At 39.4% G+C, this 122,529-nt stretch overlaps 6 protein-coding genes across 14 annotated transcripts; 2 read left to right on the top strand and 4 right to left on the bottom strand.

The window, feature by feature from the left end:
* The first annotated feature begins 12,841 nt into the window (after positions 1-12,841).
* nckap1l (NCK associated protein 1 like) lies at positions 12,842-40,163 on the top strand. 2 transcript variants are annotated; one of them, XM_086041535.1, is made up of 32 exons: positions 12,842-12,860; positions 14,241-14,388; positions 16,616-16,726; positions 16,807-16,899; positions 17,326-17,382; positions 18,263-18,405; positions 18,494-18,584; positions 19,258-19,395; positions 21,399-21,447; positions 21,564-21,720; positions 22,202-22,258; positions 22,332-22,428; positions 22,764-22,873; positions 22,979-23,111; positions 23,190-23,271; positions 23,937-23,995; positions 24,811-24,956; positions 25,029-25,161; positions 25,301-25,420; positions 25,493-25,632; positions 26,327-26,458; positions 27,863-28,081; positions 28,389-28,519; positions 30,160-30,257; positions 31,741-31,834; positions 32,154-32,236; positions 33,137-33,217; positions 34,466-34,559; positions 34,655-34,771; positions 37,064-37,173; positions 38,097-38,177; positions 39,821-40,163. In XM_086041535.1, the coding sequence occupies exons 2-32, from the start codon at positions 14,299-14,301 to the stop codon at positions 39,935-39,937; spliced, it is 3,363 nt and encodes a 1,120-aa protein (XP_085897661.1). In that variant the 5' UTR covers positions 12,842-12,860; positions 14,241-14,298; the 3' UTR covers positions 39,938-40,163. The 2 variants fall into 2 exon arrangements, with proteins under 2 accessions (XP_085897661.1, XP_085897660.1); XM_086041534.1 differs by having other exon boundaries at positions 34,439-34,559.
* Positions 40,164-42,430: 2,267 nt separating this feature from the next.
* On the top strand, positions 42,431-65,908 carry LOC147141874 (dual specificity calcium/calmodulin-dependent 3',5'-cyclic nucleotide phosphodiesterase 1B-like). Of its 2 annotated transcripts, none has more exons than XM_086040637.1 (14): positions 42,431-42,655; positions 55,287-55,400; positions 55,564-55,746; positions 56,144-56,210; positions 56,328-56,444; positions 57,546-57,686; positions 59,043-59,143; positions 60,233-60,358; positions 62,005-62,106; positions 62,173-62,293; positions 63,707-63,788; positions 63,859-63,976; positions 65,298-65,434; positions 65,619-65,908. In XM_086040637.1, the coding sequence occupies exons 1-14, from the start codon at positions 42,564-42,566 to the stop codon at positions 65,714-65,716; spliced, it is 1,599 nt and encodes a 532-aa protein (XP_085896763.1). In that variant the 5' UTR covers positions 42,431-42,563; the 3' UTR covers positions 65,717-65,908. The 2 variants fall into 2 exon arrangements, with proteins under 2 accessions (XP_085896763.1, XP_085896764.1); XM_086040638.1 differs by lacking the exon at positions 42,431-42,655 and adding an exon at positions 49,009-49,146.
* Positions 65,909-66,624: 716 nt separating this feature from the next.
* LOC147141873 (protein phosphatase 1 regulatory subunit 1A-like) lies at positions 66,625-92,915 on the bottom strand. 2 transcript variants are annotated; one of them, XM_086041829.1, is made up of 7 exons: positions 92,532-92,915; positions 81,097-81,157; positions 75,121-75,158; positions 74,977-75,040; positions 74,012-74,194; positions 71,594-71,725; positions 66,625-69,290 (listed from the first exon to the last, which is right to left on the bottom strand). In XM_086041829.1, exons 1-7 carry the CDS (start codon positions 92,610-92,612, stop codon positions 69,211-69,213), a joined length of 639 nt encoding a protein of 212 aa, XP_085897955.1. In that variant the 5' UTR covers positions 92,613-92,915; the 3' UTR covers positions 66,625-69,210. The 2 variants fall into 2 exon arrangements, with proteins under 2 accessions (XP_085897955.1, XP_085897956.1); XM_086041830.1 differs by lacking the exon at positions 92,532-92,915 and adding an exon at positions 82,743-82,834.
* A 1,118-nt stretch (positions 92,916-94,033) lies between these two features.
* Positions 94,034-99,315, bottom strand: npffl (neuropeptide FF-amide peptide precursor like). Of its 2 annotated transcripts, XM_086041312.1 has the most exons (4): positions 98,059-99,315; positions 97,817-97,979; positions 96,387-96,502; positions 94,034-95,157 (listed from the first exon to the last, which is right to left on the bottom strand). In XM_086041312.1, the coding sequence occupies exons 2-4, from the start codon at positions 97,967-97,969 to the stop codon at positions 95,037-95,039; spliced, it is 390 nt and encodes a 129-aa protein (XP_085897438.1). In that variant the 5' UTR covers positions 97,970-97,979; positions 98,059-99,315; the 3' UTR covers positions 94,034-95,036. The 2 variants fall into 2 exon arrangements, with proteins under 2 accessions (XP_085897438.1, XP_085897437.1); XM_086041311.1 differs by having other exon boundaries at positions 94,035-95,157; positions 97,817-99,315.
* Positions 99,316-100,620: 1,305 nt separating this feature from the next.
* On the bottom strand, positions 100,621-104,914 carry hyal1 (hyaluronidase 1). 3 transcript variants are annotated; one of them, XM_086041308.1, is made up of 5 exons: positions 104,790-104,896; positions 104,421-104,473; positions 103,174-104,063; positions 102,941-103,030; positions 100,621-102,240 (listed from the first exon to the last, which is right to left on the bottom strand). In XM_086041308.1, exons 3-5 carry the CDS (start codon positions 104,059-104,061, stop codon positions 101,914-101,916), a joined length of 1,305 nt encoding a protein of 434 aa, XP_085897434.1. In that variant the 5' UTR covers positions 104,062-104,063; positions 104,421-104,473; positions 104,790-104,896; the 3' UTR covers positions 100,621-101,913. The 3 variants fall into 3 exon arrangements, with proteins under 3 accessions (XP_085897434.1, XP_085897433.1, XP_085897435.1); XM_086041307.1 differs by lacking the exon at positions 104,421-104,473 and having other exon boundaries at positions 104,790-104,914; XM_086041309.1 differs by lacking the exon at positions 104,421-104,473 and having other exon boundaries at positions 100,621-102,133; positions 104,790-104,914.
* A 704-nt stretch (positions 104,915-105,618) lies between these two features.
* Positions 105,619-115,662, bottom strand: LOC147141870 (hyaluronidase-2-like). Of its 3 annotated transcripts, none has more exons than XM_086041471.1 (5): positions 115,464-115,662; positions 112,912-113,884; positions 109,389-109,478; positions 107,318-107,673; positions 105,619-105,952 (listed from the first exon to the last, which is right to left on the bottom strand). In XM_086041471.1, the coding sequence occupies exons 2-5, from the start codon at positions 113,839-113,841 to the stop codon at positions 105,892-105,894; spliced, it is 1,437 nt and encodes a 478-aa protein (XP_085897597.1). In that variant the 5' UTR covers positions 113,842-113,884; positions 115,464-115,662; the 3' UTR covers positions 105,619-105,891. The 3 variants fall into 3 exon arrangements, with proteins under 3 accessions (XP_085897597.1, XP_085897598.1, XP_085897599.1); XM_086041472.1 differs by lacking the exon at positions 115,464-115,662 and adding an exon at positions 114,604-114,906; XM_086041473.1 differs by having other exon boundaries at positions 105,619-107,673.
* Between the last annotated feature and the right edge of the window lie 6,867 nt (positions 115,663-122,529).

The raw sequence follows: 122,529 nt of genomic DNA, 5'->3' as shown, positions 1-122,529 counted from the left end.
TATCGCAAACTTGTGATGATTTCACCATACCTGCTGCTTATGGAACTGGTATTACAACATTAGTCGGTCCACAAAATCTTGTCATATATTTGTTTTAATCCAGGGTTTCATCAGTTGAACATTCAGTACAAGTATAGTTGACAAATATCCGAGCAACATTAACTGATCAGGAGGATTTTCCTTTATGGAGTATCAGCAAATAACTCCGTCTCGAGAAAACTCAACCCAGTACTGTATACATTTCTTTTGCCTCCTTTTGAGGGACTTGCGAGAATCAAGCACAATAAACAGTAGCCCCCCTCTGAACGTCCACAACAAAAGCAAATAGCCCCAGCCTGGCTATAGCTTTATTAGTGGTCAGCTGGTTCCCATTAGAAGGGCTTTGTGAATCGCTATCGCCTCTCAAGAATCCCAAACAAACTGACCCTGGGCTCTGTTTGTCTCCTTCTAACCTCTCGCCAAATCGGCAGTGCCTCTCCAAGAAATATCCTTGGATACCGCGACCTTCCCTCAAACAGGAGTAGGTCCCAGTGAACTTTCTGGCCATTGATGTTGTTACGTGGCCACTTAAGTGGATATGGTGATGAATGAATGATGTGTTTGACGTTGCGCAGATGTTTTGAAAAGGGGCATGAAACATGTCGCTAAGCGTTTTGTGAGATGGTTACCTCGGAGTCGTGAACCCCTAGATGCCCTGTTATACAACTTCAGTCACTCTGACAGTTCTCAGTGAAAAGGCCTTTAATCTTGTTGCGACCAGTCAGTTAGCAAACAACTGAGACCGATACAAAAACAAACAATCACATTCACTTAAAGCGGAAGTCCAGCAGGCCCACTAGTTGAAACACGGAATTCTGATTAATTTTGCGTTTGTGGAATATAAGTTAAGCAGCAAAATGCATTTGTTTTTAGCCATCTCTGGGGGCGGCCATTTTGTTTTCTGTCGACTGAAAATGACATCACAACTGCTCACAACGACCAATCACAGCTCAGATTCAGAAAACAGGTCAGCCGTTGACAGAAGACAAAATGGCCGACCCCACAGATGGCTAAAAACGAGTGCATTTTGCTGCTTAAGTTATATTCAACAAACGCAAAATTAATCAGAATGCCGTGTTTCAACTAGTGGGCATGCTGGGAACATATTATTGAAAAAAAAAATTGGGGGGTTGACTTCCGCTTTAAGACTTGCTCATACATTATTGATGCCAATAATGAAAGCCTAGAAGGTTGTCAGATTGTATGATGGAATATGTATTACTAATTTTAGTTGCACTTTTTAAGTCTGGTATGATTTGCGCCCAGAGGCGGAGCCAGAAGGTGGCTAATGGGTGGGCCTGGAAAAATCAGGGTGGGCCTGAATATTTCTCTCACTTCCCACAATCCTCCTGTCGCGACACATCGTATATTCAAATAAAATGACAAACTGAATAATATGAAGTTCAGATCTTCCTTAGACAACCACAATTATGCCATTCTTAATATTCAATTAAAAAAAAACAACATACAAATAATCTCATAATTTACTAAAAATGTAAAAGTATATATTCTTTTTATGAATCTCTCTGGGTGGGCAGTCAGTCAATGTGGGTGGGCCTGTGTACACCCAGGCCCACCCATAGCTCCGCCCCTGTTTGTGCCACTATGTATGTGTAAAGGAATTGTGTTTAATCTCAGCATCAGTCAAGTAAAATCAGTCTGAGTGAGTAAAGAATGTGCTGAAGTTGGTATGTGGCAGATGAAAAAACAGATGCTTTCCTTCTCCTCACTAAATAAGCATGGTCAGGCCTGAAGGACTGAGCAACCTTTGTTCAGCCCCTGGGTCCTATTTGTGTTCCCAGATGATCTCATTCTGATCAAAGATCTCACGATGCTTATTTCCTGTAATGACAATAAATAAAATAACATGAATGATATACAGTACAAATCCTCAAAGAAGAAAAAATGAGTATTGTTTGGAGTGAGAGAGCGAGAAGGATGGTATGGAAGGTTTTAGGGGTATACTGTGGTTGGTGGTCTAGCGGGGCACTTGAAGTCCTGGCAAAAACGAACATGGAGAGCAACCAACAAAGCTACCATTCATATTCCTTCCCCGGTAATGGAAAACGTCTCTCCCCCGGCGTTAAAACAAAGTGAGGGGCAAATGTGCAAAGACAACACACAGGGAGAGGTTCCTTTGACTGTGGATTAGGATCTGCTTGCTGTGAACCACATTTAGATCTGCATGGATGTGAAAGAAACCCATAATCTGCACTGTGGACAGCAGAGAAGGTTCCTCCACGGGTGGGAGGGATCATGTGGCCTTGGAGGCCTGGGGGACCAGCTCTGGATCCTGTGTTTGGCCAGACTTCACCTCACGATGCCACATGGCATGATTGGTCTGCTGATTTTCGGAAACTCACCGTCGTGTATTTTCAACCGTGTTACACCAAGATAAAGAATGAAAGAGACGTGCAAGAATCAAACTGGTAATTAAGTCTGATAAGCAGGCTGAATGGACTTTGTTTAGCATCTGAATGCTTTTCATCAGAGAACTATCCCTCCTCATCTTTATATGTTTGAGGGAAATGTGTTTAGCTTGGAATCGACTCTGCCTCTTAGATGATATCAGGATGTAGCCGGGATTAAAATGGGTAAACTATTTTGGGTGGCCAGTGACTGAGCTTCTGATTGCCTCACACCGCGTTTTGGAAACACTTTATTTTGTTTGAGGGTCTGAGTCATCTGAGGGCATTTGTCATAGACAGGACATCCTGTTCTGTGAGGGGAGGATATTCTTGTCTGTCGGTCCTGGGGCGCTACCGACAGCGCTGGAGGAACTTGAAGGCCTTGAGTGTTGATATTTTCACGAAAGTTGTGATTGGATATGACAATAAAGTGTCCTGAAAAGAGAAAGTCATTATGCCCATACAGTATATACTTACCGGCCACAACATGAAGCGCACCGGTCGCCATTTATTACAATTCATTATAGATAATAATAGAATGACAGATAGGAAGCCAAGTACTGATACAGATTTCAACAGACACCGATTTGATTATTTGCAGCTACTTGACATAGTATCTTAAATAAAGTCATCCCCAGCTACTTTATGATTGACTGTTTTTTTAAATGGCTTTTTACAGCATACAGGCAAGGCTGAATGTACTGTAAAGTTGCACTCTTTTGTGTAGTGCCGCTTTGTGCCACAACACACCAGGAGCACTGAGGTGTACTGGAAGACTTGCAGAGTAATAGAAGAAGAGCAATAGGACATTTTGGGCACTTTTGGCTTCAATGTCTCATTTGCGAGTCAGTTAGGCTTGGTGCAGGAAAATCTTGGAGCTGTAATCCGTATTTAAAGAAGGAATGCGGATATTGTCTGTTTAAAAGCAGCTTTCTTTTCCTTGGAAGTTGTGGGCTATTTTACTTCTGTCTCATCGTTGGTCTTTTTTTCATTTCGGAAAAAGCTCTCCAAAGATGTTTGTACGTTTTACAAATTTTTGCTAGATTGCGGGCTCATTTTTTTGACACGTGACCCGAGACGAGTGGTTTTAGGCAGAGGAGGATGGGCCTGAATTTCAAAGTAAAACTTATTTGGAGATTCTGATGTTTGATAACATATTTTTTGGTCAGTCTCTCTGCGCGGCCCGAGGTTGCAGACTGCTACCGTAGTCCATCAAATTCATGATCTGTTTAGCTAACAAGCTTCAAAGAGAAACTTGACACAGAGCTTTATAGGAAATACAATTTACTCTCTTGTCATTATGGCACACTTTGTACTGAACAGACATAATTGATACAGATGCCTGTCTCGTGTGCACCATTTACTACAGCGTTGAAGGCTGACGTCTTGATCTGTCGGTTTGACGGACAAAATTATCTTGTCGGTCATCACCTTCCTCCCTCGGCTGCTTGATCAGTTGCTCGACTTGTGCGATGACAGACAAATACACACCTTTCCTCACCTTGGGCTCATTTGCCAGCATGTCAACTGTTAGCGTGCTATTGCCTACCTAATACGACGCAGCCAACTGTAAGTTTGAAACCGTTTTGGAGTACAGGAAAGGCTTTTCGCAAGGCAAAAGCATGTGGGGGTGAGTAGTTTAGTGTAATTAGGCTAGAAACTGCACGTGAGGGGTGGAGGAGGTGGAATGGGGTAAGAAGAGAGCAGCTTGTCGGGGGTAGGGGCGCGGGGGGGGGGGCGAGCAGCTCCTTTTCAGGTTCGGTTGGACATGAACACTGGGCGCTCTGTGGCTTGCGGAGGTGATGCTATCTTTACCTCAGCCATACAATGCCTCATAGACAGCTGACATTGGGCCAGGGCCCGGCAAGCCTCAGCTGTGGCGAATTCCAGGAAAAGTGTGCCACCTGCAGGCACTCGACAGCCGCAGGAAGTCACGATGATTACGGTTGAAGCTAACAGTGTCTTGTCATTGTTACTGCTGTTTGAGTGAGAGGGTTGAGTGAGCGTTTTTGAGTCAGAGGGTAGATTATAGTCATTAGGTCCCTTGAAATATGATATGTTACGATAGAAAATCAGCCATATTCTTGTCATTTGGATATAGAAGACATTGTGCTCGATCCAAAATGACAATGAGTTACTTTTTTGCCTGACAGCCTCAAACTCATTCATTGTTTTGGACTCAAAACTAACATTTTAAAATCTTTCTCACAAACTGAATGGCTAAAAATGTTGTTGCTAAAAAAATTACCAGTAGGCTACCGTTAAAAAAGGTCATCATGGTCAAGTTCCATTTTTCGTATGGGGAAATTTGTTTCGAAATACAAAAGAATCAGAGGTATCAGCATCCCAAAAGCTTTCATGTTGGATATTAGCCACATAACTTTAATACAAGAAGTCTATTTCTCAAACAGACAGAATGGCCTTAAAAAGGAAAACAGACATCATTAATCGGTTGAGCTGGAGCTTATCCCGGCTGTCTTTTGGGTATGATGTGGGGTACACGGGGTACACCCTGGACTGGTCACCTGCCAGTTGCAGGTCACATAAACAACTATTCACACTCACATTCACACTTATGGAAAAGTTAGGGTCTTCGTCTTTGACTTTTGGCACAGAGGAAGGCAGATTCAAACCCTGAACATCAGGACTGTGAGGCAGACATGCTAACCAGTCACTCAACAGACAATCAAACTGAAGGAACTATAAAATACATTCACCTAGACTATGAACGATCTGAAGAAACAATCAAAGTGCCATCTTTTCCCAACATCTGAACAGTAACTGTCAGCTACCGTACGTTAAACCTGCAGGAAGCCTCACTGCAGCAGCTGCTGGACGCATGCCTGCTCGAGAGCTCTTTCCCTCTGGTATTCCATAATTCTCCTCTCGTGACGAGACGCACTTGGCAGGCAGGAGAACACTCAGACTCAATGGAAGTTTTTTTTTTTTTTTTAATGATATGGACACATGCCAGGAGTTACAAAATACCAGTCAAAAGCACACATGTGAACATAAATATCGACAACACATTGTAGGCAAAGTGTTGTGTCAGTCATTTGTGACATTCCACGGTTTCAAAGCGTTTCACCAGGACGGAAACCGCACATCGGTGAAAGAATGTCTTTCCCACTCCCCTCACCTCCTCGCATTAACTGCTGCCTCCTCACCTAGTTTCCCCTCCTTTTCCCACCGTCCTCGCCATCGTGACATTCCTCCAATCCCGAGCGCCTCCTGCCTCAATCCCCCCGCCAGATGTCAGCTGATTGACTGAAACGGCCCCTTCCGGGAGAGAAGACTTGGCAGCATTGTGCAATAGAGGATTACTGTTGTTTTCAGTGTAAATTAAAGAGCCCCTGATAAATGTTGTGGTGAGGTAGAGTTTACTTTTAAGTTAAAGGGAGTCAAAACAAACAACCAAAACTTCAAATTGAAATAAATGAATCAGTCTGTAGTGCCAGCTGAGCTGCTGGTGCACTGCTGACCTGTTTATTATACTGGGCCAGAACGTCTGTGAACAATTTGCATTCTTTTCACAGAAGCTATGATGATTTTTACGTAATAAGAGAGACCGATGGATGATGTGAAGGGAAACTTCAACCAGCAGTTATAAAATGTTATTGGCTTGTTTTAGCTAAAGTAAGCATCCATATTATGGAAAATTTTCTTTTTGACTGTTTGTACACAAATAGCTGCATCTCTGGAGTACCTGCCCACTCATCAAGTATGAAATTAAATCGTCTATCGGCAAGCCCTTATGTACTTCCACCCGACTGTTATGTAACAGAAGGGCTAATTTACACCATAACTGGCACCCACATCGAGTGTCTCCACCCATGAATAAGCAGCCAAGGCCTGCATCCACCGCTGGACTAGTCAAACTAAGCACTATAATGTCAGCACCAAAAGGTTAGCAGAGCTGCTGTGTTAAAACAGATAAGTATTAGTCAAATTTGCCAACGCTGTCCTCGCACAAGCACCATTCATTTGCAGTCTGGATACAGTTTTTTTTTTTTCAATCGCAAAAGAAAAGGTTCCGTGGCTCAGTGTCACTAAAGATGATTTAAATCAAACTAAAAGTTTTACCCTTTGAAGCAATAATCTCCATGACGTATGTACTGTATATGCACTGTCCCGTCCTCTCTGCCATGGCTTCATGCACTCCTTAACTCATTCACTGCCAGAGATTTTCAGACCCTCTTTTACCTTAACATTTAAAAAGATTTGAAAACATATATAAATAAGTTATATACTGTTAAAAGACAAATAACTACGTCAATGGCAGTGAATGAGTTAAAGGTTTCTTCTGGGATCTTCAGCAGCTCTGTCATCACAGCCATCTTGATGTCATCCACGTCTTTAAAACGGGTCCCTTTCATGGCCCCATCAAGCATGGGAAAAAGAGAGGGAAAAAAAAAAACCCAAGTCAGATCTGGTTATTAGGGAGCTCGCGCTAGCATTGGGATGTTCTTCTTGGACAAGACGTCTTGGATGCTCAGGGAATTGTGAGCAGGTGCGTTGTCATAATGAAGCAGCCACAAGTTGTCCAGTCACAACTCTTGCCTCTTCTCGCACACTGAACGAAGCAAACGCCACATGATGTCTTTGCAGATGTGCTGGTTGATCATCCGGCCCACATTGAAGGAGGAAAGTCTTAGTTTGTGGTTTGGGTTTGAAATATGAAATGTATCTTCTGTTACACCAGTCCAGGAACTTTTCTGAGACCAGGAAGGAGTTGGAAAAGCTAAATATAGCTACGAAGTTGTGAAGATGGCAATGCTGAATAGGTTCACTTCTTCGCATGCTGGTGTTCCACCCCTCGCCATGGTAACAAAAGTCGTACTCTGTATTTGTTTGTAACAGAAATACCCCTGGAGTAATTTGAACCATAGTGTGACAAATGGATGTTATCTATTTTTCTTTATCTTTTGCGTATTTATCTAATTTGACTTAACCTTTTTTTTATCCAGGTAAGGCAATTGAGAACAGATTGTCTTCTGGCCTTGCGTTTTTTTATTTTCACCAAACGTCAGACAGCTTGGGAGTTGGGCTGTTTTTGTGACTCTGACAATGCAGGAGGCTTAAAATGAAAAAAAGTACTGTGCAGTGAAGTGACACCTGCCACCTAATTGAGCCCTGACAGGCTCTGGGAATGGGGGGAAACATTAAAGTGGGAAGGAATATTTTTATGGGTTTTTCACATTGTTGATTTCCTGTAGATAAAACGGAAAGTAAGAGGCTCTCTTCTTATGGAATGCCTACGTGATCATCAAACATATGTACTGACAATTTTTTTTGTTCTGTATTTTGGAAAAAAATAAGCGAGTGAGTGGGTTGATGGCTTGGCCATCTGTGACGAAGAAGTCACTGAGCAAACCTGCACATTTCACAGCTTATTTCGTCAATATGTTCCAGCCATCAGCTTCACTTGACACCTGGCGTTTATTTCGCTGCCTGAACTTCCTCCATTGACCAGACTTTACAGGTCACCTTTCCCCCTAGACAAAGTTTGTAACACGCAGTTGGCAAGGCTGAAGTTGCCGCCAGGTCGGAGGATTACTGTCTGACTGAATCTTTCAAAAAAGCCACACCGTGGCTCCTCACTCCTCCCGCCCCCCTGACCTCCATTTTCACCTCTGGAGCTCTGTCTGTCTGCTGTGTGAAGCCATGCCAGGTAATGGGATTTACAAGGCTGTGAACGCCACACGACGTGCATTCACTGTATTCACGCAGGGACCGGTGTGTGCTTGCAAATTCAAGAAGTGGCCACAAAAAAAGTGAGTACACGGGGCCATTTTTTTTTTTTTACAATGGTTCCAACATATAACATTCCGCCGTTATAAACGGTGCCCAACGAACAATAGTTGGCGCAACAGCAAAAGTATACATCATCATGCGGCATAGGAAGGCACGCTTTTTAACTAATTTATTATCATATTTATTGTTTTTTCATTGTTTTATACTTGAGGAATCAAAGGAGTTTTCTAGCAAATATTTACTGTAATAGGTGTGTGATCCACTGCAACACATTCCAATTTAAGGACTCATTCTAGTTGTGTTGAATATGAAATTGCAGTATGTGTAATGACTTGTAATGGCTTGACAAACTATCTGAAATGTGGATATGTTGTAAATTCAAGGTTTTGGTTCATTTTACTGCCTTCAAATGGTTTGAAATTCTCTGGATTAACGCCAATAAATCATTAGAACCCCCACTGTGAAATGATGTTAATTACTGTAAACACATTGTAAAGACATCTTAAACAGGAAATCAACCCAAACACATATTTCCAAGACTATGTTCCCAGCAGGCCCACTAGTTGAAGCACGGAATTCTGATTAATACTGTGTTTCTGGAATATGAGTTAAGCACCAAAATCCACCCCTTTTTAGCCATCTCTGGGGGGCGGCCATTTCGTCATTTCTGTCAACTAAAAATGACATCATAACCACTCAGGGCTCAGATAACAACCAATCACGGCTCCGCTTCAGAAAACAGGTCAGCCGTATTTGGTCGATACCTGAGCTCTGAGTAGTTGTGATGTAATTTTCAGTCAACAGAAGTCACAAAATGGCCGCCCCCAAGGATGGCTAAAAACGGGTGGATTATTATTTTTATGTTATTCCACAAACGCATTATTTATTAGAATTCCTTGTTTCAACTAGTGGGCATAGAACATATTCATAAAATATGTTTGGGTTGACTCCCCTTTAAATACTGCTGTTGTAAGTGTGTATAACAACCGGGACAAAACAACAGTGAAATCAACCCAGATTGAATGTCATTATTACACCAACTAAAAATATCAACAGTATACACAATTTTAAAGAGTATAATCTAATGATTTAACGGCTATTGTTTAAAACAGTTATAGTTGGAAAAAACAGCTCTATAAACAAAAGTTAAACTCGGTTTTGACAAGCACACAGAACGTCATACTGAAGCAATAATTCATGTACTTGGCACATATACAGTGAGTCTTGTGATATGATAAGCATCTGTCTTGTAAATATCTGACCTTCATCATCTGATCTTATCTGTTTCCTAATACATCAAATAAATCCCACACAGTAGTAAGAGTGTTCAAATTTAATGTATGTGTTGTCGTGACCTGTTAAATGACATGTAACTTGGATCCTTCTTTGCGCTTGTTTGTGAATTTCCCCTCCACCATGTCCAAACATGCCGTTGAAGAATGCCATCCCCTTCAAGTCTCTCTATTATTTAACCGTTTAAATGTATTATTGCAAAGGCTTACTGTGTAGTCTGTCATGGCCCGTGGGCCACATTTTAGTACACTTTCTAAAACACATTGGATCCAACAAAATGTCAGAAAGTGCTTTTCAATATTCAATATTCCACTGCTTGAGGGAACCTAAACAAAGTATATCGCTCTTAGCATTGTTATTAGCATTGTTAGCAATGACTACAGTCTGACAGACTACAAATTCAATTCCAATTTTTCCACATTTATTAATAAATTTTGTACAATGATACGCTTTGCTTTTGAAATTTGTATTTTAGTGCTAAATGCAAGGCTAATTGCTTGAGGCGACGCTATGTATGAAGAATTTAGATTAATTTTGAAGTGAGATGAGCATAAAACGCTATAAAAAAGCATGATACACAATGGGCCCTATTGGTGCATCTTCATTTTTATGCCAGGGCAAAGTCTAGTACACCGTTTGGGGAATTGTCAGACTGCGTTAATGCCCAGTTCCAGCGGACCATGGGCAATTTCTATGACGCACCCTTTCGCACCTGACAATTTGGGGACAAAAAGTATATATTGAATGCATTATTATTATTTTGCACCTTTAATGTATTTTTAAAAGCACCCCTCTGACCGTGGCACACCTGGTGCGTGTGTGTGTGTTGGGGGTCACATACATATAAGGGAGTCTCTAATTGCCAACATAAATGTACTTTGCGCAAGCCGATCTCCTGCACGGACTCCAGCAAGCCCACTATGCTCCCGGCCTTCTACCATGAATACCACTCACCTCTCCTGCGTGGAATTTAAAGGCAATGAGGAGCGCTGCTTCAATTGGCTGTGAATCAAGTCAGCTGTGCTCATTCCGGCAAAACGCAAAAGCCCATTTCTAACCGCGCTCATCTATGAAAATGCCAAAAGAAAGCAAACTCCACCCATTCGCACAATTAGATTGCACTTTGCGCTAGACTGGGCACAAAAATAGGGGTGAATACAGAATGTGCATACTAAGAAAGCTATTACTTCAGCACTACATGTAAGCTAACTAGCAGAAGTGTCACTAAATACTGACAACTGTGACATATGAGAATTTGACAAATACCCTTTTGCGTGAAACCCAAAGCATGCTGCATATGAGCAACTCTTGAGTGGCCAATGTCTAAAACGGATATGCTGATAAATATGAAATCTCTGCACAGGTCTCGAGTCATCTTATGTTGCATTTATTGGACCTGCCCATGTGCTTTGCCGTCACGCTTCAGACATCTGGATGGCAGCCGAGGCTGGAAGCATTTGCCAAACGCTTCCTCTGTCATTAGCATTAAGCTGCTGCCTCCTCCTACAGCAGCCCTGCCGTCTACTTTATGTAACGCCTTGTGCTTTTCTCTAAAATCATTTGTCTTTTTTTTTTTTCCTTTTTTCTAAATCAGGCCTTTTTATCACTCACATTTACACACGTTTCGAGTTACAAATGGGGTAACGGAACCAGTTAAGTTCATAAGTTGAGGTACCACTGCATTCTTCTTTTTCTTTTCTTCTTCTTATTGTTGTTATTATTTTGATGTGCTTGAGAAAAAACTAGGGCAGATTCAGAATCAGTGCAAAAATGTATTTGGAGGTTTACGTACATCTCTGATTAAAACAACTTAATAAACACTTGTGAAATATATACTGGATGCTGGATTTAAATTTTTTTTTTTTTTTATAATTTACGATAGGTGGGCTAGACTTTTTCTCACTGTCTCCACAACAATGAGGTCAGGTGAGGATCTTTTAAAGGGCCTCTTTTCCCTCCTTCTCCTCATTCCACCATGTCTTCTCAACATTTCTGATCTTCTGCCAATAGGGAAATAATAAAGGAGATTATTCGTTTTTGGTTTTTTTCTTCTTTGTGGTTGACTCTCATGAAGATAATGAATCCCTGTGAGCTGTTTTCCATTCTTCCATTTGCACTTGTCTCAGTCTGTTACAAAGCTCACAGAAGTGCTGGCGGGAAAAGCGGAAAGTGACACTTGGATGTCAGGTTAGCTTTGGACTTTTTCTTGTTTATGTGGCAAGAGACTGAAGTCACAGTAATTAACACAGTGTGGTAAAAATATTTGTTGACCAGCAATGTAACATGGCACCCCTGTTCTCAAGGGAATTTTGCGCCTCACGGTGTTACATTTCTGCCAGTAGGGAGCACAACAAACTACAATACATTTGATTGAGCTCTGACATTGTGTGAGCTGGCGTACATTCAGATTTTGAACATCTTAACCCTTTTTTAAAATGTGAGTGACCTCACACATGATGAAAAAAATCAGCAATAATTATATTCCCACCGATTGGCTAGTGTTGTATATGCAGTATGGCATCGCTAAAACTAAGATGCACAATATATCATTACTTTATGTACAGCAGGGAGACTGGGGCTTGTTGTCACATAAATTGTCACACTGAAATTATCTTCACCACCACAGGACACATCTATAAACTGGAATACTAGTTTTCAGCGGTCAGCGGGTCATATGTCCTGACTGAGGAGAGAATAGCAGATTGTGAGTTGAGATGAGCGACAGTTAACCATTTTGTACAACCCAAAGCAAAAAATGTTAACTTCATATATTTTTAAATAAGCATCTTCCAGATAAAAATCATAGTAGTGATGCATATTTGGACTTGTTGGAGGAGAGATTCAGGCTTCTTGTCATACTTCAGTCAGCCAGCAGTTCCTAAGGATTTTCATCCAGTGCATGTTGCATAATATTTTATGTTAAAGTTTGTTCAATCACTATATCAATGAATTTTTCAAGCTCAATGATAAAATGTTTCTTTTTTATTAGTTGCAAAATCCAGTGTGACATCTTAACCCATTTACTGTAGTGAGACAATTCAGCCGCTGGTGGTTTACACTCTCTATTTGATCCCTTATAACTCAGCACTGACACAAAATATGAAAATGACAAGAATGAAAGATATATATACAGTACATGAGAATGTGCTCTTTCATCTGGTACACATTTTGTTTATATATGATGTATTGATTTCAATGAATATATAAAAGTGCAAAAAGTGTGACATCAAGCCCCAGTCTTCCTACATCATGATGATGTGGCAAAATGTCATAGTGTGTATTTTTCAAATTTGGATCCCCAACTTACACTACTTAAGAGCAAATATTGGCTCTATGGTATGTCTTCTCAGGACAAAAGTGTTACAGGTATGTCCCAAGCTGTAAAATAATAATAATGATAAAAAAAATTAATGAATTTCAAGTTCAATTTTCAATAAACTTCAATGATGTGCTGTTAACATTATAGTGGGTCATTGTGGGTGTGGGCCTTTTGTCAGTAAAAACGTGTTAAATTGTCACAAAGCCAAAATCTAGGCACAGCTAAACCTTTAGGAGCTAGCTGTGCTAACAGTGCATTACAGACTACTTTATGTTATTAGCAAGAAAACTGTACTTGTTAAATCCCGGAGGGACTCCTTGTCAGTATTTATTATGAATATTGTCTGTATATATATATATATATATATATATATATATATATATATATATATATATATATATATATATATATATATATATATATATATATATATATAGATAGATAGATAGATAGATAGATAGATAGATAGATAGATAGATAGATAGATAGATAGATAGATAGATAGATAGATCAAAACGTTGTATAATAAGGGGACTTGAACCAGTATGAAATTGGTTCATCAAAACAAAACCCTTTCTTTGTGGCATTTACTTTATAAGCAAAGTTGTGTCAATCACTTGAGACATACTGTAATTGTACTTAGTTCTCACTTTAGTCATCTTAAGTTGGTAAATTACCCCACCTTGTGGTAGAACAAGGATTTTAAATGTTTTCTTTTTATGATGCATTAGCGGATCGGATAATGGATGGATGGATGGATGGATGGATGGATGGATGGATGGATGGGTGGATGGAAAAAGCTAAACATTAATAAAATGTAAAAAAAAGATAGTTCTGCGAATAATAGTAGTAATAATAATATTAATAATAATAATAAGAGTAATAATGATAATAGTAATAATTTCTATTATTTTGTTATTTTGTTTTATTTATTTGTTATCTATTCTATATTATTTTATTTTAAATGTATTTTATCATTGTATTATTTTTTATTACTTTATATAGTAGTGTGTTATTTTAGTGTTTTGGAAAACCTTTTACGATGAAACTAAAAAAAAAAGTTCAAAGTCTTATTTCAGATGCAAAGAAAAGTATCAGAAATATAAATTGATACATTTATGAAAAAGTGGAAAATTATACTTTTAAATATCATGACATATCCTATTAAAGAACACTAAAATAAAACAGATTACTCAAATTGTATTAATATGACCGTACGGTTGTAGTAAAGCTACAAGTCATGACAGGGCACAGTAATGTATTTTCTTTTTAAATATTTCTACATATGGAATGTTTGATACATCCTTTCATCATACAGATTATTGTAACAAACTCACCCCAACAAGTCCAAACTCCACCCACAACCACAAGCCCCATGTGACCCAACGGCAGGGGTGACGCCTCGGGTGCGCTCACTTGTTTCTGAGGGCCCGTGTACCGGAGGCCGAGGCTTGAGTGGTATTAACGGAGAAGCTGGGGCGGACCATGGAGAACCATCAGAAACTAGCGGAAAAGCTCACCATCCTGAATGAGAGGGGGAACGGGGTGCTGATACGCATGAATTACATCAAGAAGGTGAGCACAGAATTAAAAGAGTCTGAACCAAAGACAAGAAACAAGGAACTTGAGTCACATTCACAATCTATTCAGAGATGCACATTAAATCTAATTGAATAATGTGCTATATATATTTACATTTTGCACAACAGATTACATGAAGTACATGAAGTCAAATTCAAAATTATTTTGTGTGTTGAACTTCTGGAATCTATGTAAATAAATGATCTAAAAATAGATAATTTCGTGAATTATAAGATTCACCTTATGAAATCCGACTACACTTCTAAGGTCATTGCAAGTGAACCAAAACAAAAGTATCTGCCGTTTGTTGCCTTTAGTGTGCTTGCTGTCTTCCCCCAATGCACCCAAACAAAGAGGAAGTGCAACCAGGAAGTGGGCTCGAGCTGTCAGTCATCAAGTTCAGTTAGTCTGAAACTGTAAAAAAAAAAAAAAAAAAAAAAGTCAAAAATAGCCAAGTAATGAGATCCATTTTCGAGAGGACTTGCCCTCATTAGGATCGCGGGTGAGCTGGAGTCTACCTAAGCTGACTTTAGGTGAGAGATGTGGGAAACACCCTGGACAGGTCACCACTTAATTGTGGTGTATATATTATAGACCATCAACCAATCACTCTCACGTTCACACCAAACTTCTTTCATGTCAGGCGAGAGAGGTGGGGTACACCCTTGACTGGTGCCCAGTCAATCGCAGGGCACACACAAGACAACAAACAAACACACTCACAACTGTGAACAATTAAGTTTTCAATGAAATGAACAAGCAAACATTCGGATTCCGGGAGGAGGCTAGGAAACTAGTCTGCCGTTCTGCCCAGTAATGAGACACAGTGTGCATGCAAATTTGAAATGTGTGCAAATGAAAATAGATATCGGAAGATTCTCTGCAGCCAGGAACAGGAAGTTGCTATAGACAGTAGTGCAAAAAATGAAACAGGGGTACTTCTGTGCCAGTCAGGGTCATCTTGTTCTGACCTCAGAGGATCTTCAGTGAAAGGTTCTTTGTTCAAAAGCAGGTTGCGCTGGCTACAATAAACAACAAAAATGTTATGCTGGTGCTTGCTAAATAATTATTTTCCGTAACACATCATTTTACACGCTGCTGGCATAATTGGTTGGATGCTCGCTACCTTGCTCAAGGTCACCTGTGAGTTGCTATCGGAAAGGAGAGGCGGAATCATTATTATTCACTCTCAACAGATAATATATTTTTCCAACATTGGACCTGATGGTGATGATGGTCAATATCGTTTTTTCTCATTGGAAAACAAGTTTCCCCATCAGAAATAATGTAAAGTTAGCTCCATGCTCAAGGTATCACAATTATAAAACCTTGGGGATGCAATACTTTAAGAAACTACCATACAAGCATTATGCAGAAATTGTATAATAAAACTCAAATAGAGTAAAAACACTCAGCCTGTAAAGAAGACATGAGAGGGAACAGGTTTGTCGGACGATACTGTCACCTGAAGGTGTTCACCAGATTTTCTGGTATGAATAAACCATCATCAAAGTGCCACTAGTCAATATTGTTGGTGGTGAAATAGTAAGCTTGGCAGCAACGTGTCATTGTGGGTCACACGTCTGCCTCACAGTTGAAAGGTCCTCCTGAGTGAATTTGAATCTTGGCTCCAGCCTTACTGTGTGAGGTTTGTGTGTTCTCCCTGTGCTTGCGTGCACACATTCTCTCTTGGAATAGGAGGAAATATTTCCCCAGAGTACCTGGGGAAAACGCAATAAAAGCTTCATCCGTTCCTGCTGAAAGACGAGCTAGTCTCAAGCCTTAGCTAGTCTCAAGCCTTAGCTAGTCTTTCAGCATGAACTGAAGACTAGCTAGTCTTAAGTAGTCTTTCAGCACAAACTGATAAAGTTGACTCAAATGAGAGCCAAAGTGTCCACCGAACAGTCCAGTTACGATCAGTTCAATGCCCTGAGAGGACAGGTGGATAGCTGGCAAGCTTTTCATGCTATTCACTAGTTTCTAAACATTTGGCTATTTATGTTAGCATTTGTTTGGTACAATTCATTTGTGTATATAATGGAAATAAATATCCTGAGTAGCTGGGACAATAAGTAAAATGTTTTTGTTATATAGCTATCATGACATGACGCTGTACGATAAGGCTTTGAACACCTGGCTTTTGTTTGACTTATGACGCATATTTTCCTGGATAATTAATAATAATAAAGTGAAATCCAATTTCTTTCCATCTGTGGTGCAGATCTGTGCAGATGTCAAGCAGCGGCCACCCATTCTTACAGACAAGACCATGGAGCCTGCCATTAAATATATTAACAAGAAATTCCCTAACATTGACTTTCGCGGAACCGTTGTAAGTATTCTGCAGTTGTCTTTCCTGATTACGACACAGTATTACTTTGCTCCTAAGAAATGACAATTTCCTCATCACAGCAAAGTCTGACCAGCATCCAGCGACAAAAGTCTGAAGTGATGGAAGCCACAACAAGCTACTATGACTCCTTTCTGGACGTCATAGAGTTCAGGGTAATTGCAAATTAAAGTCACCAAATGACACAAATGTATTTAAAATGCCATAGACCAACATGTTTTTATTACCCTCTCTCTGTTTCCTCCCATATAATCTTTATGGGAAATTACATTTGCATATAGAGTGGTTTAGTTTGACATAGAATATAGTTGATTTTTAAATTTTCTTGGGGTTTAGTTAGGGGTACTTTGCCACACTTCAGCAAGCATTTGCATGATGGAGGTCGAGGCATCGTCTGCATTTATGATGATAACTCACTCCTGGTGATGGATTCATGCAATTTCTTTTTGGGTGATGAAATCATCTGTGTGGTCGGTGTTGTGCGTAGGAAGTCAGTGACAAGTGACGTGTGTGTTATTGCTTTGTTGGCATCCATTGTTTGATTCTAATCAAATGAATTCTCCAATATTTCTCTGATTCAGGACCACGTCTATGAGTTACTGAACACCATAGATGCCAGCCAGTGCTTCTTCGACATTGTAAGTACGATTATTTTCCGAGCAGATCAGCGAAGAGAATTCACTCTTAACACTCCCCACAGTTACACAGTACTGAAACAGGGAAACATGAATATCATTAAAAACATCATTAAATTATCTTTTTGACTAAATTATTACATTACATTTGAATTGTGAAAGATAATCCTACTCTTTTCATTTACTCGCACCGACAGTTTAAAATAAGCACACAAACTTTACAGCAACAGAAAACACCGACTGCAAAAATAACCATGGAGCTACGGAGATTTAGTTGACATGGCCTGAAGTTGACATGCTTTTTATTTTCATGTTTTTAACTTTATTGAAGTCTCTTAAGTGTTAAGTGCATACATGTGATGTTGGCCACCTTGAGGCGTTGCAAAGTTGTGCCCCACCTGGGGCCTATTGCTTTGAAGAAGAGCTTCTGCGCTTTGTTCAACTTAGAACAAGAAGCATTGGGTTAAGATTTGTGTACCCCAGACCGGAAATCCGTCACTATGTTGACATTCCACATGAGCAAGATAACTCTACTCATCATTAAAGAGATGCTATTTATCCTGTGTATCTATTATCTAAACATCGATCTACATACATTTCATAACAGTTTTTATTTCATCATAAATATTTTCATTTTAAAAAATTGTTGAAACAGCCGTACATAGTGGGGTGGCGTTTCTTTTTTTTTTCCCCTTTTTTTAAAAATCCAAGCCAAGGTGCTTGACTATTGGGTAATACTCCGAATATTTACAGACGTCTGACAATCTGGCCCCTGCTGACTTTGATCGGAAAGGAGAAAAAAAAATACTCGAATTTGGGCCATTTTTCAGTATGCGCGTGCCCCGCTTGAGACTGACAGATGAGTTGAAATTTTGTATCCTAGGCCATAAACTTTGACTTCACCAAGAGCTACTTGGACCTGATCATCACATATACCTCTGTAATCGTCACGCTTGCGCGCATCGATGAGAAGAAGGCTCTCGTGGGTATGTTCAACTGCGCTCATGAGATGACCAAAGGAAGCAGGTATGACAACCTCATATATAAAATGAGACATCATCATAACGCATCACCCACTTCATCTTCTTCTCACACGCCTAATTGCATGCCGCAGTGACCCCACTTACCCGCGGCTCAGCCAGATGTTTGTGGAGTACGAGCATCCGTGGAAGAAGCTCACCGAGGAGTTTGGCCCTCATACTAAGGTTTCATTCGCTGTCTTTGTGTGCTCAGGCCAAAGTCCTGTATAATATGATAATATTGATTTGGCGCCATCTTGTGACATTGTGGTTCCCAAGGAACAATGTTGAGGTCAGTTAAGGAGCTTGATTTACTGCTTTGCTGCCATTTTTTGGCATCGTGGTCAATTATAAACCTTTTAAGGGGGAGTTATCAAATACGCACAGATTTTCACTACCCGTATTTGGTTAGTTTTGGTTAATGAGAATTAAACTTGCTCGGTCCTTGTGTACAACTGTACACATACTGTAATGCCAATGCATGTGAGAAGGAGAGACAGTCACAATGCACATTTCAGCCAATTATTAAATGCTGGGGGACCAATAAAACACAAAAAGCATGCACACCGACCCCGTAACACATGCAGGCTTGCCGACATCACACACCACCCCACCAGACCCTGCCTCCTAAAGGCTCGTCCACCACACAGACACTACGATACATCAGGCATTTTCCACACGTTGTGCTTGCAATTCTAGTTTAAAAAGTGAGTTTTCAATATGTTTAAACAGAGCGAGACTAGTAAAACTATTTAAAAACATTGGGATATGTCTGGAACGTATCGCCCGTGATGAAGGGGAGTTCACGGTATTTTTTGGGAGGTTCGTAACGTCATCTTTGCCTTGTCTTTGGCTCTAGTCGGTGACGGCTGCTCTGCTGTCTCTGAGGATGATCTACCCGCGCCGGAACCTGCCAGTGGAACAGTGGCGGAGTGCCCAGCTGCTCAGCCTGCTCAATGCTTCGGCCACCATGTTGGACCCGGCCTGCTGTGACACTGTAAGTCTGTTACCCATTTCTATTTTATTGCTCCATGATGTGTGGATGAATGTGTGGGGAGGTAGGTAGGAAGGTAAGTAGGCACAGTAGGTAGGCAGGTAGTTAGGTAATGCATGTGGGTAGATAGGTCTGTAAGTAGGTTGGTATTGTAGACACGGCAGGTCGGTAGACTAGACACTGTAGATAGGTAGCTGGGTAAGTACTGCGAATAGATGGGTTGGTAATAGAAAGGTGTTGTGGGTACTGTAGTTAGGTAGATGGTTTAGCTAGGTAACAAGGAAAGTACTGAAAGAAGGTAGATAAGAACTGTAGGTAGTTACTGTAGGTAGTTAGATACTGTAGATAAGTACTTTAGGTAGGCAGGTAGGTGGAAGGCAGGATTGGTGGTTACTGTAGGTAAGTACCTGTAGGTCGGTAGGTATAGTACTAGGGATGTAATGATTCACTCACTTTGATTCGATTGTCAATTTTCAGTTCCCGTCTTCAATTTGTTTTATATCATTTTTTTAAACAAAATTAATGACTGATTTTATAACCAATAGATATTATATAGTAATATAATAGTTATTTTAACATCTGCATTTGGTCCGTGTTACAAACAGTAACTTTTGTAACTTTACTAAAAAAATTGAAAATGAACAAATTTTGCCTGTTTAACTACATTTTTGTCTTATCATTGTTTTGCTAGAGCCAGAACTAAACATGAAAATAAATAAATGTACAAGATCAAAATTTTACTTCGAACATCTACATTAATATTGTATCAACCTGGCATTGTGAATCGATTCTTTTACTCTTTACTTTGATGCATATTTTAAGCATTTTAAATAGATTTTTCGATGAATCGTTACATCCCTATGCAGTACTCTGCAAAAAGTCTTAGGCCACCATTATATTTGCTGTTTTAGCAATGCCATAAAAGCAGAGCTGGGCATTCGTCTATGATTTAGTCCATCTTTGAGTTCCCGTCTTTGAGTCAGACCCGCCCGGTCTGTCCGAGTCAGCCAAACGGCGTCGAAAACTGACTTGACCGCTACCACGTCACACGCAGGTGCCCCACTCCTGACACGCAGCCAAACAAAGAAAAATTTAAAAATAAAACAATGTTGTGTACCTTGCGGTCCCACAGACGCAATGACATGTGCCCCCTTTTGTTTTTATTTCACCGATCGCCACACCATGTGTGTGAGTGTGTGTCTTTTGTTTTTATTTTATTTTTTTTTTCTTTATTTGGCGATGTGTCTGCGGCACCTGCGTGTGACGTGAAAATTATGTTCTCAACGCCAATTGGCTGGCGCCAAAGAGGAACGGACTGGAACCACGTGGGTCGGACGGAAATACCGCCTAGAAGTTATAGACGGATAGACGATGCCCAGCTCTGGTCTTTAGTAAGTACAGCGCACCTCATGTACAATAATGGATGACTCATGAATGCAAAGAATTAGCACAGCAAATAACACTTGCTTCGGGAAAGGTTACGGTTAGCCTTTTTTTACAAAGATGAGAAAAAATTAATAGTAACGTAAAGTAAATAAAAACCGTTTTCCCGACTATGCGCCTGACACTTTTCTCCACCACTCATGTAAATCATGTCTAGATTGTTCACCCCACTTGCACCTACGGCTGTGGGCATGTCTCGTCCTTCACACCTCATTAAATCTTGGTTTTCTGTTACCGTTATTTTTAGGCAACATTTCTCTCTCTGAAGATCGGGAGCTTTCTCCCATAAGAACCACTTGTCTGCATGGACCTCCAGGCAGCTCTTTATCTTTCGATAAAATACAATAACAAGACACTTCTGAAAATATCTGGTGAAGAGAGTGTGTGCAAAAATTGCTTTTGGGGTTGAACCACCCCAAATTGAACCGAATGGCAAGTTGGCACAACACAGTCGGATAACCCTGCTTTTACTTTGCTTTTGTATGCATGTTGCATTGTTTGGAAGCCTATTGCAATCCATCACGGTTGGCAGTTAATAATCCTGATGTCCTTCCCTTCGACAGATGGCATGTGAATATCTATCTTTGGAAGTAATGGAGCGCTGGATCATCAGTAAGTGCCCGTCCCACTTAAGAATGACTCCAATTAGTGTCATTTTCTTGGTGAATTAAAAAAAATACAGTTTGGGGGGGTAAATTGGTTGAAACACTCCACTCTTTGTCCCCCAGTCGGCTTCCTCTTGTGCCACAGCAGCCTGAATAGCAACCCGTCCTCCCAGGAGCTGTGGAAAATGGCTCTGCGGAGCGGCATATACGTCACGGTCACCAGAGACGAGTTGCTCAGCATACACAAAGTCTCGGAGGACCTCTTTGACGGCATCAAAGGGTATGGAAGCTCCTCTTCGGCAAACATATACTACTACGTTCTTCCCCCACTTAAATGTGAAAGGCCTCTTTATACCTACTGGGGTCCCCCATAAAGTACATTAGATACATTTACTGGAGGACCAGGTGCCCAAGGCATGCACAGTCAAAGGAGCAGCTCAATGCTCATTAAATTTAGCAAAAATGTGGCAAAAGTGTTTAATTCTCATTATTCTATTTGAATATGTTGATTACTGTGTATTCTTATAAAATATATTATTATGCAGTGCTATTTTTCCAATTAAAACCACGTTCCAAATTTGCGTTGTTGTTTTGTTGGGAGGCTGGAAGGGATTAATTACATTTCCATTCATTTCAGTCGGGAAAGATTTGATATGATTTGAGATACCAATGTCTTGCATTACGCATGTGATTACGGAGAAATTAAACTCACATGTAGAGCTCAATTACATGATTGTTTCAAGTAATTCCATCTTGATCAGGTATAGCAAGCGAGTTGCAGACATCAAGGAGTGCCGTGACCACGCCATAGCCAACGGGTAGGACGCTTGAATTTGTGCCAGTCATGTCAAAAAAATACGGATGGTTACTTTAGAAGTGTGTTATTAACAGCGGGGCTCTGCATCGTGAGAGAAGACACTTCCTCCGAGGAGCCTTGAAGGAGTTGGTAACAGTTCTGGAGGATGAACCAGGACTGCTGGGGCCAAAGGTAAAAAGCATCTGAATAAAGGTCCACTTCCTCTATGGAAAACCTATGGAAGATTATTTGTATTCACCCCATGACTTACTGTATGTTGTATTTTACCCGTAAAGTGTCTGATGAGGTTAAAAGTCTGATTTTTCAAGTTCTTCCCCACAAACCTCGTGGATGAGTGGATGGATGCTATTTTGCTCTGACACGTTCATGCTACCACAGAAAAGGGCTCTTGCCAAACCGTTCCCACAAAGTTGGAAGCACAGAATTGTCAAAGTGTTTCCATGTGATGGAGATTTCAGAAACCTAAAGTATACCCTAATATTTTTCGTTGAATGAAATCCCCCAAGGCTCTGTTTGTCTTCATGGCCCTGTCCTTCTCCCGTGATGAGGTCCAGTGGCTCGTGCGACACTCTGAGAACATGCCCAAAATAAAAACACCCGAGGACTATATTGACAAGTAGGTGGTTCCAAACCTCAACAAACACTGCTCCCGAGCAATTGTTTTCAGAGGACTTGATTTGTGGACATGTTTAAAATAAAAGGCCATGTGGTGTTTTTCAAGTCAGATGGCAGAGCTGCTCTTTCACATGGAGAAACTGAAAGGACTTGTAAGAAAGTACCACTACGTTGTGCAGCGTTACCACATTCAGTACCTGGCTCAGTTTGATGCCTTGGTTCTCAATGACACAATACAGGTACTTGAACGTGCGCAGCATGGCATTTGGACTCAATGCTTCGTCCGTAACTCTCCCCATTGTCCCTGTCCTTCACAGAACATGCACGTGTGTCCGGAAGAGGAATCTGTTCTGCTGAGTTCTTTCGTTTCAACCCTTTCTGTGCTCTCGGTGAAACAAGGTAATTACAGTCCGTGGCAGTCTTAGTTTGATTGGCAAAATGTCCAAGATCCCCCTTTGATAAAAAATAAATAAATACATAAATTAAAAAAAATCTCTAATTGGAAATCCACCAGACAAACACAAATGATTTACATGGCAAGGATTACGCAATTGAAATTAATTTTGCTTAGCAGTTTTTACTATTAATATTATTATTTTTATTTTGGGGCACGTTGCCCCAAACCACTGTGCCACAGGAAATAATGCAATTACATGTATTTTATACAAATAATGCACCTCTGTTCATGTGTATGTCAGCAATGTTTAATGAACAGCCGGGACAATTAAATGCACATCCACTGATGGCAGAAGGTAACATTAACCTGCGTATCCACCTGTTGCCATTCATACCACAAAATGGTAGATTTGTGTTCAACTAAACAGACCCAGAGTAAGTACACTCGTGAGTAAATTGTGACAATATCATCATTATTCAATTATAAATACATTCCATTACAGCTTTGTTTTGCGATTTTTCTAATGTGAAAAATGTGCCTTGGCTCACTAAAGGTTGGGAAACACTGCGCCACGTAACTTAACAGCGCAATTCCTCTTGTCATAGCACTTGGCAGGGGTTGGCAAGCTGCACTTTGAATCACTGTGATGCTTTTCATTTCATTTCAGTTGAGAGCAAAGAGGAGTTTGATTTCAGGGCTGTGAGATTGGACTGGCTGAGATTGCAGGTATGCACGGACATACTGTAGTGTACACGACTCACATAAAGTTAGGGGTATTCTGCTTTTGGGTGAAATTTCAGAATGAACCCAAAATGCACTATAACCTTTACGAGTGAACTTAATTTGATTTCTCTAAATATGCCCAACTGTTCAGTTTCAACCATGCATTATCTTCTATTTAGCCCAAGTTAAACATAAAAGTAAATAGTATGATGCCTTGGAAATATGTAAAATGTGGCAAAAAAAATTATATCAAAACAGTGTATATGAAAACATGCCTTTGTTATTTATAACTTTAAAACACTTCTTTCCCCAGGGAAAAAAAATGTAGTGCACACAATTTATTGACAGGTTTATGAAATGACTAAAAATATTTACTCATCTTGGAAAAAAATAATTAAATGTACACTACAGAGTGCTTGCGTACCTCCCTGGTGGGGAAACGCTGCTCCAACGGACTGCTAAACTGCAAAAATCACAACCGGCAACTTGAGGCATTCTTGGACCAATCCAATTCGAATTGGTATAAGCAGTCATTTTCATCAGACAGTTATCAACCGAGTACGGGTTACGAGGCTTTGGCAGGTTGCAATCGATACAGAGAGACTGGAAGAGTCACAGAAAGACATAAAAGCGGACGTCCTTAGAAATGTATTAATCGATTCATGGATCAAACACATTGTAAATTTAGTCATACAGCTCCTTGCTAGAGAACAGCGTTTTATGGTCACCCGAAATCGGAATATCCCAAACGTTTTATGAGTACAGCATAATACATGATGCCAATACATGATGACAGCATTGCGTTCTTCATGTCGTAGGCTTACACAAGTGTGAACAAGGCGCCTCTGCCGATCAAGGACTACCCGGACTTGGCAAAGGTGATGAACATGATCCAGTTCCACACCAAGATGGTGGACGCTACAGAAGAACTCCTGCGGGAAACGTCGGACGTGTCAATTCTCTGGTTAGTTTTTCGTGTTTATCAATCAATCGTTTGCTTTTCTACTCTGACTGTGAGCATTGATCCGTTGAATAGTTTCTATCCACGACTGTTTGAGAAGATGTTTTGCCAGAGCAGCGATGAGATGACTATGAAAAGATACCTCATGGCCTTCCCTAGTGTCTGCTCCAATTTCCACTGGTGTGGGCACCCTCTGTGCCCTGAAGAGGTCAGTGTTCACTTCATCAACTGCACTAATTCAGATTCAGACTAACACTTGACTTACTCCATTTTTGAAGTGGTACATAGTGTAAAAACTAGTCAGTTCCACTGTATTCGAACCATGCTGTTGTTTTTTGTTTGCCCAGGAGGAGGCAATAGAGAAAATGAGTCTACGCTTGTGTGTGACCTTCCTGGAGCAGATCGCCAAGCAGACCAGCACGATCATGTTGGAGATATGTGCTGAGCAGTGCAACCTCAATGACCAGGTCGAAGTCCACTACACATACAGTAGTGTATTGCATACGACGTATAATAAATGTAACTGCCCCCACCTCTAGTTGCTGCCCAAACAGTGTTCTGAAGCGATCAGCGCAGCTCGCTACAGGAAGCAAAAGAAAGCCGTGCCCAAGAAAGGAGAAGTCCAGAAGGAAAAAGCAGGAGCTGAAAGCCTGAGAAAGGACCGCACCATAACAACCAAGTCAGATTTTCTCTTCACTAGCTCCATTTTACGACACAAAGTACTTTGAATGTCTACTTATTATGAATTTTTTATTTTTTGGGGTTGGTGGGGGTGCTTTAAGAGACTTCTGGAGTATATGTGCCTCCCTTCAAAGATATTCACCCCTCGGCATCCAGAATGCAAATGAATGATACTTGCACAAAACCACCACTGGCAAATTTTGCCATACCACAATTTATTCTGAAATGTATTCTCATAATACTGCATATTAACTTTATTCTTGAATTTTGGGAAATTCACTCTTGAAATATATTGACTTTCCAATCACACTCTGAACCTTCTTTGCAATGGCACAAATTGATTCTCTTGACTTTTCCCTCACAATATTTTATTCTTAATGTTTGTATACGACATTGTTTTTTTTTTATTTACTGTCACACTATTTTTAGCTTTATTCTCGTAATGATTTATTTAATTTTCTTATATGGTTTTCCATGTGATATCAAAGCATATTTCTTATAAAGTGTCAACACTATTTACTTTATTACTAATGTTCCTTTCAGCGCGCAGATACTAAACATGATGTGCGTGTGTCTGCCTGCCTCCCTTTTCCATTGCTCCGGCACATTTGTGACCTTCATGTGCCACTTGCACATCACCCACCCGAGTATTTGTCTTAAACACTTGCATCCTCTATTTCTGTCTCCCCTAGCATGGACAAGATGCATCTGATGCTGACCGAGATCTGCTCCTCCTACAGCCTGTGCAGCAACTTGCTGGTCTACGAGCACATCGTTGTTCCCACCGAGTTCCTCTCTTCCCATCTGGAGGCACGCCTCTCTGAGTAGGGCCAGTGGGAAAAGGGGGTGGGGAAGTGAGCCCTCAAGCTTTACTGAAGTCCCTTAGTGAATTTGAATGCGATTTTATGTGTCCTGTTTAACTATCTCCATGCAGCCACTTGGAGGCAATCAGTCAAGTCACTGCTTTGCTTTGCGTCATTCCAGTGCTAAATGTTATTTAGATTAGCGCCTGGCACCGGGGCAACCTTAATGTTTTTCATGTGCGTGTGCGCTGCTTAATCTCCCTCCTTTGAGCTGATGATTATCTCTCCCGTCACCCTAAAACTAGCACCCTTGAGTAACAGAACGCTCATTGTGATTTGCACCTCTAACTAAAAAAAAAGATAATAATAATAAAAATTAAAAATCAATCTGGGCCAGTCAAGGAGAGTCATAGAGGATTGAGTGAAGAGAAAAAAACAATTGTATTATGACAATCAAATTGCAATCTAGCAAGTAAAAAAGTAGAACATTTTTGAGAAAGTAGTAGTAGTCTAATTTTACCCCTAAAAAAGAATGAAAGAATTACGATAACTGATTAATCGTCCAATATTTTATATATATGTGTATATATATATATATATATATATATATATATATATATATATATATATATATATATATATATATATATATATATATATATATATATATATATATATATATATATATATATATACTAGTGCTGTCAAAAGATTAATTGCGATTAATTGCATTTTTCAACAAAATTTTTTACGAAGCTTTGAAGCGTTATTTACTTGAGTAAAATCTAGGAATTAATGTGGAAAAAGGTATATTTCAATTATTTCAATTCAAAGACTATTCTAATAGCTTTCTTTGATCCTTGAATACGATTCTTTTCCTGTAAAATACAACAGTTGAACGATACACCAAAGATGTACAACAAATGTGGAATTTGAATTTGGTTGTGCAAAGTGTGCAAATTATTTTGGATTTGGATTTGACAGCTCCAATGAGCTGTCAAGTAACTTTTTAAATTAAACTATGTAAAAGTCTGCATTTGCGATTAATCGCGATTAATCTTTTGACAGCCCTATATCATAATTAATTAGTAATTAATAATTCTAGGGGTAAAAACAATTTTTTTTTTTTTTTGGGGGGGAATGTAATACTTATTTTCTCAAAATAATTGTTTCAATTTTTTTTTAATTTTGTCACAAAACAAGATTATTCTAGTATGATTAGAACTTTTTTCCTCGACAAATTAGGAAAAAATGTTGACTTTGAACAGTCTAATCTTTTTTTTCCATACATTTTTTTCTAAGGTCAAGGATCTTGACAAAATCACATCATGCTAACGCTACCATGGCCCATTTGAGACATTTTCTGCTACCATGTGTGCACCCTCACCTGGTGCTCAGTGACGGGAGTTGAACGCGTTTGTCCAGGATCATCGTGAGAATGGCCAATTACAACCAGAGCACCCAGGAGATCGCCCGGCCCACAGAGCTACTGGCGAGGGTAACGGCGTATGCCACCAACCTGCAGACCCTCCCCAACTACGTCAACATTGACGTGGCGCGGCTGCTGAAGAACGTCCTGCTGCAGCAGACGCAGCCTCTCGACTCCAGAGGGGCAACCACCCTCACCAACCTCTACACCAACTGGTACATCCAAACGTGCCCATTAAAGAACAGCCGCTCAATCACAGACATTGACTGAAAAGTATATTTGCACTTTAATCTATCAAAATTACCACCGTCGAAATTTGGCAACTTTATCATTGCAATGTTTAATCTTGTCATACTTGGCTTTATTCTTAGAATAAATCTGAATAAAATCTCAGACAGTTTTCGCACAGTATAATGACTTTGTTGTTTAAGCATTTTTTAATTTATTCCCTTACATTTCAACATTATATTTAATTTTGATTTCGATTCTCCCTTGTGCTCCCTGTTGGATTGCACTCCGCAGGTACCTGGAGAGTCTGCTACGCCTGGCCAGCAACTCACTAGTCTTGCACTGTCCGGCCATGCAGTGTTTCGTCAATCAAATTTCTGACAACAATCCCGCCATCCAAGCCGAAGAGTTCTCGGACATCTCAGGTTAGCCTTGTAATTTAATCACAATGTGTAACTCTAGCATTAATTAAGGCGATCAACGCTCATTTCTTGAAGAAATGAGGAACCGGACCACATTTATTATGCCTTTTTAGATTTTAGGCAACACTGTGGTTTAGTCGTCATGGTTGCAGCGAGTGGAAATGGTGGTGAAAACCACCAACTGTCGCAATCATATTTTTTCACAGTTTATCGAAGCACGATATGCCTTTTTTCGCAGTGTAAAACAATTACCAGCTCTCTAAATAAAAGGTCTCATACATTCTTCAGCCAAAATACACAAAGGTGAAAGAATTACGGCATGCAAATACAAAGGTTGGTTACCATGACGATTGAGGGTGGAGCTAGGCTGTTGCGAAGAAGTGAGAGGCTACTCTGTGTTGCTAATTTAGTAACTTACTATATTTAGGAACGTTTCCAACACCTCTAGCATCTATTTAAAAAAACAAAAAGCGATTAGCAACAAATTTAGCAACTTTTTGTGGTGTTAGAAAACACACGGGAGACTCTGAGACTCCCTCTCAAAAGATGATCCCGCCTCTGCGTCAAGATTGCAAATGAGTGGCGCTTGCTCTAAGTCTTAATTGGCTAATTTGACCACTACTAGTTATGATTTTTTTTCTGGTAATACTCCAACTTTAATCTTGTAATTTTTTTGTATACAATCTCGTTCATAGCATACATATCCTAACTATATTCATGTTCTTTTTCCAGCTGCATTTTCCTCATTCTCTGTTAAGTCATGCATGGAAAGGCGTTTTGTCATTTTTTCAGAGGTTGAAGTTGGTCTATAAGTAGAGATGTCGACATACATTTTTCGGTCCGGTTGGTTCTCATTGTTAGGACATTATTAGCAATGTATTTACAATGACTTTAATGGACAAATTGTGGCTGGTCCCCGTCGCGACTCACACCAAGACATGGAGGGAGGGGAGGGGGCGTGGCCATATTGCTCATTACCAGGAGGAGTTATTCAAGGTGCCAGTTTTGTAATGATTTCTCCAAACAAATTGATAAAATTGAAAATGCCAGTTTATATCATTTTCCTGATTAAAAAAAAACAAACACAAGTCATAAACTGAGTTTGTTATTGAAAAATGGACCATCCCGGCTGGATGATCCTTTTAGATACTCCTCCATAATCCCCTTGAAATTAATATGAACACATTGCAAACTTTCAACACGCACAAAATCATTCATTCAATAATTTTAAAGAGAATATGGTGAGGTGAATAGCAATATAATGGAGATGATTAAAAAAGTCAGTTTTGAAGACTTTGAGCTGTTCACCCACTAAGTAAGCACCTACTAGCTCCAGCATGAATATATACTACCACCCACTCAAGTATTGCAGAACTGTGGATGACCTCTCTCTCGAGTAATCACCATCACACACACATACACACACCTTGAGCTACTCACACACACACGCATAGAACACACTCCCCCTCTCTATGTGTATATTTTAGTTTTTACTGCACTGTATGCACCTACCTCAAGTGATTCATTGGCACTCAGTCCATGAACCACCTCCTCCAATGTTAAACACGCACAAGTCCTTTTGTCAAATATCTATATTGATGGATCGTGATGTGACTGTGATACCAAGATGATGTTGTAAACAGAGTTGCGAGCGCTGGCCGAGCTGCTGGGCGCATACGGCATCAAGTTCCTGAGCGAGAACCTCATGTGGCACGTCACCTCGCAAGTCAGTGAGCTCAAGGTACCGAAATGGAATCACATTAACACATTTGGCTGGCTGCCCTGCGACCAGTCAAGGGTGTAATCAGCTTTTCGCCCATAGTCACCTGGGGTAGGCTCCAGCACCTTCCACGCGAGTCGCGACCCTGTACAGGATAAGGGGCGTGGAAGATGACACATACACATGTATAGCTGGCGTCAGGCGGAATCCTCATACCTCCAAAATCGTCATTTTTCAGGAGACCCAAAAAATATCTTGTTTGTTCAACCATCAACCTTGTATTGTCAAAAAGAGCAAGCCATTTTCAACACTTTAAATTGGTCACAAATTGGTTTAAAAAAAATAAAAAATAACGGCCACATGTGTGGACTTACCAATATAGATTTTTTTTAAAACGTGAAATTTATATACATAGGAGGTTCCGGCCCGACGATATGTCCAACATCTACACAACATCACATAAATTGTTTTAAAGCTACAGTGATGCCACATCATTTTTCATGATTGAAATGAATGGAAATGCCATCAAAACATTCCTGTGCCTGAAAAACACCAACAAAAATGTTTGCAACATACTTTTACAAGAAAAATAGCACTCAGTAGTCATTCACTTGAATTTAAACAATTCAACAGTTTCTGCATCATATAATCCATCCGCCCATCCATTGTCTGAACCACTTATCCCAACTATAATAACAGTTATAATTCTATAGCCACTGAGCTGCTCCTGCTGGTGTGTGTGCCATGGCCACAGCGGGCTGGCATAATGCATACAAACATAATAGTACATAAATTGGATGATAAAACACAGAAGACCATCACAGCTAAGATTAAGTAATAGCAGTTGTTTTCCACAGAGGATAAAGAATATATTCCTGCGAGTAGTGTTGTATGCTCTATGGTGGTGATAATAATAATAATAATAATAAGAAGAAGAAGAAGAAGAAGAATAATGATGATGAGACTGGTGATTATGATAATTACAGATTTTATTTTTAAAAATGTATTTATTGTAGTGCAAGTGTGCCTAATATAGCAAATATCGTGCAGCGATTTGTTGGTATACATTGAATAGAATCTATGATAATCATAAACATGAGAATAACAATAAAAGCAATGCTTATTGTAATACTGTATCATTATTCTTTCTATGAAATAGATAGTCAGAGGTGGGCATTTTACTAAAAATTGCCAATCCGGTTATCGTCATCCGTCTGCAGCCTGGGTACCCTTCCGCAGTCCGTCTATCCACATTTTCGTCAAGCCGGATCAAATAATAATGGCCTACCGGCTGGTCCATCTGTCACTTTAAACACGCTTGTGTTAGCGCTTTCATCGATCAACTACCACAAGTCTATTACTATTATTATTAGTTGTAGTAGTAGTAGTAGTAGTCGTAATACTAGTAGTGGTGTTAATATTTTTACTTTTGTTTTTATTACTAAAATAAATATTGTGTGCCACATATTAACGACAATGTTAATCCACGTACTACTATCATTAGAAACTGGTGATGGAGAACATGGACGTCCTGGTGCAGATGAGGAACAACTTTGATAAGGCAGAGGACATGGCCAATCTCAAGAGGAGGCTGACAGGTGAGCAATTTGGTGGAGCATCACTATGACACCAACCTAAAGTGGGCTCACAGTCCCTTTGTTTGTGGGGTTCTTCTACATCAAACCCATCCAAGCGTGTCTTTCTGCACTGGGAAACAAGGACGAAGTTACAAGCACTGACGCACTGCCTCGTGGCCGCAAACATACAATTGTTTACTTGGAACCGTGCGTACGAGGATAACCTTAAGAATTGAGTCCCATGCTGCTTCACAAAGTCACAAGACCTTATCTGATCACATGGTACATTCCCATTACAAAAATCAAACAAGTTTGCCAAGATGTGTTTTAATAACACTAGGAGGAGATAACCTGCTGAAGAGAATGACCATCATCGGAGTGATTCTGTCCTTCAGATCCATGGCCCAGGAGTGCCTCAAAGAGGTGACGCTTAACAAGACGTTGTTTAAGATCATCACCAGTCAGCAGAACCGCTAAATAATGCTATACAGAGTGAGAAATGCGCAAAAAGAATTCTACAACATCATATGTTAACGCAGGAACATATTTTCTTTAATATTATTTGTTAAATAGAGTATTGTATTTTATTTGTAATTTAAAGTAAAATTATGTAATTGTATTTTACATACATTTTACATTATACATTTTATTTATTTCATTTGATACTAGTTTAAGTGCTATAGAGTATGCATGGGAGAATGGATAGTACAATATGTCTACTTGGGGAAGATCCCACTTTTGTTCCTGCTGCTGTAAAAGATAAATATGATTATTTTCATTACCGGCAATTGGTATTACTACTTGGTATTCGATAGATTAATATCAGCGTACATTATTTTTCAAATCAAGTACATTGTTTTTGCTGTATTTTATATTATTTCTTAAAAAGTAATTTGCTTTGTTTGCAACATTATTTGTTGAATAATAGAACATATTTTTATGTACTTGTTAAAAGTTCAACACTGTACTTTACTGTATTTATTTTATAGATTCAATAGAATGTCTACTGTAGGAAGACATGAGTATTTTCTATGATTTATTTAAATATAAAATGATAATATAAAATAAAAAACTCATAAATGTTCTTTTCAACTATTTGGGGGGAATTTATAAAAATATCTACATTTAATTAAAATAATCATACTAAAACTAAAATGTTTTATTTGTATTTCATATTGTGATTTGGGTGGGGCGTGAGATACATCAATTTATTTGATCATTTCAACACCAACAAAAAGAAAAATAAGAATATTTATTCCCCTAACTTTTGGCTCTGAATGTGTCTCACACACACACACACACACACACACACACACACTACAGGTGATGCAGAAGCACTGCCCTTTCCTGATGGGGCCCATTGAATGCCTGAAGGACTGCATATCACCTGACACGGACATCAAGGTACCAATATGGCTCCTCACATTCATTACCTCATGGAAACAGTTCCCAAGTGGAACATTTGTAGCATGTATTGACATTTATCGCTGTGTATTTACTTGACAGCCAATGGGGAATTTAGTCAAAAGGTTAAAAAGTAGAATAAAGCATGTGGTGTGTTTGTTTAAATGAGAGGACAGTGTGGACGTTCTGGAGGGGGAACAACAAATGTGTGCCCGCCGTTACCGACCAAATTAAATTCTTTATCTCCCGGCGGAGCACTCTTATGTGAACATGACACGCTGAGGCCCATGCCCCCCCACTTTTGCTTACGTCTGGCCCCTGAGTGAGGCATGACGGCCGTGCCACAGCTCAGACCAGGATAACCCCAAAGACGTCAGCAGCCCCCCACCCCGCCGCATCCCACCACCCTCCTCCCGCCGTGAGAGAGACCACATCAGTGGAAACACCATGTCAGTGCAAGTAGGGCAACATCAACGTTCACCCTTAAGTTCGCTTTAATCAAACTGTGGTGTAATCAAACGTTTGTTTCTCCTTGTTTAGGTTATTGTGAGAAATCCAGTGGTCTCAGTACGGTTACAATTACAAGATGAACAACATGTGAAATGTGCACATCATCAGGGACAAAAAAAATAAAAAAAAGTGTGATTATCCCTCCATGGGAAAAATAATCATTATTAGCATGTGTCCGCAAACAAACAAACAAAATTAGGTTAGACTAATGTACTTGACCTACGGCCAGTTTTCATGTTGTCCTCTACCATGTAAACTCTCGCCATACAGTACAATTGCTTTCATGCAATGCCTTTGAAGGGGCTTTTGCTGTTTGAGGCCATCTGAGTTTTTTTTCCTTTTCCGAATGAAATGCCATAGTTGTGTGTAACTTGTTCTGATCAAGTAATTGGTAACATTGGACCTAACTTTGAACAATGCAACATATTTCCCCTAAAAAAAAAAAAATTGAACTTCGCTTGGAACCTCTCACTTTAACCTTGCCATGTTACAGCTTTTGTCTAGTAATATTCTGACTTAATACTCGTAAAAATACGAATGGTGACATTTTCAGCGTATAGACGAGCTTCCACAGGGGAAAAAGATGCAAATAGGTGAATTTGCAAATACACTCTCTAGGTTAAAACTTCTTCCTGTTTACACTTCTGCCACCAATAAAAAGAGAGTAATGTCACATGGCTTGTTGTAACATATTTTTGTTTCACATTATAGTTTATCTGGAGTGTGGACTGTTTCCAGGTGACACTTAGCGTGTTCGAGTTAGCCTCCGCTGCGGGAATGAGCTGCGATGTGGACCCCGCGCTTGTCTCCGCTATCAGAAGCACGCAGACAGGTGACCGTAAAAATCAACGTGATAGCAATGATGCCACAACATTGTTTTAACTGGATGAATGTTTTCGAAAAACAAACAAACAAAAATATCAACAGATAGCACGTCCATAGAAGAGGAGTACAAGCTGTCGTGCTTGCTGCTGGTCTTCATTGCAGTGTCCCTGCCGAACTTGGCCCTGGACCCCAACTCTCGCTACAGTCGAGAGCATGGAGGTGCGCATCTGTTACATCTAATGGCGACAGCCTGACAAGATCAAGTGTTCACACAACCCTCAACTTGACATTCATCAGCCATAATGAACAAAAACATTCAATAGGTGCACCTACATCATCAGAGTTCAGCCAGCAATCAAATGCTTTCTAGCTGATGTCATAATAAAGTACCAGTAACCACCATGCTAAAGGTAAGAGGAGAATGACGTCCAAGAGTGAGGCTTATAGGTAGGGTTGTAATATTTAGCTACATAGTAAGGAGAAAATTACAACTTTTCCCCACTTTTTCCCCCAAACATCTTTTTTTCAAGGATGTGTTCCCAGAAGTCGCACTAGTTGAAACACGGCATTCTGATTGATTTTGCGTTTGTGGAATATAACATAAGCAGCAAAATGCACTGGTTTTTAGCCATCTCTGGGGGCGGCCATTTTGTCCTCTGTCGACCGAAAATGATATCACAATTGCTCACAACGACCAATCACGGCTGACCCGTTTCTGAATCTGAGCCGTGATTGGTCGTTGTGAGCAGTTGTGATGTCATTTTCAGTCGACAGAAGACAAAATGGCCGCCCCCTGAAATGGCTAAAAACGAGTGGATTAACACTTATTCCACAAATGCAATATTTATCAGAATGCCCTGTTTCAACTAGTGGGTTTGCATAAAACATATTCTTGAAAAAAATATGTTTGCGTTGACTTCCGCTTTAGAAAATGAAAAAATAAAGAATAAAATTATGATTTTTTCCTCACTTAAAAACAAACATTTCGTTAAAATAAATGGTCGTGTTACGTTATTTAGCTAAATAAAAATGGGAAAATTATACAATACAATAGAATACAATTTTATTTGTATAGCGCATTTCACAACAGCTAGAGCTGTAACAAAGCACTTTACATATAATAACAAAATAGCCATAATATAAGAAGTGAATTAAATAAATTAACACAAAACACTATATACAATATACACTGGAAAACAGGCGAATATTGTGTGGTAGCACATGTTCTTGCTGTTCGATGTGAACTATGTTTTGGTTTTTAGTAAACGAGAGTTTGCTGACTAATGCCTCCATAATCCTCAGTAGGCACTACAATATGTTAGCGTACCACAACAGGACATGTGTGCGGTGATCCTTCAGACACACACGGTAGCCTGTGTGGACTAACTACAGCTAGCTTCCAGAAATGACTGTCTTTATATCAGAAATGAAAGCGGGCATCAGCCACAACGTGCTTCCTTTTTAGATGCTCGTTCATCACCACCGTGCTGCTAGGAAAGGGAGGTTTACGTCGACGCTATCGTGTCTGGTGGGCTAATCTTGGCATCCGTACTCTCCTAACTACCGTAGGCTAGTCTGCCCGGGAGGTTGCGCTGCTTGCAGAGTGCGCACTGCGGGCACGCGCACCATAGTATCGATACCATGACATATTAATATCGTATTCGGATAGGGCATGTAACGGATACTTTGATAAGTATCGATACTTTTGACAACACTACCCTCCACGCATTTTGGGCTCTGGATAAATGTGACCTGCAGGTTCAGACTGCGTTCACATTGCAAAAGATCCAATACGCATCCGATCTAGGACCACGTATGAGAGTGGCCCAGGTCGCATTTGAAAAAAATCTGATTTGAGCCATTCAGACTGTCATAAAAAAATCAGATACAGGTCGCAGTCGGGCAAAAAAATGCGATCTGCGTCACATTTGCCTGCGGTGTGAACCTAGCCTAACATCCATGTCCTGGAGTGTGTGCATAAACAAGTCAACCCACCCTGAGAACAGCAAGCGTGTCATACTTTCCACTCTCAAGTATGTCTGAGCCTAATGCGAAACACGTGTTTTGTGTTGAAACTTTTTGTTTACTGACGTGCATCGATACAGTCGCTGCTGCTGGCCTGTCTTGACCCCAAACTATTTGCCGCCAAGCCCGCGTTAATGGCGCTATCAAAGCGCGCCACGTTATCTACTTTGCCTCCACTTTCCATTGCCGAGCTCCGAAAGCCACCGAGCTGGCAGGAAATGTGCAGGCATGCTTCCTCTTAAACTTAACGGGTCGTTAACAGAGTTGCGCTAATTGACGGCCCACAAAAACATCCTCTTTTGGGTTCCGCTTACTGTACGTCATGCACTCACGCTCACACACTCACAGTTCACTCATGCACTCACCCACACTCATGGGATCACCCCCCCCCCCCCCCGCTTCACACATGCGGTTGGCTCACACTAACACACACAAGCACTCGCACGCTCATATTCATGTTATTCGTTGCATTCTTGTTTCCATCAGGCCACAACAACAACATCCACTGTTTGGCCCTGGCCATCAACGACGTGGCTGCCGCCATGTTGACGGTGCAGAGCAAGAACATTGAGCAGCATCTCAAAGAGTTTCTCCTGGTCAGTGCTCCACCAAACCTGTCCAAGGCTTTTTATTTCCATCTGAAATCAAGTTTGCTTTTGGAACCAATCACGAATTATCCGGGTGGAAAATCTGTAAAATTGCAACCGGTAGAATGATGACGGGGGCATGGAGGGTGGCGGCGAATCTTACTTAGTCTTACTTTGATGAAGTCACAAATAATTCCAGGCACTTTTTAGGAGACTGGTCTCGAACAGAAACTGGGAGTTGTATAAACCTCAGCCATTTTGTGGTTGATCATTCAAAATCAATAGAGCTCTTGCTTGAACTCAAACGCAGGAGCAATCTTGCTTTGACAAGGCCACGAATATTCCGATAGTTTTAAAAAGATGGGGTCAGAACAGATCAGCGAAATTGCGTGTCGCCATTTGTGGCTGCATTGATCATTCAAAATCAACTGAGCTCTTGCTTTGACTCATAATTAACAGTGCTTTTGCTTGGATGAGGCCACAAATAATCTCTGGGATTTTTCAGAAGATTGGTTTGAAATTATGATCGCTAGAGGCAAGAGTAATAACATCTGCATTCGGAATTAAACTGCAGCCATTTTGTGGCTGATCACACAAAATCAGCATTTAGCATTCTTGTCCTCTTGCACTCAAAATCAAATTCGTAATCATGTTTTGAAAAGGCCGTGAACAATCTCTGGTACTTTTTAGAAGATCCGGTTATCAGTACAAAAGGTGAGGATTAGCATGCCACCATTTAATCTCACCATTTTGTGGTTGTTCAAAAATCACTTGGGTTCTTCTGAATCAAGACCAATGGGGAATTGAGAAATAACATTCCTCCATTTGAGGTTGAACCTCAGCCTTGTGGTTGATTGTTCAAAATCAATAGGCAAATTAACAACTTTTAGTGCTTGAACGTGTTTGTTTCCTTCCCCTCAACAAACACACAGCTGGCGTCCTCTGCCCTGCTTCAGCTGGGACAAAACGTGGAGAGCAAAAACAGAGAGGCCATCTACCTGCTCCTGCACATGGTAAACTCACACCGTTTCCACTATCGGTAAATGCTTTGCCGTACGGTTTGACTCCACTTCCTGATTGGGCTTCAATTCAATTCAAAACGCCGACCAACGGGCACAAATAAAATGAGAGGAATTTGACCATTTACAAACTTAAAAAGTGCAGCTTCCACCAAGCAGTATGGTTCTGTCCCATTAAATAAAATGTTCTGTTCCATTTCTATAAAATGAAATTGGATGAAATTAGTGGGACTAAATTCAACGAATACATTGTTTTTTACATTTAGCAGTAAATGTAATAATCATTTCATTTATTCCTAATGTTCCATTTGAATGCCTTATTAAGTTAAATTTGAAGGAATTTGCATGGGGAAAATGCAACATAACTAGTAGATAACTAACATATAGATTGTTTTATATGAAATACATGTGCACTGAAATTGGGCAAAAATCAATTGCAGTATCATGGCAAATTATAACATTATGTTGCTTAAAAAAATAATAGTAACAATATATTAATATAATGGATTGAATTCTTTTTTTTTCATAAATCGTTTCAAATAAGTGTTTAATTTCATTTAATTAGTGATTATATATTTTGTTTCCTAAATTACACACTGTACATGTACCTAAGCTTTAAAACTGGGCAAATTATACAGCATTTTTATGGCAAAATATATCATTTTTACTGCAGGTTTATGATCATGTTGCAAAAAAAAAAAAAAAAAGACAGTAAAATTCGAATTTCATACAGGCGGTCCTCCGGCTACACGGTACGCGACCTACATCATTTCGACTTTACGATGCCCGGGTTTCGTCCGCCATTTTGTCTCCAGCCCCATAGTGTGTGTGTGTAAAAAAGAAAGCAGGATCTTCTGGCGATGCTGGTCCAGCCAAGAGGAAAGCAATTACGATGGAAACGAAGCTGGATATCATCAAAAGGTCGGAGAAAGGCGAGACACCGACGAACAAAGGATATTTATATAGAAACTTAGGGGCTATTAATGTGATGATTCGGATTCACGCAGAAATTCAGGTTACGTCGCCAACCTATAGGAACAGAACTCGTTCGTAAACTGAGGACCGCCTATATTTAATTTAATAGTTTTTTTTCATTATGTAAATCAAATATTATAATTTTACGAAATTACATGTCATTTATACTTATGTTTGCAAAATTGGGGGGATGATGTTATAATATAAAATATTAATATCAGAATGAAATATCATGCATATTTTTATGAAGAGATAAAATACAGTTTCTGTGTTCATTTAAATTGAAGATTGACATTTTTCTAGTTTTTTGTACAAAAACAAAGGTAAAGTCAATCACCATACAGTTCCGCATCAGTGAATTTACCGATTTTTTGGGGGGGAACATTTTTCTCAAGTATTGCTTTTAGATACGTTCTAAAAAAAAACTGTAAAAGGACTCGTCATCACGCAGTGTTGTATCATGTTGTGCTAACGTGTAAATGTCCTGACTCTCTGTAGAGTACAATTCTTAGTACCTTCCGCAACTTTTGCTACTCGCAACACATGAAAAAAAATTAATAATAGTAATGCAAACATATCTGAACCAAACAATACAGCATATTGGAAATTAGGCTAATCCTATCTGACGTCCTAACTTGTGATCCATCAACTCCATTATTTAGATTGTGGAGGAGTCTGCGTTCTTGAGTCAAGACATGCTGGAGAGCTGCTTCCCGTACGTTCTGCTCCGGAATGCCTACAGAGAAGTGTACAAGTCCATCATCATCACCCTTGGGTGAAAACATACCGACTTTCATTGTAAAACTTACAATAAATATGTTTGAATGGCAGGATTTATGATTTTGTTCACCTTCTTGCAAAATGTCCATACTAAATCCCCTGGTCGTTCAAGTGTATTCTGTAACAAGCTCTCAGTGCAAACGCTGCACTTTTCCGACTGGAAAGTCGTTGATGCCCGTGTGTATTATTCTTTCAATCCTTCCATGAATAAAGATCTTAATTATATTTAGTTTGCTTTTCTTTTCTTGGGCCCCGAGTCAACATGTGTTCCTCATCTGTTTCCAGCCGTCCTACCGCCTACTTCATCTGCCCAATTTCACCAAACTAAAATGACTTGAGGTTCATTACACAGACTGTAGTGTACACAGTAAAAATGACTAATATTATTAACAATTGATGTTAAATTATTATATTGATATTTTGTAAAATGGAAAAATTTATTCAATTGTATGCTTTTAAATAAATGTACCAGAATGTCTATTAATATGTATAGTTAATATTTGGTGAAAGATGACAAAAAAACATTTTTATGATTGTAACTACCTTTATTTATTATGAGAATTACATTTAACGGTTTTACTAAGCTTTTTATAGAAAGTAAGTCGTTCTTTACGGTGGATAAAAAAGATATGCCTATGAATACTGTTGTATTGCCTGTCTACATGTGCTGCTTCACAATTTGTGGTCAAATCCGTTATAACGTCGCAATATTTGTATATATATATATATATATATATATATTTGTCAGAATTAAGATAAACTGACTTTATGAAGGTAAAGCTATGCAGTTACTTTAGTTACATGTGTAAATCTCTTTGTTTTATGTTTAATTAGACACTAAACAATAACTGGGCGTGCCAATAACCAACTTGAAACGTCTTTTTCGAAGAACTGTTCAGTATTTGCCAAAGTGCTGCTTGTTGTAAAGTAGACAAAAAATAACCCAAGTGACGGCTCGTATTTCACAAAACCCTAACTCGGGTCACTCGTATCTGAAGGCACCACTGTATATTGCCATGCAGGGCCGCCCGTCCCCAGAACACACATATGGCCTCATCCTCTGTGGAAGCTCGCATTTTGCGCCAGGGGACACATTTGCGCAAATGTGCAGTGTGGATATGCGCAATGTGTGGCGCATAAGCACTCCCATTAGATGGCCAAATTAGGACCATTTTCTTACGGAAAGTGATAGGCAATGATTGCAGCAATGATGAGATGCTACATCCGAGCGATCATCTGACCTGCATTTGCAGACCAAGACGTGACAAGATGTTGTCCGAACGATACTACGAATGGGCAGCAAGCAAAAACAAAAAAAAAAAGAAATGAAACCAGAGTAAGCTCATCCCTCACTTGAAGGTGGATATGTTGTTGAAATAAGACTTTCTGGCTCAAACCTGCTATTTAATAGATAGAAATCTCTCTCTTCAGACTAGTCTAGACTCTAGACTGATGCTCGCCCCACTGGCAAGAACTTATCTTATCAACTTATATCCTTTCAATTTATTTTGTTTCAGTTGCACTAATAGGACAGTAGTAGTAGTTTTAGTAGTTACTAATATTTGCATTATAGTCTATAGTAATAGATAGAAGTGTAGTGGCAACTACTGTAGCTTTTATATTAGTATTGTTATTGTTTATTACGCTATACTGTGTCCAAATCTCTGGATTGCCCTCCACATCGCAATAACGCTCCCTGTTTCAGTTGCCTCTGCTGAGCGTAGCTTTTCAAAAATAAAGCTGATTAAGACTTACATCTGTTCATCAATGGCACAAGAGTGCTTAAGTGGCTTGGCGATCATTACTGTCAATTATGACATTGCACAGCATTTGTCATATAATGACCTATTTGATGACTTTGCATCCAAAACAATGCAGAAGTGTTACTCTGTAAAAGACACACTTGCATGTTCACTTGAGATTTTTTTTTTTTTTTTTTACTTCAGTAATCTTTATTCATGTGTTTAATTAATTCAGGTTGATTTTTTTATTGCAACTCTTAACTGTTTAGTCTTAGTAAAGGTTATCAAATAGTATGTTGTGATATGGTCACTTTGTGTCAGTTATACAAGTGGAATGGCGATAGGCCCTAATTTTGTGGCCCCGTTGCCATGTGCTATTTTGTAACTTCAAATAATTTTGCATAGCAAAGTATTACTGATGCCTGCAGTAGTTGAATTCTTGTGTCTATTGCATGCAAGTGGACTATTACTGCAAGCGCCAAAGTGTGTTCATGTCCCGAGACACTTGGGCCATGCAGTTAATGGTGGAAACTCTGGTCCTGATATAAAGACTCTCTGCTGATTGTGTTGGTGACGCAGAACCTCTCCTGCTGACTTGCGAACCTCTGAGGAGTACACAGGCGAGCACATTGTGCTCACACACACACACACACACACACTCTCCCTCTCTCTCTCTCCCTCTCTCTCTCACTTACACACCCGCACACACACACAATGTGCATACACAGAGGAGAAGGCATGAAGTACGTGTGAGCGTAAACAGAGCAGCACAGGCTTACTAACATAAACCACGGCAATGTAAACACACGTCCTGGATTTACAGTAAGGCACAGGGGCTCATGTTCATTTTGGGGGGTCTTGGTAACACACACGTGCACACGCAATGCCAGAGGTCATGACACACCCTCACAAGATATGCAGAAGACAGCCTGATAAACATCTGATTGTTGCGACATGGAGGACCGCACTGGGCCGGTAATGCTGACTTCTTTTTCGCTCTCTCTATTTTATAATATTATATAAACAAATGTTATATAATGTGTACATGACATCATATGTCAGTCATCCAATAGGAGGGCTCCTATTAAATCTTAGTCTCTGGCTGTAGATTTTTGCTATGAGCTAAAAGCCAACATTAATGTGCTAGGTGCCGACTACAATTAGCATGGAGTGTAAATAAGCTAAAATTGTGTGATTTTGTCACGCGCATCTGTGGTGCACAAAGAACTAAAATATGAAAGACAATATATTTCTGTGCTAAGGCAAACAAATGTTATGATGGATGTGCTAATATAGTAACTTTGCATAAAGTGTAAATAAGTCGTCACAAATTTACACAAAAAGAGTCGTCGCATAGGAGGGGCGCCCATAAGTGATGTGCTAGTGTGCCGACTACAATTGGCATGTAGTGTAAATAAGCTAAAATTGTGTGATTTTGTCACGTGTATCTATTGCTGTGCTAAGGCAAACTAATCGTTAAGATGGATCTGCTAATATATTAACTTTGCATAAAGTGTAAATAATAGGGGTGCCCCGATCCGATGTTGATTTCGGATTAACCCAACCACTCCCCCCACCGAATGGGGAATAGTTACAGGGCTGCGAAGGGTATGGACTTGCATGAACCGGTCCGTGGCAGAAAAAAGGTTGGCGACCAGTGCCTTAGAGTAATTGTCACTAACCACGTCTGTCAGTGACGTTACGTCAGTCCATCACTACTGTCAGATGCCTGTTTTGCTAATTTTTTAGGGGGCGTTGCGGTGGGTGGGGGGACTGACTGGCCGATGACGGACCGACGGACTAATGTCGGATTTAACTGACGGACCGACTGACCGACTGACGATTATAATAATAAGAATAAGAATAAGAAGGCCTTTATTTGAGCTTATATCGTGCAATACCCAACATTCCCCACTACAACAATACCGTGCAATACTCAACATTCCCCACTACGGTTAGTCTAGTTTTATTTTTATCCAATGCTGTTCCTTACATTTCACTGCAGCACTGTCACTTACTTAGAGTATTTTCCTCTGTACTATGTACAGGCTAAAATGAGTGTTCCTCATACTTTTTATGTAGATGTATGTTGGTGTGTATATACACATAGTTACTGCGTATATTTACATAGGTTTGATCCTGAATGTTTGCCGTTAACGTTATACATTAATGGCTACATTATACCGCCGTGTCTGTGTGACCTCTGTGATCTTTGCTGCTCTAACGCTGAAAATTTGGTTCAGTTTGAAAAATGACAGACTGACGAATGACGGATGGGGGCCAAGGCTGCTGATGAATGACAGACCAGCAAAATGTGGTTTAAATAAGATAACATTTTGTGATGTGCCTTTCTGTTGTTGCATATGCTAACTATGCATACGGTGTGAATATGTTGACGTGATGGGGCTGAGATATCAATTATTTTGTAGGTGTTCAATTTCTGGGAGAACCTCAGGTTTAAGAGGGTGATTCTATAGTTGCCCTTAGGTTTTGGGGAGATGTTGAGCCAGGCGCTTTAGGCTCTTAAGGGTTAAGGTGGTAACCTTTGTGCCATAGTACAGAAAACAAAAAAGAAAAGGGTAGGAAAATGCTCAAATTTGGCTTGAGTATCGGTATGTATGTGTCATGCTTTAGCCAAATATGTCAACCAGCCGCATTTGTTAGTGGCGTTTAACCAAGAAGTAGCACTTTGTGAAAATATAGACTGCTACAATGGTGTTGAAAGAGACACACATGTTGCTAAAAACATTGGGTAAACTTACTGTATTTTGGACCCCAGTATTGTAACAACAAAAGAGACCACCCCTCATGCCCCTCATCACCCAAGGCCTCTTGGAAGTGTGGTTCCCATGAGAGGATTTGCAACGTTTTGCAATGTGATTTATGGTGTCACGGAGTCACATTTCTTTCTGTGAAATGTAGCGGACAGCAAAGAGATCAAAGGGTGCGCGTTCGTCATCCTCAGGGGAGGGATAGACTGATAAGTAAACCGAAATACTTAGAACACTAAAAAGATCAAAACTGCAAGAGGCTGCCAATCGGTAACTTGAACTATTCGTCAGGAGAGAGTGTTCTCTGGCATTTGAAGAACTAACCTTCTAGCAAGGAGGAGGAGCGGCCTTAGTTTGTTTGTACGTCTGTCTCTAAACAGAATCACGCACAAACCAAAGACTTTTTATCCAAACTTGGTTAAGGCTTTAAGCGTTGGACCAAATAGGAACCCAATAAAGTCTGGAGTGGATCTATTTACGATCTGTCACAAAACTGCATTTTTGGGGGATTAATGGGGAGAACCTGACCACCAGATGGCTTGTTTCAAACACCACTTTGTTTAACCAATTCATCACCGACAGAGCCAATAGCACCTGTGTGGAAAATTACAGGTACTTTTTGTGGGCTGCATCTATCAGAGGTCAATTGATTAACAAGTAGAAGAGTAAAATTCATAATGGTAGTTTTCAGAGGTGGGCATTCCATCAGACTGATGGACCGTCAGACCATCTCTGACGGACGCCAGTTTTGCTGACGATTGACGGGACACTTTTTAAAAATGGCAGACTAAGAACTAAAAAGTGGGTTTTTGTCCATCAGTGTACCGGTAATCGTCACTAACAGCACGTTGTGCTGATATTTTGGGGGGGGGAAGCGGTTGGGGTTGGGGGGTGACTCGACAGACAGACGGATTTCGGACGGACTAACTGACAGACTTAATTGACGGACTGACTAACGGACTGATGAACTGACGATTACAATTCGGTTCGTCATGAAAAAAATGATGACTGATGAATGACGGACGGGTATCCAGGCCTCTGACGGATGACAAATGACAGACCAGCAAAATTTAGTAAAATGTCCACCTCTGAGAGTTTTTGACAAGCAGCCTCTTTAGGTTTACAAGGTTAGTAAGGTTAGACGATTCAGAGTATGGGAGTCTTATTAATAAAGTAAAGGTTAAGGGTAGGTTTATTGTGAGGTGTTAGGGTTATGATTAGGGTAAGAGGTTGTGGACAGGGTTAGGTTTAGGGGAGCGTTAAGGGGCTGTCACACCACATTTGTTTAATGTAGCGTTCACCATGGGGTAGGGCACAGGGAGAACGGCAACCCGACTCAAGCCTGCCATATGTGTCGCTGGTTGCTCAGCGACTGAACAGAAAGTAGCCCAGTGTCTTTTGCCGAATGCTTGGATGTGAAGTAACAGGGTCCTACATTTAAGCCTTTTTGGGTGAGCCATGTGGTGGTGGACCTACCAGAACCGAAACATGACCTGCACTGTATATTCACAATATAATACCAAAGGTTTCAATGATTATTCACATTTAGTGTCTTTACACTGTATTATTTAAGCCTTTAAAAATATTACTTTTGTGTAGTTACTTTTTGCGTGTTATGATTTCTTTTTTTCCAGTGTAAAATCTAACATTTGATGTTTCTGGGCTTTCCCCTTGTTCAAGTCATTTCTAAATCCCGGTGCCCGGTGAATTTGATCAGGTTTGTCCATGAGCTAGAGCTATTTAAAGACTGATTTGAGGTGTACTTAAAGCGGAAGTTAACGCAAACGTTTTTTTTTTTTCAAGAATATGTTCCATGCAAACCCACTAGTTGAAACAGGGCATTCTGATAAATAATGTGTTTGTGGAATAAGTGTTAACCCACTTGTTTTTAGCCATCTCTGGGGGCGGCCATTTTGTCTTCTATCGACTGAAAACGATATCACAACTGCTCACAACGACCAATCACGGCTCAGATTAAGAAAACAGGTTAGCCGTGATTGGTCGTTGTGAGCAGTTGTGATGTCATTTTCAGTCGACAGAAGACAAAATGGCCGACCCCAGAAATGGCTAAAAACCAGTGCATTTTGCTGCTTATGTTATATTCCACAAACGCAAAATCAATCAGAATGCCGTGTTTCAACTAGTGCGACTTCTGGGAACACATCCTTGAAAAAAAGATGTTTGGGTTGGCTTCCAGTTTAAGGCTTTTCAAGATTGTGTGTGCCTTTTTGCACTCTAGTCTACAACACTGTCAAAATATGTGCTTTGCTAGACTTTATGAAGGGTGGTGATAAGGTAAAAAGATTAGCGGTAGGGTCTTGTTAGACAGTGAGAGGTTGGGGTTAGAGTTTGGAATGTGGTTAGGGTAGGGATGGGAAAATGCTTATGAGTGATTCAGATACAGGTCCACGTCTGATAGAACTGCTGTAATTTTCGCATAATAATCTCTTTGGTGGGCATCATAGCTCAATAGGTGTACTTGTTACTTTACCAAATCCCAGTGACAACCTGTGTCTCCTTAAGATGATGTCTCTGATCTGTCACAACTGTACCAGCTTGAAATTTGAGCAAGATGTACTAGGGAGATTGTGAAAAGAAACTCTCCCCAATTAAGCAACCTCACAGACTTCGGGTGTCTTTTTTTTTTCCTCACTTTGAATCACAGGTTGCTTTTTGTGAAAACAAAACCAGCCTCCAGTCGTGTGGATGTGACTTTTCTTCATTTTCGGCAATATGTTGTGCCATGTCAAAGAGCATGGGAGCATGGGAGTGAGTCTGACCCAGCAGCCAAACCAGTACCGGCAACGAGGGTGGGGTGGGAGTAGGGGGTTCAGACTGAAGCAGGGGTTTTCCCCAGTCACATTGCTGCACGGTGCTGCTCTAACTCCATAAAAAGATTACACATAGAGGGAAAAATATTAAGGACGTTTAACAACATTTACTGATCTTATCGTTTTTGTGTATTGTCCTTTTTAAGCTTTTGCACACTGAAACCTTTCTACTTGTCTAAAAATGTCCATCTGGCAATGACTTAATCTTCAACTTTATCCATTGTTGCACTACAATTAAATGTTTTTTTTTGCCGAAGACACACATGCTCTACAACATTTTTTCCAATAAATCCAGTTTTGCTTCATCATGCTCCCAAACAATGAAACAGTGATTGAGATCAGGGTGCGCTTCCTGGGGGTTATGAAGTGCTTGGGTGTGCTTCCTCAGGGTTCTGGTGCGTTATTCTGGCCTCTTAGGGACTCAGTTGCACTTCATGAGGGTTAAGTGATGGTTCGTGGGAACTCTGAGGTGAATTCGTGGAAGCTTTTTGCGGAATCAGGTGTCCTTTGTGGGGGCTGAGGTTCGTGAGGGATTTTTAAAGGGCCCAGTGAACCTCACGGGGACTCATTTGTGAGGAGTTTTTGTTTCATGAAGGCTTCTTCAGGGCATACTTATACTTTGTGGGGACTCGGGTGCTTTTTTGCCGCTTTTCCATTAGCGTCGGAACAGCCCCACATCCACCACTACGCTTGGCCCAGCACCACACTGCATGGCTTCCTTTGTTGGCACGGGGCGGGACGGTGCCAAGATCAACTCAAATGCGCAAGCCTACACACTCGCAGCATCTGGGGTTCCGCCGTAACATTTCACGAGTGGAGAGTCTCTGCCACTGTTTTTACGGTGATTCAAAATATGAATTGCTGTTTCAGAATGTGGCAACATCGTGAAGTACAGCTCATCAAAAGCACAGTAGCTTTCACATATAGACGAAAAACCTATTTCTGGGTTTAAGCCAGTGAGACACAACCGCCCGCCGTCAATAGAAAGATATAGTGTATACAGTCCACATATTGTGTGTTTTAAAACAATACTGAACCGGAGGATCAACCATATATATGGTTGGACTAAATGGAGCGATAGTGAAGCCCTCTGGAAGTTCCCTAAAGTGGTGTCGGTGTTTAGAAATGCCTGAATTCCTGATCTATTGTCCACTTCACATGAGATTATTGTGAATCTTGTCGATTTGTAGAAAACTATTAAAGCCATATGGCACTGTTCTGAGACCACTGATGTTTTAATACTGTGTGTTATTGAAGAGACATTGACTGGAGACGACTAAAGTGGGAAAAATGTATTCAAAACGTGAGCCTCCAGAATGGCTACTCTGTTGTGGCTGTCTTCGAAGGACAAGCTTTGTTTTATGAGCCTGATTTGGGGCGACTGGTGAAAGACTGTCTCTGTGGCTCCCTGATTCGCGGCAGCATTGGAAAAACTCTCATTTGGGATTTAAGTACACACGGCTTGAAAGGCTCGCAGTCAACACCTCATCAGTGAGGTCAGCCCACTCACACTTGTGCACACACGCACACACATAAACTGACAAAGATGCTCATACCACACTCACGCACACACACTGACACAGTCTGGGATCGTCCAACCAATCAGAGTGAGTGAGTAGGTCCCCCCAGAAGTGGGTGGGAGAGTTGTTGAAACACAAGTCTGTCTCAGGACACACACGTTTTTGCATTGGTGCTTTGGAGAACTTTTTTTGGGGGGGGGGGGGTCTCTAGAATAATCTTTTTTTCCCCTGCACTTGTTTTGGTTTTGGGGCAAAACTCTGGGGTCCATCAGAGTACAACTTGTGCGCAGAATGGCTGAACTGGTGCGAATCCGTAAGAAACATCTGCAAATGCCCATCTCAAGGTAAGATCAGAGCACATTTGGAGTTATTTGAGTGAAAGCTTTTAATGCCACCTAATCTGATCGAGGGAAGTCTACCACTTGTTTAACGTGTGCTGTGCTGAAAATAGCAACCAGAAGTCATTGACAAAATTATTGACTGTTGTTTATGTTGTTTAAATTGCTGTTTTGTTCTGGGGCCCTATAACTGAAACACACATCTGTTACATTTATAATGTAGTTTGTAGGCCAAAACACAGAGCAACTAATCGCAGTGTTTGTATTTACCAGCCTGACTATACTTAGCAGCCACCACACTTGCCAGTTGTTAGAGGAACACTTGACTTCCTCGCGCCGTGGCATTGTGGGAGGGGAAATGACCTGCATAGATGATGGGTCATGTGGCTTTTGTTTTGGTTAGGGCTTTGACGTCTTTGCGTCTGCGGGTGAACATAACTCTGCACATTGTCAGGCGCACGTTGTTACTTTTGTCATCGCATTCATCGTTACAAGTACAGTTAAAGCCTCAATCGTATTCAAAGCGGTAAAATGTTGACAGCGTACTGAAAATAAAAGAATCCGCATTAAAGCATTGCATCATGCACTCTTCTGATTTTTATGAACATTTTTCCATCATTTGGGGGTATTTTGACGAAATGTTCCACAACCAAAATATTCAGAACTCTGTCAGTACATGCATGTGGCATATGTGTGTGAGGTGAATTTCCCCCGGGGGCCAACGAACTTGAGAGGCACAGCAGCTCAAAGATGAACTAGGGAACAAACATATCGTTTAACCGAAGCTAATGCCGCCTTCCTCACACATTCCAAAAACATGCACATTAGGGTAATTCAAGACTCTGAAATTGTCTGAGGTGAGAATGAGATGGTGGTTCATTCTTTTTCAAAATTCAAGAGAGGAGAAATGCTACATAAGGATAAACTGCGGAGCTAAATTCAGCTATAGTTGCCTCCCAAAGTTCAAGAAATGTTTTTTTTCTCTTTTTGTTGAACTGGTATTTTCTGGCTGGACGTGAGATAAGATGAAGTCACTGCAAAGACTGGGAAACATTGTTATAAGTGATATAAATTAAATCAAATTTGCAATTGTTATTATTTGCTTCAAATTTTGATTTAAAAAATGTTTATTGCAAGCTCTAAATGTATAGTTTATTAGAATGCTCAGATTAGCAAGTGGACTTGAAAACTGGGGCAGGTGCAGCAGCTTGATAAAAATAAAGATATTTTAGCCTGCTAAAATAATTTAAGATAGAATTTCCTTAAGATATGGCAAAAAAGACTAAAAATACTTACACATCAATACATTTAGTTGGCGTAATAGCACAGTTGCCAAAGACATATTTGAAAATGTACGGAAAACAAGGAAAAGCACAACAGTTCATGCTGGAAAGCAGCAACAGACTCCTCAGACATGTTAAGACAATATTATTAGTTTTATTTATTGCTTTTTTTGATGGGGGGGTTTGCAAAAATTCCATGTCCAAATGATTCCTACCCTTTCGCAATACAGTACAGGTTTATCCAGTGTTCTATTTGTATAGCTAACTTAAATGGTGGAGTAGATCAACAGGTTTGGCTCAGCAGTTTGAGAAAAATAAAGAAAATAAATGGCTATTCATATGTAATAAACCAACTTCAGTGACAGTTAAGCCCCAAAATTATTCATAACTGGTACAATTTTGAGTTGAAGTGACTTGATGTGATGAATACGTTTTGTTGGAGAACATAAGCGAATATATATAAATATATATATATATATATATATATATATATATATATATATATATATATATATATATATATATATATATATATACACATCATCTATATACATTATGTTCGCTTATGTTCTCCAACAAAACGTATTCATCACATTAAGTGTATATATATCCATCCATCCATTATCCATACCGCTTATCCTCACAAGGGCCGCAGGCGTGCTGGAGCCTATCCCAGCAGTCTTCAGGCAGTAGGCAGGGGACACCCTGAATTGGTTGCCAGCCAATCGCAGGGCACACAGAGACAAACATCCGCACTCACAATCACACTTAGGGGCAATTTAGAGAGTCCAATCAATTTACCATGCATGTTTTTATAATGTGGGAGGAAACCGGAGTACCCGGAGAAAATCCACACAGGCACGGGGAGAACATGCAAACTCCACACAGGGAGGCCGGGGCCGGGATTGAACCCACGACCTCTGAACTGTGAGGCGGACGTGCTAAACAGTCGACCACCGTGCTGCCCGTGTATATATATATATATATATATATATATATATATATATATATATATATATATATATATATATATATATATGTATGTGTGTGTGTGTATATATATGCACTTTCAACTTTCAAAATCGGTGCGTCTCGCTTGGGATAAAAACAAACTTCAAGACAGGCGCAGCAGCTTGGGAGAAATAAAGCAAAAGTTCAGTGAAATACGTGAAAAATTAATATGCCGCGTGTATTACAAGACTTTGTATTCAAATCGCAGTTTGATGTCATTGTAAAAAAAAAAAGTTTCTTTTTTGTTTTCTTCACTGTGAAAAAACAAACAGGTCTCAAGTAGTAAAGATTTAGTTGTTACCAAATATGGGTCCTCTCCTCTTAAATGAAGCCGGCAGAAGCACTAAAGCATGTTAGTTTAAGGAATAGTGCAGTATTTCTGCACTGCTTAATTATAGTAAAGTAGTAAGAGCTTGTGGTCAAGTAGTAACAGTGATGCTCCACTGTGTACAGGACAAAAAAGATTTGTCATTCATCTCCATAAACAAAAGTGCTCTTGACAAGTCATTTCCCGGGAAAAAGCGCTGTCAAATGTCCCCCCAGCCGTTAATAGCTAGGACCAAAAAGAAGGAGTTAAGTTATCTGGAAAGATTATGAGTGCTGACAATCGGACGTTTGCTATTTTTATGGCTCAACAGCTTTCTGAAGATGGTGCCAGTGTGATAAACACTTAAAAAAGCTGCGAGTGCCAACGGCAGCATCCCCGCCTGCTAGTAGGCCGCATGGCGTCGTCTGGCAGTGCTTCAACAACGGTCACGAAGGGGACGAGGGGGAGAGAAAGTTGTCCGTTATTTGAAAGAAACTCACGTCACGTTCAATAAATCTGCATGAGAGAATAAATCCGCTTCTGTAAACAGAGGATGAGATTTCTCATGGAGACTCAAGCAAACCTGTTGAAGCTTAGAGGATTTATTAATTGCATGAATGCAAACTACATGCCACAATTTATTAACCCTTCAGAAGTCCTTTAAATCAAGACTTCTCAAAATTATTTGGATCCAGGACAGGGAAGAATTTTTTCCAAAGACATCCCTCATAATCCTAACAGCAATTAAACATGAGTAGCAATGTACCCCCAAATGCCAAAGGAATTTAAAAGTTGCCTGTCATCGAGAATGCAGTTGTAATATTAATCCAATTAAGAGATAAAATAGTTGCAATTAGGGCTTGAAACAGTTGATAGAATAACTGGATTAAAATGTTAAATACACAGCTTGATTCTTCTACTGTTACACCTTTTGTTCTGAAAAGGTCACCTTTATTGTCTAAAAAGATATATTCTCCAAAAATTATGCCTTTGTTCTAAAAAAAAATGTTCCTGTAATGATGCACCTTTTGTTCTACAAAATTACTTGACTGACTCATGCAGATATATCAAATTAATGTGCTATGGTAGGGAGGAGTAACCGCTTCATTGGGATTGTTTTATTGGCGTGCCATTGCCCAAATGTAGGTATACTTTGTTTTTCTTTTTGTTTTGTTTTATCAGAGACCCGAGCTATGGCTATGTTCCCAGTTTGAGAAGCAATGCTTCAAAAATCCTCACTCATTTGTGAACAAAAGCGAAAGATACAAAAACACTAGCGGTGTCAGACTCAATCGATTAATTGACAATTTAATCAATTGTCTAACTAATTGACTATTTTAATAATCGAGTAAAGACTATAGCATCAATTACTCTTGTGTGATATTACTTAATTTTTGTTTATATACTTCTTTTTTAATCACTCAACAATACCAAATAAATAACCATAATTGGTTAATAAACAATTATGTTATAACCTTTAATGCAAAAGTAACATTTTATCCAAATGTGCGAGTTAATTAATTTCGCTTCAAATGACTTAATCCACTTCAGTCTGAAATATTCATATAATATATTCGGGGTCTTAAGACAAAAACATTTACAATTGCCTATGTCAAAATTGAAACGTTAACATAATGCAATCAATTTTAGTTATGCAAGATAAATAATGGGGGGGGGATTCAATGATTTGAATAAAGATGCTTTTAGTCAATTGAAACAAATGTGTCACTTTTTGCTTGCCATTTTAGGCTAATTCAAGTAACAGAGATGGCAATTGTAATATTGCACCCACATTCAACCCAACACAGCTGAAAATGGCTTGCAAATAAAAAAGTGAATGGCACAAAAGTTCCCTAGGATCTCTTAAGGCTTTAAATTACATCCTCATTTGTTTCTTGAACACAAGACTCACAATAATGACTCTCAGTCCCAATTCTCAAAACATCACTTTCACAAAGGGTGCCTTACGTAACGCCCAAAGCATGGGAAGTTTTAGTCTCATGTAAGATTGGCAGCCACGACGCCCCTTTCGCCACAGGGATTTTTTTTTCCCTCCTTGGGACAATTTGGCATAAAATGGCTTCCAAATGAACTCTCGAGAAGACCTCATTGCCTGCTGCGAACATGAACTCGCTCACTCAAGACTTGTGTGCTTTCAGTTTATATTGTAAATGCTCTTGGAGCATAATTGTAATTGTTTTGCTCCCATTTATCCTAATTTGGACATCTGGCCAATTAAAAAACAAAAAAAAACCATGAAAATACACATGTAAAACGATTTATTCACGCTGTCGGGCATCATTTTTCACAAATTAATTCAATTGGCCTCGGAAAGCCTTGGGATCCCTCCAGATCAGGATGAAGTGGCTCGGGGAGAGGAAGTCAAGGTTTCCCTGTTACAGTTGCTTCCCCCGCGACTCGACCCCGGATAAGTGGAAGACAATGGATGGGTTATTAACAAACATTAGTGTTAAAAAAAAAAAAAAATCTTGAGAACAAGTGTTGCATGGTGCTATTTACTGCATCTGTTTCCTAACTACTGTGAGTGACGTGAGTGTCAATACTATTAAAATAACAATAATAACCTTAAAGGAAAAATTTGAGCAAATTCAAGATTTTAGAAGTGTGTATCAAACTGGTAGCATTTATCGGTACCCAGGAAGTAACTGTTAGTTTCAAAAAGATTGGTAACTCCTGATTTAGAATCTTTAAGCATGCATGAATGCATGGGGTCTATCGCAACTGACAAGAGATCTTGGACTGGTTTCCAGTCAATCTTTGGGAAAATATTGACAAATTTGAATGGAGCTAAAATGGCTGTTTTGGGACGGTATGAAGAAGTCTCTGTACGCAATGAAAGTTTGCACAAGTACAGGAAGGCTACGGCTCAGATTCAAACCCAGTCTGAAAAACATACAAACTATAGCAATGGCATTAGACCAGTGATTCCCAACTGCTGGACCATGAGAGCCCAAAGCGGTATAAATCCCGAAATCCGTACAACCAAACAATATAACCTAACTCAGGTCAAGTCAAGTTTATTTATGTCGTCTTTAGTTTAAAAAAAAAAGAGTCTGAAAGGGCTTCACGGGCACACAGTTCACAAAAATCAACAACATCCCCTGCTCTAGGCACCCCTCCTAGGCAAGGAAAAACTCTGAGAAAACCCATTCAGGGGCGAAAAAGGAGGAAACCTTGAGAAGAGATTACAAAAAAAGTGTGGTGGTAGTGTTGGGTGGCAGTAAAACAGGCCAAAGTCCAGATGTCAGGGGGTAAAGCAAGCTAAGAGAATAGCTGCCCACTAGCCGTGGTTTAACCAAATGTGAGTTTAGAAACGCAGGTAAATTTTAAATGGAGATTAGACATCTCTCCCGAGATAAATGCTCTAATTTTTGTGGGTAGGTCATTCAAAAACACAGGAGTCCAAACAGAGAATGCTCTCGAAACTATAGCCACCTTCTAACCAACCACGCTCACAAACAACATCTACAATTCTGTTTGTCTTTGATCGCACGTATCAAATGGTTCATTATGACTGTTTTCAGGCTCCGGAGCATCTTGAAGCAGCTGGAGGACAAAGATGTTGACTTTGAGGACATTAAAAAGAATCTGGACTTGACAGCTTCGCTATTGGAGGCTGTTTATCTAGATGGAAGCAGGTAGAAAAATACTCAAAACTGTGGCATTGTGAGGTAATTGAAATATCTTTGGAATTGTCACAGAGGTAAAAAAAAAAAAAAAAAAAAAAAAACACTACAAAACAAGAAATTAATTTTGCATTTAGTGTGTGTGTATTTGTGTGTGCGTGTGCGTGTGTGTCAGGCAGTGCTTGGAGTCTGAGGACGACCTCCAGCAGCTTCAGTCTGATGGAGTTCCCGCAGAGGTTACTGATTGGCTGGCATCAACATTCACTCAGCGGGTCCGACAGTCGGGCCGGCGGTCAGACGAGAAGCCCAAGTTTCGGAGCATCGTGCACGCGGTCCAGGCTGGGATTTTTGTGGAGAGGTAAGACATTTCTTTTCATTTTGTTTCGAATTTCTGAGTCATATTGAGCATCGTATGAGTGGTTAGCACTAATAACACGAACAATTCTAATCCCGATTGGTTACCAGTCAACCACAAAATTGTGAATTTACCACAATGAGGTGACCACATTTTTACCTGAATACAACCGCTGAGGCGATGCAGTGTTTTTACTTGACCGCAACCTCAACAACCCCACTACACGCAGTCAACCGCACTAAACAGTGAAACATTGGCCACCATTTCTCTTTGAAAACATCCTCACCAAAGTGTATGGGGACTTGGAGGATTTATATAAACACCTCCTGAGACGGGTTTGCTGCACAGTCTCAGCATGTGAACTTGAAGTGAACTCAACATAAACATTGCATTATTCCAGGATGTTCAAGAGGGGCTACACAGCTGCCATGCCAGACCAACCTGCCGCCGTCATAAAGTGTCTGAGGGTAAGCTCCCAAAGCATCTTGCTGTGTGTCGCGGGTTTGTGAGGCTTGTCCGACCGAACGCAGCGCAAGTAGAAATAATCCCGCCATGCTAACCAGCGTCTCTTAATCTCTCCGAAGGACGTTGACCGCTGGAGTTTTGACGTGTTTGCCTTGAACGCAGCCAGCTCCGATCACGCGCTGCAAACTCTCTTCTTTGAGCTCGTTACCAGATATGAGCTCAACAGCCGCTTCAAGGTACTTTTTGCGGTCCTTTTCATCATATGCAACATATGAAGCCACTTTTCCACCAAGCGGTACAATTTCATTAGGAACACTAAACCCTTATCTGACTTGCATGTATAGGCGGGATAGCGGCAGAGATGGGAAATCCAGGTCCAGAAAGTAAAAACCCAGCCACAGTTTGGCTTTAGCCACAGTTGCTTCTACTCAACAACTTACAGATAAACGAGCTTGTTTACTCAGCTAGCAAATATCACATGACCAAACTCAAAATACGGGTGGATTTTACTGCTCAACTCATATTCCACAAACTCAATATTAATCAGAATACCGTGTTTGGACTAGTTTCTTATGAAGAAAACTTTTGACTTGACCGTCCCTTTTAGACCAAGGGTCCTATTTTGGGGCCGAGCGCAATTCTAGCCAGCGCAAAGCGCAGACTAACTGTACGCATGGTGAATTTTTCTTTCTTTTGGTATTTTGCTCAACTTTGCACAAGTACAATCGGGCGTAACGAGGCGTTTGCACCTTTATACGCCGTTGCGGGGTGGAAGTAGTCTATTACCGGCCAATCCTAGTGACCACCCTGATTTGAATGCAAATCAATTATAAATCAATTATAAATCAATTAAAACAAAATCAAGAACAAGATATCGATTAACCAAAACAAGTTAAAGACCAAGACATTAAGGAGTAAAGAACAATTCAAGACCAAAACATTTAGACTACAAGACTGAATCATTGTGGCCGTTTTCCAAAGTAACAGTGGCAAATGTCGGACAACACACATGAATAATTTTGGTGTCCTTCACACGTTGACAATGAAAAGAAAAAATTGCATACCATACTGAATTAAACAGATCCACGCTGCTTGGTTGATTAAAAGATACCATTTGGAAATCATTTAGCATACAGATCAGTAAGTCAGTCTTTGTTTTTCTGCGGGATTTGTTGTTATTTGCTGTACCAGACACATGGATCGTATTCGATTTCTCTGGAATGTTTAGTGAAACATTACGTTTCCGCACTGTGTAACACCAGACTTAATTTGATCACAACAGAGGCCATTTGCAAGAGGTTGAAAAGAGGGTCATGCAATTGATTGATTTGTTCTAGATCCCCATCTCGAGCCTGACGCTGTTCCTGTCTGCTGTGGAGAGAGGATACTGCAAACACAAGAACCCATACCACAGCCATGTGCACGCCGCAGACGTCACCCAGACCATGCACTGCCTCCTGCTGCGATCCGGTCTAGTGGTACAATTCGGATGTTGATGAGTTAAAACAAAGTCAAGATAAAGACTTTGCGGACAAATGACCAATGCAACAGTTAAGACTTTGAGGAGTTAAGGCAAATCAAGACCAAGACTTTGAAGAATAAAGAAACATGTCAATACTTCAAGAATATATTCCCAGCGGGCCCTCTAGTTGAAACACAGCATTCTGATTAATATTGCGTTTGTGGAATACGAGTTAAGCAGCAAAATCCATCCCATTTTACCCATCACGGCTCAGCTTGAGAAAACAGGTCAGCCCTGATTGGTCGTTACCTGAGCCCTGAGCAGTTGTGATGTCATTTTCAGTCAACAGAAGTGGCAAAATGGCCGCCCCCAGAGATGGCGAAAAAAACTCTTATTCCACAAATGCAATATTTATCAGAATGCCTTGTTTCAACAAGTGGGCTTGCATAGAACATATTCTTGAAAAAAATATGTTTGGGTTGACTTCCACTTTAAGACTTCAGGAGATTAAGAACAGAAAAGACATAGAGCCATATTTTTGTAGACCGGGGCCCGTGCGTGCAAAAAAACAGGTGTGTCTCCATTTTCATGCCGGGTCTAGTTTAGCGTGTTTGCGAATTGGATGGACCGTGCTACGCCTCGATAAGTGTTCCGACGTATTCGATTGCACGGCCCCGATGCATCTGGCAATTTGGTGAGCAAAATTAAGACTAGATTTTAGACTGGGTGAAAGCAGGTCTAAGTGGTGGCACAGGTGGTAACACCAACGCACAATCCGGGGTCAAAGGCGGTCTCCAAGTGTCCACCCCACAACGGCCAACTGTACATCATCCGCTAGTAGAGATCTTATTGCAGTTCCTGTTAAATGTACTTTGCACACGCCAATCTCACGGATGGACTCTAGCAAGTTCTTCCTCCATGTGGACCGCACGCCTCCCATCCGCTGAAATAAACGGGATTGAGGGGAGCCGCTTCCATTGGATGGCAAATAAATCGACTGCGTTCCCTCTAACAACGACGCACAGCGATGCAAATGCCCCTTTCTAGCTGCACCTGTCCCCCAAAATACCAAAAAAAAAAGAAAACTCCACCCATGCTCACAGTTAGACTGCACTTGGTGTGAGACTTGCACTGGGCATGAAAATTGGGGCTCCGAGACTTTGAGGAGTCAACACCAGGACTTTGAGGAATCATGACCAAGTCAAGACTTTAGACTTTGAGGAATGGAGAACATATCAAGATTTGATACTTCAAAAATTTAAGACGAAGTCAAGACTACGATTTAACAGATTTAATACCAAGTCAAGACTATGACCATAAAAGATAGCTAGATTATTAATAGATTGTTGTGTTTCTTGCGTGCACCAATCAGCATTGGCTAACCGAGCTGGAGGTGATGGCGTCCTTGTTCGCCGCAGCCATTCACGACTACGAGCATACGGGGACCACCAACAATTTTCACATCCACACAAAGTAAGTTGTTGTCTGGCAACATTTACTTCACCCTCGGGCGATTCTAACAAAAGCGGCCATTTGCGTAACATCCTGTTAAGATTTCAAGATGTCAAGGAATATATAATACAGTGTATGTTGTTTTATTGAGGGCTAAACTGTAACACAAACATCTTCACGGCGGGAGATCAGCATTTTTAGATTCCATACATCCATCCTTGCAGGAGAGACTCTTGGCTTATGGCTCACTGTTTACATGGCCAACTAAATACAGTGGAACCTTCAACCTACCAAGTGGAGCGCCTACAAAAGTGCAACAATTTGGAGTTCAACCAAAATGTTCTGGAAAATTATTCCTCAAAAGCTCAAAACAAAACAAAACTTCTAAAATAAGTGTCATAACCATAGCAGAGGAAATGAAACATGACGATGAAAAAGGGGTCTGATTTTTCAGTACAATAACTTTAATTGCAAAGCCTTAGCTAGCTTAGTCATTAGCCTTAAGGCTAACGACAAACAGTATATATTTAAAGTGCAGAAAAATGTGTATATTATCTATTCTATAAACATTAAACACTGATAAAAAACACAAATTTTACTATGGTTAACTTTTATGACCGTTCAAATGTTACTGAATGAACTGCCTGTTGAGTTCATAAAGTTATTGGGATGGGACGATTTATAGTCTGGAAGTAATTTACGTTACATAACAGTGGTGCCTTGAGATATTAATTTAATTGTTCCTTGATCATGCTCATAACTCAACACACTCATATCTTAAATATTTCCCATTTGAAATGAATGGAACTAGCATTAATCCATTTCAGACTCCCAAAAGATATTTTGATCATATATTTTTCATAAGATATACTACAGACATAGTGTAATGGCAGAATTAAGCAAAATATAGAGACGTTCGAAAGATTTTGCCACTAAAGCATGCAAAAGGCACCCAAAAGATTGCTCGTATACTGAAAAACGTGTAAATTGGGTCACTCGCTTCTCAATCTACCACTGTATTTCCTATGGGGTAAATGATCAATCCGTTCAAACGGCGTGGATTATTCTAATGAGTACACCTACCTTTCATGTATTTTTTTTTCTCGTCAGGTCTGACTTTGCACTGATCTACAACGACAGGTCGGTGCAGGAAAGTCATCATCTGAGCGCAGCGTTCCGCCTCCTGCAGGACGACCAAATGAATATCTTCGTTCATTTGACTCGAGAGGAATGGATGTAAGGCATTTCCTGTTTTCAAAAGGCCTTTATATTTTACATTTACATTTCAAGGGGATGAACTGCGACTTACCATTGCTTACCATTGCTGAGACTGAATCAACAAAACAGAAAAGTAGACAGGAAAGACTTTTCTTCAAAAATTACAAACTTATACAGTACACTCGTAAGGTGTAAGATGATATTTTTATCTTGAAAAAAAAATACAACTTCATTTACAATAGCTAATAGCTTTTTTTTCTTGTAACCCTATAATTTAATTCTTAAGGAGATCACAACGTAACATTACGACTTAATACCTTCAAGAATGCATTTTTTCCCCCGAAAAGAAAACAATTATTCTCTAGTGGTCCGGCAATCAATCAGTCACCGATTGTAATCAGCCGATTTCCATGTAAAAGTATGTGATTGGCATGTGTCGTTATACGCTTTGCATTGCCAAACGATCACATGCAGCTTGTACTTTGCAGCCAATAGGCATAGATATGATTATATATTACCTTTGATACAATGGCGATATCATTTCTTATGATATAGCCGCAAACACTTATTGACATTAACCTTGTTTGACTTCCCAGGCACCGCTTTGTTCAAGTTGTATAACACCTTATTGCACACTCACGTCCACATATTACTACCTACAAAATACATTCAATCGGTAATTTGACGCTTGAATTGATTAAAAGAGTATTAAAAACCAAGCCGGTGACATCCGAGTACTTCAAAGTCTGCGCTCATCGTGCCTTTGAAACGTGACAAATGAGTGGACGGCGAGGACGAAGAGATCTGTGTGTACTTTCGACAGAACTTCTTGTTGCACCGTAGTTGGAATAATAAAAAGGCACTCGTGTTGGAATTTCAAAAGGGAGATAACTAAGCTACGTCTGATGTTATTTCTTTGGAAGACGTTACAATACACTTCAATCGGACACTTGTAATTTATTTTCCCAAGCCGCAAGCCGGGTTGCCGACCCCTGCACTAGGTGGTGCTCAAGCACCTGCACTTTTGCCCCTGACAAAAAAGTGCCCATTTTTTTCTATCGATATATGTTTTGTTTTTTTCTGTTAAGTCACACAGGTTTATTGGTTGACTAATAGTGGAAAGATTACATTTTAAAACATTTATCTTGGTCTGGTTTTTGTACATCATAAAAACCTGCCATTCTAACAGGGGTGTGTAAACTTTTTTATATCCACTATACTGTAGCTTCTGTTCACCTCCTTTGTTAATAAATGTATCATTGACACAGATGATTGCGTCAACAGAAAACCAAAAACAATAAATTATATTAATACTACTCGTGCTATTTTTATTTTTTATTTTTTTTTAAACTGTATGAATAATTTTGGCAATGCATGCCTTATTTGGGGTGGCTTGAGCACCAAAACCCCAAAATGTCTGTGCTTACCTGACCCTGACACTATCAACAATAATGGGCAGATTATTTTGGTAATGTTCCTATTTTGGATCTCAATAAAACATTTTTCTAATGTGAGATTCAAGTTTTGTTGCTGCAACTGGGTTTTATAGAAGCAATCTTTTTCAGCACAGGAAAAAGGACATCTAAAATTGTCCATTTGTCCCATTTTTATGCAACATTGCTATTTCAAAACCTACATCTTGTAATCATTGCATGCGCACGCAGGGAGTTGCGATCCCTTGTCATCGAGATGGTGCTATCCACAGACATGTCCTCTCACCTCCTCCAAGTAAAAGCCATGAAATCCTGTCTGCAGCAACAAGAACGGTAACGCCACACACGTTCAAGAACGCTTCAGGGAGCACCTAACAACACTATTTTTCGGTCTAATAGGATCGAGAAGTCCAAAGCTTTATCACTCTTACTGCACACGGCCGACATCAGCCATCCGTCTAAGCCCTGGTCTCTACACTCCAGATGGACCAAAGCACTGATGGAGGAGTTCTTCAGGCAGGTAGGAACATGCCAAAACATAAAAGACTTTTTTAATAATAGTTTGTGGAGGACTTATTCTAAAGGCAGTCATTCCATCCATCATCTGCACTGCGGGATCTGTGCAAGGTCTCCTAGGAGGGTGAGGGGCTAAGAGCCAATCACGGCTGACATTGAGCAGGAGGCGGGGCTAAAACATCACGGGCTAGACAAGCAACTATGTGTGTTTTTGGTCACACATGAACAGGGCAGAATACATACGAACATACCATCTGCACAATGGAATGATATTCACTGCCACAAAATGCAGCATTTTAAAGGTATTAATGCTCATGGTTTTTTTTTTTAAATCATAGTTAACCACTATTTGTAACTTAAGTGTAAAATCATGTTTTTTTCTAGAAAAATTTAGATATTTTGTAAAGTATTACAATTTTGTTCTCGATCGCCAACAACGTTGTTCTCCTAGCATTTTGACTTTTAAGATTTTTCCTTGAAAATTAGGACTATATTCTCATCGCGTTGCAAGTTATTGGAAGAATATTGTGATGTTATTGCTGAAAAATAATGACAACTCTCGTAATATTAAGAATTATTTCTTATAACATTATAACTTCGATCTTAGACTTTAGTAAAAGAAAGTCTTTTTTTCTTGAAAAAAAAATATTTTCCATGTAATATTACATTTTTTTTTACATAATTTTGTGACTTTCTCATTAAAAATCCAATTTACAAAATACAATTTTATATTGCTTAATTCTGACATTTAAAAAAAAACATTATTCTAGAAAAATAAATCATTTTTTCTCCTCAGACTGCAACTTCATTCATTTCCTTACAAGACAAATTGATAAATTCTTTAAAGCTTTTTGTTTTTTTCCTGAAGAAAATACCAGTTTATTCACATAAGATTCCAACTTTTAATATTCCATATATCTTTTCATAACATTTTGACTTTATTATTGGAAGATCATGACTTAATTCTGGTGAAATTTCAACTTTATTCTAGTATAAACTCTCCTCAAGACCATAGCGTTTTTTTTTTGTTTTTTTTTAAATGCAGCTCCATTCTCCAATCTTTTTCCTCATGACACCATACAATATTTGTGTGGTCCTAATACACGAACACTTTGAAATTCCATTCATATCAAGAAATCGGCAACTGTGTCTTCCATCAAAAGTCTGTTCCAGTCACTGGGCGCTTTTGTGCTGCTTATTTTTTCCAAAATAGAAAAGGGGAGGCGTACTGTGCAGCCTCGCTGTTTCTCTTTAAGAACTATACAAGAAAAGCCTATTCAGTGTTTTTTTCTACTGCGAGAAAAAAAGAAGAAAAGGCACTTTAGATGTGTCACATAAGATTGGTGTAGTTATTTTGAGGCTTGGAGTGGGATGCCTTTTAAGATATCTGCTGGTTGTCTCTTTCTACCGTGGGGAGGGTGATAGAGAAGCGGAGCTTGGTCTTCCCTTCTCGCCGCTGTGTGATCGAAAAAGCACCCTGGTGGCCGAGTCCCAGATTGGTATGTCCAACAAACACTTTTCAATTCACCTGGATAATATCGCCCATAAGATGGATTTTCTTTCCCATAGGTTTTATCGACTTTATTGTGTACCCGACATTCTCGCTGCTGACGGACATGGCAGAGAAGATCGTGGTTCCTCTGGTGGAAGAGAACCCGGGACCACCGGATCCCTGTAACAGACACAGGTAGAACACTGGCCTGTGTACACTAATGGGAAGGGGGGATGTGGGCACATTGTAAAATGAACCTACAGCCGGCTTTCTGTAGGCGTAAAATGCAGGATTGAAGAGGATTTGACATTCAATCTTCAGCAAAAACTAGGCTGAACTGTAATACTTGCTGCATTCTTTCAAATTTACACCGTGTCAAGCAAAATAGTGTGCTGCCATCTAGTGGTCAATAGTGGAATTACATCCATAATAATTGTGATGTGGAACAAAATATGTATAGTTACAAACAGTATGAAAACAATTGACCGGGAGGTTGGGGGTCAGGGTTAATAAAGGATAATAGCATAGTGCTGTAAAGTATAAATATAAAACAAATAAGAGGGAAAACAAAGAAATAATCTGAATTAATGAAGCGTGATTAAGATAGAAATCACACAGGTGCACACGATAGTACATTCATACGTTCTGACTCTCTCTCTCTCCCTATCTCTATTTTTCTTTCTCAAATTAAGGCAAAAAAAAAATTGCTCGCAAAAACTCTTAATTTGAGGCACTTGTAAGTCGATATCCATATTGGTGTAAACAGTGGCCATTTAAAATTCATCCAAAATAGTTCAGGCAAAGTAATATTTTATAGCAATTTAAAAAATGTCTGATTACATTATTTTCATAACAAATAAAGAGTATAGAGGGGAAAAAAATAACAATATCAACGTAAAAAGTTAAAATATGGTGAATATTAGCACATAATATGACACCCTCAAAACATAATTTTAGCATTCGGAATTCTGTGTGGGAAAACAAAGTTAAGCAATGTAAAATGTAGTAAACACCACAACTCTGATGCTGGATGAATATATTGGGACATCGCTTACCTTCAAATGAATATTCTGTTGCCACCCGTAGTCAAAGTAAGTCCTTCTTCTGGAATAAGAGTCACCAAAGCAAAACTCAAAACACAAGAAGTAATCCTTTGATGCGTTTATATATGATTGGTTCTCCGCAATGAACTTTGGAGGCCCTGTTTTGTTCTTTTTAATATTCTTCAAAATTGAAGCATGAAATCATTTCAATCAGTGTAAAATGACACAGAACCTTGAGTAACGTCCAACAGTTAAAGAATGATCAGTTCTAGCACCTTTGGCCCAGTGGTAAATATAACCACTTCTGACAAACTTTTCACATTCAACCTTCCGTGTCTCTTTTGTTTGAGTTACTTGGGTAACGCTATAAAATGTATAAATAGCCACACTCAGACTAGATCAATTGGACTTTTTCCCGGTTGCCTGGTGACTGCCTGGTGTCTTGCCTTGTGCCATTTTTGTTGGCATACTAGTAACGTGTGGAAGGAGAGCTCCAGAGGACTGCAATGGAGTCTGGCTCACATCACGGCCGAGCTGGTGAGCTTCCGTTCAACGTGGACGCGTCACACCGACGACAACAAGCTCAAGTGGAAAGACGGAGGATCCAATGGTATTTTCAGCCCCTATTGACATCCACAGGATGTCCAGATAGCTCATTCCAATTGGGGAACAATGTCTATAAATAAGCTGTGCTGACTCACACAATCTATTTTACAGCAGTTCCATACAAAAAGATGAACACCTATTCACTGCAGCTCATTTTTCCTGATGTTTTTTTTTTCCCAACCCTGCAGGATACTCAGAAGCCAAAGTGACAAAAGAACAGAGAGGCGCACCAGAGGAGCAGTCGCACAAATCCCAACAGGATGCCACCAAACATCCAAAACAGTAGAGCTGGCTCCTTCCAAAAAAAAAAAAAAAAAACTCTTTTTTTTGTACAATATATCTGTTGAGCTGAACGTCACTGTTTGTAACAAAACCACAATGCTACATTACTGTCTCATTTTTAATAACATAATTTAACTGTACAATTGTGTAACATGCTGGCCATGTTGTGCTAGAAATAGACCATCTTATTAAATTAATTTACCAAACAACTTGTCACAAATGTTTTTTTCACATTATTATTATTATTATTATTATTATGATTAGTCACATTATTCACATTATTATTATTATTAAAGTAGTAGAGCAATGCATGTACAAAATGAACCAAAATAGACTACAAGTACAAATTGACCATATAATGCAAGTGTTGAAGGGAAGTCGACGCAAAAAGATCTTTACAATTATATTATTATTATTATTATTTTATTTGGGCACACTTAATGAATGAGTTCAATAGTTACAAAAAAAATGTAAATGCACTTCTATTACAGTCACAATTTCCAGAGTCAGTCCCCCTGCCAGAATGTACAGTGTATATGTTCTATGCCACCCCACTAGTCGAAACACCTTATTCTGATTAATACTGCATTTGTGAAATATGAATTAAGCAGCAAAATCTACCTGTTTTTTTTATCCATCTCAGGGGGTGGCTTTGTAATGTGCCTCAACTGATGCGTTCCTTTAAGGGTTACCCGGAAGTGTCTGCTTATAGATTGCAATGCCCCTCAATGTAATGCGGCCATGTTTATGAAAAATGTATGCTTTTCAAGCTTCCGGCTCATAGTTCAATGAATTATTAATACGCGGGGCCTATTTTTAGGGGAGTCACCCTCAATGAACCGCATGGCCACTGGCGCGTGCTTGCGAAAACTTCAACTTTCTTTTCTCTGTTGAAATAAATCAGAACACATCACCAATTTAAACATTTTATTGTATCAAACACATTTTGATAACTGATCAATTCAAGTAAGCTTGGAACAAATGGATTGGGTTGGAGTACCATATTTAATAAGACAAACACTACAGAATCCATAAATACACTCCAGAAAAACAGGAAAATTTGTTGTGTTTTTTTTTTAAGTTGTATTTTTTGGTATTCTGGGGCTGATACATGTGATGCACCATAAATATGAAGCGATTGTCACAATCTCCATATTAATGCAACTTCAATTAGGAGGAATTAAAAATGTTGTGGTCGCTTGGACAAAGGAATATTAGCCTGAAATTGAGTGTAAAATGGGTTTGTGTCTTACAAAATGAAACACAATCAAATCTATTGGTGCCATGCTAGAAGGTGTGTTATGAGATGGAGTTACATGAGACAAAATCAATGAACTAGTAAATGTAAAGTGTGATATTATGGAACATGGCCTGGCTTCTATCAATTAAATTTGCAAATTTATTTGAACATGACCACAGGAATCCACCAAAATATTGTTAAAGGGGCCGAGCGCGAAAAAACGCAAGTGTAAATGTTTACAATTGCCCACATCCCCCAAGGGGGAAATGTCATTTCAAACTCATCTTACAACATGAAAAATAAACGGCTTACTGATTTAGATTTAGAAACAAGTGCATCTGAAGTCACATTTGGAGAAGACTCTCCTAACTTCCACTAACAAGCTAGGCTAAACAACACGCTAAAGCTCCTCACCAACATATCAAACAGAGCTGGGAATTTGTCCATGCCACAGGTGTCAAACTCAAGACCTGGGGGCCAGATTCGGCCTGCGACATCATTTTATGTGGCCCGTGAAGACAAATCATGTGTGTTGACTTGACATGTTTTTTTTTTTTTAATTGTCTTCACTCTTAACACGACATATTCAATATTTCAAGCATTTGTTACCAATCCTTCCTTTAAAATACACTGAAAAATAGTCGAACAAACTATTCACTGGCTTCTGATTTCAAAACTAGTGATCCGTCAATTAGTTGTGTATAAGGCGATCATATATTTACAGTTAACAGGGTTAGCAGTCATAACGTAACTACGATGCGGCCCGCGATAAAAATGAGTTTGACACCCCTGGTCTATGCTTTAGTCTGTCTATGAGTTTCCGTCTATATTTCAGGCCCGCCCGGTCTGTCCGAGTCAATCAAACGGCGTCGAGAACGGACCGGTACGTCCGAGAAGAATACCTTTCGGTCCCACAGGTGCAATGACACGTGCCCCATTTTGTTTTAATTTCACCGATCACCACGGTCTATGTGTGTGTGTGTGTCTGTTGTTTTTATTTTTTTATTTGGTGGCGTCTGCTTGCGCGGCACCTGCATATGACGTGAAAATGATGTTCTCGACGCCGATTGGTTGTCGCCGACGAGGGACGAACTGGGACCGCGTGGGTTCGGCCGGAAATATCGCCCAGAAGTTACAGACGGCCAGACGATGCCCGCCTCTGATATCAAGCATATGGAAAGACATTTGAGCATTTATTCAGGAGCCTGATATCCAGTTTAAAGCACTTGCAGGACTAAAGCACTCAAATTCCAAAGTTGGATGTACAAAGTACTTAGTACATGAACCTTAAGCTGGATATGAGGGATATCCTAGTCATGTGAACATTTACTCGATATCATTGATATTAAATATATGATCAAATAAATGGACTCATGAAAAGCTGTTAAGCTCACACTAGTAGGCACTAGAGGTGGGGAAAATGTTAATAGTTAGGCACAGTCGTTCTACTAGTGCACTGATTTGTCTTACGAGTGAGGACAAAGAAAGTAAATACTAATACATGGACCTGAAGCTGGATATCGGATAAATGCTAAAATGCTTCCCATAAAAGCTTGTCTCTACGTTGAGGGGTATCATCATACTTCCTTGAGACCAATTCCTTTTTAGACAGGCTTTGGCGCCATCTTGTGGCATCTAACACAATTATAGAAAAGTACCATTGCATCTATTCATTTATTTACATCTTCCTGTTCCCTTTTCCATTACGTCTATCGAGTGTCGTCAAAGGGTGAGTAGTTTGACTTTATTTCAGTTTTATTTGAGAGTGGATGACTTTATACTTTTATACCAGTTAAGGATGTGAAATTGTAACTTATACTAGTGCTACTAGTGACTATGTTGAAAGTGTTACATTTCATGAGGTACAAACGCGGCGTTATTGCTTCGATGGATCAATCGCAGGCGTCATGGCACATAAGATGATATCATATCTGATTAAATGAAATGCTGACATGAAAGGAGACGTATAATATGCAAGTGTGACAGTGAAATGAGTGTTTTAAATAGTGGGAAAATAGAATTATAGAAGCAAAATGTATGAATCCCCTTGGAACTATATGGCTGTGTATGGATGTTGTTTTGTGGCTGGTAACTGAGGCCCTGAAGGACTGTCCTGATGTGGCTAGAAAGTGAGTCTGTACACGCACGCACACACACAATCTTCTGCCATTGTGTGGAGCTGGCTGAGTAGAAGGAGCAGCATTTATGATGTACACACAAGTACTTTAATTCACTCTTTTCATCTTCTTTTTCAACATTTATTTTTCTGTCCCTGGGCTGAGCTTCTTGTTCTTCTCGTCGGCTGGCTGACTAGTGACGCATGTTGCCGCATTTGTGTCTGCAAAATACAGACAGGCATGACAGTCAGTCTTGGATATTTTAAGAAACTCTTCCTTCTTTGTATAGAAGTGTTTTGGCTTTCCCTGCTAGTGATTAAAATTATGCGTGGGAATTATAAAGTTACTAACATTAGGATATTATCACTATTGTGCCAACAATCCAATAGTATAAGTACACAATACAAGAAGTCAGAATACAATATCATATTTTTTCCTCAAAATACAGATAGTATCGCTGTATCAAAACAGTACTCATGATACAATATCAAAATATTTCGCCAATAGCTGTAGTATCGTGATACAGTGCTCACAATATGAGATCACAATATCTTGCCAATACCAATCTTAGTAGTATGGTATGGACAATACAGTACAACAATATTTCTCCAAGAGACAGTCTCAAGACGCAGGACTTATATTTTGACAACGATAAAAAGAAAAGGATAATAATGCAATTTTGTAGGTACTGATAGTATCAGGATACAGTACTTATATCATGATACAGTACTGACGACATGATATATCATCATATTTTGCAAGCAATACGACTGCATAGTATCCCGATACAGTAGTCGCAATCCATTATTATTGTAATATTTTTCAAAAAAATACAAACAGTATCATGATACAGGACTCACAATACTGTATAAGTATATTTTGCCAATTTACCAAACAGTATCACAGTATAATGCTACAATTTTGTAAGTACTGATTTTATTACAATATTTGCCTTGATACTGGCGTATCGATACTGAGGCGTCACAATATAAAAATGTTATCCCATCTCTAATTCAGATCACTCAATTCGCCATTACAGTGTGTAACTATTGTCCAAGGTACTGTACACTTACCAGAGAAGTAAAATGTATTGGCCCAAAAGCGTATTTTGTGGGACAGTCTAAAACTTAAAAAAAGCTTAAGGTGAGAAAACTACGATTAATCGTCACAGAAATATATGTGGACATCTCTACTTATGTCCACTTCTACCTTGGAATTTATCAGTATGATCGCATCAACATGTTGGATTTTATGAACATCAAGCAAGCATATATGGAAGAATTTAACGTCCATATAATCCAAAATATTGGGGCGATCATTTAAACATTTGCAGAGGTTAAAGTGGGCATAAGTAGGGATGTGAAAATAAATTATGTTGACGATTCATTATGGATTTCAGACATCAAGCAATGTTAAGCTTTTTTACATGAAGTATTTTAGATTGTCTCCATTTTGAGGAATTTAAAATATTACGTTACATAAAAGATAATCCCACATTGAACGTTGCTATTCTCTATGTTACTTAATCAGAGTTGATACAAACAAGTTAGCAATTAGCTCTGCACAAAAAGCTTAACTTTCACAAGTTGGCAATGTCCAGAAGACAATACAGTCTTGCATTCAGAGTACATGTTCCCACCATGAAGACAAGAGGACTATGTGTTCCACCACAATGAATGTTAATCAAGTTTCCATACGCATTGTTGCCATGGTGTTGTCATGCACTTTAAAACCAATGCTACAACACTTTCAAAGAGGTTTGTCTTCAGAGATCAGGACACATTGATTGACAAGTATAATGTAGCACTGGAGGTCAGGAAACAAATACTTTAATGGATGGAATTTTTGGTTGCCCAAGAATTCTTTATTTAACTTTGAGTAATTGTCATTACTTACGGTAATGAGAGTCAGACACACTGCAACACACATTATGTGTGTTGTGATGTGTAGAATGTGTAGATTTTTGACGTGTTTTGTGATTAATTTATTTGACGCAGACGCATATAGTTTAAAGCAGTGCTACCTTTTGAGCCAATAAAGTCAATTCATATTATTGTGGCACATTTCCCACATCCAAACTGTTGCAATGATGTGTATGTGTATACAGTACTATATACATAATCTGTATGTATAGTTTTTCCATTGGACCATGTTGACAAATGGCTGGAAAGTGATTGGATAATTCCAAATTTCTATTAAGAAAGCAACTGATTACTCATTTCTTTTTTCTGTGCACATCAATGTAACATTATTGACATCCGAATTGCAAGATGAGTGTACAGACCACCTCACCTGTTATAACAAACCTGGTTGAACAATATTTCTGTTCATTTTTTTTTTTTTTCAAACGCTTATAAACAAGAAAGGCAAACTGTTCAGTTGCTTTTTCTGGGCATTTGAGCCTATAGCAGAGCTTTGAGAATAATTTGCGCTGAACACTTTGCATATTGATGTGATAAAAGGACGCCCCCTGGGTAAACCTTCTTGACTGCATAATATGGTGTTATTTTCCCCTCTTATTTACCTGCTTGTGAATTGTTGAGCTGCGATGAAGGATCTGTCGATGCAACCCCGGAACAGTCGTCTTCTTCCTTAGAGTGGGGGCACTCCAATCCGCCGACGGCCGCCTCTGACAGACTCTCCCTGGAGAACTCCGCTGCAAACGCAAAATAATGGGAGTCAAGATAATTGACCGATGAGGTTGCGCTCATTAGATGCACATTATGTGCTCGATCGATGCTGCCTGACATTTACGTGTTACTGTATTTACTCACGCTGAGTCTATTTACAAGGGCCCACATTAATGAGGACACATGGCCATCTCACCATGGGAATAAATATCACTGCACTGTGCAAAAATAAAACACACAGTACATGTCGCCTTCGATATGACAATTCCCAAGTCATGCTAAATTATTGCGTTATTTTGCCAATGATCTCAATCCCAAAAATGATACAGTACTTATAATGCATCACTATCAGATTTTTTTTCGATATTGATCGGTATCACAACACAACTCACGCTAAGATATTATGACAATATATTGCCAATACCAATAGTATCATGATACAGTACTCACATTATCATATCATAATGTTATTTTTTTTTATACCAATGACATTACAATAAAATTTTTACGAAAACGTATGTGCGCAATATTTTGCCCATATCAACAGTATCACGATACAAGATTGACATTATTGTACCAAACAGCATCCCAGTCTGATATTGTAGATTGTAACAGTGCATTGATGCAGTAACAGTCACAATATTACTCAGATAGCCTACCAATTATATCATAATACAGTAATCACAATACAATGTGATCATGTTATCTGATACCAATGATATTTCAATACAGTACTCATAATACGATATTAGTGTGATATTATGCCCATACCGACAGTATCACAATACGCACATGACCCATGTTACGAAACTAAACACTATGTATCCCAGTATAATACTGTAGGTAGTGATAGTATAATGATGCAGGACATCACAAGAAACAAACACACACCGTATATGTTGGCTCCAGAGATACAGCCTTTGTGATGCATTAAGCCAAGGCAATTACTGGTTGCGTGTGCTGCACTCTATGACCATCTGGTGACCTGCTATTAAAGTGAATTACTGAGCCTGAGATGGAGCTCGGACGTGCGCTCTTTGTCACTCAAGCAAGGACATAACGTCCATACACCTAGCAGGACATACCAGCACAAATGAGTAAGCTCGTCATGCATTTGCACAGTCCATTCGCCACCGGAATTTGGCAAACTGACACTGTCATTGAAAAAAAACATGGCCAAATAAATATCTTTCATATATTCAACTTAATTTTGAAAAGTTATAGCTGGGGATCCACATAGGACTACGCACTTCCTAATAAGATTTATGACAACATGCTATCTTAAATATGGACAAAATACATGCATATGTGCAAAATATGTACATGCTCGCAATATATTTCGTTTTTGATAATACAGTACATTTTACAATGCATGTATAAAAGATCCATTATCCGAAAGGTGGTATCTCAATGACCGGTGAAGGCTTGTAAGAATTTGCGAACGTAGCAAATGATGTTTTTTCTTCAAGGTTCTTTTAAGGTTGGCAAAGGTTTGGCGAACGTTGTTGCAACCGTTTGCAACACTTACTGAACCCTGACGAAAAAATTACATTTGGGCAGTGCGCAAACACTTACAAACACTTGCCGTTCAAGTGAGATACGGGCTCATCCCGACAACAAAAGGATGATACAAACAATAAAATAAGCACATACTGTATTCTTTTGTAGTGCAATGGGCTCTCTTGTATAAAAATTTGAATTCAAGAAATGGCACAAAAATGCTGAACAAGAAACCTACATTAGAGCTAATTGTGTAAATATTTTGAAGAAAGTAAACAATTAGAATATTATTTAAGTTTGTCCTGAATATCATTTTAAATTTGCAAAAAAAATTGTTAAAACATTTGAAAAATGCTAGGGCAGTTGTTGTATAGGGCAGCATAAGACCCTGTGTAAGTGCAACTAAAACATGTCTGCCATCTTGTGGTGATTGGAGATATTACAATTGAAAACTACCCCCTGGTAACCCCTGCATATTCACAGTTTGACACCTGCAGATTGGCATACTCTCTGATTTTGTTCCCTTTTTTTCTCATTTTTTTAAATATTTTGGATTTTTCCTGTTTTTTCAGGATTTTCCCCAACAGTTCCTACCGTTTTTCACAGATAAATGCATATGTAATGTTTATTACTGTTTTTGAAAGGATATATATATATATATATATATATATATATATATATATATATATATGGATATTTTCACTTAGGGGTATACAGTATACCGTTTTATTTCTACTTCCTGCGCTTTGAACATTTGTGAATAAAATGCAAAATGGAAATGCATGCTGTTTTTTCACTGACTCTGGACATACCCTCCATTTGACAGCGCAGCTTCTCGAAGGCCTCGGCGGTGGCCTCGTCATCCCGCGGGAGCTCCTCCCCCGGGGCCACCGAGTCGGGGCTGGGCCTGTCCGACAGACAACTCTCGGAGGAGCACTCGTCAGCGCCTCCTTGCTGCTGCCTGTATAGGTGATGCTCCACCAGAAACTGCAGCTCTGAGACCAGGCAAAGAAGAAGGATCAAGGATAAAACAGTGGGAAAAGGATGCTGAGTGAATGTTCGCAGAATGTTAAAGGAGAAGGCCGTTGGGGAGAACAGTGGGGTGAGATGAAGGCAGCCAGTGAGGAGGAGGCGAGGGGATTAACACCGGGAGTTGGAGATGGAGAGGCGATGAGACATCCAGCATGTCCAAAATAATATTATAAGCTATTAAAATGTATTTTTAAACAACAACAGTAACACCCAGTAATGATTATGAGTGAGGGGTATGCTTGAAACTTGATACTATTACTCTTAATCACATCGGGGTGGGAATTAAAGCAGGCTGACTCATTCCTCTAAAGACTGCCTCGTGAGAAAAAATAAAAAATAAAAAACATCCCACCATCGGCAATTTTCCACTTATTTAGGCTCTGTGTAATCAGGGTATAACAGAAATCCTCAAGTTAAGTGTAATACATTTGAATCTTTTAATACCGTCTCAGTATTTGCTCAAACCAACGCAACTGCCTGCTATTTTGACAGTTATAAAACTACACACAAATGACTAATTTGGGCAACTACAAACTTTAATGATCAGATTGAATGGTACCTTTTAATAAACTCATAAAGCAGCCTATACCTGTATAATGCAATTTAATATCTTTCAATTGCTTTGTAGAGATTGTCAATAATTCTTATCTGCGGAGGTACTGAGCAGAAAGCAATGAGATGTATCACCATGGATACCACACACGCACAGACACAAATTTCACAATCCATTGCTGACATCACTCACCTTTCATCGTAGGCGTTCCTTTTTGTCCTTTTCGCCGCTGTCGGGGGGAGTTCAACAAGGCAGCCTTGAAAATAAAAAGTCATTTGTATACACATACACATTCTTGTTGTTTATTCCCGTGATGGCTAGCATGACTGAAAGTACCTTGTACAGCTGGTTTGGCAGACGGTCTTCATCTATTTCTGTGAGGAGGACGCAAACATGAGAAATTAAGAAACAAGAGACATTCAAACATATACATATATACATATATATATATATATATATATATATATATATATATATATATATATATATATATATATATGCATACTTGTACTTTGTGTGTATATATATATATATATATATATATATATATATATATATATATATATATATAGGGATCATATATGGATTTAAAAAGTCTACACACCCCTGTTCAAATGCCAGGTATTTGTGATGGGAAAAAAATCTGACTTTTTCCACCATTAATGTGACCATGTGACCTAGAAGCTGTACAACTCACTTAAAAAAAAACATTTTAACTGTGATAATGTGGTTGCACAAGTGTACATACCCGCTTATAAATGGGGATGAGGCTGTGTTCAGTATGAACCAATCGCATTCAAACTATGTGTTCAATTCATGTTAAATGAGAGTCAGCACGCACCTGCCACCATTTAAAGTGACTTCAATTAACCTCAAATAAAGTTCAGCTGTTGGATAAAGGCGAGTGTGCATTTTATCACAGTTATTTATTTTTTATTTCCCCCCTTGAAAATATATATTTTTTAATAATTGTGTAAACAGTTTGAAATGATTTATCTCAGTTTCATTTCTTTATGTCACAAATACTTGTCATTTGAACAGGGATGTACAGACTTTTTATATCCACTGTAGTTGTAACGCCTCTATGGGGCTTGGAATGTGGTTCATGGACTGCGATGTGATGCGAGTTGAAGAACCATATGACCACCAGCAGACAAAGAGGAGCTTTGGTATATGCGTGAGCAATTTAGGTCACACGACTGGAACAAATAGAAAAAGAAGTATCTGTTGACTAGAGCTGAAAGCGTAAACTGTGAGCAAAACAGTTAAACGCACACGCAGTGGAACTTTTTCTAGGACACCATCCTGTTGCTCGGCAACCTATACATCCTGGAGGCAGCGCGCCAGTGCGCATACATTGCTCCGACTTAAAAGCATGCGCTGGTGGGTTTCTTAATTCCTCACTTGTTTCAAGCCACAAACGTACGCTCAGATCGTCACGGATGAAACTGTTACGTTACGACTTGCAATTTCTGCTCAGCCTTATTTCTTCCGAGTTTGGAAAGCTTTATAGAGCAATTATAGACATTCTGACAACTCAGGGGCAGTAAGCGGAGGAGTTTTTCAAGTCAAATAAAAATTAATATTCCAAGAGGCCTGGGACTCATATCACACTGATCTTAATGGCTTCAACCCATCTGTTTACATCAGGCAGTGAGTTTTAAAGTTATGCCTCGAGATGAATTAAAATGAATGTGAACACAAACCACGTAGCACCTTAACAAAAGAATGATTTTTAAAAATATTTTAATTTTTCTAAATTTTAAGTAACTTTATCAAGAGATCATATGTCAAAATGGGTCAAATTTGACCCAAGCACTATGTTAGATTTAACGAGGAAATCAACCCAAACATATATTTTTCAAGAATATTTTCCTAGCAGGCCCACTAGTTGAAACACGGCATTCTGATTAATACTGTGTTTGTGGAATATGAGTTGAGCAACAAAATCCACCCGTTATATATATATATATATTGGAATGCCTTATTTTAACTAGTGGGCTTGCATAGAACATCCATCCATCCATTATCTATACCGCTTATCCTCACAAGGGTTGCGGTGGAGCCTATCCCAGCTGTCTTTGGGCAGTAGGCGGGGTACACCCTGAACTGGTTGCCAGCCAATCGCAGGGGCAATCTAGAGTGATCATTAACTTACCATGAATGTTTTTGGAATGTGGGAGGAAACCGGAGTACCCGGAGAAAACCCACGCAGACACGGGGAGAACATGCAAACTCCACACAGGGAGGCCGGAGCCGGGATCGAACCCACGACCTCTGAACTGTGAAGCGGATGTGCTAACCAGTTGACCATCGTGCCGCCCTGAATAGAACATATCCTGGAAAAAATTATGTTTGGGTTGACTTCTCCTTTAAGTGCAATTTTTGCAGGGTGGTCATGTTTTGATTTCTTCAGACAGCAAAATAGTTGAGACTGGTTCAAAAGCACCTGATTCATTGAATGCATGATATAATTTGGTGGCAATCCAAATAAGGATTTCATTTAAAAACTACCAAGTTATTTGTTTTTAAGTGTAAAAAAAAAAAAAAAGTCATTAGAGAGAGAAAAATGAGACTCTGCTCACAAAGATCATTAGAAATCTGAGCTCTCAAAGCGACGCGTCTCATCTACGGGAAGAGTGAGCAGCCGTGGCAGTAATAAGAGATGCGCAGATTACTAGTTGGGTTAAGAAACAAGAAATATGGCTTTGGTATTGATGTCTACTCTAATTGCCTTCTGCGTGTGTCTCCGAGCCCATCTGCGCCCCCAAGAAGTGGAGATAACGCCAGTAATGAAAGCTTTTCGTCGCTGACTGGAGACTCCCAGCTGACTGACTGGTGGACACAAAGCCAGATGAGAACACAGGCAAGCTTCTATGTGGATGGATGCTCTACTTAGCAGCCGAGTGGTGCTCCAGCTCAAGTTGCTTTTTTCTGAGTAATCTTGGATGAGCAAAGGCAGTGCCAAATCAGAGCACAAGTGGAGAAGTGCTTCACATTTCTAGTATTTGTTCTAGTAATCATTCGTCCAGTACTTTCCTCTGTTACACCCTTGAAATACAATGCAGCATATCACAAATATATATTTTTGTAATTATTCTATTATATTGTTCCATGGAGCTAGGCTACACAGTAGAAATCACACTTTGCCACAACCTAAAGTTGTGAAATTACAGCTTGTATAACAGTATACTGTGCCCACTTTAAAAGAGAATTCAGTGCACAGCCATTACTGTCGAAACCACTGGAAATAAAAGTGAATACACCCAATGTGAAAGTGTCCAAATTGTGCCCAATTCTGTGTGCCTTGCGTTATTTTCCAGCTCTGCCTTAACAGCATTGCCACCACCCTGAAACTCAGCAAGCTTCCTATAGCCTGGGCCATCTTCATGGATAACAACAATTGACGAGTTCAAGGGCTAAAGCCCACGAGCGCCATTTAGACATATACTGTACATATAGCCACGCCTACTAGGAGACCGGCCATCCTGTCATTTCCTAACCCTGCCAAATCAAACAAAATTCTTCCAAAAAAAAAGGCTTTATTTCAGAAACTGACAAGTGCTAAATGTATTTACATCATCACATACTCGACACTTGTCACATGCGTCCCTCAGCCAAGCACCTGTGATTTCTCATTTCACGTGTCATCTTCCAAACCGCTTATGCTATACAGGGTCGCGGGGAGGTGCTGGAGCCTATCCCAGCCGTCAACGGGCGAAGGCAGAATACACCCCGAACTGATGGCCAGCCGGTCGCAGGGCACTGATTTCTCATTTACTCAATACTAATTTATAGTAGCCTTAAAATGTGCTTGGGAGGTGAGCATGAAATATGATATCTTTCACCTGCATTGTATTTTTAGAGCTATGTCATGAAACTCAGGTCCTCTGAGAAATGTATGCAATGAGGTGCCATGTTGAACTTCCACTGATATGTTTGAATTGTCGCTCAAGACGTGAGATCTTGTAATACCAGTGAGTCAGTCATACGACACCGGTTGGGAAAATGGCTATGGGCTCAATTTTCACATGGAGTTGCCAGTGATTGCGACATTAAAATCTGTGCGCTTGACATCATTTGACGAGGCAGTCAATTTACACTGTTATATGATCTTTACACTTCAGTGGTTTTCATTTATAAAAGATATTTACCCAAAATTCAAGGAGTGTACTCATTTTTGTGAGACACTCTATCTATTTAAGAAAACCATTTTTCTCCCCCCACATGAGTTTCCATTTTGAAAATCCATTTTGAGAATACTGAATTTGGTTCTTTACCGAATAACAGATAAAAGCATGAAAGTGAAACTTTTTTTAAGATTCAGGTTTTATGTGGCATCATTTATCTCACTAATGTGTCATTGTTATGGGTATAAAAATCGAGTGCCATCTTGCCACACGTTCGGTAGGTTAAATGCTACTTGTGTGTACATCTGCAGGCTATGATGGGTGTGGTTTGTTATTTTTTTTTGGGGGGGGGTCACGGGGCTTGCATGAGGCAGGCTAATAAATAATGCAGGGAGCCTGTGTGATTTAGGGCACGCCAGAACAGCTCGTCTCCACCTCATCATGGTATCAGTTCCTCCCCCATCCCCCCAGCAGCCTCCCCCGCCTGCCCCAGTCTGGATCAATGCATCTGTTCTAGCTTGTGACCAATGATTCACGTTGGTTTTCAATCTGTTGTCTGTGTCTTCTGGTTTAATTTGGAGAAAGTTTCCCCAAAAAAAAAAAAAAAAAAAGTTGTGCAGTGTTTTTTTCATAACAAACAGTACAATATTAAGTGTTTAAGCCGTACATTTATATGTACTTGCCCTTATTTGAAACATTTGTTCTCAGTGCTTTTAACTATGCTTCAGTCGATTTGACACTGTTCAACAACGTGAACAGAAAAGTGCAAGAAAAAAAAAGGAATATTCCATAGAAGATCAAGTTCATTGATGTTGGCATTATCACTTTGCTGATCACTCTTTTTTCAAATGCAAAAATATTTGGTCTTACGTTTGTATATACAGTAGTAGTATGTTATGAAAGCTCTGATTGTAAATTGCAAATCTGATGTTTCCAACAAACCAACCCGTGTCAAAATTGGTAAAGTGTCAATTACCGGTAATGTGTGTGCAGTTGCTTGAGCCACACAGGGAGCAATGCCACTGCAGCAGGAAATACGCAAATTCAGCTATTCTAACGAATAAATCATTGACATTATTGGATTGAAAAAGAAAATGAATGAAAAACACCAACCAAAATGGAAAATATTTTAATGTAAGCATTATCAAGGTTTTTCTTTTTTTCTTTTCTTTTTTTTCTCAGCGGGAATCAAAGTTGCAAGTTGTTGTTTTTTTTCCTTTAATAGCTGCGGCAGGGGCAGGAAAAGTTGCTGAGTATAGTTACAATGTTGGCATCATTGACTCTGCTTTGGTAAACTATCTCCACTCTGTTCAAGCCATATTGTTAGTGTAAGTAGTGCAAGTCAGCGGGGGGGTGCTTCGAACTACATAAACTGCAAAAGAAAAAAGAAAATGTAGTTCAAAAAATGTTTAGACAAATGAACAGACAGACATAAAAATCGCCTACTCATCCAACCCTTTGATATTGTTTTTTTAAGATTTCCTCTGATCTGATCTTAAAACGAAGTAAAATTTTACAGTCAGCTATGCCATATACCACCATAACAGTATTGATGAAGTCAACCTTTTTTGAGAAAAAGAAATAGACCAAAGCTTGTTCTCACAAGAATTTAGCAGGATTTACCACGAAAAGTATTACATTGTTGTTAGTGGAAAGCCTTTTTATTAGCTGAGGGTCTAACGATTCATTAGCTTCATAATATGGCCTAATCTTCTCCTATCCTCATTACCATTTATATTCATTCATTCAGAATATAATAGCGCCAAAAAAAAACAACAAAAAAAAACGAACATTTCCGCCTCACTCTACCACTTGTTTTTATTACAAGGCCAGGTTGCACACGCACAAACGCAGGTGGTACAACAACAGATGCAGCAACGAGCAGGTCAGGGATGACTCGCGTACAACAAGCGAAGTCTCCAGAGGAGCGCTGTTGTGTTTGATCTGCGTATTCCCTCGAGAGAACGACTGGATGTTTTTGCTGCTCTGAAGCTGAAGATCCAAGAAAAAATAAGATGTTGAATTTGTGTGCAAAACGTGCACCCAGACTGACTTCATTATCGTCATAAAACTCACAGTTTGAGTAGAAAGGGAGCAGAGATGAAGCAGCGTACTCTTATTTAAAACGATGTATTGTTTTCTAATTAGAGAAATGTAGTGTATGTTTGTGTAGTTTTATTACCTGGTGATGATTGATCGCTGGATGCCACTAAAGTTGCGGGCGTCGGTCGACGTCTCCTAATCTGAAAGAGTTGAAGAAAGTCATTTAATATTAGATGCACGGTTAACTGGGGGGATGGGGATCAAGCCCTGCCAAGAATAGCAAAAAAAGTGTAGTTCACGCCTGCACAATTTTTTTAAAGTGTCAGACTAAGATACTGTGATTCAAACAAATCATACAGAGTCCCCTGATAATCACTGGTTTACAGATTATTTCATTTTGAAAAAACACACCAGAAATGCATGTATACTGTACACGCGGTGAAGAATCTCCGTAACTTCCACTAACCACCTAAAGGCTAATGTTAGCCATAGCTCCTCCCTGGCATACGGTTGCACATTTAATAACGTTATTTCGGTGTAATTTCACTGCCGACCATTAGGTGGCGGCACACTTATTTCGATTGAAAAGGAAAAAGAATGAAACAGGAAATACTGTATTTCAGCACAGCCTAGTTTTTGTTGACTGTTATTGAATGTCATCTGCTTTTTACACCTGCAGAAAGCAATTGTTAAAGGTTAATTTTATAAAGTACATCTTTGGACATGATGTGAGATAATAATTTAAAAAAAACGTTATTTGTTTACTGCAAACACACCAAGGGATTAGTGCACTATTACTGTACAATATTTTTGTGTTGTCCAAAACGCTTTTTCTCTCTTAATATATTACATGGGCTTAAATGTGTTTGTATTATTTTAAAAGTGTGTTTAAAGACCTTTAAAAAATGAATTGCTGTAGATCCTACAAACACATGCCCAGAGTGTATTTAAATTATTTTTATACCGCAGATTTTACAAAATGCGGGGCTAGTCTGGGATGTGATGGAGGGTGGATTACTATATTTCAAAACTTGCTCTTCCTGGTGGCATAGCATGATTTTAGAGCCACCACGGACCATGTGAGCCACTTTGAAGATGCCCACGTCGCATCTGTCAAATCAGCCGTGACATTAGCTGAGCTTCCACTATCGTGCTTCCAGAAAACCACCACATTTAGTTCCAAGTTGTTGACAGGCTGACACGATGGCATTTACTTACTGAATTATTGCTCCCAACAGCCATGATGGTAAAGCTAAATTAGCATGCTTTAAATGGAAGGAATAATGTGCATAAATGCGGTGAAGAGAGTACTATGACAACGGCACGGTGCAAATGGGAGTTGAAGAGGCTTCATTAGCATTGGAGCGGTATCAGTGGAGTACAGGAAGGCTGTGCGAATAAGAGTGTGTGCCCTCTGCCTTTTCTGTAGTCAGAGATGTGCACCTGCTCCTGCTGCTTCGGATGCTGCCAACCTCACATCCTGATTGCATATTGACCCATTCAGCACTTTGCCGTTATGGTTCTATTTTTATTCATGATGACCGAAAAAAAAAAGCTCACATTACAGTAGTTGTTTTTTGCAGGAAAGCAAAAAAAAAAAAAAAAATCCTCCTCCCCTGCCCTAAAAGGTGCCTTTTAAATAAAATTTTCTTCCTACATCAAGTACTACCTAAAAACACTTGTGTCTTTAAAAAATAATATTTGTAATGCCAGAAACAGAAGTGATTATCACATACTGTATTGTGAATTCAGCAATGCAAGTTTGGAGCATCTGAAAGATCTGACCTGAAGCCAGTCAGAAGTCAAGAAGTCATGCCATATCATCCACCACCTATGACAAAAGTTTTTTTTAACCATCTGGCTCATTTCAGCACATGGTGACAGTTGGCACTGGCCTCTCCCAAAGCAGTTCCCAGGTGTGTTAAATCAAACAAATCACACCATTTATTCAGTTGCTGGCTTGCGCAAAATCACTGGTGCAATTGATTTGCTTTCTTGTTAAGTCTCCACCATTAACATTTCCAAATCTATCAACCTGAAAGCTAGCAGTGCTGAAGTGCAAAACCCTCTTTTAAATACTGTCCTCTCCACTTTTACACCTATTGCCAACAATGCGCTCAAGCTCTCAAGAATGAGTGGTTAGGCAATTTTGTACCCTCTATTTGGGATCCTAGAAAATAAGGCCCCAAGAGTTTCGTCATGGCTAATAACAAAGCCATGGCGGATAGTAGGCCGACAAACAATCTTGCACAATTTCAAATGAATCGGAAAAGTGAATGAATAATTACAGTTTGATGGTCAATGCCATAAATTGTAGTTCAGGGTGGAGATGTCAAAGGCTTATTATGTGATCAGTCAAAGGTTTAGTACTGTCATAAAGCAGCAGAAAGGGCACACATCATTTTGCTGACAGGCGACGTCACTATTAGTGGCTCAAAGTGACCCTGACATTCAAGGGGAAAAATATTGCACTCTTTGGCATCTTGTGTGACTTCAATTTCACTGATGGACAATTCAAACTGAAGCTGCTGTTTCATGCCTGCGGAGCTTTCTATTGTTTGACAGAGAGACGTTTTTGGCCTGGATAGGCTATTGTGCTTTCTCTGAAAAGTAGTCCAAGCTTAAATTTGATTAGATGGAAATCATCAATTTGATGTTACAAAATGTAGCTGCTGGTCTGGCATAGAAATTTTAATAGTACAAGTACAACCGAAAGAATGCTATAAAGATGAAACAAGCAGATAGGTAGCTAGATATCTACTATGTAGATAGCTAGACAGCTAGGTAGCTAGGTAGCTAGTTGGATAGAATGATAGATAGATAGATAGATAGATAGATAGATAGATAGATAGATAGATAGATAGATAGATAGATAGATAGATAGATAGATAGATAGATAGATAGATAGATAGATAGATAGATAGATAGATAGATGGATAGTTTTCTCATATTTAAGTGCTGTAAAAAAAACGTTATACCTTTTAAAATTGGTCATTACGGTAGTACTTTTTTTTAATAGTATTTATTAGTATTATTATAGTATACCACTAAGTATTTTTTGTGGTGATAGGTGAAGTTTGAGAACCACTGAATTAGGCCATGGCACCTATCAGTATAACGAGATGACCACAATCTGCGGTAATGTGGTATGACAGAACGGTTACATTGCTGGCATCGGCTGGGATCCTCGGATCTCCAAAACCCTCACTTTTTACCCCAAAAAACATTTGTTGATCCATTAACATCGCATAATCACAGAGAGCAAGCTACTTTCAACACCTTAGACTGGTCAATTACAAAGTATTTGCAAAAATAACACACTCACATGATGACTGAATAAAGGTATAGATTTGCTTAAAAAAGGCGGGGGGAAAAAACAAGAAAGAAATGGACAAAAATTTGGACATAGGTTTCCGCCCAACAGCCACGATATGTATTGATTGCATAAATTGTGACCTAAGCATTGAACACTGCACTGCACACTAGTGGAAAACACAAGCCCACACAGTGAGTGACTCACTCATCCACATGCACAGGTAGCACATGAAATAGCACAAAAAGCTCCATAAAGCAGCACGCCTGGACTCACATAAGCAAAAAGGAAATGGACGAATGGAGTCACAAGAGCACTCATTTCATGTATTCAAATTTTTCTTGGAAAATATGCTGCCTTGACGGAATTGATCTGCATTACATTATTCAGCTCAAGGACAAAGATGATAGAATGTGAAAGAGGAGCGGGGGAGCACTCTTTTTTTTCTGGGAGGTCTGTAATAAAATAACACATGGAAATATCATCTCTGTCTCTGCTGGTTTTGCTAATTAAGTGACCCTCATCTAAATGATAATGAGCTTACAGATGTGATGAGCTTCATCAAGATAGACTGTAAACAAGTCCAACATTACTTAAAAACTGGGCGGTACAGTAGATTAGCTTCATTTAGTTTGACAATATACTGTATGGCGTGCTCCAATTACCATATTGATATTAGAAAACAACTATAAAGAAAGATTCTGTAGTAAAGAAACACATTTTATGAGTAATTCCCCAATTCTCTGGATGATGTTTTGCATTTCATTTGCGTATTAAACATAAACTGCGCACACAACAATGACAACAAACGCCGCAAACAGGTTGAACATGCTGGACACGCAAGAGCTAATTCGTTTTATTTTTTACTAATATCTTAAAATGTTTCAAAGCAAATTACCATTCACTGAAAAACTCACCTACTTGCACCTATATGCATATTTTTGGCCTTGACTTGCAACTAGCAAAACTTTGAGATCAGAGTGTTGGATTGAGGCAGTGAACTCAACTCAGCTCACTTCACAACAAGCAGCAGTTTGGCAGATAGTAAACAATTCTTCATAAAAGAGGATTCAAGCTGTTTGCCACTCCCAGTTGAGGTTTACGGTCAAAACTAAACATAAAACAAAGAGAATTACACATTTTGTATTTAAAACAACCCCAACACCAACTGCATTCTGAAAGTCCACTAGCTTAATGCTAACACATAATAGGAAACGCCATAGACAGGCTTTCATTATGTTAGTACAATATATTTTTATAAAGTACAATATAGAGTGGAAGGCGGCACGGTGGTCGACTGGTTAGCACGTCCGCCTCACAGTTCAGAGGTCGTGGGTTCGATCCCGGCCCCGGCCTCCCTGTGTGGAGTTTGCATGTTCTCCCCGTGCCTGCGTGGGTTTTCTCCGGGCACTCCGGTTTCCTCCCACATTCCAAAAACATGCATGGTAAGTTGATTGGATACTCTAAATTGCCCCTAGGTGTGATTGTGAGTGCGGATGTTTGTCTCTGTGTGCCCTGTGATTGGCTGGCAACCAGTTCAGGGTGTCCCCCGCCTACTGCCCAAAGACAGCTGGGATAGGCTCCAGCACGCCCCGCGACCCTTGTGAGGAGAAGCGGTACAGATAATGGATGGATGGAATATAGAGTGTTATTATTATTAAAATACAAAAACATTTTTGGGGGCGGGTAACAGGAAAGTAAAGAATTCAACTCATATCCAAGCACATGTATCTATGTGTCAACGTAACAATGTCATTTTACAAAATTGCTAACAGGAAAGTAATAATTGTTTTTTGTTTTTTTTTACAGGTTGTGAAGCAGCAACATACACTTCAGTGTCAGCATTCTTCTGGTGCATTTTCTTATTTCAATGTAAGCCATTCATTATTATGAGTAATATTGTACCAGTGAAAATGAAATTATATTAAAGTGTTTTGGGATCGGCGGCACGGTGGTCGACTTGTTAGCACGTCCGCCTCACAGTTCAGAGGTCGTGGGTTCGATCCCGGCTCCGGCCTCCCTGTGTGGAGTTTGCATGTTCTCCCCGTGCCTGCGTGGGTTTTCTCCGGGCACTCCGGTTTCCTCCCACATTCCAAAAACATGCATGGTAAGTTGATTGGATACTCTAAATTGCCCCTAGGTGTGATTGTGAGTGCGGTTGTTTGTCTCTGTGTGCCCTGCGATTGGCTGGCAACCAGTTCAGGGTGTCCCCCGCCTACTGCCCAAAGACAGCTGGGATAGGCTCCAGCACGCCCCGCGACCCTTGTGAGGAGAAGCGGTATCGATAATGAATGGATGGATGTTTTTTGGGATCAGTTTAGGATATATTAAAGTTTTAAATGACTAAATCAAAAACAGTTTTAGGACTATTAGTACAATTTTTGCTACTTGCTTCAGGTTTCATGACTAGCGATGGTTCACTGGCAGATAATTTAGCTGGGTCGTTTGCATTAATTAATTTATCATGTTCCATAATGCATCCAAATCATTAAACATGTTATGCAGGCCTCTACGTTGAGTAGAGTACGTTGAGTCCATGCTTGGCAGGAGCTTCAAACGTAAGGTTGTGATAAATGCGAAACATTCCGTGTGTGTGTTTTTGTGTGAGTGTATGCCTGTGTGCGTTTAAGCGGGATGGTGTTATTATGGTGAGTGTCACACACCTCAGGGAGGCTGCTTTCATTGACATGCGCCTCGCCACATAAGCTGATTCACCAGCAGAGAGGTGTCAGCTTGCAGGGGGGCAGCGAACCATGGCATACACACACACGCACGCACGCACACCCACACAAACACGCATTGTGTTATTGTGTTTTTGTATGAATAAATCTCTCCATATAACACACACAGTAGCATAGGGTACAATGAAAGCTTATGGCCGCCCACGTTGGATTTAAAAAATATATATATATTATGAGAATCATTAAAAAATACCACTCGACAGCTGTACTTCATTAAAAAAAACATATCGTGATAATATAATTCAAAATAATGTAAAGAATGAAATAATATGTGTATCATGATTTCATGGGTCATTGCGCATGGGCATTGCATAAAATACAAAGATTTTCAAGATTTTCAAAATTAAGCGACTCGGTCAGCTGCAGCAATATAAGTCGTTTTTCACAGAGGATAAAGTATATATATACCTGTGAATATTGCCAATGTGTCTGTCTCTGCATGTTGCTGCACTAATTATGTTCAAACATCCATTACTTAAAGGGTTTTAACTAAGGCAACATCCATGTTAGTTTTATTAGCTTGTCTATGGAGGTTTGAATTGTGTGTTAGCATTAAGCTAATGGACATTCATTGTGTGTTTTTATTCAATACACCATGCAGTTCTCCTTGTGTTATGTTTAAACTTCAACTGGGTATGGCAATATGACTGGCCTCTTTTTGAAGAAGAAAAACAAAAAGCAGAAGAAGAAGAAGAAGAAGAACTGTTTCCCATCTGTTGCTTGTTGTCACGTTTGCTGCCAACATTTTAGTAAATTCAGCTCTAGACAAAAAAATGGTCAAGTGACAGCTCGGATCTCGAAAAACTCATAGGTCACGTCACTTCCAAGTCAAGGTACCTACTATATATTAAGAAAATCACAAGAATTAAAGAGTTAAAATAAGTCCTCGGGATGCTTGGTCACAAATTGTGTAGTCTCTACAAACTGGCGGTCATTAGTGCAATTGTGCAGTCCTGCACCTGAGCTCGTATCGTCCAATACCCAATATTCCCCACTACTGTAATACCGTGCAATACTCAACATTCCCCACTACTGTTAGTCTAGTTTTATTTTTATCCAATGCTGTTCCTTACATTTCACTACAGCACTGCAGCACTGTCACTTAGAGTATTTTTTCCTCTGTACTATGTACAGGCCGAAATGAGTGTTCCTCATATTTTTTATGTAGATGTAGGTTGGTGTGTATACACATGTGTATATACACATGTTACTGCGTATATCTACATAGGTTTGATTCTAAATGTTTGCCGTCAATGTTATACATTAATGGCCACATTATGCCGCCGCCCCTGTGTGACCTATATCTTTGCTACTGTAACAATGAAAATTTCCCCACTGTGGGATCAATAAAGGCATTCTTATTCTTATTCTTATTCTTAAATAAGACATGTGCACACATATACCTATCATAAAATCGATGCGTAGCTCTTGATGCCTGTTATTCTTGATAACCAGCACACAAAAGCAATAAGCAAAACAACAAGAAATATTCCACAGAGTCAAGAACAGAATTCTTAGCCACGCACGGGCATGTTTTTTTTGATGAATGCACTCACTCCTCTTGCCAGTGAGTCTTGAGTACTGCCACCTTGCATAATAAATATAACAACAACAACTGCAAATCTCCGTTAACTATTAATTACCTTAAAACAGTGGCTCTCAAACTTTTTAGACCAAGTGCCATATGACATGCTTTTTGTGAATGCTACATATTTCCCCAAAAATGTTTCTACATAGCTACAACATATTTGTCAGCGGGGCATAAAGTGGTAAAAAAATACAACATAATTGTCAAAAGAACAGGCCAATGAAGTGGATGCACGCAGTTGATAAAGTGTGGTTAAAATATGCACAAGCGGAATGAGACATGTGCTATTTGTAATAATTACCAATGTAATATAGGCCCAGTATTACTCAAGTATGCTCTTTGCATAATGAGCATATTCCAACACTAAGCCCACATTTTTAAGGCGGCTTTATGCCCATTTGCTGACACACACCCTGTCATTACGCATTCATTAGTCCTGGCTGTTGTATATAATAAGACAGATGCTTCCCAGGATAAAATTAGAACAATAGCACTGAAAAAAAATTCTCAAACAAAATCAAAATAAACAAAATGTGCAGGTGCTGTTCGATCCGAAGCAAACAATTGTCATTTTTAGGCAAAAAAAAATGATATTACTATTATTATATTAGCTATGCGACTTTTTTTTTCTTACAATGCTCAATTTTTCTTGAAAACATACTATTTTATTTTAAATTAAAAGATGTTTTTCTCGAAAACTACATGACATTAGTCACGGTATATTATGATTTTTTTTTCTCCCTCCACAATATGGCTTTTTTACTTTTATTTTTTCCAACTTTTTCGGGGAATAAATTGATTGATTTGAGATTTCTTCAAATTTATGCATTTTTTCATTTTTAAGAAAAATATGCTACTTTTCCTACAAAATTTTCAACTTTTTTTCCAACAAAAAAAATGACCTTTTTCAACTTAAAAAAAAAAAAAGTATATATATATATATATATATATATATATATATATATATATATATATATATATATGCATTTTCTTCTCAGAATTTGAGATTACGTCATAGTGTCATGTTTTTTTTACGTCATAGTGTAATCTTTTTTTTTCTTCCCTCATACTCTTTCATAGTTCACTGCACACTAATCTGTAAACCTCTAAAATGCCTTCTCTAAGTGTACCTGTAAGAGCCTGAGTCATGCTGGAGTGAAAAGGGAAGAACGCAGGTCAGAAGCAGCGAACGAGATACACACTCATAAATCTCGGCTATTTATACACAAGATTCATTCAATATGAATAGGCCATCTTGTTCATGGAAGATTCATCAAATGAGAAGAACAAGGACGTACATATCTTCTGTATGCACTGTGGTCGCAAGCAAGTCTTAACATGCACCCATTGTCCTTTACTGTCTTCCATAGTAACGACATCTTGAAATACATAACAGAAAAGCAACTTTCGGACATTCCTGGAAACTGTGTCTCATTAAACGTGTGCGTGTGTACGCGCGTGTGTGCGTGTGTGTGTGAATAGAGGTGGAAGACACTTCATTCTGCTCACACTAGTGGTGGACGTGGAGACAGTTAATTGGCTGCACGGGTGTCGTAAAAAATGCAGCAATGTGTTTTTTTTGGGCTCACAGTGGGCACTGAAATAAATAAAAATAATATAGAAGTACGTGTGGTGAAAAAAAGTGAGGTGAATCACCCTGTCTGTTTCCTTGGTACACCAACAAGATTCCTGCATGGCTAATGTGAATGTTGGAGTATTCCAGAAATTAGACCAATTGAAAGAAAAAATACTTAGGACTATCTATGTATCTATCTATCTATCTATCTATCTATCTATCTATCTATCTATCTATCTATCTATATATATATATATATATACACATATATCGGATTTCCCCGTTAAAGTCAAAATTTACATCAAAATCGTTGGCATAAAAAAAACTAAAAACCGTTCAAATAAAAACAGAAGATGCATGAACTCCACCTTGATGTGCCGACGTCATCCTTGAGTGCTGCGCGCAGCTTGACTATAATCGTGGACACAAGTTGTTTTGAAACAGTTACGTTCCAAGTTGGGGGGGTCGCTTCAAAAAGACAGCGACAACAATGGAAATCGTGCCTGCTACAACCATAAAGAGACCGAGATGACAAGACGATGCATTTAATTTTATTGCGACTCATGGCGGCTCACGGGGAACGTGGGTGAGTAGCTTTTTTTTACACATACGCCGCTGCCAAACTAGTTCGCTTTGCATCAGCAACGAGCTGCGTGGTGCATTCTCTCCTCCGTGTGGGAAACTGTATGTCATTGTAACATGTGACATAATGGACCGATCAGAGCAGCAACAATTCCTGATGTGTGCGTGGCATGTGTTGTAGTGTTGGGTCGTTCGCGAACGATTCCTTCAAAAAGAATGAATCTTTTCAGTGAACGTGAGTGAATGGATCACTTCCTGAAGTGATTCGTTCTTTTCTCAGTTCATTTGAGCTCAGCCACGCGCATGTTGTCAATCTTCGCGATCGACCAATCAGCAGCCAACGTCAGATTTAAGCGGGATTTACTGAACATACTGCCACGCTATTGGCTAATCGCTCACCAACGATTCGGTGAGTGAACGTGTCGCTGCCATTTCTCGTTCACGCGAACGAGAACTCCATACAGTCAGTGAGTGAACTGAGTTTTGTTATGAATGATTCGCATTTCGCCAAGGAAGGAACCACTCACCAACACCACTCCTTTCGTGCTCGCGGGGACAAGCTTTCTTTGGCATCCGTTTCTCTGAGCTAACGGCTAATGTTAAGCCCATCCAAGTCCCGGGGGCAAGCGCATGAAAACAAATAAGAGCTCTGACAAACTTAAAGTCCCTGGCCAGATCGTGATGAGGCGCCCCGGTCTGCAGCAGCTGGGAGATGACGTTGTTGTGGACATGGGACAACTTTATTTGAAAACATTTATTACAATACACATATGTGCACTTAAATATTATTATCCTCTCTGTCTACTGCAGCTATAATGTGGTGCGATCATCATAATGTTGGTTTGCCATTAAATTGTACTTTTATTTCAAATCTTGTTTGGTGCTCGAGTGTTTTATTAACTCTTGTTTTTATTTCAGCGCAACAGAACGTTTAACCAGACATGTAGTCATCCGCTTCATTTGACAAGCCTGCACTTTGTAACGCGTGAAAACAAAAATACACCGGGCGCGTGACGGCCGTGTGTTATGTCCTCCAAAATAACAAATGTTTATATATGTAGGCATAGTGGCTACTGCAATTATTGTTGTTGTTAGTATTTATCACCGTTATTATAACCATGATTATAATGGTTATGATAATGGTTTTAAATATTTGAGTGTTTTTTTTTTTTTTTTGAAAGTCCGGTGCATTATCACCAAACACGAATACGACTATTGCCTGACGTGATTACAGTACATCAATGCAAATGCATAGGTCCACCCGCCCCAAAAATGGGCATCCGGCCGGGGGGAGGGTCCAACCCGTCCGGCCCAGGGACGGACTGCGCAGCTCTGCATATTATTATTATTATTATCTTATTGAAGACTTTTTCTCGAAAGTCCAACTTTTATTCAAGATAATCAACTTTCTTTATAAAAACACATATTTTTCCCCTTTTTTTCTAGAAAATATAGTACGATCATTTTCTTCTCGAAACAATGTGAATATTCTCCTAAGATTTTGATTTTTTTTCTAGAAAATAAACAACTCTTAAAGAAAAAAAACCCCCACGTTTTTTGTATAAAATATTTTTTTTTACCTAATACACGACTTCTTGAAACTCTAACTTTTTTTTTTATCACAACTATTTGAATTTGTTCTTTTATGATGAAGACTTTTTTTTAATATACATTAAATAGATTGTATATTTTAAATATACATTAAAAAATATAAACATTTTCCTTTTCAAACTTTTTTTCCCCTGGAAACATAAGTTCCTCGCACTGGTGTTACCTGTTCCGCTGCCTCCGGGTCCAAGTGAGTGTCCAGTAGCGGCACGGTGAACTGTATCTTCCTGGGACTCCCGGTTTCCATGGCTGCTGTGCTCGAGTAGATGGGAGTGTGTGTGTATGTGTGCGTGTGTGAGTGTCAGCAGTCCTTGAAGAGCGCAAGGAGGAAGAAGGAGGATTCCACCGAGTGAAGAGGCTGGCAAACAAAGTGACGGGGGAGAAAGAAAAATAATGTAAACACCAAGACTGGGGTCACCGTGTCCTGACTTATCCGCAAAAAGTGCACTTGTCCGTCATTCACTTGCTTCTTGGCATCCTTTTAAATATTCCCAATGTGACCTATTTCCAAGCACCTGTCTTGCCTCCTCTCTGGATCCCAATGCTGAGACCACAAGGGCACTCCGGGCTGGAAGCGCCTCTCCTTCGCTCGCATTGGCTGAGCTAGCGGGAAGACCCGCCCTTTTTCGACACCTCCTACAGTGTGTATTGGCGCGCTCGGAGCTCTGCGGCAGGGAGAGCGACTATGACAATAAATTCTCTCTCTCTTGAGTGTGTAGGAGGGAGGCATCATCCCCATCATTCCACACTAACTGGCCTAAATGTACAGTAAGTGCCCCTACATAAGACACATAAACTGCATAAAAGAATGCTGTGATATATTGCACCATATAATTGTGATTAACTTAAAAAAAAAATTTTTGTTTTACTTTATCAAAATCATGCACTATTCATCACTGGTCATCCACAGTGCAAGATTAAGGGTAACATTACGTGTTTTTAGGGGGAAAGTGAGCTACAGTGTTGCCTTCAGGTACAAGTTTAATTTGTTCCGCAACCATGTATTATATAAAAACATAAAATGTTGATGTGATTAAATGAAAAATAATTAAACACTGCAGCCCAATCATATTGCAGCACGGCGTGACCTACCTAAAACTCAAATGGGATTCATACCATCACACGTCTCAACTCCTCTATCAGATCATCAGTACGGCACTAATATAAGTCATTCTACACAGAGGATAAAGAAATGACTGTAAGTATTGTTCTACTGTCTGTCTATATATTGTAAAGGGTGACACGGGAGTGGATTTTCACCCTAGTCCCTTCACAAACCAATCCTGGACCATAGTAAAAAAAAGGGGGTCCTGGTCTCCGTCTGAATAACTTCCACTCCGTACCACTCCCATTTTGGAGGTCAGTTACATTAATAAAACGAAACAAAAATAAAACACTAAAGTTGTATTTTACTTATTTATTGAACAGTTTGTCATCCCCTTTCTTCCTCATGGACTCTCATCTCAATATTTGGTGCAACATAGAATTCTGCTCCAGTGCTCCTGTGAACTTTTTATCCTGTATCGTCCCAATCCTGTGACTAAAGATAAACTTGACTCCCATCCCAAAAATATACCTTTAATATGTTGTTGCTTCTTTCAACCTGTTACGTAAAGAGTTAAAGCACTGCAACACAGGTGCTATTTAGCATCAGCATTAAGCTAGCAGGGCCTTTTCAAGCAGTTGTTTGGCTGTTTTAATTACACATGTGTGTAATTCACTCTTTTGTTTAATTTAACAGTAAAGTTAAACTGTGAGTAGTATTCAACTGTGTTTTTGAAGGGGATTGATTATATTGTTGAGAAAAGACATCCACCCATCCATTAATTTTCCTCACAATTTAAAATAAAAGTCATACAGGTTTAGGTTTAAAAAAAGTCAAATCCTATGGGGATTTTTGTTTTCTTTTAAGAAAAAAACTTTTTTTTTAAAGTAAAAAATACTTGTGTAAATGTTAAGTTATATAGTATATTGTAAGGGGGCAATTACAATTTTGACAAAAAAATGACTGGTATACAGTATAGGGAAAAACCTACGATAATTGATTGAAAAATCCACGACATGATGAAACTGCAAAAAGTGAACAGCAATGTGACATGTGATGACAGTGTTTTAATTATTAATGTACTGCATTAATGCATTTTTTTCATTTTCCATTTATTTTTAATTTATTTCCAACTATTTTACTACTTAGTTTACTGTATTTATTTCTTCTTTCATTAATTGTAAATTCATTATTTTTTTCTGAATTTTTGCGATTATTTCTGAACTAACTTGTTAACTGTATTTCAATAGTTGATAAACTGTTTATCTAGACTTTGATATGGATGGAGGGGGAAAATGACAATTTGATAGTGGTATGGTGTTGCGTCAATGAAATGAGCAAATGTATGAAATATACTCCTTTGGTTCAAAGCCTTTATTATTATTTGAAAGTTTTATTAAATAAAAACTTTTTGGCCCTTTGTCACAAAGCATTTCGTCATATAGTTATCATGTTAGTGACGGTAAAGAGAACATTTTTAAAAAGCTTTGTTTGTTTTTTAGCGAAATACACGTGTGGTTTCAAGGAAGCAAGTGATTTTCCATTTCCGTTTCATCTGATGGATATTGGACACGGGTTGCCCTCGTCAGCTTGCTGCCATACGTGCGTCCTCTTTGCCGCAGGATATTATTTCTTGCCAAACCTCTGAGGCACCGCCATGCTCCAGATCTGGCCAGGAGCCTCCTCCCAGTCGGGCGAGTTGATGTGATCCTCCAACACGAGCGGCCCTCGGGACGAGCGGCCAAACCTGCCGGGGTGGTGGTGGGATTAAGACGTGGAGACACACGGGAATTGAGAGGGGCTGACTGACGATGAGTTTTCAATTAAAAGATGCTTTCATCGCTTTATGGATGATGAAAAGTGTAAAAAAAAAATGCTTTGATGAAGGAGAAGTTGAATATATAGAGTCCTCCAGGTCTTTAAAGATGAAGTCAACTCAAAAATGTTCTTTACAATAATATGTTCTATCCGGCCCCAATAGTCTAAACACGGCATTCTGATTAATACTGTATTTGTGGAATATGAATTAAGCAGCAAAAAATACACGTTTTTATCCATTTCAGGGGCGGACATTTTGCCACTTGCTGTCGACTGAAAAGCACACCAGAGTTGCTCAAGGCTCAGGAAACGATCAATCACAACTCACCTGATTTCTGAGTTTGGTCATGTGATATTTGCTAGCTAGCCATGATTGGTCTTTTTCTTTTTCTTTTTTTTACACATACTAACACATTACACCATGAAACAAAGATATTGATGTTCAAACACCCCACCTTCCATCCCCAAATCTGTCATTTTTTGCAGATTTTTCCTCTATGTTGTGAAGTTAACCCATTAAGGCATAGGTGTCAAACTCGTGTCCTCAAGGGCCGCTTTCCTCCTTGCTGCAACATACCTGATTTAAATGATCAGCTCATCAGCAAGCTCTGAAGGAGCCTGACACTATCCCGATCATTTCAAACAGGTGTGTTGCAGCAGGGAGAATTGGAAAACATGCAGGAAAGCGGCCCTCCAGGACCGGAGCTTGACACCTGTGCATTAATTAAGACCTAAAGCGCCTGGCTCAACAGCTCCCCAAAATCTAAGGTCGTCTTTGGAATTACCCTTGAAAACCTGAAGTTTTCCCAGAAATTCAACACCTACAAAATAATTAATATCTCAGCCCCAGTAATAGACAGAAACATCATTCCAAAAGAATTTGAGAGTTTAGACATGTGGCTTTCACACAGACCTGAGTTTACTGTTTCAATCGAGGAGGTAAAAATAAAATGTCAGTGCAAGCGAAGCACTACTTTTAATTTTTCTCACGTTCGACTGGTTCTACTGGTTAAAAGTCCACAATCGCGACATCATTTTTTTTTAAAGATTAGAATTCAAGACACGGTACCAGTATTACGAAATCCTTTTTTTTTTTTTTTTGAAAATGTGTACATTTGGGAGAAACAAGAGGATGTCACCTATGTAATATGCACCAACCTCTGCGGCTCATGGAAAACAGAGTTCCGGGCTTCTCTGCGAGATCCCAGCAGCAGGGCTCTGAGCAGAACCGTCAGCAGACGATCGTCCATGCTGCTGTCCGCTTTGACGCTATCCTGGTGGAAAAAAACACAAGACATGGTAGGTAAGTAAGTAAGGTAAAAATGTGCTGGATATCGCAAAGCTTTGCACACTCTTACTCAGTGTTTCATGTGGTCTTGTTTAACTGCAGCATAATTCAGATATTTTTATAATCATGCAATATGGGACATGTGATGGTCAATTATTCATTGTTTTATCAAACAAGAAAGAATATTTAGTCATGTTTTACACTAAAGTAAATGTTTTGTTTTTTTATTAAAGTACTTAACATGGATTATTTCATTTTAATCCTAATTTTCCATGGTTGAAATTGGAATTAAATAAAATAATAAGTAGGCCTCTATATGGCAATGAATTTGGGACTTAACTTTGGGGCAAAATTACGTTGAATGTTGTTTTTCTCAGATTTTTAGGACAATCTTTTCTGTACTAACAATTTTATTTATTCAACTTATTGTATTTTTATTATTTTTATTTATATTTTTTCTGTTAATGTGTTGTTTTCATTATTATTATTATTTTTTTTAATATACTGTTATGCTATATACTATTTCACAACTATACTATTATACTATATATGATATTTCAAAAATTTGTTTTTTATTTACTTTTTTAAAATGTATTTTCAAAATTTAACTAGCTCACTTATTCCTTGGCTGCATTTCAACAATTGAATGTATTTTATTTGAATTCCATTTATTGTTTTTGAATAATTATTAGTCAAGTTTTTATATATATATATATATATATATATATATATATATACATATATATGTATATATGTATATATATATATATATATATATACATACATACATATATATATGTATATATATATATATATAAATATATATATATATATTTTTTTTTTTTAGTTGATATATTTTTATTTTTACTGTATTTCCATCATTATTTGCCCCTTTGCTATGTAAATGTTACCTTACTATATTTCCTTTATTTGAAATAGTATTTATTAATTTATTGTATTTAAATTTTGTGAGTTTTATTTTTTTCTAGTATTGTAATGATCATTTATTAATGAATGTCATTCATTCAGTCATCAATTTTATCTACCGGGTATTTGTTTTTTGTGCCATTGATCTTACATGGGTCCTTAAAGTAATGTTTCAAATCAAAATATTAGTTTCATGTAAATTACTAATATGGAAATAGACAATAGATTTGCAGTGCACTATTTTCTAAATGATTGAATGAATAGAGAACTGTCTTTACAATATGACTTTCCACAGAAAAGCATTCCGGATGAGATGCAAATGGAGGCGATGTGGACGCAGATGTTGTGATATTTTTGATATATTTGGTCTCACCATGGCCAGCAAGTGGTTGTCCATGTTGTTCTCCGAGCTGCCCCCCTTCGTATTTTCACGATCCTCCGGCGCACCTCCGACGTGAAGCCCGCGGCTGACCCCCGCCAGCGCCATCAACACCACTAGAATGGTCACCGCTAAACTCGTGTCCATGTTGGCCAGCCTACGGCGGAAGAAGAAGACGACTTTCCAGAAGGTCTGAAGGACTTACAAGCAGTAAGTGCAGGATGAGAGGCACCGACCTGGCCCGCTGTCTTTTATACCCCGTGTGCCGAGATGCAGTCAAAACTCAGGAGAGCTGCAGAAAGATGCCGCGGTGCTAATGGGAACGAGGGACAGGATGGAGGCTAGACGCGAAGCCATTTAAGCTCAGCATCGGAGTATTTAGTGACGACAGGAGACGGTCATTACGTGGCCCAGAGGACAGCGTGCAGTATAGTCAACACTTATTAAACAGATAAATCCCGACAAATGGGCCGTGATCCACTAGCCCTCTCACGGCAGGAAACGTTCATCAGCCTCTTAATCAGCACATAAGCAAGAGTTTGGCCATTGCCGTTTTATTTTAAGGGATCGCCTTTTCGGAAGCTTCAGTTGGGGGGCCATGCATTCAAAAAGTCTGAAGGATCCATGCCCGGAATTGAACAGGAAGTCGGCCATTTTGGTGTGAGGGAGTCCGTCGGTGGGTCAGTTTTTGAGGTCAGTCGAAGGGTCGGTGGATGGCTCATTGATTTAGTGGGTAGGTCGGTGGGTTGGTGAGTCCGTTGGTCAGTAAGTAGCTCGGTCTGTCAGGTGTCGGTCAGTCGGTCATGCAATCGGTCGGAGGGTCTGTCGTTGGGTCAGTAGGTGGGTTGTTCAGTCTGTGGGTACGTCAGTCGGTCTCTAGCCTGTCGGGGGTCGGTCAGTCGTTCCATCAAATCGTGGGTCGTACGGTTGGTGGGTTGGTGAGTCTGTTTGTCAGGGGTTGGTCGGTCGGTCGGTCGGTCAGTCAATCAGTCGTTTGGACAGTCAGCGGGTTAGTGAGTTGGACGGACAGTGGTTTGTTCGATTGGTGGGGCAGTCGCTGGTACAATGGGTGAGTTGGTCGCCGGTGACTAGTCTGTCAGGTGTCACTCAGTCGATCAGTCAATCGGTCGTTGGGTCAGTCTGTGGGTCAGTCAGTCGGCGGGTTGGTCTGTTGGTGAGTCGGTCGGCCAGTCGGTTGATTGGTTGGTTGGTGGGTTGATCAGTCAGTTGTTCGGGCGGTCTCTCGATCGGCCAGTCAATGGGTGTGTCAATCGATGGGTCAGTAGATTGGTCAGTCGGTCAGTCCTAGCTCATATTTTGGCTAACTCAAGCAAGTGCAAATGTATGCAGTTGGGGGCCTAAACTCACTCCCCAAGTTGACTCAAAAGCACCCCCACAAGAAGGTTACATCCAGAAGCCTTGTTTCTCACTCTGCACTTTGGCACATCACTAAACTTGAGTGACAGTTGAAATACTGAATCAAAGCCTAACCTTGGAAATTAATTTTAAAAACATATTTTTGAATAATATATACAGTACTGCATTGTTTACACGACAACGTGCACATATTTCCAGTGCTTTACATACTGTAAACATTTCCATGTGTTTTCTAACAATACAGAAACAAATCTGTCTGATTTGTTGGATTTATTGTGTTTATTGTGTGCGCGCTGCGCAGCAATTAACAATCCCCACAGTGTACATGCTTGACGCCAATGCGTCTAATGGCTGACAATCCGCTTAAAGTGAACAGAGACACCCCCACAACTATTGACACACGTTTTAACTGCCATGGCAACCAGCATGTCATCACCACTTTATATTTTATATAGAGATCATAAAGCTTCGCGTGAGTTGGCATTCTAATTTCCCCTGACACGATATTAAAAATGTGACATTCATTTCTATTCTTTTTACTGGCAGTGCAAAGTAAAGGCAGCAACCACTAATAAGTCCTCATAATAAAACATCAATGCTGACTTAGTGGAGTAAACGATAAAAGATAAGGTTGTACTTTTTTGAAGGAACGTAACTGTGCGTCATTTTAGATATTAAATTCCTACCCAAGCGTAACAAATGACCACCTGGTTGCTTTCCAGACTGACGTGAAATGACGGACAAATGTGCAAACTGGATCAGATCAGGATAAAATGGCACATTTTGTTCACATTGGATAAAAAAAAATCTTGTTACCTAATACTTATGTATAACATTTCCAAGGCATTAAAAAAAAACTCACTCACTTCATTTTCAACCCCATTTATATATGGCATGACATTTTATTTGTGGCACTTTTTTTATGGTATTTTTTAATCATTAATACAATTTTTAATCATTAATAGAAAATATATGTAAAACACCTTTTATGTGTTATTTAATGTCATTTTTTTGTTTAATGGTATTTTAATCATTAAACATTTACTCGAATTTGAATACATTTTATGACATTTCAAGTATTTAATGGCATTTTAGGAGTTTAATTGTATTTGTATTTATTTTATTTTTTTATTTATTCCATGGGATTATTAGTTAAACACACGTACATGAATTTAATAATGTTGTTCTTATTTAATGGTGGAGGTCTTAACTATTCAATGACATTTTTTTATTATTAATTTCTATTTTTATCAATTTAATAGTATTTTATATGGTGATTGAATTTTTCATATTCTAATGGATTTCAATTGTTTAACTGACTTTTCATATATATGTTGTGACTTTTTTGTGGCTTTTTTGTTTGTTTGTTTAATGCAGTGAACAGTGGAATTTTGGTTTTGGGTAATAACAGAGCTGCAAAGTATGCTGATGAGTTTTGGTTTAATGATTTGTTTGGATTTACCAAGTTACAACAGTGCGGCCAAACAAAAATAAATAAGTAAGACTGAAGCGGATAGAGGAGAGGGCGACATGAGGCTTCACCATGCCACTAATACAAGCTTGTCCAGCAATACCAACAAACACCAGCGTCATTCTTTTTGTTGCTGACGCACGCCCAGCGTGACGTTCCAAGAAAGCCTCAGGCAGCAACCAACTAAGCCACTGTGCCTGGACGTTGCATGACAGGCGTTTATGTTTGCATGTGGTCATAATGTCAGCAGAAGTACAAGCAGCATGATACCAACACTGATACTAGGGCTGTGCAATTAATTGAAATTCAATTACAATTACACTCCAAGGAATTACTTACATTTATTTGTCTTTATATTTTTCACGTTTGAATAATCGTGATTTCAATTATTAACAAAATAATCACGATCAATATTTTCTTCATAATCGAGCAGCCCTAATTGGTAACATAATTTATTGCTGAGAACTTTAAAAAAAATTAATTAACAATCCATCTGGCTCACTTGAAATACACATTGATGTCTGAAAACTAGTGAAGATGCTTTGACCAAGGGCACATAAAATATTCAATATTGTATTCAATATTTAATCTCTGATATATGTGGCTTTTGTGCTATGTATTAAACATTGACGTTAATAGCATCCGTTTTAGATGCAATTATTATCTTGGATTCACCCTAACCACATAAATGTGGACAGTATTTGGGGTTACTTCCTTCCAAACGAACCCAGAAACAGCTAAAAAGTCCACTTTTGTCTTAATGTTACATTTAAAAAAAAGACATTGCAAAACGTTCAAGTTGCTGAACAATCACTTTGAAGTCCAGGAGTGGTGAGAAACGTACACACACCCGGCGCTCTTACTTGACCAAAAACTGTCAAATGGCTTGCCTCGGCTATGATCCATTCCCTTGTGCTGTATAACATTGCCACCTGCTGGTCAACAATAACTCTGCACAAAGTCTTTACCACTTAACAAACAAAAAAAATGGTAATGTGCTCATGATGCGGAAAATGCACAATATTGCCTTTTGAAAGTGTATCTCCGCTTCTTAAAATTAAAATTGTTTCTTTATTATCTTCATTAGAGTCGGGTAGGCCATTACACACCACTTAAAGAATCTTAAGAGGAACCACAAAAAAAAGAAAAAAACTCTTTAAAGAAGTGTAGTAGCAGACCACACACGTATTGAATGTTGGCGAACGTGTTCCATAAATGTCAGCATCACTTACTGGATGGGCGTTTATTGGTGCCGGGGTGTGGCGCATCTGTCGCCCACCCACCCCGGGAAGCACTTGCACTCAAATTGGGACATCATGAACATCACCTCCTGTGCGCCCAGTTGTCCCAGGACCGTGTAGTGGCGTCCCCCCCGCACCCTCTCCTCGGACGTCACCTTCCAGCGGGTGGGGTGGAGCTGGAGGTAGACCCGCGACTCTGGATCCCGCCTGGCGCACCTGCCCCTGGACGAGCACACGGACTGGCTGCAGAGGACGGCCGCCGACGTCACATTGACCAAATAAGGACCCAGGGTAGAGTCGATGTACCACTTGACCGCGTCGCAAGAGGCCTGATGGGAAGGAATCATGTATTTCTCATAATGGTGGCGGTCTACAGATGTACAAAGGAGGACCGTCATAGTAATCCATTAGTCAGTTTAAGAAACTAATGAATTAATTCATCGTTAATTTCAGCCTAGTTCAGCAAGATTTTGTTCCCATCCCTTGGTTTGGCAGAGATTTGCACTGAGTGCCCTTTAACATGAGCTTTTTCTTTAAACTTCAGTTTTAGATTTTTAACTTTTTTTTTTTTTTTTTTTCTGTGATAAATACAGAAATTAATGAATTCAGCCAGGTTGGGATAATGGATGGATGGTCTAAAGAGACCAAGATTGAACTTTTTGGTGTTAATTCTAAGCGGTATGTGTGGAGAAACCCAGACACTGCTCATCACCTGCCCAATACAATCCCTACAGTGAAACGCGTGTCCCCTAATTAGCGTCACAGGTGTCTTCTAATCAGTCAGTCGTCCAATTTATAGGGTGACAAGTAGCCACTGTGCTATTTGGTGACACGGCGTTCCACAATAAACATGGACCAGAGGAAGCAAAGAAGAGAGTTGCCTTAGGAGATTGGAAAGAAAATTATAGACAAGCACATTGAAGGTAAAGGCGATCAGGCCATCTCCAAGCTTGATGTTCCTGTGACTACAGTTGCACATATTTAGAAATTTTAAATCCACGGACGGGACTGTAGTACAAGTAGTAGTACCTTAGACTTGGAGAAAACATGGTCACCCCAGAGCACTACCCCTGCAGATCCCAACGCTACGCTCTCTCCGACAGTGTACACCAGATGCTCCTGCATTAGGCAAACAAAAGGATAATATGTGTTACAAAAAAAAAAAAAAAAAAATGTTTGCAGGTCTATGTAAATTAAAACTTTGTATAATCAGTTATGACGTTCAAAATCATTACAGTATTTGTGCGCCCTGTTTTACGCACCTGGGAGAGAAACTGAAACGAGTAGGTGTAGACGATGGTGGCGTAGGGGATAACGGTCTGAGGTGGCGGCGCCACTCTGAAGGCCTCCAGGATGCGGTGGCGAGCATAGAGCGACACCTCCCTGCCGAGGCTTCGAAGCTCCTGGCTGAGGTAGATGTCGGGGTAGAGAGCCGACGAGACGTTCCACAGCCACGTCAGCTCGTCGTTCCTCTTCGACTCCACTGGGGGACACTCGCCCGTGTAGTTGGTACTTTTATAGTAGTTGTAGCAGTTGGGGAATCCGTAGAAGCCCCACAGTCCGCCAGGCCGCTCCTTCTGACCCACTTTCAGCGTCTCCTCCATGAACTTCCTGCCTGCCGCCTCAAACTCGACTCTGGCTAAAGCGCTCACCCGCGCCGGTTCCCAATCTGGATGCCTGGACAGGACCAGTGCTCGTGATCCTTCCCAGTAGACCTGCTTGGTGTCCCAGTTCCTTTCCCACACGGGCCTCCAGCTCTCCCAGTCCACCACAGCCAGGCCCTGGAAGTCCCCATCGGGGATGTACTTGCGGATATCATCTCTCGCCGCCCTCAAGTGCTCGTCGAGGCTGGCGTTTTGCGGCACGCCACCGTTTACCGCCTTGCCTTGGCTGTAGTATGGGTACGCACCCAGCTTGTCTGTGTAGAAGATGGTTATGTTGTCACCCATGAATGTCTGGTTTTGGTTCTGGGCTATGCTGAACGTGCCAAGGTCAAGATCCACGCCATACTGGGAGAGGCAGGCGGCTGAGGGGGCGTTCCACACACTCGTGAAGGGCAGCTGGGAGAAGGATGACGGCGACATGGCGACGCCCGGAAGGTGACGAAGTAAGATGAACACGAGCATCGGGATAGGGTCAAAGCAACTCATGCCTATGAAGAAGAAAAAAGCTCGATATAAAAAAAAGGGATATATTAATTTGTTATATCACCACATAACTGGAATTTCTTGTGTAACAGGCTACACATTTCATCAAAATTGCAATCCAATGGTTTTATCAAGTATCGGTATTATGAGCGAGTACAATACTCAAATTTAACTGGCAATTTGGCTTACTTACCTGTGACAATTATATTTTTTTTATAATTTGGTGCAAGAATACATCAAGATTGCAACCTCGGTTATTTACTGTTTTCATTTTATTGTTATCATATAATTAAGTACAGCATTTATTGCTTCACAGCGGCGTTAACGAAATTAGTGATGGACTACGGCAAGTTCGGCCTTACCTAAGCACTCGTACGTCACTACAGTAGGAACAGAACTTGTAAACCAAGGACCCCTGAAAGTCACATGACAACCACAGCTCATATCACATGATCAAATTGTCGTTTGTTGTGGTAGAAAGCCTTGGCGGAGGTCTCTTGCTTCAGTCTTCCACAAAAGAGGACGTTGATACATAAGGCATGTTGTAACCTTCTAGTTCAAAAGTCAATGTTAACGGATGGAAACTCGAATTTAGAACTTTAATTCATAGTGTTTTTGTTTTAAAGTTCTCGATGTTACTCGTATTTTTAGTGCAGCTATACCTTAATATCAAAAACTAAAAATGTAGTCCAAATCAAGCTATTAATGATTTACTTAAATGTCACACTTACCTGCCTTCGATGGGAAGTATTTGAGTGGTTAAATTAGTCGTTTTTAGACTCAGCCATACTGGGGGAAAAAAAAAAAAAAAAGCAAATCTCGTGACCGGGATGATACACACACAGGAATGGGGAAGAGATACAAAAACAGATCTAAAGTTTTGTGGGATCACAACCAACCAGGATCATCCTGGGGGTGTTCCCACTGCGCCCCCAGCCAATAAGAATAGCCTGTCGGATCTGTAACAGCCAATCAAATGGAGGACAAGGTGACGTTGAAACTTTTTAGCTCGAAATCGAGTTATGTACTGTTTACAAACAGTAAACACATATATTAAATAAAATATAAATATATACATAATATTTGCAAACTGGACAAACTTATGTATTTATAACTAAGTTATGTATTTGTAACTTGAATAAACAAATATTCATTAACAGTATGATAAAATTGTGAAAAATGAGCTGTCAGTGAATACATATTTAGATTTATATTGTATTAATAAATTAATACTATTTTGACAAAATATTTTAAAAACATATATAATAAAAATAAAATGGATGAAGTTAAAGTCAGAGAATACATATTTAGATTTATAATGATCGTAATTGTAATTTCTTGTAACAATAAAATAATAAAAATATTAGAAAAATAATAATAAAATAGCAACAATATCAGCAAATACATATTTAGATGTAATATCATATAAAATTGTAATCAAACAATAATTAATAAAGATATAAAATATATGAAACTAAAAAATAACGTGAGATGTCAGTGAAATTGTCATTTCATTTAAAGAACAACAAACAAACCAAATAAAGGATACAAAAATAAAAGTCAGGTCCGTCAGTGAATATTTATTCAGAAATGCATTTGCTCTTTACAACAGTTGTGCTTGAATTGAATCTTTTTTTAACCATGTTCATTTTTACAATTTCACTCTGAAGTAGTAAATTAGTAGTCGTCGTGGCGTTTAAGGCACAGAAATGTCATGTGAAAACAGCTGAAGTACATTCAAATAAATACTGCAATGGCCTCCATGAAAATCAAAATCCCCTTAAGTCAGCTCAGCCACTGAGCGCTCACCTTTCCCTCAGCAAACATCTCATCTCATCCACTGTGGGAAACGTGGAATCTGACACCTTTGGGAGACACGGCGAGGGCCAGGAAACTGGGAGTAAAACGTAAACACCGTCATTCCAGCAAGCCCTAGCTAGGCGAAAAAGTTACGAAAATAACATTTTCCCTCCCCTTCTTCTCTTGCAACAGTGTTTTTCCAATAAAAAAATTCACTTTGTATCATCCGTGTTTTACAGCATTTGAAAGGCACCAGACAGGTGTGTGTGTGTGTGTGTGTGTGTGCGTGCATGTGTGTCTCTCTACAGCAGTAGTCCTCAAACTGGGGTCTGTGTGCCATAGTTTGGGGGTCCACAAAATGCATTTGCATTAAATTATGTCCTATCATTTAAAAAAGTTCATAAAACTACAAATGACTCCTCTTCAGGTCACTTTAGGCTTTTATATGATTGTGACTCATCATATAAATCTGACATCCCTGCTTGAATAGGCTTCTTTTCCAGGACAAAAGGCACAATATTAAATGAATAAAGTAGGAGTTTTTAAAATTACTTGTTAAAATGACTTCTTTTTTTTGCTTCAATAAACTTTAGGCTCAATATTAAGATTAAGTCCCATGCCACATTTTTTTTATTTTACTTGTTTTATTTGGTCTTAAACAACTGGCATGTAAGTCAGTCGGTTTTCTCCTGAATATTTAATATGTACATAAGCTTTACTCTGACTGGACAGCTGTTCTCCTTAATTTGATAAGAAAAACAGCTTTCCTGTGATTGGCTAGTTCCCATTATGTGGGCGTCCAACATGTGGGGGCTCGATTTATGCTAATGTCTTTTCATTGCGCTGGCTCCGTTCAAATTCAGTAGACTGTCGGCACAATTATGGCCAGCCAAGGTATAAAGTCTTATTTTTTTCACTCTAAGTGGTAGCAGGTGTGTGCTGTTGACTACCATTGAACATGCGATTGAATGAGATTAATTAATTCAGCCACATCCCCAGCTATCAGAGGGTGTGCACACTTGTGCAAGCCCATGATCTCAGTTGTTTATTTTTACTTGCACTCCTGAAAATATTTTTTTAATGATTTTTTTAATCAATGGAGTTGTACAAGTTATAGTACAGTATAGTATAGTTATTTGTTCTCGACAACGTTTTTTTGTTTTTTTTCTAACAGGGGTGTGTAGACTTCTTATATCTACTGTATTTAGGCTTGAATCTGATACCTTTCAGTGAATGTACCCCAAATTCCCAATTGATTCCCATAACTGCAAAGTTTCCAATTTGGAGTATTTCCAAAGTTCCCCATCTTAACTTCCCATGGAAATTTACTGTAAAATTTCCAGAGGTTTTCCGCCCTTAGCAATCCGGGTAAGGGGTCCAGGGAACCCAAAAAGTTTGAGAAGCCCCGGTCTACAGTATGTGTTGCACCCCGACATAAAAAAATAGTAAGATAACACACAGCAGTGCCGACGCCGAGGTTAGACACCCCGCTCCTTTCTGGTACAGAGGGTCCATCTTCTCGCATCGATCCCCCTCAAAGCCGCTGTAGCACTGGCACCGGAACACGGCGCCGAAGCCCGCCAGGTCCTCCCGGCCCGGCTGGCCGACCACCTCCAGCTTGCCGCCTGGCCCGACCCGCAGGCCGTGCGTGGTGGGGTTCAGGTGCAAGTAAACGTCGGCGTCGGGGTTCCGGCGTAGGCAGCGGCCGTGGGAAGAGCACAGAGCCTGGCTGCATACCTCGGCTGCCGTGGAAACGTTGAGGAGGTATTTGCCCAGCGGACCCCGGAGATAAGCATCCAGCTCCGAGCAGGTGGTCTGAAAAAGGGCAAAGGCGCGAGTTACGGCTTGTGGACAGGGGGCTCGATTTATGCACTGGGAAATAAATGTTAGCATTGGAGAAAAATAAAAGAAAGACACTCCTCATTATCTGGTTGTTTTACATTCGATTTTTCATTTCAGACAAAAAAAATAAATAAATAAATGTGAGTGTTGTTTTTCAGTGTCAACTTCCGCTTTTTCATGTTACATTTCATGGGCATAAACATGGTTTTAAAGTCACACAAATTTCAGAGTACAATCTACGGCTGAAGGATTTCAGGAAAATATTGAATTGTGATTTTTCTAACGGAAATTGTGATTTCCATTTGATTGACTTTTATTTCCAAATCAAGCTTCAGGGCAATATTCGTTATGTACGTTAACGTTTACAAATATGAGAGAAACATACATGCATATCATCACAACATTAAACGTTATTAGTCTAATCATGTAAGGACACTAAAGAGTCTGGGTGAGGGAGGCAGTTCAAGTTTTTTAACTCAATAGAGCAAGAACTACTTTCTGCTGTCATACATATATGTACATATGTAATTATGTTCAATACTGTATTGAAAATATATTGTACTTTCTTTACCAAAAATGTTATTACTTGAACACAAATTGACATGTTCATTGTACATAAGCTGCAAGATCGTATGTCAATTTATTTGTCATATTTATACTTCGAATGGAGACTGAGGGCTGAGCAATGTGGCCTAAAACTGTATAAATTAAACTTCTTCATAGTAGTGGTACCTATTGTAATACAAACGTAAGTGTATTAAATTATAATGGAAGCATCAAGTCATTTCAATGTGAACTGTCGATATTTCCTGTTAAGAGGAAAAAATAATCACTTGTCTCTACTTCTTTTCATTCAAATTTAGCATTGTCATGTAAACATGTCGCTTTTACATCTATGTAATGAAATTAATTCAGCAAATAACAAATATAGTCATTTAACAAAGCTAAATTGATTTAATAAAACAACTTGTGCTACATGTAAACAATATTATCAAGCTAGAACAGTGTCGTTCTGCGTTTTTTTTTGTGCCCTTCGATTGTGGTGAGCACCCCAGATTGTAGCCCACTTCTCTTGCCAAAAGTAAGCGGGGAAAACCAGTCCAGTAGTTTACCCAGTTTCTCCTATCAAAAGTCAGCAGGGGAAACAGTCTTGGCGGGTATGCCCCACTTTTCTTATCAAAAGTCAGTTAGGATCAGAAAATGGTTCAGTGGGTGCCAAACCTCTCTTGCCAAAACTCAACTTGGGTTGCCACCATTCCAGGCTGTACATCGGTTCTCTAACCAAAAGTCAGCTGGGGCAACCTGTACAGGGTGTACCCTGCTTCTCTCACCAAAATTCATCTGGGATTGTCTCATGCATTCCAGCAGACAGACAGATCAAAGCAGCATCGCGTGTAGCTTCGCCACCAGTGGGATTCATTTGATTTGTATCCTCCTACGTTTAAAGTGTCCTGCCAAGATTGGATGAACATTGGTTTTACTCCCAAACAAACAAGCAAAGCTACGGCCATCAAAGACATGTTCGGCATTACCACGTGACCCGTGTCTTTGAAGTGGTGCGCCGAGGAAGAAGAAAAAGAAGAAGAAAGGCATCTGACAAGAGCGGCTGCTTGAAAGCGATGACATCACGTGCAAATGTTGCATTTACTCAGTCCACGTGCGTCACAGCTGGCGTGGCCGAGGCTTACTTTGTTGCTGGCATAGGCCGCGTCCCCCCACAGGATGATGCCCGCTGCTCCCAAAGCCACGCTCTCCCCGATGGTGGACACCAAGTCCATCTGGAACACATGACCATGCACTCAGTCAAATGGATCTAGCAACAAACGATTCTTCAAAAAGAGGCTTCAAGCTGTTTTAACGCCACTCCCAGTTGAAATTTACCGTCACACTAAACAAAACAGACAATTACACGTCGTGTATTTGAAAACAACCACACAACTTCACTTTCTGCTAGCTTATTGCTAAAAATTCATAGACAGGCTTACAAGTAGGCGCTTTGAGGGGCGCAGATGTTATAATTAGGGCCTGATTGATGTGGGCTTTTTGAGGCAGATCCCTATTCCAATATTTGGCAGGATAAAGTTACGGTAACCGATTAATCGGATGATTAATCTTCAAAAATATATAGCCTACAGTATATGATGGGTTGGCGACCAGTTCAGGGTGTACCCCGCCTCTAGCCTGAAAATCGGCTGGCATACGCTCCAGCACGCCCACGATCCAAGTGAGGATGACCGGGCAGAGAACGGTTGGATGACTTTTTTGGTCCCTTAACGATTACAACAATAAAGATAAGAATTACAGGCAGAACATTTGACTGCTTTCCAATACATTGTCCTCTAGTATTAGCTTAACGTCACAACAGAAAAAAAAGGCTTGTTTTTGGCCAATTATTTTTTGGGGGGGAACGCTTGAATGTCATTATCTGTGTGCTATGTTGTAATGTGGTAATGAGTAAAAAAAAAAAAAGAAAGAAAGAAAGAAAATTGGCAAAAAAAAGTGGCAGACTTTTGCCGATTTTAAAGGAGCTAATATCCGCTGATTAAATCGGCCAGCCGATTAAGCAGTCAGGCCCTAGTTATAACCATTTTAGCTACGGCTACTTGAACACAAAGAATGAATCAAAACATCTCGATGATTAAAAAAAAAAATCCCAGGCACGGCCACAGTATTATGGCACTTTACTGAGTCTTTTACAGTAGTCTTTTAGTGTTTGTGTTTTCTCTCTACTTCTATTTCCACCCATTTCAACCATGTACTGTACAAACCAACAGGGGGAGCATGTCAGAATTGAGTTTTGGGTTTTTATTACAGGTACTTGACCTATATTTAATTCAGGGAAGCTTATTGAGAACAGGTTGTCAATTGCAATCCCAACTTGGCAATGGACAAATATTTTTCCGTTTCCATTTTGTCACTCACAAATTATCAGCATGCTTTCACGGGGGCTCCAGTCACAGTTATTAAATTATGTTAATCACGCTGCAGTCGCTTGATTGGCCAACAAGAGAACAAGGAATTCACACTGCTTGCATTTTAAGAGCGTTAGGCATTTGACTCATTGTCACTGACAGAATTTCTTTAAAGAGTTGTGAGTAGGGCTGTTCGATTTTGCCTAACAAGAAAATCCCGATTATTTTTTCTCAATCCCGATTTTACGATTACGATTTCTTTGTAAAATAAAAGATAACGAAAAATGAAGTATTTTGAATGTCTTTTATTTAAACTTCATTTTTCTTTCTTTGAACTCAAAATGCCAGTCAATTGAACTTAATACACACAGAACAATCCGTTGGGATTAACAGCATTTTACTTACACAATAGATTTCAGATCTTTTCTTAATTAAACCAATAATGAAAGAAGAAAGTGCATATACCATCTGAAAGAGGAGAAAGAAAGTGACGCCTTTCAGACCTTGAGTTACTTGCTCACGGCTTGTATTGTACATGCGGGCCCACACACTACACTACAGATCTATATTTGCTCAATTTATTAACTAAACGCTCACTCGCCTGAGCAAATGGCAGAATCGCCGGTAGCGCCGGTGTTGTTGTAGTTTTTCCGGACTGCGCGCTCGTGGGAGGAAGCGGAAACACAGAGGAAACTACAGTGGCTTAGATACACCAAAAATAAAAACAAATCGAACATGCCGATTTGAACGTTTTTAACATCGTTTATCCGGAAAATTCGCTTTCGGTTCAAAATCGCTTAATCGAGCAGCCCTAGTTGCGAGAATCACTCTCTGAATGTAACTCAACCACGAAATTGTGTTATTAAGCAGAATAATGCTGCCTGAAGGAGTTGCCTGGACGTTTTATTGAGAGTAATCCGACTTTGCAAAGATGTGACATCACGCTGTCGACTACAGCAAATCGACCTCACTCGATTAATATAACCATCCTCATTCCGAAGCATGTCTTTTGTCATCCGCTACCGCATGTGACGTTCTCGTGTTTGTTCTCCTATCATTAGGAAGCCATCAACAGGGTGTTAGCTGGCTTTTAAAACGGACCAACACCCATCCGCATACAAATATGTCGTGTCAGCACAGGAAAGGACTGCGCTCACTGATAAGCTATTTGACTGTGTGAAGTTGCTGCCGATCAAAGTGCTGAGATTTCGATTGGTGGGAGAAAAACTGAGTAAGAGAAAGCCAAGTTGTGTTTGTCCCAAAGGTCGGAAAGAGCTAGCGCGCATGATTTTTTTTGAATTGATGTCAAAGCCTACAGCAAGAAGCAGCACCGTGAAAAGCGGCGAGCCTATCTGTCTCACAGTTCTAAAGTTTGAGGTTCAAATCTCAGCTCTGACCTTTCTGTGTGGAATTTGCATGGCGGTGTAAATGGGAGTGTGAATTCGGGCTGAACGATTTTGAAAAATAACCCCGTAGCGATTTTTTTTTGCTCAATATTCTGATTGCGATTTAACATGGGATTATTTTTTCCATGTATTTTTTAACAAAGACAAGCTATAAATCAATCTGCATTACAATTTAAATTAAGTAAAAAAAATATATCAGATTCATTATAAGTAAATGTTTTGGTCTAATAGATGAGGCTAAAATAAAAGCAAATGAACCATAAATTAATATGAAAGACAGTTTATTTATCTACTTCAAGAAGAGTTGGTAATTTATTAATCACTACTTACAATTTTTGAAGCGTTCATTATGACTTTGCAAGTTTCTACCTAAATTGTGGTTTGAATGTAAGTCAGTAAATCATAAATCAGATTACAATAATAAATGCAAACAAATCTTTGGCTTTATCACTTCATCTTTGTATGTTCCAAGAAACAAGAAGCAAACATGCGGACTGCATTTCTTAAGCACTGAACTGCTATGAATTAGCGATGTCACGATATCCAAATGTCATGATACGATAATATCACGATATGAAGCTCACAATAGGATAATTATCACGTTATTGTGGGGAGGTTGCCGATATATAAAAAGCTTACTATACTGTATAAAAGGTCAAAATATTATGAAAAAAAAACCCCAGCTCATATTAAAAAAATAAATAACAATATTCTGTTTTTGTAGCCTATTGGCTCAGAAATGGAAAGCATCATGGTCTATGTAGTTCACAATGCTGTGTTCGGCTAAAGCGGGCCGACGGAGATGTTGAAAAATAATTGCTGGAATGACTGATTTACTTGTGAGGTGCGTGCTATCGAAAACGACTGGATGGATGGTGCAAGGAAGCTCTCACCTCTGTCAACTGCTCCAGCGAGTTCATGTACGTGGGTCGAGTGTACACAAAGACGGGGCGCGCCAGCCCATCGCCCGCCGACGCCAAACGCATGCCCTCCTTCACGCGGTTCCTCACGAACTGCCGTCCGGAAGCGGACGAGCGCAGCACCGTGCCCATGTAGATGGACGGGAAGAGCGCCGTGCTCTCGGTCCACAGCCAATTGAGCAGCTCGTTGCGTGCAACCTCCACGTCGGGGCAGCGGCCGGTGTAGCTCTCCAGGGTCCACCTGTAGTCGTGGTTGTAGCAGTCCGGGAACAGGTAGAAACCCCAAAGCTGGTTGGGCCTCAGATGTTTGGCCAGCTTCAGAGTCTCCAGCATAAACTTCTTGGCGGACATCTCAAACTCCTGCAGGGCCACTCTGGACACCTGATCGGGCAGCCAGGTGGGGTTCTTCTGGCGCACCAGCTCTCGTGAATGCCGGCGGTAAATGTCCTTAGCCTCCCAGTTGCGTATCCATAGGGGGCGCCATTCTTCCCAGTCAATAACCGCCAGGCCTTTGGCGCTGGGCTCACGTATGTACTTCTTCACCCCCTCTGGCATCTTGTCCAGGTGCTGTGCCAGACTGGCGACCTGCGGGAGACCCCCGTTGATGGGCGTTCCGTCCGGCTCGTAGTGGGGGTACAGGCCCAGGCGGTCATTGTAAAAGATGGTGAGGTTCTGCCTCACGAAGCCCTCGTTGGGGGAGGCCACGATCTGGAACTGGTCCAGGTGAAGCGAGACGCCGTGGCGCGGGGCGCAGTCTTCCGTCGGGGCGTTCCACGCCAGCAGCAGGGGCTTCTGGGAGTACAGCGGCCATACTGTGGCTTTCGGTCCCAAGGCTCCGCTTTCATCCCACAGTAGAACAATTAGCAGCAGCAGAGCTTTGCAGTCGGCCGCTGTCCAGTGCATGTCTCCAGATGGGAACGGACGGAATTGACTGTCACTCTCTGCTCTGGAATTAGCACAAGACAGCTACATGAGGCTTTTTCTTACTTTACTTTTCCATCTACATCACAAAGTATTTATATGAACTGTATTCAACCACCAAATAGGGTACGCCAGCACAAGTGCTGTCAGAGAGCTTTATTATTGTGGTTTTGATTGGTTTGGCTTTTTTTTCGGACAGTCCTCTGTTTACGAAAGCCTTTCGTTACTACTAGTCTTTCACTAACCTATGCTATGGTAGCAGTAAAGTCATAACACTGGTCAACAGGGAATTTTAAATCACACATGGCTTTATGTGTCCCTAAACTTATTTTTGACACTGATTTAAAAAATGTCTTTACTTTTTTTTTAGATATTTAGATTAAATCTTGCAACGATTCGATTCGGTTTGATTTGATCCGGTTCAAACCGTTTTTTGTTACACCCCTAGCATTACGTATTATATTACATATATTATTATTCCATATACAGCACATATTTGTATACAAACACTTCTAGGCCACAACTATAAAATGATAGGTGTGTACAAAAAGATCCAAGACTGTTGTCACAAAGGACAACAAGCAAGACCAAAGTGCATTATACAAAATCTTGTTGGTATTTCCTGCGATTACAGTTGACAAACGGCCCACAAAAACATCAGATAGATATTATTTTCAAACCCTTATAATACTCTGAATTATAGATTTTTCCATGATTCTACCTAATGTGATGTGAAACCATTACCATTAGTTGAGTCGCGCACACATTTTTCATACCAGGTCCCGGCACGGTTGCTTGTAAATTGCTCAGACGTGCATGATGGTTCTAATTTTCTGCCCCTTCCAACGCCTTTCCTTTTTGGAAATTTCGGTTGTACCAACTATAAATGCCTCCTCACTGGCTACATGTATTCCTTACTATGTTTTTTATAGTGTATTTCTAAACATAAAACCGAGACAATGACACCTGACACATGTAAAGAGACAGTTGAACACTACTCGAAGGTAAACATTCCTTATCCTCTATGAAGAACGACTAATATTATTGCCGTAAAGGGGAGGAGAAAAGAGGTGCGGATTCTCCAATACAGTCCATCCGCATGAATGTCTTGTACTGCCCCCAGGTGGCCAAGGTGCACACACCAAAATGTGCATGTTGAAAGAAGTGTGACAATGAGGGTTTTTTTAAAATTCAATTTAATTATGTCTTTACTGTATGTTTTTATAAAGTACATTATGAGTGCTATTATTAGACAAAAACACATTTCAAACGTTTGTTTTTTGGGGGTCTTCAACGGAATGTTCTTTCATTTCAATGGGGAAAGATGGCTTGCAGGAAAATGATGCATTTTCACCAGTTTTAATCACCTTTTTAAAAACTATTCATCACAGGAGCATTTATCTCTTTATCTTTTCAGTTTTACGTAGCATTGTGAAGACACCTTTTTATATTGCTCTTGAATCCAAGCATAGTACATATAAACCACTTTCACTGACGTTATTGTTGTATTACGCTTGTATTGTCGGCTCATATTAAAAAAAAAAGTTATATTCCATAAATCAATCCAAAATTAAGTCATCACCGGTTCGCCGGGGTTCACTCACCTTTCCCGACAGTGTGGACAAGCATTCCCCCCTAAAATCCCCAACGACAAGTCACGCCACCGTATTTTAGGTTGTTGTCGGCTCAAAACATGAAAGAGAACATCGCTGCTCTTTCTTTTATAAGTTAAGAAGCTGTAGAAGTGTCGTCCAGAACGAGAGGCGGATCAGATGGCCTCCCAGCGGGCTGAAGACACGAGCAGCTGCCCCCTGCGAGGATACAAGAACTACCACTGGAAGGTTCCACCCAGCGAGAAGAAAAGGGGGGTGTACCGTAGCGTAACGAAATATTTGCATCCTGTAAAAACACCTCTTGTGTCTGAAATCCACATGATTCAAATTCTTGTGGCATTACAGTGATTCTGCTTTAGAATTTGACCGTATTAACGTAAAAATAATTCTCCAATCACCCCGTGAAGTAGCGGTGGAGTGGGCTGCTCCGAAAAGTTTGTCACAAGCCATGTGAAGCAGATACAGTAAGATTCATGCAAGGTCACAGCCACACTGTCTCTTCCCTAAAAATAAAAAAAAGCAAAACACAAATGAGCACTTGCCCCAGGGTGGCTCTTAAGTATAATCATTTACAGTCGATAAATACATGGCAATTGGGTTGAAACTTCCCTCAAAAACCTCGGGACAATTCATTCATGCTTTTCCCATTAGTTTAGGACTAAGAACAAGCATCCACATATGATTTCAAAGAAATTATACATTATTTGATGTTATATAATGTTATATATTATATGATTTGGCTTAAAATAAATGCAAGACAAATGGATGCAATTTGTTCAGATTTCACAGCAGATTTTCTTTGGGGAAATTGAATTGATCCTTTACAGCAGGGGTTTTGTCAAGTGAGACAGATAGGTCATTTGTAGTTGAGATAGAATGGGGTTTTTTTTCAAAGTATACGATATCAACGTTGCTAGGGGGAATCCTAGCATCTCAAAACATCTACTTTTCAGGAAATTAAAAAAATAGGCCATCTTGCTTGAATTACCAAGCACTGCATTGTTAAACTTTTCCTCACTCTGCAAGGGCTGTGCAAGATTATGTCACCTCAATATTGAAAGTCTGGATATTGACCCCGGGGACTTGTGTGAAAATGTTCTCTTTTTTTTTTTTAATTATGTAATGTCATATTATTATTATTAAAGTCTTATCAAAGAAAAAGGGGGAAAAAATTCGACTTCTTTTGTAAGTGTATGTAAACTCCCGATGGAGAGGGGAGGCGCCAAATAAAATCTCGCCTAGGGCGCCACATTGGCTAGGGCCGGCCCTCTAATCATGTCATCAATCCCTAGTTAAGATGTTCAAAACTTTTGAACATGCAGTGCAGCTTCAGCAATCGTTCAGCATAGTATGAACAGCGTACATGCGGGATGTGGACACAGTCAAAGTCTTGATTGCTACTGCGCTGCACGCTAGGTCGAGCGTCTCTGAGCCGTCTACAATTAGTGGCGGAAGAAGCATTCTGAGGGCCTCACTTAAGACGTGAGGTAAGAGAGTTTGGACTATCGACCAACAAGAAGCACAAAGTTAAAGTGGAGTTAACAACACGTCAGCTTCCCTGCAAAAACATGATGGAAGTTGAGTCAATAAATGAGAAAATGGGATTCTGAATGGCTCCTTTTTTTAGATTTCCTACCAGTGTTTTATTGCTCTATAATTAGCTTCTTTTTTTTCCACGTTTAATAGACTTTTTTTTAACCTTGCAACTTAAGTGGTTGCTGTTTTGCCACCTCTGTGTTGAGACAGTGGGCATGTGTTATGCACATGTCCTCCATTCCTGGAGGCCGGCGATGACAGCCGCTGGCATGACACCAGCAAAGGCAGAAGATAAGAAAATGTGTGTGCGTGGTTGTGGGTGTGTGGGTGTCTGAGCGGTGGGAAGGAAATTTGTCCTATGAAGCACAAGTAATGTTAACTTTTTGAATGCGATATGACAAAATGCTGATTTGTCCAGTTAATGTTGCATTAGGTATGGGGAAAAGAGTGACTCATTATTAGACTTGAGATCCATCGATTCATATGTTCAATGAAGACTGTTGACTTCTTTAATCAGCATTTATTGAACATACATTTCATGGCCTCTAGTTAGTGAATTGGATTCTTATTCTAAAAGAAGTCGTTTATTTATTAAATTGGATTTTTCATTAATTGAAATTGAAGTTGTAATTATATAAAGGACTTTCTAATATTAAAAAAAATATATACATTTTATTATATTTACTTTTTTAAATGTAATGGCATTGATTTATTTTTTTGATTTATTTGAGGGATTTTTCAATTATGTAATGGCATTGAAAAATATGCTAGGAACTCAAAAACATTCAATTGCATCTTTATTCTTTTAATTGTTTTGGTTGTTATTCAATGGATATTGTAATTATTTTTGTATATTTTTTGTGTATTATTTTTAGCCATTTCATTGTTTTATTTATTCACTGACATTTCATGTTCTATCTTATTTAATCAGTTAAATGTGCAATTATTTGATGTACAGTATTTCTTTTATATATTACATGACAGTTCTATTTTATTTTAAAATTTTCTAAATATTTTGTATTGGATTTTTAATGATTTCATCGTTTTGTTGTTTAATGACATTTTTAATTGGATTTCTTTATTTAACAGATTAGTTTCATTTCTTTCATGACATTTTTATGTAGTCAATAGAATTTCTTCATTTAATGGATTTTATTGATTCATGTCATTGTCATGTCATCTTTTACTTAATAGATTTCCAATTTACTTTTGCATCTGATTTTCTTTTTCAATTATTTCATAGATTTTATTAATGACCTTTCATCTTTTAATGGCATTTTTAATTTAATTGAATTAGATAGAAATGTTGTCTTTATATGGCAAATTGTCATCGGTGTTGTTCGACAATGGTCTCGGTCATCACTAATGAACTCCTTCAGAAAAGCTGCCCCGACAGGACTTTTTCAAAGGGCATATGAGGTGGAAACGAGACGTTTTCCGCCGTTTGTTTGCCGAGACTTTGCTGACTCACCGTAAGTGTCATTGGGGTCCATCCCGCCGAGAGTGCGCTTGAGGAAAGCGTCCGTATGAATGGAAGAGGGCTGGGAAAGGGAACAAAGGGATGGTTGCTAGTTTCCACTCGGGGGGGGCTCCACCTCCTCTTTTGACCTCCGCTTCCCGAATGTGACATCAGCAAAAGGCAGGAAGTCCAAACAATGGCAGGGAAACGTGGAACACACCCCACCACCTTCACTTAGGGGCCAGTCTTTGATTGTGATGGAATGCATATTTGTGAGAGGGGTTCATCCTCTGAAGGGAATCAGGCCCATGCCGTCTCCGTACATTCCCCATTCCATTCCACTCCACGAGAAGGATAGCTCGTTTCTTGAAAAGCGTGTAGGTCGGGTAATAAATAAAATAAAATCCAAAGTAAAATTGGACAAAAGACTTCCAAGAATAGTGCAGTAAAACCCCCACTCAATTTTGTTCTGTGTCCCGTATATTTGGGGTGTAATTCCACTGTCGACTAGCAGATGGTGGCATACTATGAAGCTTGAAAGAAGAAGTAAATTTGAAAGAAGAAGGAAAACATGAAATATTTCAAATTCAGCCTAGTTTTTGCTGAAGATTACTGAATGTCAAATCCTCTTCCATCCTGCATTATACGCCTACACAAAGCCACAGCCATTTTATGATGTACATCTTTGTAAATTTGTTAATTTGAAAACGGGATTTGTTGACAGTAAACAGAGGAATCGGTATACTGTACTGGACAGTATTTTTGTTATCCATTGCTCTTCTTCGCTCTTAACTTAGGGCACTGATCTCTAAAAATAAACATTTTTTAAATGTATTTTTTATTTGATCTTGTCATAGTTGCTATTTTTGTGTCGTGAAATATGAATGTTGAGCTGTTTAGCACTAAGACATTAAAATATCAACAAATAATGGTGTGATTTTGTTTGACAGATGGGCAGTATTATCCGGAACAGCCTATCCCAGTCTCACTGGAGGTGTACAGGTGCGAACAATACGTCAACGTTGCCCATGCAAGAGTCTCACACATTTTTCAAAGTGAATCTGCGACTTTTTTGTGGCATTTTGTAATGTGGCCTGAAATATCTGTAAAAATATGGACATATTTGTAAATAACGAGGGCTGAGAACACTGCGGTAGACTGGCACATGGGACAAGGTCTAAACTCAATATGTTATGCGCTTAACATGTTAGAAAACTGCAATCCCTTTGCACCAAAACGTATGTGGACATATCTACTTACTCCCACATCAACCTCCAAAAAAGTTACAATAATCGCTCCCACATTTTGTATTTCAAGGACGAAGCGTTTTCTTCATTGCGTCTCTTTGGAGAGGAAAACGCTGTCGCCGTAATATCAGTAATATTGTGACGATCGTGCTAAGATTTTCAGAGGTTGATGTGCACGAAAGTAGAGATGTCTACATCAATATTGGTGACGAGTGATTGCAGGCGACGTTTCCTGTCCCTGGCACAATCACAGTACACCAAGTGAGGAGGGACATATTGCATTGCAGTCGGCTACTTCGGAGCCCCGTTTCAAACAAAAAAACTGGAGCCACAAACCTTACGTTCACAAATCGGTGGTCAACACTGAGTTCGGACAAGCAACAGACGCCATGATTGATGTAAAATGGAACGGTAGACAAGTGGAATCAGGGTGGGAATCCTGGAAACTGGCAGTTTTTTGTTATTTCCTAGGACATCCACTTCTATGCCTTTCAATGACTCTTCCACTCTTTCTGTATCTCTCTCGCAGCCTACTGACAATTTCAGTGGGGAAAGGGATGGCTTAAGGCACCACTGTACAAATAACCTAATCGAGCTAAACTAGGAAATACTGTGATAATACGCGCTGTATAGTTCCGTTATTTTCAGCGCTTTGGATTAAGGCAAATATTTTCAGTGATCTTCAGGAGGTTCCTATGTGCAGAAAGAAAGCAGGAAGAGGACAAAGCATGTTTTGTGTTTGTGAAGGGAAGCACAGTGGAGCAACGGTTCCTCAGTGGAAATATTGTAGCAGTCTCATCCTGCCCACGACCAGAATCGCGGTGGCGTAACACCCAACGTGATGTTAGTGTGAGATTTTTCCAACAATGATGATAATTCATGATACAGGGATTACACAATTTACTTGGAAAAAAATAGATAAGGTATATAGGGCAATGCTATAAAATGGATGAAGTGGAAACTTGTAGATTTTTTTTTTTTTTTTTTGCAGATAAACCACACAGGACAATAGCCTTTATATCTTTTCCATTACTGCTTTGTCCATTTTACAAATATTTACTAGTGACCTCCTGCATAATTGCACACCCAAAGTTGCATTACATGTATTGCTTCTGTTCCCTTAAAAATGGTGCAACAATTATCTGCATCATCTGCACAACCGTCATAGTAATGCAAGTACTGCACGACTGATCACTTTATCTCTGCTCTTATGACTCTCCACATTGTTGCACGGCTGTCATTGGGTGGTACTAACTGCACAATGGTACCCTTACATTACGGAAAGACTTTCTATACTTATATGTCATGAGTTTGTTTATCGTAGTTACTTGTTACTGCAATATTAGTGTGACATACTACCGGTGGCAAATTCCTTGTGTGTTTTACATACTTGACCAATAACGGTGATTCTGTTTCTGAAGAAAAAAGTATTTGTTGCTATGAATTAATTAAAATAATTATTTAGTAATTATTTAAAATATTAATTAATTCAATAAGGGAATATTTAAAAAACTATTTAATGGTAATCTATTCAATGAGCAATTTCAACATTTCAAGTTTTTTTTTATGTAATGGAATTGGTATTCATTTACTCGAAGGTTTAATGTCTTATTTATTTGTTTTTTGTTTATTTAAATATGCATTTGTTAAATTGGTTAATCATTTAACGGATTTTTTTCTGATTTATTATTTGACATTTATTTCATTCATTAAAAGTAAATATAGGATATTAAATGTTTTTAATCTATTTTCTATTCATTGGTTGCATTTTTTATACATATTGTATTGTTTAATGGAATCTTTATTTTTTAATTGAATCTTTGGTGAGTTATTCGAATTATTTATTGAAATTTCTATTCATTGAATTGTTTGTCTTTTTTATGTCATTTGAATTAATGGCGTTTTGTTTAATTAAAAGTGTTTTAATTATCAAATGGCATTATATTTCTTTTAATGGATCTGTTAACCATATTTCTAATGAATTCATAAAATGTTTTTAAATTATCTTTATTATTTAATATATGTTATATTGGTCTGCTGAATTTTGACATTTATTGGCATTTTTATTTACATACCTGAATGTGTAATTATATTTTATGTTTAAATCATTTACATTTTTTTAATTATTTAATGCCTATTTTTATTTAGCTTGATTTTTTTAGTATTTCATGGATGTTAAAAAAATAATAATTCAGTTCCTCAGCATCACCATCCATATTCATATTCATCCATATTCAATGCGATAAAGCCGGGTGGCCCCAAAAGAAGAGGGTTTTATCTTCCTGACGCTCGCTGGGCTCCCAGCACGACATCAAAAGAGGATTGGAGAGGAAGCGCATGAAAGTGAGTGACCTCTGGCACCGGAACACACCCAACCGCATTCCACACAATTACAGACAGCACGGCAGGCCTGGAAAAGAACAGCAGACCACTTATTGTCCGCGAAATAGGCCTCCGAATATGTTTACATTGCCATTAAGCCTTGGTGTGCTGCCAAAGTGGTGACGGCCAGGCCACAAATTGTCATGATTGTAGTCTTAGTGCGTGAGTTGGGCCCTATAATTACACGAGAGGCACAATAGCAGAGGATTGTTATTAAGAGAGGAGGCAACAAGCTCCGCCAAGAGGCTTGCTGAAATGAAACTGTTGCTGCTGCCATCTACAGGTAAAACACAAACCTCAGCCATCCATGTCATTGTAATTGGGAATTTTAAGATTTAAGAGGAAGCCAACCCCAAAAAATTCTTTACAATATGTTCTATGTGCCCCCACTAGTCTCAACACAGCATTGTGATTAATATTGCGTATGGAATAT

This window comes from Filicampus tigris, chromosome 9 (assembly GCF_054856515.1).
Source record: "Filicampus tigris isolate MCC_2025a chromosome 9, RoL_Ftig_1.0, whole genome shotgun sequence".
In the NCBI taxonomy this organism is placed as follows: Eukaryota; Metazoa; Chordata; class Actinopteri; order Syngnathiformes; family Syngnathidae; genus Filicampus; species Filicampus tigris.
The sequence above is the reverse complement of the archived record's forward strand: the minus strand, read 5'-3'. Positions and strand labels throughout refer to the sequence as shown.

Excerpts from the sequence above, each read along its gene's own strand:
- nckap1l (XM_086041534.1), top strand. The coding sequence starts at position 14,299 with ATGGAGAACCATCAGAAACTAGCGGAAAAGCTCACCATCCTGAATGAG. Across the intron at positions 18,406-18,493 it reads GAGATGACCAAAGGAAGCAG|TGACCCCACTTACCCGCGGC; the intron begins GTATGACAACCT and ends TGCATGCCGCAG. Across the intron at positions 32,237-33,136 it reads CCCAGGAGTGCCTCAAAGAG|GTGATGCAGAAGCACTGCCC; the intron begins GTGACGCTTAAC and ends CACACACTACAG.
- LOC147141874 (XM_086040637.1), top strand. The coding sequence starts at position 42,564 with ATGCCAGAGGTCATGACACACCCTCACAAGATATGCAGAAGACAGCCT. Across the intron at positions 55,747-56,143 it reads GCTGGGATTTTTGTGGAGAG|GATGTTCAAGAGGGGCTACA; the intron begins GTAAGACATTTC and ends GCATTATTCCAG. Across the intron at positions 62,294-63,706 it reads TGGAGGAGTTCTTCAGGCAG|GGTGATAGAGAAGCGGAGCT; the intron begins GTAGGAACATGC and ends TACCGTGGGGAG.
- LOC147141873 (XM_086041829.1), bottom strand. The coding sequence starts at position 92,612 with ATGGAAACCGGGAGTCCCAGGAAGATACAGTTCACCGTGCCGCTACTG. Across the intron at positions 75,159-81,096 it reads CAGCGATCAATCATCACCAG|AAATAGATGAAGACCGTCTG; the intron begins GTAATAAAACTA and ends TCCTCCTCACAG. Across the intron at positions 71,726-74,011 it reads GCTGCGCTGTCAAATGGAGG|CGGAGTTCTCCAGGGAGAGT; the intron begins GTATGTCCAGAG and ends TTGCGTTTGCAG.
- npffl (XM_086041312.1), bottom strand. The coding sequence starts at position 97,969 with ATGGACACGAGTTTAGCGGTGACCATTCTAGTGGTGTTGATGGCGCTG. Across the intron at positions 96,503-97,816 it reads ACAACCACTTGCTGGCCATG|GATAGCGTCAAAGCGGACAG; the intron begins GTGAGACCAAAT and ends TTTTTCCACCAG. Across the intron at positions 95,158-96,386 it reads GTTTTCCATGAGCCGCAGAG|GTTTGGCCGCTCGTCCCGAG; the intron begins GTTGGTGCATAT and ends CCACCCCGGCAG.
- hyal1 (XM_086041307.1), bottom strand. The coding sequence starts at position 104,061 with ATGAGTTGCTTTGACCCTATCCCGATGCTCGTGTTCATCTTACTTCGT. Across the intron at positions 103,031-103,173 it reads CGTTTCAGTTTCTCTCCCAG|GAGCATCTGGTGTACACTGT; the intron begins GTGCGTAAAACA and ends TGCCTAATGCAG. Across the intron at positions 102,241-102,940 it reads ATGTTTTCTCCAAGTCTAAG|GCCTCTTGCGACGCGGTCAA; the intron begins GTACTACTACTT and ends CCTTCCCATCAG.
- LOC147141870 (XM_086041471.1), bottom strand. The coding sequence starts at position 113,841 with ATGCACTGGACAGCGGCCGACTGCAAAGCTCTGCTGCTGCTAATTGTT. Across the intron at positions 109,479-112,911 it reads CGCTGGAGCAGTTGACAGAG|ATGGACTTGGTGTCCACCAT; the intron begins GTGAGAGCTTCC and ends CATGTGTTCCAG. Across the intron at positions 105,953-107,317 it reads ACCTCGGCGTCGGCACTGCT|TTTCCTGGCCCTCGCCGTGT; the intron begins GTGTGTTATCTT and ends TTTTACTCCCAG.